The sequence below is a fragment of the Equus quagga genome, chromosome 15 (assembly GCF_021613505.1).
Source record: "Equus quagga isolate Etosha38 chromosome 15, UCLA_HA_Equagga_1.0, whole genome shotgun sequence".
NCBI classification, from domain to species: domain Eukaryota; kingdom Metazoa; phylum Chordata; class Mammalia; order Perissodactyla; family Equidae; genus Equus; species Equus quagga.
The window spans coordinates 93,781,028-93,921,946 of NC_060281.1; the positions used below are offsets into that span (position 1 = coordinate 93,781,028).

General features: G+C 55.9%; 3 protein-coding genes across 5 annotated transcripts in view; 1 reads left to right on the plus strand and 2 right to left on the minus strand.

Moving 5' to 3' along the window:
- Nucleotides 1–6: 6 nt before the first annotated feature.
- Nucleotides 7–6,052, plus strand: TBX1 (T-box transcription factor 1; the record flags this gene model as incomplete). The annotated part of the gene is made up of 7 exons (XM_046641077.1): nt 7–233; nt 2,186–2,287; nt 3,105–3,276; nt 3,840–3,995; nt 4,599–4,666; nt 4,746–4,846; nt 5,193–6,052. Coding segments are annotated over 7 exons (1,308 nt in total), but the record flags the coding sequence as incomplete, so codon positions are not given.
- Nucleotides 6,053–23,339: 17,287 nt separating this feature from the next.
- GNB1L (G protein subunit beta 1 like) lies at nt 23,340–81,607 on the minus strand. 3 transcript variants are annotated; one of them, XM_046640654.1, is made up of 8 exons: nt 81,520–81,607; nt 81,222–81,314; nt 54,546–54,684; nt 54,007–54,132; nt 46,368–46,530; nt 41,875–41,973; nt 37,378–37,593; nt 23,340–23,806 (listed from the first exon to the last, which is right to left on the minus strand). In XM_046640654.1, the coding sequence occupies exons 3-8, from the start codon at nt 54,662–54,664 to the stop codon at nt 23,555–23,557; spliced, it is 975 nt and encodes a 324-aa protein (XP_046496610.1). In that variant the 5' UTR covers nt 54,665–54,684; nt 81,222–81,314; nt 81,520–81,607; the 3' UTR covers nt 23,340–23,554. The 3 variants fall into 3 exon arrangements, with proteins under 3 accessions (XP_046496610.1, XP_046496611.1, XP_046496612.1); XM_046640655.1 differs by lacking the exon at nt 41,875–41,973; XM_046640656.1 differs by lacking the exons at nt 54,007–54,132; nt 54,546–54,684; nt 81,222–81,314; nt 81,520–81,607 and adding an exon at nt 48,432–49,360.
- A 16,260-nt stretch (nt 81,608–97,867) lies between these two features.
- Nucleotides 97,868–140,919, minus strand: part of TXNRD2 (thioredoxin reductase 2) — a 47,016-nt gene continuing 3,964 nt past the window's right edge. The window contains exons 2-17 of the mRNA XM_046640479.1: nt 137,632–137,688; nt 137,129–137,273; nt 136,463–136,537; nt 134,592–134,670; nt 134,028–134,090; nt 128,148–128,218; nt 119,623–119,642; nt 118,906–118,997; nt 116,576–116,750; nt 106,875–107,011; nt 103,535–103,630; nt 103,155–103,247; nt 101,474–101,545; nt 101,203–101,300; nt 99,217–99,424; nt 97,868–98,146 (exon numbers count right to left, since the gene is read on the minus strand). Coding sequence (XP_046496435.1) covers nt 99,301–99,424; nt 101,203–101,300; nt 101,474–101,545; nt 103,155–103,247; nt 103,535–103,630; nt 106,875–107,011; nt 116,576–116,750; nt 118,906–118,997; nt 119,623–119,642; nt 128,148–128,218; nt 134,028–134,090; nt 134,592–134,670; nt 136,463–136,537; nt 137,129–137,214 — 1,281 coding nt within the window. The 5' untranslated portion in view covers nt 137,215–137,273; nt 137,632–137,688 and the 3' untranslated portion in view covers nt 97,868–98,146; nt 99,217–99,300. The remainder of the gene's footprint in view (nt 98,147–99,216; nt 99,425–101,202; nt 101,301–101,473; nt 101,546–103,154; nt 103,248–103,534; nt 103,631–106,874; nt 107,012–116,575; nt 116,751–118,905; nt 118,998–119,622; nt 119,643–128,147; nt 128,219–134,027; nt 134,091–134,591; nt 134,671–136,462; nt 136,538–137,128; nt 137,274–137,631; nt 137,689–140,919) is intronic.

The following is a 140,919-nucleotide window of genomic DNA, read 5'->3' on the forward strand; positions in this document are numbered from 1 at the left end:
GCCGCCCCGGGCCCGCCGCCGCCGCACGCCTATCCGTTCGCGCCGGCCGCCGGGGCCGCCACCAGCGCCGCCGCCGAGCCCGAGGGCCCCGGGGCCAGCTGCGCGGCCGCCGGCAAGGCGCCGGTGAAGAAGAACGCGAAGGTGGCCAGCGTGAGCGTGCAGCTGGAGATGAAGGCGCTGTGGGACGAGTTCAATCAGCTGGGCACCGAGATGATCGTCACCAAGGCCGGCAGGTCAGGGCGCCCCCTCCCCGCCCGCGACCCTCCCCACGTGTCGCCGGTCTCGGGCAGCGCCTCGGTCCGATCCTCGCGAGTGGGGCCGAGAAGCGGGGTGGGAAGCGCGGCCCGGCCACCTGCGGGCCCCTCTCGGCGGGGCCGGCTCCTTCGCTCCGCGATCCCGGCTCCAGCGACAGCCGACGAGCGCGCCGGGCGGGAGGGGACGGCGGGGCGGCCCAGGAGGGCCAGCGGAGGGAAGCCCGGCGAGCGGGACCGGCCCTCCTGACCCGTGGCCCCAGGAGCCGCGGCGTCAGGAAGCAGGAGCCCGCGCTGTGCACACCCGGCTCGGGGGAAGGCAGCCGCCTCCGAGGGGCCTCCCAACCAGCCGGCTCCCGGTGGATTCCCCCTCCAAGGAAAGGCTCTTCTTTGGTTCCCTAGTTCAGTCCATCGGGGCTAGGTGAAGAGGGGCATCTGGGCAATTGTCTGAAAATTTTAGGAGAGAGTTAAGACCCTTAAAAACAGGGTGCTCTTGTTTGGTGGAGGGTTGCCACCCAGTTTTCTCAGGCCTAAATTTTGGGTGATTGTGGGGCCTGGCTCTGCCACTGGTGCCCACCAGCTTCCATTTGGCCTGTATTTGTTTTAAGAGCTCAGAGAGAAGGGGAACAAGTTTTGCGATGCAACCCATTTGACCAGCAGACAAAGGCGGGTGCCGGACTGTGTCTAATGTACACAAGGAGACACCAGCTCCGTGTCTGCACAACCAAGGAGAGCTCAGGGCCTGTTTGCAGAGCCTTCTTGAGGTTTCCGTTTCCCTGCCGTGGCCGTCCTCCCTGGGGACTCTGGGGCCTGTACTTGGCTCCAGCTTGCGTCTCTTCTCCAGGGCCCCCTTGCTGTCCGTGGACACATGGGCCCCCCTGAAGACTACACCCCAGCCTCTGGCCCAGGCCGGCCCAGCAAGGGTGTTGGCGGTGGCCAGGCTTCACCCCAGCACCCTCCGGTCTTGCAGAGGCGGGGAGGGGGTGGTAGGCCTGTCCAGGAGAGCTGCTTCACGGCATCTGTGTCCCGCCCCCCACCCACAAGGAGTTGCCTGTGAGGGGAAGCAGTAGGAAGGGCAGGTGGGGGCCGAGCCCTCCTGCTGTCCTCCAGGGCCCAGCGGCCGGCCGGCACTCCTGTGCCGTCAGGACAGGGCCAGCTCCCCGGCAGCCCCTGCAGGAGCCACAGAATGTCCTTTCAAGAGCCTGGGTCAGTCACTGAGTTAGAGTCCAGGGATGAGGACAGTCAGGGGACCGTGAGGGCACAGCCCACTTTGCCCTGACTAGCTGCGTTTTGGGGTTATGGGGTGGGAACTCGCTTGAGTGCCCGAGGAAGGTGGGGAGAAGCTGGTGTTGTTCTGGAGGCAGGCCCTGAGAGTCGGGGCAGGGTCGGGGCTGCCGGCTCCAAGGCCTCAGCGAGGCCAACTACCCGGTTTCACTTTGTTCAAGCCGGGAGTTTAGGTGGATCGTTTTGATCGAGCTGGGGGAGGCCCTGCCAAGCAAGTGAGTGAGCGAGCGCGGGCTGAGAGTCTCTGGGCCGGCGACTCGGGAGTCCTGCTGCTCAGTGTTCCCTGCCGAGACCAGCCAGACAGGACAGCCGGGAATCGGAATCGGCAGTTGCTAGGCTGGGTCTACGCAGGCAAAGGTGGTGGAAGAAGCGCCAGGCCGAGCGAGGCTGGGGTGCGGAGGCGCAGCTGTGGCACTGCGTTAGCCAGTTTTGTGTTTCAGAAAAGGGGGCAGGGTCTGCCCTGGCGCTCCCCTTGCCCGAAGCCGGTAGGGGCCTAGTCGGGTCAGAGCAGCCGAGTGACTGGGAGATGTAACGGAGGGGCCAGGCCACCGAATGGAGCAGCTGTCAGGGAGGTCGCCATCCTGGCCGATCAAGGTGGGGTGGCCCTGCCTTCCCCTACCTGAGGTGACCCGAGGCCCCGCTGCCCCCAGGCGCATGTTCCCCACCTTCCAAGTGAAGCTCTTCGGCATGGACCCCATGGCCGACTACATGCTCCTCATGGACTTTGTGCCTGTGGACGACAAGCGCTACCGGTGAGTGCCCAGAAGGACCTGGGAGGGTCCCCACCCCGTGATGCCTCCCAGGGCGGCCCACAACATTAGTGACCAGGTGGGCCCAGGCACCTGCACCTGCCTGACCTGCTCCCTCCCCACCGCCATACGGGACTCCATTCCCACACACCCTACCCGCAGCGGTTCTCAGTTCTCAAGATCCCCCCTCAGGAGGCTGGGCTCCCTGCTGCAGCTGTGGGCCTGAGACAGCTCCCATTCCCCTCCGCCTGGCTTGGCCTGAGGTGGGCAGGCCCCTCGCACACAGCCCCTGCCTTTCTTCCTGTCTCCCTCTCCCAGGAGTTGAGCGTGGGCACCTTGTCCCCTCTCCCCATACCCCAGGAACGCTGGGCCCCGGAGCCAGGCAGGAAAGGTGGGGTGGCTGCGAGAGATTATGCGGGGCGGGCCTCAGCCGCCTGGACAATTAACAGCAATTAATAAAGAGAACGTGGACCGCCCTGCGCCTGAGGCCCCTGGCGCGGCCAAATCCGGGCTCCCGCCGCGCTGGCGACACTGGAGGCCAGCGGGAAAGCCCAGAGCGGGCCAACCCGCTTGCAGCGAAATATGGCGCCGGAAGCCCAGCCTCCTCCCTCGGTACTGGCTTCCTGCTGTCCTGTGTATTGGGAGTGGAGGGGGTTTTCTGCAAGATCCCCCTCAGAAAAGCTCCCAGCCCGTGTGGAAGCTCCCAGCCCACGTGGCACCGATAGCGAAACTCATCAGAGGCACTTTCCGGTTTACTCATTCGGCAAGGCTCTCTCGGTTCACCCCAACATGGCACGACCCCTGTTCTGTGCCACCCCAGGTATGCCTTCCACAGCTCCTCGTGGCTGGTGGCCGGGAAGGCGGACCCTGCCACGCCAGGCCGTGTGCACTACCACCCTGACTCGCCCGCCAAGGGTGCACAGTGGATGAAGCAAATTGTGTCCTTCGACAAGCTCAAGCTGACTAACAACCTGCTGGACGACAACGGCCACGTAAGCGACACCCTCCCCAGGCTGCGCGCTGTCCTGGGTGCAGGCCCTGGAGAGCTTGTTGGTCAGAGCCAGAGGCAGGGCTGGATCAGCTCCGGCTGCGGGGGAGGGACAGGTTGGGGCTCATGGGGGGGGGGGGGCGGTCCTCGGACCTGGGAGAAGGGTCACCCTGCTTCCCTTACCCCACTCCTGGGCTCTTGCGGGAGGTTTTTAACTGGAAAGGCGGGGGTTGTGTGTCAGGGTAGGACAGGAGGCTTTGTGGAGTCCTGACTGGTGATGCCGCTTCCCTGCCCAGCTGAACTCGGCCCTGCGGCCGCCTACCCACGGCAGGCCCGCAGGAGTTCTCCGGGATCTAAGGAAAGAGAGTCTAAGCGTCTAAGCCCAGATCTTTTGCCCCTCAGAGCATCTTTCCCGGAGGTGCCCAGTTGGTCACAGCCTCTGCTTGGGCCGCGTGGCTGGGCTTCATTTTGGGAGTTAAGGGTTTTGCCCAAGTTCTCTGGGAAGTTCACTGCCTGTCCAGACCTTGGCCCATTTCCGAGCTCCGACCTTGCCTTCTTGTTTTCCAGATTATTCTCAACTCCATGCACAGATACCAGCCCCGCTTCCATGTTGTCTACGTGGACCCCCGAAAAGATAGTGAGAAATACGCCGAGGAGAACTTCAAAACCTTCGTGTTCGAGGAGACGCGCTTCACCGCGGTCACTGCCTACCAGAACCACCGGGTGAGGCCCAGGGGTGGGCAAATTCAACACTTCTGGGAAGGGGTGCAATTTCCAGTCTCAGCCTGGGGGACAGAAGGCTTGGACCCGCACACTGTGGGTCCGAGTGGAACACAACCCGACACTGACGCAGCCCCACCCCCAAGGCCTCCAGCAGCCGGCTCCCCTCTGCTGCAGGCGGCTCAGCCTCCTGTCAGGTTGACCTCTCAAGCGGCAACTGTCACTGCGGCCTGAAAGTTTGTTTTCCAAACCATTCCGGAAACTCCCCATCAGGGGCTTGATCCGTGGTTTACCCAGATTCCTAGGGCGCCCCTCCACTCCCTGCCACTGCGGGTGGGGGCTGGAGGTGACCACATTCCCATCCCAATCACTTGGGGCCACAAAGAGGGGCTTCTTAGTGAGAAAGGAGGCTGCCGAGGAGTCCTTGCCGCAGGAGCGAGAGACAGTCTCTGTGGGGAAGGGAGCAGTTGTGAAGCGGGTTCTTGTCCCCGGGGAGTAGAGAGGCCCTTCCTGGGGGATCCCTCTTGACACCACCCCCCCTCCCCGAGGCCCGGTGGTCCCCAGCGCAGGGGCTGGGCGGCTTGCACAATGCTCGCTTCTCGGCAGATCACGCAGCTCAAGATCGCCAGCAACCCTTTCGCCAAAGGCTTCAGAGACTGCGACCCTGAGGACTGGTGAGTGCCCTCTGAGGAGACCAGAGCGCCCGTGCCCTGGCCGCGCGCCCCTGACCCGCTGCCCGCCTCCCTCCCACAGGCCCCGGAACCACCGGCCCGGGGCCCTGCCGCTCATGAGTGCCTTCGCGCGCTCGCGGAACCCGGTGGCCTCGCCCACGCCGCCCAACGGCGCGGAGAAAGGTAGGGCCAGGGTCGTGGGATCCGGGCCGCGGCCCTGCGCGTGCTCCGCCCCAGGCAGGCGGCCGCGCCTGGCCTCGCCTGCGCCCCAGGGGCGCTCGCGGCCTTCGCGCCGGTTGCACAACGGCCGTGGCGGCGGGCAAGCGCGCACTCGCCCGCCCGGCCGACGGCTGCGCCCCGCCCGCCGCTGCCGCCCGCGAGGGGCGCGGGCCTCTGGGGAGGGCCTGGGTCTCGGGCGGGTTCGGAGAGAAGGGGCGGGAGCGCCCGTGCGCGGCCCGGCGCCGGCGGGCCCTGGCGGGTCCCCTCTGCGTGCCGGCGGGCCGCGCTCACCCCTCGGGCCTCCCTGCAGACGCGGCCGAGGCTCGGCGAGAATTCGAGCGCGACGCGGGCGGGCCGGCCGTGCTCGGGGACCCGGCGCACCCGCCGCAGCTGCTGGCGCGGGTGCTGAGCCCCGCGCTGCCCGGGGCCGGGGGCGCCGGCGGCCTCGTCCCGCTGCCCGGAGCGCCCGGAGGCCGGCCCAGCCCCCCGCACTCCGAGCTGCGCCTGGAGGCGCCCGGCGCGTCGGAGCCGCTGCACCACCACCCCTACAAGTACCCGGCCGCCGCCTACGACCACTACCTCGGGGCCAAGAGCCGGCCGGCGCCCTACCCGCTGCCCGGCCTGCGCGGCCACAGCTACCACCCGCACGCGCACCCGCACCACCACCACCACCACCCCGCCGTGAGCCCCGCCGCGGCCGCCGCCGCCGCCGCCGCCGCCGCGGCCGCCGCCAACATGTACTCGTCGGCCGGGGCCGCACCGCCCGGCTCCTACGACTACTGCCCCAGATAACCGGGCGCCTGCACAGCCCGGGGGCCGGCAGAAAACGCGCTCCCCCAGCCCCGGGGCCACCGCGGGCTCCCCTTCCCCTGCCTCGAAGCCATCAGGGTCCTAAGCCCTCCAGCCTCGAGAGCCGTGGAAGTGTCCGGCTCCCCAGTCCGGGAGCCACCGCGGGTCCCTCCCCAGCCCCGGGGACCCGGGTCTGCCCGCCAGTGCCAAAGCGCCGGTTAGCGGCGGAAAGAAGTGTATTTATTGTTCTCTGCGAGACCGTGTCAGTTGCAGTGTAGACGACCCGAGAGCTCCGTCTGCAGGCCGTGTAGATAATTGTAGATACTGTAGATACCGCGCCGGCGCCCACTTGATAAATGGTTTCGCCTCTTTTGGAAGCTGCCTGCGTGTCCGTTTATTTGCGTCCAGCTAGATCGCATGGGGGTCTCGGGCATAGTGCGTGCGGTCAACTCGTCGACCTCGGGTTCTCCCCAACCCCAGTCCCCTCGGGCTGCCAGTCTGTCAGGGAGGAGCAGGGTCTCTGCAGGGCCCTCGGAGCGCCTCCTCCCAGCCCCCTCCTGGCTGGTCCAGAGCCTGTTCTCGCCATGCCTCTCTCCGTAGCCTCCCTACCCTCTCTGAGCCCTGCCTGAGCGCTGGCCTCCCCAGCTTCCACCTTGCCACTTCATCCCAGCCTCCCCCAGGCTGTGGGGACCAGGACTCTGCCCCAGCCCCAAAGGTGCATCTGTCCTTTTTACTGAAATTCCCCACCGGGGCAGTCGTCCCTCTTCTAGGACTTGGTCCTGCGCCCCTGGCCTGTTTGCAGGACGCCCCGTCCTGCGGCGTTTCCATAGAAGCTGGGAGTAACAGTCGGGACGGGACTCTGCCAGCTGGGGGCTGGGATAGGGAGAAGCCCTGACTGATCGGAAAGACGAAAACAGGCAGTTCTGCTCTTCTAGCATTTCCCCTGGCTGGCCCTTGCCCAGGCCTGCATTTTCCCCTGTTTATTGACTTTACTGGCTGTGAGTGTCCCCACGGAGTGACCTGGACAGGGGGCACAATGATGGTGGTCATGAGTCATCTTGAAACCTGTCTGGGAAGCATTTTTCCCAGGCCAGGTGGTGAGGGACCTCTCCCCGCTATCTCAACACCAGGGATGGGGTGAGAGGGACCCTTTGATCCCGCCCTTCCTGAGTCCAGGCAGGAAAAGCTGACAGCTGGCTGGTCAACTGCAAGGCTGCTAACTCGGACACGAGATGACGGGAAATACAAAGGGCTGAGGTTCTACCCCCTTCCATGCCCGTCCCAGTGCATTTGTGGCAATCGCTGCCACGTGGCAGTGGCAACCTGGTGCCACCTCTCTGAGGGCACAGCCAGACATTTCCCGATGTCCACCCTGGACTGGACACTTTCTTCCAAGATGTGTTTGTCCTAGTGGCATGAAGTGACTGAGGGCTTAGCAGTTGAATCGCAGCAACCATTCCCATGAGGCAAGTCTCGGAAGGGGGAGGGTGGCCAAGGCTGCTGAGGGACGAGCTCTGGAGCCAGGGCCCCCTCAAAGCCTCAGAGGGCACCTAGCACCAGGAAGTGAAGACTCTTGCAGCATCTGCCCGAGTGGCCAGCAGGCCCCGGGGACACAGCTTCAGGGATGCACTCCTAAGGGCAGCTCTGGACACCCATCCCGGGTGGACACTCGTCCACCCCCACTGCAGCTCTCCTGGGTGAGCCGCATGTGCCAGTGGGCTCACCGCTTGGGGAAGCCTGTTTCTCACTCGCACCACAAATGCACCCTGCACCCCTCCTATCCTGGGAGGCTGCAGGAGTGACGGGCTGTGGGCTGCCCTGCAGAGCCACCCCCGTGGGTGCTGGGCACCTCTCCAGGGCTTCCCTCTCCCTGTGCACATGTTCGACAGTCGGGCCATGGGGGTGGGGCACGGGGTGAGAACAGCAGTTGGAGAGAGCTCTGCTTTGGTTTTATTCAAAACTAAAGTGAGAAGAAGCTCCCCTGAGCTAATGGTGGTGCAGAGGAGAGGGTACGGCTGAGCACGGGCCTTTGGTGTGCAGCTTGCAGCTTTGTGCTTGTGCACCCCTCCTGCAGTTACTCCCCACTCAAGATGGAGAGTCACACTGCTGCTCAACCTGGTGGCCACTAGCCATAGAAGGCTACTTATGTTTTAATGAAAGAAAGTAGAATAGAACTTAAGCATTCAGTTCCTCACTGGCTTCATTCCAGAGGTGCATGTGCTGTGGTCAGCCTGCTGGACGCCACCGCTGAGGTCTCGCCCTGCACTGGGGAACAGCCCCCCAAGACGTGGTTTTCTCTCCTCCGCCCCCATAGATGAGTTTGCCGGGCTAACAACTTCTCATAAATCAGATCGTGCAGCGGGGCGCCTGGTCCAGCTGCTTCTGCTCCATAGTGCGTTCCCAGGCTGGCCTATGCTGCTGCTCACTGGTCAGTTCTCCTTACTGCTGACCAGTGCCCAGTCCCCTGCAAGGGGCACTCGGTTGTTTTAGGATGGATGCTGTGATGCTCAGCGCTGCAGGCAGGACTGGCTCCTCTGGACAGCCTGCTGTGTGCTGGCCACGCATCTCATCACTGTCACCCTTCCTTTCATCCTGAGGTGGAGGCGAGGGAAAGGCTGGCTCTGGTCACCTGGCTTCTGCTGGGAGCTCTGCATTTCAGAAAGGCACGAGGGCCATCTCTCGGTCGCTCATTCCTAGAACGAATGCTTGGTGAGCACCCCCAGCTGTAGGCGCTGTCTGGCCGCTGCTGTGTGGGGCTGACATTCCTGTGGGCAGCTGCCCCTGGACAGCCATTGGCTTCCCCGTGATGTGGCTGTCCCGCCTTTCTGTGACCATCCTTTCCTTCCCACTTCTGGCTCCCTCACTTTGAGCTCCTCTTCGAACACGCCTGGCCTGCCCCTTCTGGGAGCCGCTGTGCTGTGTGGGGCTCAGGGTCCTGTCCAACCTGGCTCCTCACAGCTTCACCCCTCAGCTGCTGGACTCCCCCACAGCACCTACCTCGGGTTCCCCAGTTGGCCCAGAGGCCCCGTTCTGCTCCCCTTGCCTGTCTCCAGGTGTCCAGCTGCCAGGACCTGGGAGGACAAGAGCACAGACTAGAAGGGACCTCAGAGATCTTCCGGCCCAGGGACCCAGACCGGAGCCGTTCAAAAAACAATGGACACCCAACCTGTGACACAGTAGAGGAGGGGTGGGGCCTGTCCACTGCCCCCTTCACCCCTTTGGGTCCCACGTCAGGGGTCTAGGAAACTGAAGGGCCCTGGGTTGTGGTTGGATGACACCCTGGCAGCCCAGCTCCCTGAGCCTGGCGCCCCCTCAGCTCCAGGGAGGCTGGGGGACTCTACACAGAGTGCACCTTTAGTTGTCTCCCAGCACAAATGACCCATGTTTTTGGAGAACTCGACAAGTGCCGCCTCCTCTTACCTGAGTCTCCCCCAAGACATAGGAACTCTAACGACCCCACAGAACACAGGATCTCGCCCAGTCTCATGGCTGGTGCTCTGAAACGGAACCTGCTCCTGCACTGCCACCCAAGTGGAGCTGGTGACACCGCATGCGGCGTCAGAGACAAAGAGAAAGCACCTGGAACAAGTGTGCTGGCTGAGCTGTAGGGCATAGTCAGACGTGGGCACGGCCTCTGGTGGCAAACACCTTCGAGGGCCCGGTTACGCAGCCTCCCCAGGGAAGCATCGGGGTGCAGAGGCCATGTGCTGGCATTCGGTTGCGGGACGAGCGCAGTCTATCTAGTGGCGCCTCAAGCCTGTAGTTGCAGAGGGAGGGGGGCCCTGGCTGTGGTGGGGCTCCGGTCCCCCTTGCCTCCAGCCGGGGAAGTCCACGGAGTGTGTGGGACCCATCTGTTGGCCAGTGGTTGGGTGAGCTGAGGCACTGCTCTCCAGGTGTGCTGCAGATCAAAGTGCCCGAGCACTGGGGAATCCAGGGGCACAGCTGCCGTGGGCAGAGCCCTTGGGGCCGCCTGCGGGCGGAGCGAGGGAGGGTGGGGGCCAAGGAGCTTCTTCTAGGACTAGAAGGGTGATTCCAATGATGGCAGGAGCGCAGCCCAGATTGGAGCTGGGTGCGAGGGAGAGCACCTGCCCTGGGTTTCGCAGGCCCCATGCCTCAGTTTCCCCTTAACGCTGTGGTATGGACCCCTGTGGGCATCTGCATTTGGGCACATCTGATGCGTGGGCACCATCCTGACCCCACATCCCTCCCTCGGCCCTCACAGCTGCCTCTGCATCCCGACAGCGGCCAGGGCGTGAGCCCGGGGTACCCGGCCCTGGGGGCACTGTGGGGTCTCCTGCTCTACCTCACACATTTTCTCTATTTAGAAAAACACCAATCGTGCTTTTGATTCACTTTCCTGCTTGTCACACTACTCCAAACCAGATGGCCTCACAAGAGGAGACTTCAGAGGCCAAGCGTCTGCACTTAACCGCTGCCAGGTCTGCGTGTGGGGAGCAGCAGAAGCCACAGCATTTTGTGAAGAGCAGCTCACGCAGGGGAGAAGCTTAGGTTTAATAGCAGTAATTAAATTATCTTCTTAATTGTAAAGAGGAATGGCACTGTCAACATCCTGTCTCTCTCAGCTTTTGATCGCGCATAAAGTGCACCGAGTCCTCTTCTTCCAGCGGCTGCCACCCGCGTCCTCCCCCCCCCCGGCCCCTGAAGCCACCGGTCTGCTCCTGCCCTGCAGAGCTCCTCCAGGGCTGCGGGAGGCCATTCGAGATGCCCGCCGGTGTTCCTCTCATCAGCATCTCTAAGTGGGGACGCATCTCGGTGGAAGGGGGCTCGCAGTCTCGAGGGATGGCCTTTCCCCGGAGGCCCAAGCCCAAGTGTGCACCTTACGTTAGACGGGGGCCAGGCGGGAGGAACACGGTCATTTTTTCAGCCACATATTTATGTGTGGGGCCTGGAGCAGCTCTGGGTGCTGGCATCTCGCCGTGAAGACAGCCAAGCCCCCTCCAGTCCTGGGAGTGCTTGCAAATCAGGACCAGCCCCTCAGCCTCCAGTCCCGAGCCCCCCACAGCGGCCCCGCCATTCCAGGATGGGCACCCCTCCCTTTTCTTTGCCCCCTTCTCTTTGTAACTCTAGCTGAAATTCCTCTCTCCATTTTTTTTTCCTACTTTTGAACCCACCCTTTATCCGAGAACCTATTTTCTAGATTCTTCCCCAGGACAGCTTCTTCCGTGATCTCATCACACAGTGAAAGGTGATGGCAGCAGGGTTGGCCGATGGAGGCCTTGCTGAGGAAGAGGCCGTCACTCTCGGGCGCCCTTGCGCTGCCCGCTGCTCTGGGCAGCACATCCCCTGGAGGACACGGCAGGCTCTTTGTTGGAAGGCCAACTCCCCTTGGCTCTCCTTTGTGGTAAGGGAGAGCCTGGTGCACTCAGGTCACTGACTGGGACACAGGTCCCTTCCCTGTCGGCCTTAGTGTGCTGGGATTCCTGTGTCCCGGAGGGCTGCCCGGCCCAGGGAGTCCCTGCACCGTGGGCCGCGGGCGGTGTGGCTGTCCCTCTGAAAGGCCACCCCCTCCCCACTCGTGTGGAGGTGGGATTCGGAGCCCTGGTAGCGTGGCTGTCGGGCTGCAGCACACGTGGATGCACCTACTTTGTGCAAATAGTCACTCTTCTGCTAACAGCAAGTAAAGTCTCACAGGGACTGAGAGAACCAAGTGGCCGCCTCGAGGTACAGCTGTGGGCTGAGAGCTCTCCCCTCAGTGCCTCCCGTGGGAGAGCCCGCAGGGACGCAGAGCCACACCATGGCAGGAGTGCCGCTCAGCCACCAGAGTGGGCTGCCTCAGCCCCAGAGCCCGAGTGTGCCCTCCCTCCCTGTAGGTGGCAGGCCAGGAGCGCCCAGGGCCACAGTGGGCACTTCCTTCAGGAGAGCTGGATGCCCGGTCGTTGTGCAGGGCTGTCCCCAGGGCTGCTGCAGACGGCTCTGGCCTCGTCACTTGCCACCGTCACTTCCCTACCACCACCTGCTTTCCTGACTCCTGCCTCTAACAGGTGGGCGGCAGGAGGGAGCACCAAGGCACCCTCACACGGTCGCCACCAGCAAGGGGTTGGGAGCAGGCGGGCCAGGACACCCAAGGGGTCGGGTGGCCTTCCTCCTCGTGCTGGCGAGGCCACTGTGCTCCTCAAAGCCTGCCCTGCTGCTGGGCTTCCCTTGTCACAGCCATTTCCCACTCATGTGTCTCATCCCCGTGAGAGTCCAAGTTTCTGGAAGACAGACATCCTCTCACATTACACCCAGAAAATAACTTATGATGAAAAAGAACCTGAATTAAACCACAATGAGAGACCACTTCATACCCATTAGGATGGCTATTCCTTAAGAAACAAAACAAAACCAGAATATAGCACGTGTTGCCAAGGATGTGGGGAAATTGGAACCCTGGTGCACTGTTGGTGGGAAAGTAAATGGTGCAGTTGCTGTGGAAAACAGCATGGAGGCTCCTCAAAAAATTAAAAGAATTACCATACGATCCAGCGATTCCACTTCTGGGTACCTCCCCAAAAGAATTGAAAGCAGGAATTAAACAGATGCTTGTACACACCCACACTCAAGCAGCGTTAGTCACAACTGCCAAAAGGTGGAAGCGACCCAGTGTCATCAACTGATGAACGGATGAAAAAATTGGTATATCAATGCAGTAGAATATTATTGGGTCCTAAAGAGGAAGCAAATTCTGCCACGTGCTACAACGTGGATGAACCTTGAGGACACTATGCTAAGTGAAATAAGCCAGTCATAAAGAGACAAATACTCTATGATTCCACTTATATGGGGTCCCTAGAGTCATCAAATTCAGAGACAGAAAGTAAACTGTGGTCACCAGGGGTTGGTGGGGGGGCGTGGGGAGTCAGTGTTCAGTGGTGTGGAGTTCCAGCTCGGGATGATGAAGTTCTGGAGGGGGACAGTGGCAAGGGTTGCGCAACAATGTCGATGTACTTAGGGTCACGGAACTGAGCACCTAAAACGGTTAAAATGGCAAATTTACATTTTTTGGTGTATATTTAACAAAAGACGCTGGATTGTCCATAGTCTGCAAAGGCCAATCTGTCCGTCTTGCGTTGACCAAGTCCTTACCCGTCTCTAAACCAGTGGATTTTTACATGGCAGTTTCGTCCCCCAGGGGACTGAGTGATGTCTGGAGACAGGGATGCTGCTCAGCCAGTGCTCAGGATGGCTCCCAATGCAGAGTCATTGGGCCCAGATGGCACAGCTAATGCCGAAGCCTCAAGTATTTTGAGCCCCACGTCCTGCCTGGCATGAAGCTGGGCGGCAGCTGGATGAGCAACCACCCCTCCCGGTGGGAGCCGCTCTCCTGGCTCTCCTGCCACCAGGCCGAGTCCACCTCAGGCCCTCTCCACACTCCTCCTCAGTGCCCAGACTGTCCAGTGAGGCAGGCCGTCCAGCCTCCAGCCTGAGGGGTGGGCCCTGTGCCCTGGGTGTGGGGGTCAGGACCCCTGGGAGATGGCGCCTCCAGGCGCCTGTGCCCGGGCCAGTCCAGCTGGCTCCCGAGCAGAAGGTACATGGCGGGCAGCATGCACGGAGTGTTTCTACTGTGGCTGTTGGCACCCCTGAAACCATGTGGGAAGCCCCTGTGGCTTTCACAGCAAAAGGCAGCCCTTAGGCCTATGTCAACCCCTGCCCCTGCCCCCTGCCCCCTGCCCCCTGCCCCCTGCCCCCCAGGAGCCAGGGATCTTGCTGGTCTCTCCTCCTCGCCACTCCTGGCCGGCCTGCACATCTCCCTCACGGGACTCTCTCTCCTCTGCAAGGCTCTATCGCTTCAGTGAGGGGCCCCGCCTCTTCCAGAGGACAGTGGGTGAAGGCACCCGGCTCTGGGAGGGCCCAGCCCAGCTGGTGCCTGCTCACACTTTCTCTGTGAGGCAAAGGTGAGGTAGGGAGTGTGGAGTAAAACTTTCACGGCACTTCACATGACAAAGTGCCCGCCACACTGCATTTACTGAGCAAATGACGGCGACAGTTTATGCCCTAAAGGAGTGCACATCCCCACAGGGAGGGACAGACAACATCCATCAGGGTGATTACGGCCTCCGTGGGTGGGGTGGCTGTCATGTGCTCCAGGGAGGGGCTGAGGGGTTCGGGATAGGCCCTGCAGAGGCAAGACCACCAAGGGGGGTGCACCTGCCCACTCTGCTCAAGAACCAGGTCTCCCAGGCCTGAGGGTCACTCTGGGGACAGAAGCCACTCCTCGGGAGCAGCCTTTCGGCCCAGAATGCAGAACTGTGCGTGGCTCAGGTTGGCTGGCCAGGCTTCAAGTGATGCACAGAGACTCACACTGCAGCGTCCACGGTGGCTGGTGTGGCCAAACCAGGATGCAGCCAAGATGTGCCCGGCAGGTGGGTGGTGAGCACTGTGGTCCCTCCGTCCCCGAGCAGGACCAGCAGTGAAGAGAAAGAAACAGCCTGGGTGGCTCCTGTGTCCCGTGAGTGGAAGAGCCAGGCTTGGGAGGCGCCACACTCTGTGACCTGTCAGCGCGCGGTCTGGAAGAGGTAAAGCTGAGGAGATGGGGGACAGACCACAGTGCCGGGCTGTGGGGGAGGGGGACAGCTGCAAAGGGGCAGGAGGGTGTTACTGGGTAGTGGGACTTTGTCCCCATTCACACAACCATCTCCTAAGGAGGGCAAAGGTCATTGAACATAAGTTCTCCTGTTACATATAAAGGCCCCTTCTCTGTTCTGACCCCATTCTGGAGTGTCTCTTCTCTTCTTGCCCCTCTAACGGAGCCGAACAGTGTGCTGGGAAGAGCTTTAGGGTTCTCAATTAGCAAAACGGCAGGTTCTCGCTCTTCACTTCTCCAAGTGCACTGGTAAGAGGGCCGTGGCGTCTGGCGGTCATGGAGAGGGATGGTGGGGGCGCTCTGCCCGTGTGGCTGCAGCCTCAGCCGACTCCATCCTCTCGCCGTCCACGCGGTCAGACACTGGACGTCGGGCTCGTCTATGAGGAACAGAGACCGTTTCATAAGGCACATCGCCCACTCACATCCGACAGAGTTGTTGCCATGTTCCACGCACGCTGGAGATGTCCAGGAGCATGGCTCCACTGCCGGGCACTCCATCCCGGGATGAGGATGGCGAGCGCAGATCCTCCGCCGCTGCGGGCCTGGGCGCAGCGAGGCCTCTAGTGTGGAAGCCGGGCCCTGGCTACATGGGGGGTTGTTGTTTTCCCCTTCATTTTGGTCTATGTTTGAAATTTCCACACACACACAAAAAGCCAATTGTTTAATAAATTCTCAAGGTTAATAAATTATATGTTGTGTAATAAATAATTCTCTATATTGTCACATTCTAACTAGTTGATAAATCAAAATTAGGGATGTAACAAAGTAAAATTTCCCTGACATTTAAACATTGGTTGCAAACTCATTAAGAACACTTCTACATATTCAATGAAAAATAGAAGCCTAACATAGTAGATCTAAAAACACTTCACATCTTGGGAAAGACACCACACGCAACGCGAGGTGCACTAACACTGGTTCTAAAAGCACCCAACTTTTTTAGCTTCTCTTTTCTTTTTTGAGGAAGATTAGCTCTGAGCTAACATCCATTGCCAATTTTCATCTTTCCTTGTTGAGGAAGATTGGCCCTGAGCTAACATCTGTGCTCATTTTCCTCTATTTTGTACATAGGTCGCCACCACAGCATGGCTTGACGAGTGGTGTAGGTCTGTGCCTGGGATCTGAACCCGCAAACCTGGGCCACCAGAGTGGAACATGAGGAACTGTAACCACTTGGCCATGGGGCCGGCTCCGAGGTTCTCTCTTGATTGTTTCTCATTCATTCTTATGTGTGTTCTCTGCAGCCCCAGGGCTCAGCCACCTGGCTCCCCGCCCCTGGTCCCTTCACCCCAGTTCTGGGGTCTCAGTTGTCTGTGCTCACTCTTTCTTGCTACACAGAGAGAAACAAGGATGAGCCTTATCTTGCAAAGGCTGCAAACACTTTGGCCTCCCCCATCACGAGATGGAGTCTGTGTCCCCTCCCCGATACCAGAGCTGAGCAAACAAGGCTCTTGACTCCCGCCTGGCTTGCTGGACGAGCTCTTGGAGTCCCCACTTAAGAAGCCTGACTCCCCTGAGACCACCCTGCTGAGAGGCCACAAGAAGGTGCTTGCACTGAGGGCGCCCCGGTGCCCAGCCCTCCCAGGCCCCGCCAGGTGGAGCAGACACAAAGCGCCCACCAAGCCACTCTGACTTCCTACCCGCGGACAACACGTGCACAGAGCTCAGCGTGGGCTGGTTTATTAACGCAGCAACAGAGAACTGCGACAGGATGAAGCGAGCAACTACACGGCTTAGAAAGAGCAACAGAAACGTAACGATCTTGTCCCAGTGGGCTTGGGCTGCTGTGACAAAATACCACAGACTGGGTGGCTCAGAAACAACGGAGACCCCTCTCACAGTTCCAGAGGCTGCGGTCCAAGGTCAAGGCAGGCTCAGTGTTAACGAGGGCCTGCTCCCTGGCTCCTGTGTCCCCACCTGCTGGAAGGGGCGAGGACTCTCTCTGGGGCCTCTTTCATAAGGTGCTTGTCCCACTCATGACCTGATCACCTCCCAAAGTTCCCGCCTCCTGACACCATCACCTGGGGCTTCAGTTTCCACACGTGAGTCTGGGGACACAGACACTCTGCAGGCACTGGGCCTATCTGACCATTTCAATCCCTTCCCAGCAGACTTCGTACTGACTTCTCTTGCCTGCGTGTCAGTGAGAACTCTTGGCCTCAGCAAAGTCTCGCCTGTTCAAACAGATGACGGCGACTGTCATCTTGATGCCAGACGTCTCGCTGGTCTGTGTGGGAGGTCCCTTGACCTCAGCGCTGTTCCCCACACCTCTGAAGGTATTCTGGCTTTGTGGCAGCAGCAAGACACCCCCGTCTGCCCTATGCCACAGAAGCAGCGACCCCCTGGGGGCCCAGCACACTTTCCTCGGAAGAGCCAAGCAGTGAATCCTCTTGGCGCATGGGCTTGATGGTCCTGGTGGCTGCTGGGACCTGACCCCGCTCAGAGGGTCTGCGAGCAGGTCGGGTGCTGGGTGTGTCCCCGTCAGTGCCTGCTGACTCGTCCGGTTTAGCACATCACATGTCTACACCCTACTTCCCATGGTTGGTGCTCGACTCTCCCACTCAGATGCTCTCCTGAGTGGATTCCCTGAGCAGGGTTTTGGAACTCCTTCTGTAGAACTGGCGATCCGCCACCTGGTGGGCATCTGTCTGGCGGGTCAGTGTGTCTGCCCCGCTCAGCCGCAGCTGCCTGGACCTCCGAGTCTTGCTCAGCCCCGTCTGATGAGATGCTTCCTTCCTGTCTGGCTCCCACTGGGTCTCCTGGACGAGCTGGTATGAGGCAGCACCACTGCCCACTGGGCTGGGGAAGCTGAGTCCAGGCAGGTCCAAGCTGTCCCCAACACCCGTGAAAACCAGAGTGAGGACAGGGATGCCCCAGGAGCTGCGGGGGTGGGCAGCTCGTCTGTGCCGAAGCACAGGTGCAGGGCAAGCTCAGTTGCGAGGTTTCCATCCGTGCCAGCTCGTCTTTAACACGAGGCTTTCCCATGAAGTTATAGCTAGTTGAGTATCAAGCGTTTCTAAAGAACCCCCTGAAGGAAGGTTTTCCCTTTGTGCAAACAGTTCTTTTGTGCAGAGGGTGTCGTGGCCTCTTGGCAGAGACACAGGTGCACCTGACTGAACATCGCTCACTTGGGAGTGTAAGACACGCACCGCACGTCAGCACAGAGCCGGCCCGCCGAGCGGGCGCCACGAGGTCTCCGGACGCTGCGCCCGGCCGGCCCTTCCTTTCTTTGGGGACCCTGGGTGCCCGCGGACCGCGTCCAGCTCTGCGGACTTCATGCACCACCAGACACTGGTCTGGGTATTTGCAGAGGACACATCTGTGAAACTCGGGGAGCACGGGCAAAGGTGGGAGATTCTCCACAGCCACAGCTGCCTCCCCTTGTCCAGAGGGACTCAACCGGCAGTGGGATGCACAGTAAGCGCTGCCTGCCCACTGGGCAGGAATGACCGGGGACCCACACTGCAGGGCGGCCACGGGGCCGGAAGAGGGTCGGCAGCAGGTTCCTCTGGGCCAAGCTCTCGCCAGGTGCACATGCTGGGCCACTCACCTGCCTGTGCCGGCTAGCCAGCACCTGTCTGTCCCTGCACAGCTGTGTCCCTGTCTTCCAGGGGAGACGGCCTGGAGTGGGATCTGCTGCAGCCCTGGCCATCCCGTTGATCAGAGGGGCCCTCACCCTGCACTGGAGGAGGCGGCAGGGAGAAGTGTCTAGATCCCAGGCTGAGCCACAACCGTCACCTCTCAGAACACCCCAAGGCCACTCCTGCTGGCTGTGAAAGAGACTGGGCAGCTTCCAGGAGCCAGGAGCCTCAGTCCCACAACACAACGCTCTGGAGTCCGTCAATGACCACAAGGGCTGGGAGAGACCCTGCCACGCTGACACTGACTGTCACCCGTGATGCCCGAGCAGAGGCCCAGCCATGCTGGGCCTACACTCCTGACCCAGAGAGGCTCCTCTAATAAGGACAAGATGGCAGAACCCCCTGGCCAGAGCCAGAGCTGCATGCGAGAAACGTCGATGGCTATTTCTAAGTATGCGTTCTCAGGCTGCGAGCATCCAAAGCATGGCAGTGGAGGACACTTTCAGAGACTGGTGAACAAACTCCGCACCTCTCGGGGGGGCAGGACTAGGAAACGTCTTGTGGAGGGTGCGAGGACACCCCAGGACACGTGACTAGCGATGCTTGTCCAGCGCATCTCTGGCGCTCGTCCCGGAGCCTCGGGCTCTGCCCTGGCCGCACATCCTCTCCCCTCGGCACCCGCACGCAGCCTTCGCCAGTTCTTGCCAGCTCAGGGGACAGGCTGACTGCTGGGAAGACAACGCCGATGCCTGTGGCACAGAATTGTCACAGGTTAGCCGTTGCGGACTGCAAAAAATCAGAACGACTCCTGAAAGAAATAGCACTCCAGGCCTCAAGACGGCAGCTCGGTAACAGCTAAAGCAGCCAGAAAAGGCCCTTGGGAACCGGGAGGAAACCACAGGGCTGATTCACAAAGCCACCCAAATGCCACGGACAGTTGTGGCTGGGGGTTCGAGGAGCTGCTGGGCCTGGGGAGGGTCCTGCTGAAAATGCCTGACAGGAGGGCACAGGGCACACGGGCCCAGCGTGGCTGGACACTGCCTCCCCACCCGCAGCCAGTCCCCAGCCCTGCACAGGGCCAGGCGAGCACACCTGTCAGCTCGCGAACCGTCGTACCACCCTCTGTAGGGGTGCCCAGGAGCGGGGCTTCTGGCCCGAGCCCTGCTCTCATCCTTTGTCTGCCTGATGGGTTGGAACACCGCTGGCAACTGGGCTCCAAGGACAGGCTTCATGGACTGACAGGAGCACGGGGAAGTGCCTTTAAGGAAAGGCAGGCCTTCTGTATCGTGGTTTAGAATGGAGACTGGAGAAAACTGCTGTGGGACACATGCCCCCCCTCCACCCTCATCCTCTGCCCACGCCATCCACGGCTTCTCCGAGTGTTGGAGGCTGGCCCAGAGCAGCCTCTGCGAGGGCATCGCCCCGGGGCGCGCGGGCAGCCCTGCTGTAGACACCCACCCTCCCGGGGCTGGGCTGCGCCGGACTCTGCCCACAACGGCCTTGGCAGGCGCCCACCGCAGCACCTTCCACCCCGAGTCCCATGGTGCCCGTCGGCTCCTCTTCATGCTGGGAACGCTCCGTATGGACGTACCAGTCTGACTCCCCATTCCCCTGTCAATAGACATTCCACTGTTTCTAGTTTTGGGCTATTATGAATAAAGCCGCTATGTGCATCCATGTTAAGGAAAAAGAAGCTGCTCCCAGAATGCAAAGGGCCCTAAGTTAACATCAAAGGGACTGAGGGTGAGGGCACACGTGGCCTTCAGTAAGGAGCAACCTCGGAGTGCATGGAGCAGAGCTCCTCCTTGCAGAGCACCTGCCTGTCCCATGAGAGCCGTGGGGATGCACCGTGCCCTCTGCAGCCCAGCCTGCGACACTCAGGGATACTGGCTCAAGCCCTCCCACCAAGCATGGCTGCATCCCTGTGCACCTTGGGTCCTGGAGCATGTCTCCCTTGCCAGGTCAGGTCTGGGGAAAGACAGCTTTGGGCATGTGACAAGGACGGTGTGAGGCTTTGCAAACATGAAGCATGTTCCCCAGGCCGGGCGTCTGGAGTGGGGCCCTGTTCCCTATTATGCTGTGGGGCGTTTGAGATGGGTGAGGTTGGTGGTGACTGGCTAATACCCCAGGTCCTGTTGACACAGAGGCCGTGCTCTGCAAAGCCGTGGGCCCCACCGTGGGTGCAGAGGAGGGACCCAGAGGACGACCTGGAGGGCCCTGCTGGTTCGGACACTAATGAGCTAGTACAGTTGGTGCCACCACTGTCCCAGGTGGCTCAGCTGAGTGAACAAAAGTCCCGGCCACCAGCCTCTCCCTTGACAGCCATAAGGCCCCGGAGGCTGAGGAACCCATCTGCCTCCCCACTCAGCCCCAGGCACACGGCCCTGGCATGCACAGTGGGGCGAGGGCCGCGGCAGGCATGCAGGGCTCGCAGGGGCTGTCACAGCCCCACATGGCCCTCAGACACCAAGATTCAGCCACAAGACAGCCTCGGGACACTGCTCATGGACGTGTGACCTCGGTGGGGCAGCCCAGAGCTCAGCTCGAGGTCAGCTGCCTGTGACCCTCTGTGCGCCTCTGCCCTTGTCTTCAGCGCGAAGGCGAGGGCCACCTGTGGACACCAGGTCTACGTCTGCCAAGGCCTCCTCTTCACCATCTCTCAGGGTGAGACGCTGGCAGCCAACACGCCCGGCTCACCTCAGACATTCTGGAAGCATCTCTGGGTTTAGTGAACCTCACGCTGACTTACAGCGCCCTGTCCCCTCATCTGCACACACTCCTCCACAGCTATTGGTGCAAACACAGAGATGCTGCCGAAGGACAGTCGCTGAGAATCTTGATGAGCCGAGGACATGGCCACACACAGGGCAGGGTGCCATCTCCCCAGCTATGGACAGAGAGCCCGTTGAGGCTGCTCCGGTGGCACCTGGCGCTCAGGGCAAGAGCTGAGGCAGGTGGACGTGCTGCCCGGGGTGCCAGCAGGGCTGTGGGGCAGTGTGGGCCACCCTCCCTGTAGCCACCTCCACGCGCAGCCCTTCTCCCGAGAGCCCACTGGGAAGGGCAGGCTGGCACCACTCGCCCTGTGCGCTCAGTGCTTTGCTTTTGCGGGAGGCCAGGCGGGTCTTGAGAGCCGTCTGACAGAACTCTCTGCTGTTTGGCGTCACCTGTGGCCACCATCGCCTCTGGTTCAGTCTCCAGAACAGGCTCCCACAGGAGGGGGCACTGGCTACGGAGCTTTGCTGGAGGTCAGGGAGGGTGTGCAGCATGAGAGCCTGGCCATGGGCAGGACCAGCAGAGGTTCACCTTCTGAAATGACCACACAGCCCAGTGCCTGCTGCCTTCCGCCAGGTCAGCAAATGGCGCCTCCCCGAGGTGAGGCAGCTGGTGTGCGTTCTGAGCTGGCACTGAGCAGACCACAGCTGCCGCCCCAGGACACCCTCGGCACGTGGCCTCTTGTGGGAGCTGTGGCCAGCCTGTGGCTCAGCGAGGCTGCCCTCGTCACCTCTGAGCTGACAAGCCCCCTGTGAGGGGCACCGAGAGTGTGGCTCATGCGGCAGCTGCCCTCCTGTCTGATGAGCCTAAGCAGAGCTGCCCCCTCTCATTCTTCACAATGCGGAATCCCTCTGGATGCGTCCCCCAGCATGCCGGCGACCCAGCTATAGGACACTTGGGGGTGGCATGGTCCCTCCAAAGGCGTCAGAGGACACCTGGCAGGCCCTCTGTCCAACGGGACCAACAATGGAGGTGAGTCCCTGAGCTGGGAGGTCCGTGAGCTCAGACAAGGGGCGGCCGCGGGTGCTGGGAGAGGCTGCGTGGAGACCAGCAGGACACACAGTCGGCAGTGTAGTGGGGTCTTTCCTCAAGGGGCCTGGTCTGTAACTGAGGGGCCGTCCCTGTTTTGGCGGTTCAGGTTAGATGTCTGTTCGCTGGATACAGAACACTGCTGCTCTTGTGGACCAACTCAGGCCTCAGCAGGCTGCCTGCCAGCTCCCCTTCCAGGGACCCATCACCAGCCCGCACCTGCGCCTCTGCAGGCCAGAGGGCTGACGGCACCCACGCCCACCCTGTCTTTAGCAAGTAAGTGTCACCATGGGATCTCACGATCCCACTGCACTTAAGGATCCCTGTTGTGTGGCAGCAGCTCCCTCTGCGGTTTCTGACCTGCAGAGAAGAGCGACGCAGAGCTCGTCGAGGATGCCGGGCTCCCCTCCCAGTCGTGCGGAAGGCGCGTCCTCTGGACCCTCCTGCACTGAGTGAGCAGGTCTCGGGGAAGTCCCTGGAACACCCCAATCTCCCCAAGCCCTCGGATGCCTCCTTCTACGGTGCACCAAGGCAGTTCTGTCATTTCAGCTGCAAGCAGCGTCCCTGCCTTTTGGTCCATTTTCAATGAACCAACCAAACCCTGGAGCCCTTTCTAACCCTCAAGCTGCCACGGTGAGTCCAGACCCCGTTAGTGGGCCTGCTTCAAGGGATCGGCCTGATGTGTCTCATATTCCCACCACCTGGATCCCACACGTGTTCTCCAGATTTCTGTCTGCATAAGCTGGGAAACCATGCAGCTCTTCTGGAGTGTGGCCATCTCATCACGGGTCACTCTTTGTACCTCTTCTGTTGGGGCCAGCTGGGACCTGAGGGTGGTTATCAGCAGAGCAAGGTGGGGGCGGGGCCTGAGCAGCCCGCAAGGCCCCTGCCTCGGGGCTATTTTAGGTCCCTGAGGTAAAAGAGGGCTGGCAGGGCGCTCTTCTGGAAAAGAAGCTGGCGGAAGGAAGGGCCCTCAGCTTCGTTGGAGTCTGCCCACAGCCTGGTCCCAATTGTCAGGGTCCCTTCTTCTCAATCATGGCCTGGCTTTAGGAGAAGACGCCCTGACCCCTGGGCTCAGTCGTACGTGGGAGGAGACAGGGTGCTGCCCCGATTCCCAGCGGCCCCATGTACGTGTTGCCAGCTGTGGCCTGCTCCCTTGGTCACTGAGAGGGCCGTGACTGCCTCCCCTCATGCTCTGCACTTCATGCCCAGAAGCTGCCCTGGAGCTGGCCCCTCGTCCTCCTAGGTCTTGCTCCCTTGGGGGTGGCACTTCCTCCCCCTGCCCCTGCGTTTGGCCGGGCCCTACACCACAAGCTCTCTGTTGGAGGTGCCTTGGCTGTCTCTCAGTGGCACCCTCTTCCTGCCCTGCTATTTGGGAGTCCAGTCACCTCCTTCTACTGGTCCTGCCCTCAGCACTGCGTGCCGGGAGCTCCTGGCCATCCTAAGGTGAGAAGCCATGCGGAATTGGCAGGACCTAGGGTCACACTCAGTTGGACAGGCGCTGACCGCCCTCCCCAGTGGAGGGTGTGAGCATGGCTCTCAGCTCTGACTCTATGTGGGAATCAGGGGGTCACCTGGAGAATTTGTACTTCGAGCCCGTAGGTTTGCAACTAGAAGTTTATCGGAGAGCACCCCCAGGTTAGCCTCTCCTGGGTCACAGACGCCCAGGTGTCTGGCCCAGTTACTCCTTTCAAACCACAGAGCCAGTTGTACAGATGCTGTATTTCATGAAAGGAAACACAAGGCTCGTGCAGAAAGCAAGGACTCCATGGACTGGGCTCTTCTCGTAACTGGAAGAGAACCCGCGACTTGCCATCCTCAGGGTCCCCACATATGGTTTCCACACACCTGGGTCAGGCTGGAGTGCGGGCGGCCACTTCCCTGCCCTCCACACATCCTGACAAGGGAGTGGGCAAGTCACGTGCGTGGGTAGAGTGACCAGACACTGATGCGTTGATCCCTGGATCCCGCAGCCATCAAGCCGTCAGTGGCGAAGGCCACACAGTGGACGGTAGCGCTGTGGAAGGCCAGCACAGCCAGGGGCTTCATTGTCCACCAGTGAAACACACGAATGCGATGGTCCCAGCCTGCGGTGGCCAGGATCTTGCGGTCTGGCCGGATCTTGACATCAGCGATTCCAGGGTTGGTGAGTTCCTGAGTCCTGAGTGCCTACAGGATCAAGAGCAGCAGGGAGGAGCGTTAGGTAGCCTCTCAGACCCGTCACAGAGGCTCTCACCCATGGACGCCCCAGTCTGCCAGCTGGAACATGGAGGGACACACAGCCGACCATGACGGCCACATGCTCCTGCGCACTTACCCACCCCCACCCGAGCCGGTGCACCTGCTGACGAGAGTGGCCTGACCTTTGCCCTCAGCCAAAGCCTCAGTTATGACAGAGGACGTCAAGCCCTCCCCTCAGAGAGCCCTGAATCTCTCTTTGTCAGGCCCCAGGAAAGACCTCAGTGGGCTCCCAGCTCCTAGAGCCCCTCACCACAGAAATATACTGCACCCTAGCATCCAGATCAGAGGCAACATTTCTAGCTTGACAGCAGCAGGAAGTCAGCATTTCTCCCTTCTGGAGAAACCTCACATTCACCCAAAGCATGAGGAGTACAAGAAATGCCAACTCCATCTTCAGCAACACTAAGAGGGAAGTGAAACCTTAAAATGCAAGGGGCCTGGAAGGGCCGCCAAGAGTGGGAACTAGCAGAGTATGGGCAGGACAAGTGAGGATGACCAAAGGCCAGGTTCAGGAGCCGTTCAGGGCATGCCACCCTGGCCACAGGCACAATGGCAGTGCCTGGCCGGGCTCTGAGAAGGGAGGAGGCACGACAAAACCAGGAGGTGCACAGGCACATCCTAGTGCGTGGAACCGCCGGGAGCTGGCCTCTCTCCAGGGGCTGAGTGCCCTTGCACTCAGTGCTGGGTGAGGACCCCTCCCCAACACGTGTCCCCTGCAGCGAGCAGAAAACCAGCACTGCCTCTGTGGTCACGGCCATTCTTGCTTACACAGGACTGCTGCGTGCCTTGCGGGGCAATCTGGCATCTCTGTCCCCAAACACTAAATGACAGAGGCACTTTGGTATCACTATGACAACCCAAAATGGCCACTTGCTTCCAGCGATGCTGTGTTTGGCCTAGCCCTGTGCACCATGAGCCCTTGCCGCCCAGAAGTCGCCCTCGCCAGCCACTCACTGCACCCCTTTCCTCCCAATCACCTCCTGCTGGGGCATGGTGGCCTCAGTTGAGAATCACTCATTTCTACCAAGACACAAGGAAAAAGGGGGAAAGAAACACGGAAAAACAGAAGGCAACCTTCCTCGGAAGCAAACAGAAATTGTCACAAGCATTTTTACCATAAATTAATAAAACAAAACTTCACGAAGCAATTATCTCTGTAAAACAAGAACCCACAGCAGGAAATCTGGACTAGCAGAGTGCAGGGTGGAAGTGGAAGGAAAAATTCAGAGAAATGAAGGGGAACAGAGACAGCTGGAGGAGACTGGAGACAAGATGGCAAGAGCGGGAATGATCCCAAGTGAGTGAGAAGGAAGGGACACACAGGGTCACGGTGGCCGGCAGAGAGCCGCAGCTGTGCACAGCAGGTGGAGGGCTCCAACACTCACTGACTTAGAAAATCAACAGTAACGTCTAGAAACTGAAGTTTTATGATCCAAGTTCAAAGAAGGGCTAGAGAATGGTCAACGTCAAGAGATGCCTCAGTAAAATCAATGGACTTGGTAGCTCAAAAATGTCCTTGCAGTAGTCTGCAAAAAGATCAAGTAGATTATGAGGGTAAGGTTCAGGCTGTCCTCAGAACGTTCCACGGCCACGTCTGTGCCAGCAGACGGCGGAGTGAAGCCTGCAAGGGCTGCGAAGGGAGGCACGGTCCAAGAATTTTACATCTAGCCAACTGTGGCTCAAGTATAAAGACAACAGACGAACATTTTTTAACATGTAAGAACTCAAAGAATATGCTCCCATAAGCTCTTCTTGAAGGACTAGAAGATTAACTCCAGTCTTGTAAGAGATAACTGGAGAACTACGGCAAATGGTCTGGCAGAGCGCGCTGGATCTACTCACCTGTGGGATTACGTCTAAAACAATACGAGGATTATGGCTAAAGAACCGGTTATGTAACTAACAGAAATACGGGAGGACAGCGAGAGACGGGGCGCTTGTGAAGTTCACTGATTTGCTCATCTCCTATCATCTGAGGCCAAAGACACAACAGTCAACCTCCTACTTGAGAGATTATCTGAGACCCCAGTGTAAGCAACGGCAAAAACATTACTTTCCCCCCCACCCCAACATCAGGCACTATGGTTTCCTAGTATTTGCCCTTGTATTTTTCCATAAAGGAATAAAAATACACTCAATAGATTCATGATTGGCTTCCAAAGTTAAATCCAAATCTGTACTGTGCATAAGAGACACCAAAAGAATGATTGGGAAAGATACCAGGAGCCTGCAGACAAGAGAATCAGGAGTCTATATTCTTAGTGATAGGAAAGACTGAACTCAGAGCAGAAGCCCTGAGATAGACTATACAGCAGAGCTGATGACAGAGGGTACAACACAACGAAGGATGGAGTATCTGTTGGACAAATCAACAGGCTTATCAGTCATGATGCAAGAACCGTAGGAATGTGGCTGTGATGGAGCAACTGGTACCAGACCCACGCTCACGCTGTAAGCAACTGCCAAACTGGACAAAACACACTAAGCAAGCGTGTGCAGGCACTGGACAGCGGGGTGGAGGGGCAGCTGACGAGGCGAGCCTCCCCAGTGCCCTGGCAGCTCTCTGCCCAGGGAAATGTCCTGGCCATGAGGTCCAGGCGGAGCCCAGCAGCCACGTGAAGCTGAGGAGGCGAGGATCAGTGTGGGGCAGCTAGGGCAGCTGAAATCTGTGAGGTGAGGCAGCAGCAAGGAGGCAGCAGGGGAAGGGACTGAAGATCGTGTGTGGTTCCTCATGAGTCCTCGTGTGAGGTCTGTGCATGCTCAGGGCACTACATAGGGTGTACCAGACGGGGGCTGCTGCAGGGTTAAATAGATAAAAGAGATCAACAGTGATCTCAGGCCCAGTGGCCCAAGGGCAAAGACTGCTCGACAACCCAAGACCAGCTGAGGTGCTGCAGTGGCCATGCTTCAGGAACAAGGACCGACCGGCAGGCAGGGCCCCTCTCCACCTACTGAGACAGGGCTGGGACCATGCCCCAGGCAAGGTCTGAATGGGAGGCAGAGTTTGGGAGCTGAGTCCCACCACATGAGAGGAGCTGTGAAGGACCTGGGCTTTCCACAGAGCTGCCCTGACAGAGCAGGGACCCAAGGCCGCACAAGCTCAAGGTGAATGGCCAGGAGCTGAACTGCCTGTGAGAAAAAAAGTAAACACTCTTCAGAGCAAAATACTAGAATTCAGAGTCTCCATCACATATCACTTACAAGGTCCAGCACATAAACAAAAAGTATCAGACATGCAAAGATGCAGGAGTATATGACCCATAGTTAAGAGAAACTGGCCCAGAATGGTACAGATGTTGGACATATCAGATGAAGACTTTAAAGCACTTATTTAAATATGTTCAAAAAATGAAAGGCAATGTATTCAAAGAACTACAAAATATTGCCTTGATGAGTGAACAGATAGGAACTGTTAGCAAAGAAATGGAAATTATAAAAAAGAACCAACCCAGAACTGCCAACATGATATTAAAGGAGAAGAACAAAGTTGGAGGACTGATACTACCTGACTCCAAGACTTACTGTAAAGACAAGACACTGTCATATTGCAAAAGAACAGACAGAGACCAGTGGGACAGAACAGAGAGCCCGGAAACAGACCCACATACAGAGACTCAAGTGATCTTTGACAAAGAAACAGAAGCAACACAATGGAGCAGAGTCTTTTCAATGAATGGTGCAGGAACAACTGGACATCCAGATGCAAAAATGTCAATCTAGACACGGACCATACACCCTCATAAAAATTAACTCAAAGTCCATCGTAGACTCAAACATAAAACACAAAACTATAAAACTCCCAGAAGGTAAGATAGGAGAAAATCTAGATGACCTTGGAATTGTGATGACATTTTAGATACAACATCAAAGACTTACTCCATGAAAGAAAGAACTGACAAGCTGGATTTCATTAAAATTAAAATTTTCTGCTCTGTGAAAGACACCGTCAAGAGAATGAGAAGATAAGCCACAGACAGGGAGAAAATATTTGCAAAGGACATATTTGATAAAGGACTATTATCCAAAATATACAAAGAATTATTAAAACTCAATAATAAGAAAACAAACAGCCTAATCAAAAAACGGGCCAAAGACCTTAACAGACACCCCACCAAAGAAGACATACAGATGGTAAATAAGTAGATGAAAAGATGCTCCACATCATATATCATCAGGGAATTGCAAATTAAAACAACGAGATGCCACTGCACAACTGTTAGGATGGCGAAAGTCCAGTTCACTGACAGCACCAAATGTTGCTGAAGGCGTGGAGCAGCAGGAACGCTCATTCATTGCTGGTGGGAATGCAATATGGCACAGCCACTTTGGAAGACAGTTTGGTGATTTCCTACAAAACTAAACATTTCTTACCATACAATCTAGCAATTGTAGTCTTTGCTATTTACCTACAGGAGCTTAAAACTTATATCCAGACAGAAAACTGCACATGGGTGTTTACAGCACCTTCATTCACAATTGGCAAAACATGGAAGCAACCAAGACGTCCTTCAGGAGGTGAGTGGATAACTGTGGTCGATCCAGATAATGGAATATTACTCAGCGCTAAAAAGAGAGAAGCTATCAAGCCATGAAAAGACATGGAGGAAACTTAAATGCCTATCACTAAATGAAAGAAGCCGACTGGAGAAAGTTACATACTCTGTGATTCCAACTATATGACATTCTGGAAATGGCACAACTATGGAGACAGTAAAAAGGTCAGCGGTTGGCAGGGGTTAGTGGGGGAAGAGGAATGATTAAGTGGAGCACAGAGGGTTTCAGGACGGCAAAAATACTGTCTGTGAGTCTGTAACGGTGGATACCAGTGGATCCACATTTGTTCAAACCCACAGAACGTACAACACCAAGAGTGAACCTAACATAAACTACAGACTCTGGGTGATAACGTGTCACTCTGGGACCATCAATGTAACAAATGTCCTGCAGAAAAGAGAAACAGGCGTCTTCCTCTCAATTTTGCCATAAACCTAAAATTGCTCTAAAAAAAAAAAGTCTTTTATAAAAAAAAAATAATAATAGAAAATGTAGAACTGAAAAGCTCAATAATGAAATAAAAAATTTGTAGGATGGCTTAACAACAGAAGGGAAATTATTTTTTTAAAAAAAATCAGTAAACTAGAGGACATAGCAATTGACATTATCCAACCCGAAGAAGAGAGAGAAAAGGCTGAAGAAAACACAACAGCTCCTCAAGGGCCAATGGGATGATGTCAAACTGCCTGACTTACAGAGGCCCCAGGACAGTCACGCTGCTGAAAGCACAGATGAAAAGGAGATCTGGAGAGTAGCCACGGAGGGAGACACACGATGTGGACGGGAATAATGATAAGATATGATGAGTTCTCAAGAGAAACAGCAGAGCCCAGAAGACAGTGGAACAACAATTTTAAAGTGCATGAAGAAAAGCAAAACTAACGTCCCTGAATTCTATAGACAGAATTCTTGAAAAAGGTGGGTGAAATAAAAACATTTTTCAGATAAACAAAAGCTAGAGAATTTTTTGCCAGTAGAACTAGACTATGAGAAATGCTAAGGGATATTCTCCCAGCTGAAGGGAAACAAAACAAGACAGAAACTCGGATCTCCAGGAAGAGCACCAGAAATGGTAACGGGTGAGTAAATATAAAATACTATGTTGTTGATTTCCTATAAACTTTAAGAAATAACAACTGATGATTTAATGCAAAATCAATGCCATTATAAGGTGGAGTTTATAATATGTGTAGAAATAAAATACATAACAGCGGCAGCAGAAAGGGTGGGAGTGCAGGTGAGTGGGATCACGCCAGTGTGGGGTTGTGACAAGCAGGTGGGGACTGGGACAACACTAAGTTAAGGATGCGTACGTACTGTTAGCCTGCGAGTACCCACTTGGAAAAACATGACAAGACCTATAATAGAGAAGCCAAGAGAGGAATACTCAAAACTAAATTTCTGATTAACACACAAGGCGGCAGAAAAGTAGTAAGAGGGGGTCAAAAACAGAAGTGACAAGTGGAAACAAGTATCAAGACAGCAGACTTCATGCCAGACACATCAATAATTATATTAAGTACAAACAGACTAAGTGCTCCAATTAAAAGGCAGAGATTGTTAGAAAGGATCAAAAAGCAAGACTACAAAAGATGGTCTTAAGTACAAAAAAATCAAGATAGGTCGAAAGTAATAGACGCACCATGAAAAGAGGCAGCGTTAAGAAAGCTCACGCGGCGGTGTTAGTCAGACAAGGCCAACTTCAAGACAAAGGACATGATGAGACACAGACATCTCCAACAACCATTCAGCAGGATGTGCTAACCATCTCCAATGCTTCTATTCCTAATGGCAGAGCTTCAAAATTGCAGAGGCAAAACCGACAGAACTCAAGGAGAAACAGGCACATTCACTACACTCAGAGATTGTAAGACCTCGCTCAGGAACTGCAAGAAAACTAGACAAAAAGACGGGTAAGGATATTGAGGACTGAACACCACGACAAAGTACCTCAACCTGAGTCGCGCGGACAGAACTCTCCGCCAACACCTGCAGACCACATGCACTTTCACCAGGATGCACCATGTGCTGGGCCAACACAAGCCTCAATAAAGGTCTGAATCGTGACATTGCACAGGGCACCTTCCTTGACAGCAGAATTAAGCTAGATTAAAGATATCTACAAAATCAACAAATGTTTGGAAATTAATTAATGTACTTCTAAGGAACCACTGGATCAAAGAAGAAATCACAAGGGAAAATAGACAGTATTTTGAACTGAATAAAAACGAAGACACAGAAATCAAAATTCGTGGGAAAGACCCACCAAGGTTGGTGACTAGGCTGGGAGCTGGTCTCCACAGCCCAGCAGAGGGGCGGTATGAACCCAGAGAAGCACCTAGAAGTGCGGGCACTGTCAGCATGTGGCTCACACTAGAGGCCTCCACTGAGGGATGCCTGAAGGATGGCATTCCTGGCTTCTGGAAGGAGGGCCAGAGATGGAAGAACGCCCGGGGAACACACTTGGTGCAGAACAGGCACGAGGAGTGCAATCCATGTGCAAACCGGGTCCTTGAGAGAGACGTCTACACCTGAAGGGAGGCTAAAGGCAACAGATTTTTAAAAATGCTATAAAAGGAAGTCATGACCAGAGGAAACCTGGCCTGAGCCATAGTTGGCAAGACAGGCTTTGAGGCAAAAATCCTTTCCAGAGACGATGAGAGAGACTAAAGCACAGCCTCTCCTCCTTCCAGGAGCCCCTGGAACGGTTGGTTGGGTGCTCCAGGGTGATGCATGGCTCTTCAGGACGGGAGGGAGTTTGATGAGGGAGGAAGTGACAGTTCCCAGGGGAGAGGAGAAGATTACTGTTCTAAACCTGCAAGTTCCTAAGCCAGCTTCAAAACGCAGAAAGCAAAAATGCATGGACATAGGAAAAGACAGCAAGATGCATGGCAGCAGGGGTTCTGCCTGACCCTCCCAGAGGCCCCGGGCCCTGCGGCATCAGACTGACAGCCGATGTGCCTGGCCCAGTGCGTCAGGGACGGCCGTGCAGCCAGCAAGGAGCAGCACTTCTTTCCCAAGCACATGTGGAATTCTTAGGAAACCTGGACTGGCCCCCACATTTCAAAGAGCTGATATCATTCAAACCTTATTCTCTGACCATAATGGAATTAAGTTAGAAACTGAAAAATAAAAAATAACTGAGGAAAACCCCCCAAATATTTGGAAACATAAAAGCACTCTAATCAGCTCAGCAGTCAGAGAACAAATAAAAATCAGGTCCACCAAGGGGCTGGCCCCGCGGCCAAGTAGTTAAGTTCGCGAGCTCTGCTACAGGCGGCCCAGTGTTTCGTCAGTTCGAATCCTGGGCATGGACATGGCACTGTTCATCAAACCACGCTGAGGCAGCGTCCCACATGCCACAACTAGAAGGACCCACAACTAAGGATATACAACTATGTACCGGGGGGCTTTGGGAGAAAAAGGAAAAAAATAAAGTCTTAAAAACAAAAAAAAAATCAGGTCCACCAAGAGTGAGTGCTGATGAAGATGGCGACATCTCACAGTGTGGGACGCAGCCAGAAGGTCACCCAAGCCTCAGCGAAAGGAAGGCTGAGAACGAACGGGTCACACACCCAGCTCAAGTCAGCAGCAGGGCGAGCCCAGAAAACATGGGGAGAAGGGAGCGACAGATCAGAGCAGAAACAGTGAAACGGAAAAAGAAAGATTTTTTTAAAGATCAAGAAAGGTAAGATTGATCAGGAATAAAAAAGTGACAGTCCTACAAATACAGCAGAAATGGAAACAATCACTACAAACAACTAAAAAAAGGGCAGTATGAAAATAGCTTGAAAATTTTTATGCCTACAGACAAGTTCCTAGAAAAATGCAACTTACCAAGAAAGCAGGAGACCTAAAGTAGTCCGAGAAGAAAATCAGACCTTCACCACAGAGAAGACACCTGCCCCAGGTGCACCAGCAAAGACTGGCCCCTGCCCACCTGGCAGAGATCAGGAGGGGAGGGCACGCTGCCTCCGGGCTCTGGGGCTCCTGAGGTAACAGGAGAGGGGGTGTAGCTCAGTCTGCCGAGAGACAGACAGACACACGGCCCTGAACAACTCCAACCGAGCCCCACAGAGTGCGGAAGAGGACAGGCTACGTAGCAGGTTATTTTAGGACTATAAGGTTGTTTTAATGTTACAAAAATCAAACAACGCAACTCACTAAATTAACAGGTTTGAGAAGAAAAGCCACGAGTCTGATGGCCCAACACCCATTCACCATCCAGGCTCCCTCCTGCCTAGGAGGAGAAGGGAACCTAACCTGACAGTGAGGACCTGCCAAAACCCCGCAGCAACACAGCCCCCCCCCCCCGGCACCCCACAGGCGGAAGGCCGCTCGCCGCAGCCCTGCTTGCACTGGCCACAGCCCACGCTCCCCACCAGTGCAATCAGCACTTGGGCACCGGCCCCGGCTGCGACCTGGCTGGCCACCTCCATGCCCGCCCCATTTCTCACTGTCAAGGCCCCCCCTCCCTGCCCAACCTCCTGCCCTTCCACCAGCTTCTCCCCAGTGCCTGGCTCCACCAATTCATGGGCCTCTGATGCCCCAGGCACCAGCCTTGATCACTTCTCACGGCCCGTCCTTCTCCACCGTCCACTGCAACCAGCATCGTCTCTGCACGTCCTGTATTCTCTGCCCCACTTACACTGCTCTGGCCTGGCAGAACTGTGGCTTGCGGGGCCTCTGTGTGCTTCCTACCTGTGCTAGCACACGCTCGTGGCTGGACAGCAGCACACAGCCTCTGACTCTCATTGCTAACCCAGGTGGGCCCTCGGTGTGTGGCCCCTCACCTCCACACTGCCTCCCTCTCTGCCTGCCCATGTGGCTGTAGGTTCCCGGGCTCCAGGCAGAGGCCACCAAGATGGGCGCATGCTGGAGCAGGGCTGTGGGATGGATGCCGCTGCGCAAATCCCATGTGTGCCCATGTGTGTGGGTGCCCCTCTGAGTAAGCCCTCCCGACTTTCAGGGACCAGGCAGGGCAGCCGGGAATGAGGCTGAGAAGCTGACCGGCACGGTCCCTCATCCTTTTCCCTCCTGTGAACTTTGCCCCTGAGCCAGTGGTAGGGAGGGGACCTCGGGCTCAGGCAACAGACTCCCTGGAACCTCCTCCTTCAGGGTCACCTCCTCAGGATTCCACGTTTATGTGAATTTGTTAACATTGGAGACATTTCCCAGGGAGAAAAGGGCTGCTTTCAAGTCTGCTCTCCACTGATGACTACCAAGAGCCCAAGCAAGCGGAAGAGGAATTTCAGCAGAGAGCCCTAAACTGTGGTCCCCACAGCGATGGAAGTCGGGAGCAGCGTGGGAACCCCTTCCACACTAGCATTGCCACCTGGGAGGGGCTGAGACGGACAGGACTGCCCACAGGGACAGGAGTGCCCGGCCTCACCTGCCACTCTTGCAGCCCCTCCCAGAGACTTGGCCAGCACCGAGGCAAAGGCATATGGCCCGGCTCCCCCGGCAGGAAATGAGAAGTGGCAACAGAAGCTTCGGTCATACAGCGGGTTGGGTGTGCCCACAATTCACTGGCCTCAGGGCCCTGTGCTCTCCCTCCTACCTGCCCCATGCATCCTGCGGCCGGCACTTTAGAGGAAAGCTCCTGGCACGGCCAGTCATGCAGCGGGGACAAGAGGACGCCTGGCCGACCAGCTGTGGGCGCAGTGCAGGGAGAGTGCGGTTGGTCCGACTCAGCCCAGGCTGGCTGGGGCGGTGAGGGCCTCATTATTACTTAAAGAACTAAAAATATTGCTGGCCGTAAATCAGCCCCTGCTTCAAGGCCGTGGGCCCTGCCCCAAGTGTGGGAGGAAGGCGCAGGTCTGCGTACCACCTGTGTCTCTGACAACGGCCACGGCCAAACCCCCGTGGCTCGAGGGAAAGCCACCTCTGGAAGACAGGCGGGAGGCCTGGCGTCACCATGCGCCCCTGAGGCTGCAGCTTCCTGACAAAGGTGGCTGAAGGATTCTGGTCACTGCTGTGGCCCCTGGCCGAGCCCGTCCTCGATCAGGACCCTCCCGGAAGGATCCTTGGCCACCAGGAGCTCCTAGCGCATGACCTCAGGTGCCAGGAATGCGCACTCAGCGCTGCCGCCATCTGGCTCCCATTACCCACGCTCCGCTGCGGGAAACCTCATCTGCGTCTCGGCTCCCGGCGCCTGCCTGCGAGATGCTGATTTGGCCTCAATAGAGACTTCAGCAGCCAGGGGCGAGGTGAGGCACATCTGCACCTATGCGGCTCGAGGGCCAGCGTTGGCAGTCACGCTGCAGCACGGCAGGGCCCGGCACGCTCGCTGAGGGCCTCAGAGGACGACGCCTGTGGAGGCCTGGGATGCTGAGGGCCTTGAGGCCCCCCGTACTTCCTCCTCAGAGGTCTGTGCTTCACAACTGGAGCGTCCAACTTTGAACGTGGAGTCTAGTTGTCTCCGAGCAAGGGAGCTGGCCGTGCCCAGCGGGAGGAGCACTCTCCTCTGTTTCATGTGCAGGGCCGAGCGGGGACCCTGGCCCAGCCACCACCATCACACCAACCACAGCCATTCTGCCATGCCTGGCTCCCCTCTGCTTTAACTTTCCAATTCATCAGGACAGTAAAAGTTCATCTGTGGACTGCAACATGCCCATAAATTTAAGTCTTAAGTTCCAGCAGCTGTTTCCCAAACAAGCCAGGAGAGATCAGGCAGCTCTAGGCCAGGAGGGCAGGAGGGGCCTCTTCCCGGAGCCCTGGGTGCAGGGCCAGGGGTGCTGCAGTCCGGGTTACGACGGGGCTCTCAGGGGAGCGGCCTAGGTTTCAGCCCTTTGCAAAGTCAGGCTGATGAAGTTCAAACCACAGCGAGATGGAGCACAGGACCCTATGTGCTGCCTGGTTCCCAGCAGGAGTCGGGGGCTGTGAGGGAAAACCTGATGCCCGCCTGGCCGGGTGTGGCACCCAGGGAGGCGGCCTTGGCTGCTGAGCACAGGAAGACCCAGCACCAGAGTGGCTCCACCCCAGTTCCTAAAGATGACCACCATCACTATGACTTTCTAACCCAGGCCCACGATCCCCAGGCCTCAGAGACCCTCCTTCTGGATAGAGGCACCAGGAACTCTGCTGCCTACAGCCAGGCCTGGCCCCACTGGGAGGCCTGTCTGATCCTCTTTCCCATGGGGCCTCCATGGGACAACAGGACAGAAAGATGGACAGGAAGTTGACTTTACTCCAAGTCAGCCACATGCTGGCACAGGCTGGTCTGCTGGGGAAAGGCGATGCCAAGGAGGTGTGCATGCGTGCCCTGTCCCCACATGTGACCGGTGACCCCTCCCACACTGGGCTCTGGCTGAGCTGCTCCCCAGGGCACCACAGGACCTGCCCTCTACCCTCAGGCCCCTGCTTAGATCCCACCAGCGACGCCGGGCAACCTCGCACCGGGGCAGGCGGTGTGGCTGCTTGCTCTGGTTCTAACCTTGGTTCTCTGACAGGACTGTTCTTTTTGGGAGGCTAGTAGCCTTCCAGCTGCAGTGTGACAGGTCTCACTTTGCCCGACCTCAGTGTCCATCTGTGGGCCTCTACGTCACTGCTTTCTGGGGTGCACCCTCTGGCCCTGCTCCTTCTCAGCTGCCCTCTTGCCCAGGACTCCTTGCCCACCCCATGACACCCCTGCTCCCAGCTTTCCTTGCTCCATGCCTCTCTTGGGATACCTGGTGACAAAGCCCCACCCCCAGGTTGCACCCAGGGCGTGGTGATGCCTGGTGGGCACTTCAGCACGTCCTGATTTTCAACCGGGACCACCCCCCTCAACCCATGTGCCTCAGGGGCTCAGTGCTGCCCACTCAGGGCCTCTTTCCCTGGCTTTGGGGGCCCGTGCTGGGCAAGTGTGAGGCAAGGCAGGCTTGCCAGGCTGCTGCGCAAAGCTTCCTTATCTGGAGAGGAGCCTTGAGAGATGCCCTCTTCCTTGGTCTCCTGTCTATGATGGGAGGCCTGGACCAGCACAGCCCCAGCAGAGGCAGGCTGCCCCCAGGCCCTGTCCTCCAGCGCCCAGTGATGAGAGCCCAGGTGAGGAAGGAGCGGGGCTGCTGCTGCTGCTGCTGGCAGACACCCTGAGGGCCACACAGCTTCCCCCTGGGCCCTGCTCCCCACCAGACCCGGGTGCAGAGAGCTGCCTCCTCAAGGAGCTTCTACTCGCTAAAGTCAAGCCTCAGCCCTCCAAGGCTTCCAGACTAACGGGAGTTCCTCGCCCACCCTCAGAAGCCAGTGTGCAACCAGGCCACCCCCTGGGGGCTGACAGGACAGGGTGCACCCAGCGCCTCACCCCCCATGGCCTGCATCCCCCGGGACCTGCACCAGAGTGAGGCCTGGACAGGACAGTCCCCACCTCCAACTCCATCGCCTCCGTCTCACCCAGGGCTGAGCATGCGGCTGTGCTCCTCTATGCTGAGCACTGGGCACAGGCTCAGACATGGCCGCCAGGAGCTCGCAAGCCACACGGATGGGAAAGTCCGCTAGGACATTAGGGGAAGGTTTTTAGCAACACTTCCCTCTGCCCTGACTCTTCACCCCTTCCCTGCGGCCCATGAGGAACGGCCTCCCTGGGGCTGGCTCGCAGACCACCACAGGGGCGTGACTCCATGGATCGCTCCACATTGCATTTTGGGTTTTTTTTTGATTAATCAGTTCCTTACTGACCAAATTCCTCTGAGTTTTTGCAAATGGGATTGCACACTCCTGGACTCTACATGCCTCTTCTCTAGATGGACAGGACGTGACTGCCGCTAACCCCAGGTCTGAGAGAAAGCCAACCCAGCGAGCAGCCCCACACGCCCACGCCCCCTTCTTCCTGTGCCCGGCACCCGCCGCAGAGTGATTAATTAGCCAGGGATCTGCTACAGCTCCTCTTCATGCCTAAATATTGTTTCAGCCTATCAGACTGTTAGTGCAAAGCAGGATAAATGACACTTTGGGTCTGGCGCACTGACCTGCAGGGCCTGCTGCTCATCCAGGCTCCAGACAGCCAGCGCTTTCTCTGCGGAGCCTGAGACGCCCCTGGCCTTCTGGGAGTCAAAGTCAAGGGCCATGACGGGCTCTGTGTGGCAGGCAATGCGGCTGCACACCTTCCGCTCGGAAACGTCCCACAGGGCCACCGATCCATCCTCATAGCCAGCCAGGAGGAGCGGGCGGGGGCTGGAGTCGGCCTGCAGGGAACAGCACAGCAGTCAGCTCCCGAAGGGTCCTGGTGTGTACTGGGGGAGAAAGGGCTGAAGAGGTGGCCGGCCCAGCCGGGGCCTGTTTCCCGTGTTCTCCACACAGCAGTAGCAGTTCATAGGCTCTGCACGCCCCCTTGATGGCGGACACCGTCAGCACAGGGCCAGCACGGGTGCTGCTGGGGCCCCCTGAGGATGGGGACTAGAGGGCACAGAGCCCAGGCGCAGCCCTGCCTCATGCTGCTGTGCCACTGCTCCTGCTGGGCACTCACCACGACCACTGCAGGGTGCTGCATGTCCTCCTGCCTCCTTTCCACAGGCCTGAGACTTGTGGCCATACCTTGGTGGGGCCGGTCACCTGTCTAGAACCGCCAGCCAAAGAAAATCGAGAGCTCCATCTCAATGAAAAATGAACTTTCTGTGCTTTGTCAACGTCACTGCAGAAGCCCCCCGACCCCCAAGCCTGGTGCGGCGCTGCGGCGCTGACTGCTGTGAGCCGCCCTCTCGCCAGCCTGAGCTACTGTGATGGATGAGGGAGTGGGTCAGAGGCCTCTGCTCCCTGGGCAGGCGCCTCGTTCATCTGGCCTCTGCAACAACTCCAGAAAAAGAGCGCTGTGGGACTCTGAGTCACCCTGGCACCAAGGGTGGTGGCCACTGCCTGCTACCCTTCACTTGTCTCTGTTCCCCATCGAGCTGCCTGGGGTGGGCGTCACTCCAGTGTCAGGAATAGCTGAGCACATCCCCTCCTCGGAGAATTTTCAACTGGGCCTCGGGGAGCTCCAGCTGGGCCTGGCCCTCAGCTTCTGGATGGTCAACACTGAGAATGAGAGCCTGTGGGGCTCCTGCCTCCTGAGTCACCTGCAACCTGGAGGATGGTCCCCTGCCCGCGGGCAAGGCTGGTGCTGAGCAGAGTACCTGGGCCTCACTGGACATGGCCAACAGCACCACAGAGGCCTTCCTCACCCGCCTGCAGGAGCTGCTAGTCCTGAGTCGTGCAGGTGTTTCTGCCCGCCAAGGGGCAGAAGGGGAGTCCACGAGTGGACTCTGCGTCCTCAAACAACCCAAGGAAGCAGGGCTTTCTCTGTGCATCAGAAGGGAAGACTGAGGCTGTGGGGTGTGGTGTGAGTCACGGGGCCCCAGGATGGGAGCCAGGGAAGCCTGAAGCAGATCAGCTCCTCGATCTGGAGGAAATGGCTGTGCCAGGGGATGGGGAGGACACGGCCACCAAGACGCACACAGATAGAGCGAACCCTCCCAGGCCAGAGGTGGTCTGGAAGCCGCCTCGTGCACGTCCCTGGAAATGGCTGGTCCACTCAGGGCCTCCGCTGACAACAGACGTTCACACAGACAATAGAAAGGAGGAGTCCAAGGAAGGGAGTGAGGCTCCTGAGAGGACGCCGCGGCAGCCTGTGTGCCTCCCTGGGGCTGCTGCTAGGCTGACGGCCCCACGGCCACCTGGAAGAGCAGTCAGGAGAACGGCCCAGCGGCTGTGAGCCTGAGAGGTGCATGTGCACAGCACCTGGCGAGACCCTGCTTCCACCCGGCCTCCCTGCAGAAGCCTTGATAGCGTTGCTGCGCTTTCCCTGTAGTTTTGTAACAGAGAAGAGCTCCCTTTTGGCATTTTTCAGATCATCTGATCAGAAATTAAGTGTGCAGCATAAAGTTATTTACAATGGTTTTCTCCAAAAATGTGCAGAGGACTTTAAAAAGTGGTCAGGCCCTCTCCCCAAGCAGCTCCTTGTGGGCAGCCATGCCTCTCCAGACAGGGCCTCCCTCCGTGAGTGTATCTGCACGCGGGCCAGGCTGAGGGCCAGGAGCTCGCACTGGCCCTGGGACCGCCCTGCCAGGCTCACCCCACAGGCTGGCTGTGAGGAACTCTCCGGGGCCCACTTGGGTCCGCTCCCCTTGGGCCAGTGCTCTGTTGTGTCACCTGCTTCCCCTCCATGCTGCCTAGGCCCAGCCCGGCCCCGGCCCCCGGGCACGTTCCTCCTGTGTCCAGGGCTCCTCTGGGTGCCGACACATCGGTTCCGGTGAGTCTCTGTAGCCCAATCCCATGTGGGGCCTGTGGTCTCTGGGCTCTGAGTGCCTCAGCTAGTGCAGGGGCTGCACGCTACTGCCCCCCTGTTGAGGTGCCATGGGTGGCCAGAGCAGGAGCTGGACTGGCCTGCAGGCGCTCACCCTGCGGTTGCCAAGGGGGCCCAAATGCTGAGCCCTGGCCCCGGCTGGCTGCTCCTCCCCACCCGAGCTGTGGGCCCCTCTAGCTTCTCTCCTGGCATGTTGGGTCCCTGTGGTGCCCCAGCGACAGACACTGCAGGCAGGACAGTGCTTCTGTGGCCTCTGGCCTTTGATGGCTATGCCCTTGGTGCCAGGCTGAGCTCCACGGGGCGAGAACCTGAAGTTGCCACAAGGACTCACTGTGTGTCCCCTCCTGTCTCTGGGCACAGTGCCCAGAGAGACTCCCAGCAGACAGGCCCTGGCTGCAGCACCTCGTGGCCCTTGGCTTGGTGGGGCCCACTAGAGGGGCCTGAGGCCCAGGGGCTGGCAGCTTGTTCTGGGCCTGGTGCAAATGGTCTTCCTGACCTTTTCACATGATCATCACAACCATGCAGGTCAGCCACCGTGAGGAGCAAAACAAGAATACATCTGAATGTTTCAGAAAAAATACCGTGTCAGGCCATCTGCCACACTCAGATTACTAAATTATAACTTAGACCTTCAGGTTTGGAGAGAAAAAAAGGGACATTTCACATTAACGTAGACTTTTCTTAACAGAACGCTTTGCGCTGGATCTATATCAACTAACAAAAACACGATTTGTCCTTCTGTCAACTGTATTAATTACCTTAACAAGTTTGTACATCCCGTTTCTACACATTCTTCCGCTGGAATTTTTACATGATTACACAATGACAGTGTTACCAGGGGACAGAGTACAAGTGATGCAGCCGCGGCTGCCGTCCTGCCTGGGACCTGCGAGCCTCACACCATCGCCCACAGCATCGGGTCCGGGGGCGTCCCGACCAAGCGGCTGCCACAAACCTGCTGGCGCCAGGAGGTCTGTCACTCAGGTGAGTCTCTCAGGGCCCCACCTCCTCTGTCCCCAGCCCCCAGGCTTCTCTCTGAGAGGCTGCAGCAGCAGGACACTGTAGGATTGGCTGATCAGAGATTCCAAATTCCATCTGGAATGTTCTTGGCTAAGAAACTGCAGGGAGAACCAACTACAAGAAAGGGCCAGTTCCTGGAGGGACCAAAGCTTGGGGCAGGGTCTCTGGGGGCCCTGTCGCCATGTGTGCATCTCCACGTACACAGCCGCTGGTCTGGTTCTAGGAAGGACTCACGGGGTGGTGGGGTATGAGGCAGGAACCACCTCTTCCAGCCCCTGGCGTACGAGTGGCTCTTGGAAAGTGCTGTTGAACTCAACAGAGCTGGCAAAACAGCCCTGAGCCCTGCTCACCATGGTATCTCAACAGCCACGACACTGCCCCAGTCTTGCTGTATCATCTGTTCTCCTGCCCCAGGCATGAGTGCCCCAAGGAGTGCAGCGAATGCTGAGCCAGGGCTGCCCTCTTGGGGTGGGGGCTGGCCTTGAGGAGGGCTTGGCCTCAGGTGGAGGCAGGTGGGCCCGTGAGCATCCCTCCCAGGCCTGGGGCTTGACCCTGGGGCTGAAACTCATTCTGCCAGGACTCAAGACTGTGACCCCCTCCCTGGCCCCCCAGACTTCTGCTGCCAGCCCAGGAGATGCCTCTCTAATCAGATTAGACCCTCCCTAATCAGAAAGAACAGTCGAGATAGAAGGAAATGGCTGTGGACCAGAGATTCCAAGTATGGCTGCAGGGAAAGTCACATGTTAAGCCCACTCCTGTCTCTACGAGGCAGAGAAGTAACAGAAATTCATCCAAAGCAAGCAGGGGCCATGCAGGCCTGGAGAGGTAGTCAGCACTCCCCTCCCAGCCCCACGCAGCATGGCAGATGGGTGTGCGGAGAGGAGGGGGCCGCGTCCTCCCCAGGAGGGGCCAGTTCAGCTGATCCTGCCGTCCCTCCTTACATGGGCAGGGGTGCCCCTCAGAGCCTGCGGTGGTTTGCAGGACTGCCCTTGCAGTGCAGGGAGGCGGCAGGAGCCGGCCAGGACACGGAGGCAGGGAGGCGGGGAGCACACGTTCCCCGGGGCTGACTGCCCCTTTGGTTTGCCGACAACCAAATCCTGAATGAGGCATGATTCAGGGCCCGGGGGGCGTGGCTGGCAGGGCGTGGTTGGCGTGTGCTGCGCCTTACCTGCCACAGCTCCAGGCACATGGGCATGCCCGGCTTGGCATCTGCCTCCGGCTTTAGGGTGCACACTGACGTCTTGGATGGCATCTCCAGAATCTGAATCTGACAGTAAGAAAACAAGTTGATTTGGGCTGATGCCAAGTTGAGTCTGTGCTATACAAACAAGAGACTTTTAAGGTGATTAACCAAGGCTGCCACGAGTTTCTGTCTCTCCCTGTAGGAACCTAGGAGCCGAGACTCCTAATTAGGCCACATGGGCTCGTGGGCTTGGGCACTGCCGGGCCTTGCGAAATGCACACATCATTCCTGAGTGACCAGCACGTCCCTCTAACCAGCGTTATCATCTGGCAGCCATCGCTGGCCCCGCTGGATTTTACCTCTTCCCTGAGCAGGAGGCCTGACTCAGCTCACTGATTCTCCTGACCTCAGCCTGCTTCCCCTTGCTGGTGTGGGCTGTCCATGTGAGCGGCTCTGAGCTGTCTCAGGCATATCAGATGGTACAGAGCTTGCACAGGGACACCAGGGACCCAGCACCATGCCTCCAAAGGGACAGGATGGGCACCGAGGGAGCTCTGTTTGGAGCCACTTGTCCCCATACCTTTATACCGGGTCTCATGGCTATGCTTTGTGTCACCTGAATGCAGCTGCAGAGCCCTCCTGTGCCTGGGCTGGGAGACACGCCTAGCTGGCCCGCATGACTGGCTCACACCTGGCCTGTCCACCTGAGCTGGGCCAGGCTCCGCCCCACACCATCCGCAGGCAGGGCAGAGGCTGCGAGGAGCAGGCTGGGTCACTGGAGTGCTGCAGACTGGAACTGGGCCTCCAGCCATCTGAATCCCTAGCGCCTCAGCTCCCTCATCCATCAAGTGGGGACAAGGGCGACCCTCCTGCAGAGCGTGGAGGAGGAGAGGGGATCCTGTGTGAAGCGGGGCCTCCGCTCGGCAGTGGGGACACTCGGCGGCCCTTAGCTCCCAGAGGTACTGGGGAGAGGCGCTCTACCAGTAACATCACAACACAACTTGCAGCCACCTGGAGCCATGCCTCACCCCCACCAACATGGGGCACCCTCTGGTTTGCAGACAAGGAGCCTGAGGTCCGGAGGGGTTGTGGATGTCAAGGAGATAGCTGGCCTGCTGTCTGACATCCAGAACACAGAACCCCCAGTGAGGAGAACTCCAGGGGAACTTGAAGCGTGTGTGTCTGAGCCTCGCTGCTCTCACTAATCCCCCAGGAGAACCTGCCCAAGGCCCAGAGTTAAGTCCCGGGTCTGAGTTCCAGATCCACCACATGTGCGCTGGGTGGCCGTGTCCAAGGGCAGCTGCAGGCAGGGCAGAAAGCCAGCGGGACGGCCTGGCCCTCTCAGCTGTGGCCCTGTGCCAGGCCAGCCCCTGTGCCCAGGCAGCGCCTCTGCGGCTGGGGCCGTGGGCACACTCTGGGAAGGGCTCTCACCAGAAGCTGCCCAGCTGCCCAGCATCCCAGCACCAGGGGAGAGGCTCGCTACCCAGGAAGGGTAAGTCCTGGGGCCCCCGCCAAGGGCACACACAGGAGCACACAGCACACACCAGGAGGCCTACGAGGTCACATCGACACCAAGAGCAGCCGTCTTGGCCCTCACTGCCCACAAAGAGACAGAAAAGAACCCAAGTGACATGAGCAGTTCTTATGTCCTGAAGAGACTGCTAGAAGGGGCCCTAGAACAGCAAAACGCTCAAGGAGAAGCTCTAGTGAGACGACAAGAAATATGAGAGAGAGGGCGCATGACAACCAAGGCGCAGTGGCCACTGAGCATGGCCCAGAAGTAACAAGAAAAACCAAGGGCAGGGAGAGGGCCTCTTGGAGCCCTCCCGCTTGGTCTCCGCAGTGAGAAACATCGGCCCAGTACAGGCTTATCGCCGGAGGACCGCAGAAGAGCTGTGGGGAGTGGGGAGTACCCGTGGGGCACATTCACCCCAGGGGCGAGCACCCCCAACAGAGCAGAGAGACACGCTCTTCTTGGTCTGATGCATCAGGGACCCAAGCCTGTTCAAGGGCAAAGCAGCAAGTGTCAGCTGCATGCATGGCAGCGTCACGGAGGCCCCGTGAGCTGGCCCATATCTGTGCTGTGAGGGACGGTCTTGGAGGACGTGGACTATGCTAGTGCCAGCTCTCCTACAATAAGATCTCTTCCTTCTGTCACCACATCAGGAGGATGGGCTGGTTTCAAGATGTTGACTGGGTGGCGGGAAGAGAAGCCACAGGGAGAGGGATGCCGGAGGACACAGAAGTCACCAGACACACAGTCTGCACAGGCCTGCACCTTGGATGGCCTGGCATGCAGGTCCATGGGTCAATGAGGGACAGTCTGTCCCCATCTGCAGGCTCAGGAATACCCCTCTGGGGGCAGTGAGGAGTGGTGTGAGGGCAACTGGATCAGGCAGGGGTGAGTTGCCCAGCAAGTCTGCTCTGGCCAGGAAGAGAGAGGGCGAGGGGAAACCAAGGGCAGCCCTGAGCCAGAGCCAGGCGCTGTGGGAGGGAGTGTGGGCGGCAGCAGCCAGGGCCACAACCCGGGTGCAGGAGAGCAAGGAGCCCATGCATGGCCTGAGGACTACGGGTGGGCTCCGGGCCCTGTGGGTCCAAGACGCAGTTCTGCGCCCTGACAGGGCCCTGGCGCCTGTGCTGGGGCCTCCTGCAGACACCGCCATGCTTTACATCTGGCACTCAACTGCAACTTGTGTTTCCAGAAGGAAAAATGTTTGGTTTGGGCAAGTGTGGCCACCCAGACAGCCGAGTGGAGCGGGGGCATATTCTCTGCAGGCACTGTCTGGGCACAGGCCAGTGAGGCTCTTCCAGGGCCCAGTCCAGGCAGATTCCAGGTGGGAACATGGAAAACAGCTATTTTCCCAGGATATGCAAGGTCCCCAGACTGGCTGCTTCTGAAAAACACACACGCTGCCTGCACTGGGAGAGCTGTGGCCAGGAAGTTGGTCAGAAACAGCCTCGAGCAAAGGGGATGAATGGTCTCAGGGGCGAGGCCCTGGGAGTGGGGCCAGAGGGACATGAACAGCCGGAGCGGCCTGGGGTGGCCAAGATGTGGAGGACAGTATGCAGCACCCTGACCTCAGCGGAAAGAGCTGGCTCAAGCCCGGGCCGGTGTCTGTGGCATGCAGCACGGAAGGAAGCCCGGGCGCTGCCCAGCTCCTGCCGTCCGGGAGGGAGCACAGCCCTCTCTTTTCACGTTAATGAAACTTTTAACAGGTTTTTGGCAAATTGGCAAGAAAAGTGTATGTAGCTCCTAATTGGTGATTTAAACGCAATCATGAACAAATAAATGCCTGTTCTCTCTCATTATTTATGAACTGAATCTGCTTTAAGACAAACGACTCTTCTTGGGCGGGGGCCAAACCTCACCATGTGCACAGGGCCAGGGCCCTGCCCAGTGCCGCCTGCTGCACAGGCTCTGGGGGCCAACAGGGGCACAAGCAAGCACAGGAGTGGGTGGCAGACAGGAGGCTCCCTCCCCTGCCCATGTGCACCCCCAGCCCCCGCCCACACTTGGCACCCTGGCCCCTACACTCACCCTGCCCCTGAGCGTCTGTGCCCCACACTCACCAGGCCCGTCCAATTGCCCTCGTGGTTTCTGCTTCGATTTCCCTTCAGCTCCTCCAAGAGCTGGCACATCCAGCCATGCCTCCGCCCTCTACCACACCCCATCCTGGCTTCCTGCCCGTCTGCTCCAAGTCCTGGGCACTGCTTCTCTTGGTGGACACAGTCCCTTCTGCCCCCAGGCGTGTAGATGCCACTCTGCAGCCTGACCAGTCTGCTGCCACCAACCACTACTGGCTGCTCTGGCCTGAGCTCCATGTGACAGAGACCTCCGAGGCTCGGTCACGTCCACCACCCCTGGGAGCCCCACCCTCTGATGTTCCCCTGCTCACCTGTGCCCCTCTGTACTGCATTTGCCACCCTGGTGCCACCTCTTACTCCTGCATCCCAGTCCTGCCTGAGGCCTCTCGCTCCAGGGCCCAGTTCTGTTCCCCCGAAGTTCACCCTTCCCTGCTGCCCTGGCTCAGGGGCCCCCCTCAAGTTAACCAGGGCCTCGGTCTCTCCCACACCACCTCCTGCTGGCCTCCTGGGACTTCCGTCCACACGTGCCCACCCCTAAGTCCTCTGAGGATCTGTGTGGGTAGTCTTTCCCCGTGTTCCCGACGGCCTCGGGCCTCGACACTTGTCCATTGTGCTGTGTTGTGCCAGCTGCCAGGGCTTCCCAGACACCGGCCCACCCCCAAGCCTCCTTCCTTTTACCACCAGGGCACCTCTCAGGTGACCAGGCCAAGACCCAGCCTGAGGCCCCTGAAGCTGCGATCCAGCAGGCAGACCTATACCTGCCCCTGCTCCTCGGGGTCCTGCCATGGGCAATGCGTTCCTGTAACCAGGTGCTTAGGATGAGCATGCCAGTTTAAGGGAAACCAAGTGCCCAGCAGCTCGTGGAACAAAGGGCCATGTGGGCTGGCGCTCACCTCATCACTGCCTCTCCCTGGCACAGCCAGCGTCCAGTGCTGATGGCCCCTCGCCAGGACAGAGCCCCTGCAGAAGCCGATGCTCTCCAGGCGCACGGAATCCACCACAGCATTTCTGCCCTCTGCCAGGTCCCATAGGCACAGCTTCAGGTCCCGGCCCTGGCTGCCAAAACCAAGAGGGGATGGGCGTGAGCCTCCTGGTGAGCGGGCTGTGCGCCACCCGGACAGATGTCAGCATGCCATAGCCGGCCAGAGGCCACAAGGAGGCAGGGGATGCTTCCAGAGAGGGCCATGGCTGGGGCCAGGTCATCAGGTGGGGGCACCTTGGCCAAGGAAGGGCTTTGCATCCAAGATGCCCACTGCCAGGATGTGCTCACGGCCCATCCCGGGGCGCACTGCAGACTGAAGCCCAGGGCAGTCCGTGGCGCACGCTCCGCAAGCTGCCTCCTGTGGCCTTCCTGCCATTCTCTCTCCCTCCCTCTGTCTGTGAATTAACTGTGATAACTTGGCAATCCCACCCTCAGGTATTTTCCCAAGTGAATTTAAAACCTACATTCATACAAAAACCTGTACACGAATGTTTACAGCAACTCTGTTCATAATTGCCCAAACTGGAAACAACCCTTGGAGAGGAGACTAGATCACAAATGGTCTACACCATGGAATTCCACTCAGCAACAGGAGGAAGGAATGAGCACCACGCAGCAATCTGCAGGAACCTCAATGGAGGCAGCTAGCTCAAAAGGCCACAGTGCTGCATGACCCTTTCTGTGTGACACTCTAGGAGAAGCACGATGGAGGGACAGAGGACTGTGGGGCCCTGCCCACAGGGGGACAGCACAGGGGCTCTGCAGGGTGCCGACTGTCCTGGGTGGCCCTGGGGTGGCGCATACGTCACTGTGGGCCGCCATCAAAACCACAGAACTACAGCACAAAGTGAGCTTTACCATGTATACATTAAAAAGTCAACCAACCAGGAGGTCAGGATCCCAGGACGGACTGCAGACCATGACAAAAGCAGGGCATACTGCGCCCAAGGGGAGGGCAGACAGGAGCCAGCCCATAGAATTTGGGAAAAGTAGGTCCACTTGAAACTGCAAAGTTAAAGACAAAATAACCATGTGACACTTAGAACTCTGGCTGGTAAGTCTGCTCTCACAAGGGTGCAGGTCAGCAATTCTGAAACCCCTCACGTGGACAGCAGGTTGACCAGAGGGGCACGGAAGCAGTGAGAGCAGGTTACTCCCTGTCACGGAAAGTGGTCAGAAAGAAGCCTGGGGAGAGAAGAATGGAGCCTGTGGTATTGGATTCACATCGGAAACGTCAGTATGAAAGTATGTTTATCCAAATACACAGATAGACAGACATAGAGATGTGCACAGGTGTGTGTGCAGCGTGGCTCATACCCACACAGGTATTCCCCAGGCTGCCCCAAGAACACCTAGAAGCAACAACGGCCCAGCAGCGATGCGCGCACCCAGTGCCCAGGGCTAGTTCCTGACCCCTTTCTCCAAAAACAGGAACGAGGTTTCTGGAGAAATGTCTGAGTCTAAGGCTGAAGTGGGGAAAAACTAAGATGAGTTCTGAGCATCTAGTGTAAGGAAATACTCTGAAAAATAAAATAAAGGATGGGGGCATATCCAAAGGACACAGGCTCCAAAGCTGGCACAATCTGAGCAATAACATAAATAATGGCAGCAGGAGATTATAACCCAAGAATACAGCAGGAGGAGTGTGGGAAACAAAGTCCCTGAGAAGCCTGCAGTGAGCGCAGGGGCAGACCCCACAGAAGGAGGCGACAGTCAGAGGGCAGGCCCAAGGAGAAAGAGGACACACGCACAGCCTCAGGGGTCCCCCCAGACGCTTACTAGCACTCCGGTGGCCCTAACACAAGACCACACATCCTTGGACCCTCCCTAATTCTTAATTCTTCGTCCCTTGAGGAAGGTCCTTGCTGGACCCAATGACTCACTGCCAAGGAGCCCAGTAAGCAGAGAGATAATATCCCTGAAGATAGGAAACACGCAGACACAGCCCAGCCCAGGCGACCAAGGTGGCCCTCACCAGAGACGAGTCCCATGGATGTCACGGACTTCTGGACGAGAAGGGCACTTTGACTCTGCGGGTCTCCTTCCAAAAGCCCCCCACCCCATCTACTCCTGAGAAAGCACGAGGCAAACCCTCATGAGGGGCATTCTACAAAACTCCTGGCCAGCCCTCTCCCCAAGGGTGGAGGCCATGAGAAACAGGGAAAGGGAACTGGTCACAGAGCAGAGGGGACTGAGGACATGGGACAAGTGGGTGGAGCCTGGAGCAGAAAGGACAGTGGCGGGAGATGGGAGAACCCTCATAAGGCCTGGCGTCCAGGAGCCGGTGGTGCAGCAGTGTTCTGCCAGACCTGCCCTGGCACATAACATGCCGGGCCCCCGAGGACGCGGTGCTGTGCAGATGTCCGCTCTCCGCAGGCTCCCCAGAGCAGCTCAGTCCCAATCCAGGCCTCAGCTCCATCTCAGAGAGCCCCCAAGCTGATGTGAAACGCGCCCGGGCATCCACAGGACTAGGCCCCCAGGCACTCCCGAGGAGCAGGGCTGACGCGGCGCTCCGCCAGAGAGCAGGCCTCAGCCAGACGGGTGGCAGCGAAGGAGAGAGACGTCACGGCGTTCTCAACACAAGGACGGACGGAGCCGAAGGAAGAGGAGGCACTGAGCAACGTGCTCACACACGGAAGGCATCTGACTCACGGCCGAGATGGCAGCCGTGCCAGGAGCAAAGAACTGGCCTGTTCTTAAGTAACTTTTTATTTTGAATTTGTTTTTAACTCACAGACCAGTTGCTCCCATGCCTCACCCTGTCCCCTAATTAGTTCCTTAATTGCTAATGTACACATTCTCTCCTGCCCTGATGCCCTGCTCCTAGAAGGTCCAGTGTGCACCTCACCACCTCCCCACTCCCCTCCAGGGGCAAGGCAACCCCAGAACAGCCCACAGCCTGTCCGCACTTTGCCACTGGTCCTGCAGTGTGTCCTGGAGTGACCTGCTCTGGGCCCTAGCGGACCCACACCATGCTTGTCAGTCCTCATTAGCCCCCTGGACCAGGACAGGCCTCATCCTGCCGTCACTCGTGTCCTTGGCACTCTTAGAGAAAGGAGGCCTTTTGATCCCTAGGGTGACATTTCCACGTTTGGGAAGGACAGCACCCTCTCAGTGCATTGCACCAAGGCACATGATGCCAACTGTCTACCCTGGTCACCTGGTCAACAGGCGCCTGACAGGTATGTCCACTGCAAAATCACTACTCCCTGTTTGCTGAATATTTGTGCAGAAGACATTCTGATATTATGCCGATATCCTAACCTTCAAATGGCCCACTGCCTTGGCACACACTGATGCTGCCCACCTGTCAACCAGGCCTTCAAGGCCGCTAACAGGCAACTCCCTATGTCCATCTTCCACATTCACGAGGTGCCATCCTGCTGAAGAATGTGCTTTCCCTTCTGCTGTTCCTTCTCTCCCTATGGGTGTGGACACATGCATTCTTATATTATTCAATGCAAAATTCTCATTATTTTTGTGCTCAAACCATCTCAGATTGGCCAATGGGAATCCCTTCAAGTTAGTTCAGAGTTCTTCTGACACGTGTCCGTCAGTAATATACTCCAGACCCAGAATGAGCCATTTCTCTAAGGAATCCTTGCTCCTTCCAGTGCAGAGGGATGTTTAGAAACCAAGATCTGGGCGCTGGCGTGCTCACTGTCATAAGGTGCTGTCATCACAGGCCCTCTCGGCAGAGAAGGCCAGGAAATACACACACACATACCAGACACCCCTCACCCTCCCACACACACCTTACACATTCATACACCTGACACACACACTTGACACATGTACACACACCTCACACTCACAAATATTTCTGTACCTATCTTTGTGCAATATTCTCAAAACCCCACAAGTTCATGCTGATGCCCTGGGGGTCCTTCCTCTCCTTCCTCCTTCTCAGGCTGTGATCCCTCCTCTGACAAGGAAAATCCGGCTGCTATTATCCTCAAGATATTTACTGACACGCTCAGCCGATGAACTTGCTTGTGTGATGTAGCTGATCTCCCAACCTCCCCAGCCACCTGTGACCCTGTCCCCATCACTCTGCTTCTCTGGCCGCAGGCTTGCTGCTCCAGCACCTCTGCCCAGGAGCCACCGCCTTCCCTGTCCCACTTCCTTGGATGCTGATGTTGCCAAACTTGGAAGGGAAATGACAGCAGGGAAGATGGGAGCATTGGGTGTCCTTATGGAAACAAAGACCCCTCATCTGCACTGATAGTGGATTCCAGACAAAGGTGGAGGAAAAGGAACAGCAATGAAGTTCTGGGAGACGAGAGGGGCTTCACAGCCTCAGGCCAGGGCTCCTTCACAAGACACAGAAGCAGGAGCCATCAGGGAAGACCACGGACCTGACTTTACCAAGATGACTCACTTCTGCTCATTAAAGACAACACCAAGAGGGGCTGGCCCCGTGGCCGAGTGGTTAAGTTCGCATGCTCCGCTGCAGGCGGCCCAGGGTTTCATTGGTTCGAATCCTGGGCACGGACATGGCACTGCTCGTCAAACCACGCTGAGGCAGTGTCCCACATGCCACAACTAGAAGGACCCACAACGAAGAATGTACAACTATGTACTGGGGGGCTTTGGGGTGAAAAAAGAAAAAAATAAAATCTTTAAAAAAAATTTTAAAAATCAAAAAAAGACAACAAGAGAGGGAAATGCACGTGCGTGTTAGAGAAACAATTGGTGATATGGAAATATCTGGCATACCAAGACTATAAAAAGAACTCCTCAACTTCATAACCCAATCAGAAAAAGGCAGCCAATCCGGTAGAGAATGGGCAGTGAAGAGAATTTATCCAACTGGCCATCATGGACAGATGAGGCTTGCTCATCAAGTGGTCAGGAAAACAGAAACGAGGCCACACCAGCGGCTCGGGCTCCTGTGGGGTGGGGGCACTCTTGCTGCACTGGGGAGTGCAGTCTGGCCTCCAAGCCACCCAACGTGTGCACACCCTGTGGCCTGGACACCCATCTATGGGCACAGGGTCAAGCCTGCAGACGTGTGTGTGCACCTGGCACTATGAGACCCCGTGGGAGTCTCCTTAAGCTGCATCCTTCACAGCGCCAAGTGGCCAACCCAGATCTTCACAGTCAGTAGATGGTAAGTAATCTGGGCATGCGCATCCAGCAGATACCACACAGACAGAGCCCACATGACAAAGCTTCATACACCACCGGGGATCTTGCCAAGGCAGAGCTGAGTAAAGGAATCAGAGGCAAAGGATGCTGTTCCACATGGCTCCATTCTTTTAAGTTAAGAAAGAAATAGACAAAATGAGTCTATGCCTTTTGGAGATGCACATTCAACAGTGAAGCAAGAACAAGGCACGAGGGGCTGCCTCCCGAGGACAAGGACGGGGTGGCCGGGCAGGCATGAGGGGCTCCTGGGGGCTGCCAGTGCTCTGCTTCCCGATGGGAGTGGGCGCGCAGGCGTCCACTCCATGATAATACACCATTCTGCAGACTTGTTCTGGGCACTTTTCTCTAAGTGCATTACATCTCAAAATAAAAAAGGTAGAGAACAGACTCACCAGGTGGCTGTCGCGGACACAAGTGCGTCCTCGGGTGCAGGTGGGGCTGAGGGGTGTCTGCAGGGCAGCCCTAGGCTTCCTGAAGCCCTGAGCACAGCCTGGGGAGGGCTGGGGCCCCTGGCTTCCCGTCTTCTGTCCTCCAGCCTCCCCTTGACATGAAAGCACACGTTCCCTTCTCAAGGGCCACTTTGGAGAGACTTGACATCCAAACACAGCTGGGCGTGCGGCCTCTAGTGCAATGTACACACACCTGGGCATTCCAGGCACCTACATGGTCTGCACCGCAGACCTCCTGACCCACAGGCCCTACCTGGATCGAGGCTACTGCAGAGCCATCTAGGCTAGAAGGGGAGGTGCCATCAAACATTCACTCACAGGCCACACTTGGAGCTTGCCTCCCCACATAGTATCAGGCCTGGCTCTCCAAGGAGTGGAACCTGAGATCTGGGCATCAGGCACCCAGGCACTTGCTGCCATGGGTTCCCGGAGGACAGCCGAGGGTGCTCAGGCCCTGATGCAGCAGGAATCCCCACCAGGCCTGCACCTGGGCTGGAAACACAGGAGGAACACTTACAAATGGCAACTCTCGATCCAAGTGCTTAGTGGGGTATTTGATTATGACCTCTACTTGACAATCTGGGAAAGACCAACACTGTACAGAGGGCCCTCTACACCAAGCGGGGGCGCGTCTGGGCCAGCCTGGCCAGGAATGAGGCAAGGCCTGGCAAGGGCTCTACAAGCAAACACATCAAGGGCCACTGGCCCCCGGATGCCTCGGTCCCCTAGTCATTTGTGAGCTACCTTCAGGGTGGGGAGCTGCATGAGTCTGGCACAAAAGTGTTCTGTAGACCAGTGGGAGCCTGGCAGACTTCCTCTTCTCGTAACTGGGCTCCACAGTGCCCGGATGTCCAGGCTCTGAGTCCAGAGCAGAAGAGGCCAGTCCTGGAGCTCTGGGGCAGATGGTGTCAGGAAAGTAGCACTCTGACTTGGCAGATTCCTGGGCTGGCACAGCGATCCCCACACAGGGAGCAGACAGCACCACCCAAGAAAAGGGCCCACTCGGCAGCCAGGTGGGCCCCTGGCTCCTGCATGCCCTCCGGGCTGTGGCCTGCCCTGGCACTCCCCTGCCCCCTGGGAAGAGGGAAGCCCCTCCCAACTTGCTCTCCCACCCACCTGCCCCTTCCCGCTGCCTCCTGGCCCACTCTCACCTGCAGTCCTCAGCCTGTCACCTCCACAAGCCCGCAGTGGCAGTGCCAGGACACATCCCCTCTCTGCTCTGCTTCCCAGCCCCTTGTGGCCCCTTCTGACACTCATAGGCTGGGCCCTATGTGGCCTTGGCACACATTCTCCTCTGCTGGGAATACCAGCATCTCCTGCTCACCTTGCACTGGCCAGCCCTGTGCCACAGACCTGGGCACCCGAGTGGCACTTCCAGTGCCCCTGGAGGTAGCCGCGCTGGGGGTGTGGAGCACAGTCCCAAGTAGCCTGTGTGAGCTTTAGGATCAGGATCTGCGCCACCCTGGCCACCAGTCCTTGTCATGCTATGGGAAAGTGGCTCCATGGCCAGGGAGAAGGCCACTCTGTAGAGAGGCTGTCATGACACCCAGGCCCAGGTGCCTGTGGGAGAGAAGCTGAGGCTCCTTCAAGGAGAGACCTCAAGCTTAGCCACAGGCCCCAGCTCTTGCCACTGGGGAGCCCTGGCAGGCCAGGGCGGGCTCTGCTCAGGCCACGGACAGGGTGGTCCTGTCCATTCATCAGGCTCCTCTCAGTGGGCACCTGCTGGGACAGCACAGTAGTTAGAGAGGCAGTGACCAGCACCCAGCACACCTGGGCTGCGTGGCCTCAGGATGGGTGGAGGACAGAGGTCACACTCTGTTCTGCTGTTGGAGGTGGGGCCACCAGGCAGTTCGGGGAGGCCATGAGCGTCTCCACTGGAGAGCTCCTGGCTCCCACCAAAGGCCACAACTTGGCTCTTCCAGGACTGCATTCATTGCCACCAAGACCCACCTGAGGAGCTGGTGCCCCTGGGGCAGTGTCTGTAGCCAGGTCACACATTGGCCTTCGTGGCCATCCAGGGTGGCAACTGCTCTCCGTGTCTGCAGGCTCCAGATGTGCACCAGCCCACTCAGGGACCTGTTCAGACAAGCACAAGTGTGCGCTCAGGAGGCGGTGCTGCGGTGGGCGGACAGGCCCAGCACACTCCTCGGGGCGGCCTGGACGCCACACAGTAGGCAGACCAAGCGTTTCGGCTGCTCGGGTTTCTAGTTTAGGTGACAGCTTTGAAGGTGAGCTAAGGGTACAGTGCCATGTGCTCCTCTTCCCAGGGGGCGGGGCGTGCTTCTCTGGAGAGGGAGGGCGGGCCGCTGCTGACAGTGCAAACTGGATGGCGTCTCTACTGGGAGGGGGCCAGGCCCGAGGGGACAGTGTGTCAACGGGCAGCCCGAGCCCACTAGGACCCCAAACGAGCACTGGGCTCACTGCTAGCCCAGCCCCCGACTTCACCCTGGGCCAGGCCCTGGGGTGGGGCTGGGGCCGCAGCTACTCACCCAGAGAGGAGCAGTGGGTGGCCTTGCTCCTGGGCTCCTCCGCAGAAGTGTAGCGCGTGCACTGCTGACTGGGTGCCTCGGAGGACAAACTGGGGGTCTGGCGGCGGCAGGGCCGCCATGCGGGTGGGGGTGCAGTCACCTGGGGACCAAAAGAGAGGGCAAGTGAGTGGCCCAGCTCTCCTCTTTCTGAAAGGCAGCAGGAGCCTCCCTGGACACCACCCCCCACCTTCAATCTTGCCTATTGACCTCTGTACCCAAGGGGCACCACTCTGCTCCCAACCCATGCCATCCCTGGGTGGGCACAGGAGCGCCCACACTTGCCTGCACAGAGCCCTCCGCTGGCCTCTAATTCACCCCCAGCTGCACCCTCTGGCTCCCCGAGCCCCACTGGCCACAGCAGCACCGTCCCACGCTGCCTGGGGCAGGGTCCTCCTTGCCCGGGCTGTGCACACCCTGGAGTCCCGGCCTGGCTGAGTCCTGCCCTCTGTCCAGGCCTAGTCCAGCTTCTCCCTCAGGGAGCTCTCCCTGACTAGCCCTCTTGGCAATTCCAGTCCCCCAGTCTTGAGCCCCATCTCCTCTCCTTCCTGCAGAGGATGTGCTGTTCACCTCTGCCTCGCAGCAAGCTCGGGAGCAGGTCCCACACTGGCCTGCTCCCCCGAGCACCAGGCCTAGCACTGGACACCAGGCACACAGCACCTGCTCAGCAAGTATGGGCTGAAGAGATGAACCAGTGGACAGACGAGGTGTGCGGGGTCCTGAGGGTGCCCCAGGAGTGAGCAGGACTGGGAGACGGAGAAGACCCGCTTCCTTACATGGTCCCGGGCTGTTTACCCACAATTTCTAATCACTGTAGACCCCCTTTGAGGAGGCAGCACTCCTTTACTGATGGGGAAACCAAGGCAGGCAAAAGTCTCGTGAGATGTCCCAAGCCCCTAAGACTCAGGCCCGAAGAGCTCCCGAGCCCACCCCAAGCAGCTGAGTGGCCGGTGCAGCGATGTATGGCAAGAGGCAGGAACCGAGCCACCTCGCTGCTCCCAGAGGGCTGCTACAGCAGATGAGAGGCCCTTCCTCAAATCACTAGTCCTGTGCTTAAGGCCTGCTGGAGCCCACCCACCCCAAAGGAGAGACCTCCCAGTGTCCCTGCTGGGCCTACCCCAATCACGCAGCCCTGCAGAGTCCCCACAAGGCCCCAGCCTCCTCTCACCACCTCAGCCCACAGGCAATCAGAGATGCGACACGCAGGGATGGCTGCGCTCAGCAGGCAGGGGAAGCCCCGGGCCAGAAGTGACCAACAGCAACAGGTGGGGGCACAGTGCTAGGGCTCTGGGCCAGCCCCTAACTCGCCCACCTCCAGCTGCACACCGAGCAGGGAGGAGGCCACCTGCCCACCTGCTGTGGCAGCAAAAGCACAGGGCACAGAAGAGAGGAAAAATTCCTCCAGGAGGGAGCCTTGATCTGAGGACAACGCCAGGGGCTAGAAGGCGTTCCAGGCCTAGGACGGAGGACAGCGCAGGAGGGGGCTGCAGGCTGAGGCAGGCACATACAGGCAGGAGAGCTGTGCGCTTCTCAAGCAGACGGCCAGTCCAGGACACTGCTTCAGCTGTGCCCTCAAAGGCCAAGCCGTGTGCCTCCCCCGCTTAAAAACACCCCAGGCCCTTTCCTGCTCGTCTATCTTCAGAAGAGAGCCAGGAGCAGCTTGACTGCAGCGAAAGGTTCAAAACTCCTAAGAAATGGAACTGTTGAGGCAGCTGGGGACCTTGCAAGCTCCCAGGGGGCTCCAGGTCACCCAGAAAGCAGAGGGTGGGCAGCAACTAGAGCCTGGAGACCACAGGGGCCTGAGCAGGAGGACGGGGAAGACCAGGCTGCAGGGATGGGTGGGAGGCCGCTGCCAGCACCCAGGCCAACTGAGGCCCAGCCCACATGAGGGCAGTGGATGTAGTTTTGGGTCCCAGATCCTAAGGACCCTGAGCAGACACTGCAGGACTGACTGTCTCTGACTCCAGGGTGGATGGTCACCCTGACTGGAGAGAGCACCCATAGGTGGCCACTCTAGCATGAGACCTGACCTCTGTCATGAGGTTTCAGAGACAAGGAGGGGTCCCTGGGTCAAGCTTTCAAAGGGCCAAGCCTTTGCTTCTTTCTCTCTCTTTTAGCGTTTTCAGCCTAACAGCCTCTCTCACCTTTGACAAAAAGCCAACTGACTCTTCGTAAACACAAGGATGGGCTCCTGCAGGGGTCACAGGGACCCTCCACACTGCTCCACAACCCATGGCTCTGCTTTGGCGGGGGACAGGAAGGCCACCTGGAGACACTGCCAGGCCAGGGCCATTAATCCTGCAGTGGCTATCACTGGGCAGGCTGGCTTGGCGGACGAGTTCAGAAGAGCAGCTGTTGGGCCCTCAGAAGGCACTGCCTACTTGTGCTGTGCCTGGCCCTGTAAGACCAGTTGGTCGGCGATGGCACAGGGCTGCAGACCCCAGATTCAGAGAAACCCAAGAATGCAGACCCCGCAAAAGCACCTCAACCCAGCCAAAAAGTCCCAGTCCAGGATGGGGGGCACCCCAACTCTCAGTCCAGGCCACCTTCGCACAGGCTCCCACTGCACAAGCCTGATGTGCACACGTACACCGCACCCGCACACAGGGCACACACACACACACGAGCTCACACACACAGGCAGCACAGTGGCCTTGGGGAGTGCCAGCCAAAGCCCAGCCCACACTTGCCACCTGCCTGCGGCCTGATGGGAGTTTCCAGAACCTCAGCAGCACAAGGCTCGCTCTGAGGTGATGAAACCTAGTTCTCCTCTATTGTTTGCCCAGAACTGTAGGGAACAAACCCGTCACGTTGTTACAACAACCCAAATGCTCAGGCCAAGATGATGCATCAGCAATTAAGGGCTCCATCATTGCAAGCAATTAAAATAAACGCTTTATTTGAAAACTAATTAATTCTAGCTACATATTTTTCCCATGACAATATCCCATGATTACTTGATTTATGACATCTAATTATTCTTTATTAATCTAATTGAGAATAATCACATTATCCTATCTCCCATGGCACCGGGCCACCCGGAGCAGAGGCCGCGGCCCCTTGTGCAAGGCCGATGCGCACTATCAGCCGCCCGCTGCTGGCTGCCCTGGCCTATCACTGGGCTTTTCCTCGCAGAGGGCAAAGAAACACAAAACTTAATCCACAGAGCACAACTTCGTATTCCGCCTGCATTTCGAGATGTCAAAGTGAGACACATTCTTTTCAAAATTAAAAAGAAAGACAATCTGGCACAATTTGCACAACTCTGACAGCCTTTCTAACTGGTGCTACAAATGCCCCGGAAAACTCACAGGCCCTCAGCTCACAGATGACAACAGTGTCCCCCTATGTCACATCTCAGCAGCAGCAGCCCAGCAGGCCTCAGGGCTATCCCCAGGAGAGCGGACCAGAGCCTTCCCCCAGGTGTGGGGAGCAGCGGGCAGCCAGGGCCCCAGGTAGCAAGGCGCACAGATGGCCGGGGCCAGGCTTCACCAGCACTCACCCTCCCACCAAGGCACACACTCCTCGGGCAGGTGCAACAGTGACAGGAATCCGAGGATGCCCCTCTCTGGGAGGCAGGACCCTGTACGCAAAGGACCAGGTGTTGGCAAAGACCTGCCACAGCGCAGGGGGTCTGCAGCAGCACAGACGGAACCATGCAATTCAAGAGGCACAGGAGGCAGGGCCAGGGGAGGGGCTGGTACCTGAAGTCCAGAGGTCCCTACCCGAGGTTCTTGCGCTGCACATCCCACAGCCTGACCCCCCAGCAGCTTGCAGGCCAGCCCCCCGCACCCGCCCTGCACTCAAGTCATGGAGTCATTTCCTTTCACTGCAACAGGAACATTGGGCCCTGAAGAGCTTGGAACTCAACAAAGAGCACCAGAAATGAGCCAGAGAAGGGACCACCACCCAGAGACGCCAGGCACTCCCCAGCCCAGTGGGTCCTGTCTCACTGTGCGTGTGAGAGGGCAAGGACGGGCCGCGTGGGGTGCTGAGAGCACCTCGAGCAGGACCCCAGGCCCGTGCGTGCCAGGCAAGTGCAAGAACCAGCTCCCCCAGGCCCACAAGGCCCCTGAGCATCCACAACCAGCACAGAGAGGGAGGCACTGCCTTCCCGCTGAACGGACGCCCTGACTGGTCCTACCCCTCAAAATAGCTAAAAATGCTGATTAGAAATTACCAAAACCCTTACTACACGACTAAGTTGGCAAAAAAAGAGTCGGGAACTGTCAGAAGCCAAATACTAAGTAAAAGTCAAACCTCCTGAGGCCTGTGGAGCCCACGCTGGCTGTCGCCCTGAGGGCGCTGCTGCACCGGTAACCAGAGTTCCGGTTCTTAGGGCCTCTGCAGAGGACAGGTAAACCTCCCAAGGCGGTGATCGCATGGGAGCATCCCCATAAAGCTGAGCCCCCATAGGGCTACATGCTCAGGGTCAGACTGAAGTAGAACTAAACCTGCACCTGGAGGCGCCAACATACCGCCAGCCCTCAGGTTTAGCCCGAATTCACACCTCCCTGGGGCTCCCCAAGCTTCAGTCTGTGAACGGCTCCTCAGAAGGAGCCCACCTTCAATGCAGGCCTCAATGAATTCACAGACAAAACCCTACCAAATGCAGGCTCGTAGCCAAAATGCATAAAAAGACAAACAAGGGAACAAGGCTCTAAGAGGGGAAGCCATCAGAAACAACAGGAAGCAGACCCAAGTAGGGGACGGCCATCTGCACACTGGGAGCCAGTTCTCATCAGACACCGGCTTTGCCAGCACCCGGATCTTGGACTTCCAGCCTCCAGAACTGCAAGAAGTAAATGTCTGTTGTTTGAAAAAAAAGAAAAAAAGAAACAACAGGAAGCAGAACTAGGCCCCCAGAGCAAAGCATCCCTGTATATAAAATAAGGATGCTTAATGGTTCTAAAGAAATAAACAGAGGGAGCTGAAGCTACATGTAGAAAGCAAGAGACTACAACAGTCGCCACTCAGATTTGGAAAAGGGCCCAACCGATGAAATGCTGGGGAAGAGGAGATTTGCATTCTGCCAAGGTACTACTCTACAGACTATGTGCTAATCACAAAAGGAAAAGGCACCTTTACAATGGAGACAGCTGGCTGTCACCACCTTCACCGTCTGATGGAAGCTGGCACCACCAACAGTAAACACACTGGCACCACGCATCTCCTAAGATGATGCAAGTGGACACGGCGCCACCCTCGTACATCCGTGCCCACGCATGCAGGAAACAAGCAGACACATCCAGATTATGCGACACCGGGCAAGACAACCAGCCGGGACTTATCACAAAGGTCAAGGGTGAGAGAAACAACAAGAGCAGAAGGCAGGGCCACTCCTGTAAATTAAGAGACTACAGAGGCATCAGGACCAAATGCACTGTGTGAACCTTACTAGATTCTGGATCAAAAAAAGGGGAGCTGTAAGGGACATTTTTGGGACAACTGGGGAAATCTGAATATGGACTGCAAACAATATAGAATGATTGTTAATTTTGGGGGGAAGGATCATGGCATTTTCTGTAGAAGAATGTCCATATTCCTAGGCTACAGAATTTTAGGGGTGAAAGGTCATGATGTCTGCAATCTGTTTTCAAATGTTTCAGAAAAAAACATATTCTCTCAGTCTTTATCTATCTACATATAAGTATGTAGGCAGAGAAGTAAAGCAAATGTGGGAAAATGCTAACAGGTGTGAACATAGGGAAGGGCACACAGGTGTGCACGATGCTGCACTTGCCCCTTTCCTGTACGTGTAACAATACGAAAGCTGCTCCGGGAGGGGAGGAAGACACGCACACTGGATGCGCTAGAATACACTGTTTCAATACAATAAAAAAGCAAACACCACAAAGAAAAAGGGGCAGAGGCTTGAACAGACGTTTCACAAGAAATACACACGTCCAATCAACATATGAAAGATGTTTATCCTAACTAATAATCTTGAAAATTCCTGTCAAAACCATAATGTGATATAATTACTCTCCTACCAGATTAGTGAAAAATTAAACAGTTTGTCACATGTTGACAAAGATGTGGGACAAGTGGACCCCCCTCCCCTGTGGCAGAGCAGAAATGGAGACAACCACTTTGGAAAATAAGTGTAATTACCTTGTACGCCTTATGACTCAGCAACCCCACTCTTAGATGAACACCCTAAAGAAATTCTCACAGCCTACATTAAGAGATTTGTACCAGAATGTTCATAGTATTGTGGATAATGATAAAACTAAGAACAACCCAAATGGCCATCAGTTGCAGAATGGGATACATTTGGTATAGTCATACAACAGAACACTCCACAAAACTGAAAATGGATAAATTCCAGTCTCATGGATGAAGCTCAAAATCATAATTCTCATCAAGCTATACCAAGGAAGTAAAAAATGAGGCTGCGGACAGGGAGAAAATATTCGCAACACATATATCTGTAAAGGACTCATACTCAGGATAAGTCAATATGAAAAAAAGATAAAGTGATTTCCAAAGGCTACAATCAGAGATGGACAAGGGTCTACAAGGCAAATGAAAACAGTAAGAAAGCGGGAGTTGCAATACTGACAGCAGGCAAAGTTGAATTCCAGCCAAAAAGCATTAGGTTTGACAAAGCCAGACACTTTCTAATTTAAAAGCTGCAATTCAGACTAAGTATATAACAATTATGAATACCTAGGGACTCAATAACAGAAACACCATCTTTATAAAGTAGAAACTACAGGAGATGCAAGGAGTCACAGGAAAAAACTCACTAGTAATTGGAGAACGTGGTATACCACTCTCAGGGTAAGCCAGATCAAGTGACAATAATAAGCCAAGGAGACAGAAGACTCAACAAGGTAAATATATGGATCTACATGGAGCGTCACATTCTGATTACAGAGACTACACCTTCTTCTCAAGGGCACATGGAACATGTGTAAAACTTGATCATATATTGGGTCACAAAGAAAACCTCAATAAGTTTCATGAAGAAATATTCTTTGAGCGATATTCTATGATCACAGTGCAATTAAACCAGAAATTAAGAAGATAAAAACCAAAAAGATCCTCCCAACTAAAAATTAAAAACCATTTACTAAACAACTTTTAGGTGAAAGGGGAAATACTTAAACCACAAATTTAAAAAAATGACCACGGAAACACTACATAATAGAATTCATGAGATATATTTAAAGTTTCGATGAGGGGCCGGCCCAGTGGCACAGTGGTTAAGTTTGCACGTTCCGCTTCTCAGCAGCCCAGGGTTTGCTTGTTAGGATCCCGGGTGTGGACATGACACCGCTTGGCATGCCATGCTGTGGTAGGCATCCCACATATAAAGTAGAGGAAGACGGGCGTGGATGTTAACTCAGGGCCAGGCTTCCTCAGCAAAAAGAGGAGGACTGGCAGTAGTTAGCTGAGGGCTAATCTTCCTCAAAAAAAAAAATAAATAAAGTTTCAATGAGAAGATAAATAGAACTAATACCATGTATGAATATCATACAAAAACAGTAAATAAAATATTAGCAAATGGAATACAATATCAAATTAATAAAATAATACATGATGACTAAGTGAAATTTATCCTAGGAATGCAAGATTGGTTCAATTAGGAAATCCATGAATGTCATACACTGTATTAATAGATCTACGGAGAAAAATCATGTAATTATCTCCATAGATGCTGAGAAACCTTTGACAACATTCAATATACTCATTTTTTATTAAAATGCTTAAGCACACAGAAACTGATGGGTTTCTTAAAAATGACTAAAATACACACACACACACACACACACACACACACACACTTTCTCCTTAGTTCTAAAGCCAACGTGCTCCTATGAAGAAATACTGGAGGTATGTCCACTAAGATCAGAACACCCATTGTCCACAATACTATTCAACAATGTACTGGAGGTTTAAGCCAATGCAATTAGACAAGAAAAATCAATTAGAGGCACGTGAATTGGAAGAGAAGATGTTAAACTATCTTCCAGATTATATGATGGTGTACATGAAAGTCCTAGACAATCAATGATAAAACAGATTCAAACATTGAAAAAGAACTTCAGTATGGTAGCAGGAAATAAAACTAACAAAGAGAACTCAATAGTTTCCATATACAAAGACAACAACCCATTAGAGAAAAACACCATTTATAATACCAACTAAGAAGATAAAATACTTAACGAATTTTTAAATTTTTGCATGTCCAAAGAGATAAAAGTCTAGTGTCTTTAAAGTATATAGAACTCGTCAAAATTCAGGAAAGAAAGACTAAAGACCAAATAGAAAAATGGACAAAAGACATGAATAGATAATTCATTAAAAAAATATGAAAATGGCCCTCAAACACATGAAAAGATGCTTAACCTCACTCATGGAGAAATGTAAACTGAAACTACACTGAGAGGCTTCCAGTTCTGGCCAGGATGAAGTAACCTAACTGCAGCCTCTCTGGCTGATTGTAACTAAAAACTCTGGACAAAATATAAAAGGCAATTACTGGAGAACTCTGAAAAGTGAACCACAGCAGACAGATTTTGGAGGAAAGTAAAAACTTGGAGAAATGACCTGTATGGCAATGGTTTCCCGTTTTTATTTTTATGTCTTGGGGCATTGTCTTGAGGCTGGGCCAAGGGTGCATAGCTGCAAGGCAATGGTGGCTAAAACTTGGATAGAAATGCCTAATTTCTGGATGGTGGTACACAGAAAAAGTCTAAAGAATGTGAGAGGAAATCCCTAAGGTTTGTTTTTCTCTTCTCTCTAGACACTACCCCAAGGATGGGCCCTAGACACGGAGCTGTGTGGAAGAAGCAACAGAAAGATGGAGATCTTTCTGGCCAGAGGAACCAAGGGAAGGGAGCTCTGCCAGATGGAGTGCGTGTGCATGTGCGCGCATGTGTGTGTGTCTATGTGTGTGTGTGTGTGTGTGTGAGAGAGAGAGAGAGAGAGAAGACTGCAGAGAGGAAAGAGCTAAAGAAAAAGGCCCCTTACCCTGTGAGTGGACCCACAAGAGTCCCAGGCTTACCTCAAGCTGGACGTGTATGGGACGGAACCAAAGCAGCACCCGTTTTAAGAACTTGATTAAGATTTAAACCACCGCCCCACACAGACTGACCCCCGAGTGACTGATGTGTGGGGCAGACCCAACGCAGCACAGCAAAAGCTTTGAAAATTGAAACGGGATTAAAACCATAGCCCACAGAGGGCGAGACAGAACTTGTGATGCAAATCTAACTGCGTTGACTGCTTGCTAACACGAAACAACATTCTCCAGAGGACCCAATCCAAGACACATCTAGGGTACAATACAAAATTATTCAACACACCGAGAACCAGGAAATGAGAGCAATTCTCAAGGGAAAAGACAACTTACAGATACCAACCTTGAGATGATTCAGATGTTGGAAATATCAGATAAGATTTTAAAAGAGCTTTTATGATTATGCTCCGTGAGACAAAGGTAAACATACTTGAAATGAATTGAAGGAAAGCTCTCAGCAGAAAAATAGAAATTACAAAAAGGGAAATTTTATAACTGAATAATATGATATCTGAAACAAAAAATCAATAATGGAATGGGAGATGACAAAGAAGAGTCAATGAACATGAAGATTGATCAACAGAAATTATCCAATATAAAATGAGAAAGAAAAAGACTGAAATAAATAATTAGAGCAACAGTGACTTGTGGAATAATAGTAAAAGGTCCAACATTCATGTCATTGAAGTCTGAGAAGAGAAAGAGATAGGGTAGGAAAATTACTTGAATAAATAATGCCTGAAATTTCACAAATTTGGGAAAAGACAAAAATTTGTAGATTCAAGAACTCAATGAATCATAAGCAGGATAAATGCAAAGAAAATCACACTCACGTCATAATTAAACTGCTGAAGAATAACAATGGAGAAAAAATCTTGACAGTAATGGCACATTATACACAGGGAAATAATAATTTGAATGTGTGTATTTCTCACCAGAAACTATGGAGGCCAGAAGACAGTGCAACATTTCTAAAGCACTGAAAGAAAATAATTCTATATCCAGAAAATTATCCTTTGGGAATGAAGGCAAAATAAAGATATTCTCAGATGAAGGAAAACCAGCAGAATTTCTTGCCAGTTGATGTGCTCTAAAAGAAATATTAAAGGAGGTTTTACAGCTCAAAAGAAATGACTATCAGAAAGAAATGTGGAAGAGAAATGGTAAATATCTGGGCAAAGATAAAAGACAAATTTTCACCTCTTAAGTGAACATATATGTCATTAAAATTATAACACTGTCTGGTGGGGTGTTCAATACAACAGCTATAACATGAAGGCAGGAGGGTAAGGGGATCTATATGGTTGTAAGCCTTCTATATTTTACCTGAAATAAAAAAATATTCACTCTAAGACGACTGTGAAAGGTTAAGTATGTATGATGTAACCCCTAGAGCAACCACTAAAAACATATAGAATACAATGAGATATGGCCAAAAAGCCAACAGAAAAACTTAAACAGAGTATTTGAAAATATCCAAATAATCCAAAAGGCAGGGAAGAGGAGACAGAGCAATAAAAAATCAGGGAAAAAGAGAAAACAACAAAATGGTAGACCTAAATAGAACCGTATCAATGATTACAACAATGTAAATGCTCTCAGTGTGTTAATTATAAGACCCAACAACTATAAGCTGTTAAAAAAAAGACCCATCTATAACTTATCTAGCAGAAACCCTTTAAATATAAAAACATAGATAGATTAAAAGTAAAAAGATGAACGAGATACACTTTACAAATAATAAAAGAAAACCGGAGTGAATATATTAGTATCGGACAAAGTAGACCTCAGAACAGGGAATATTATCAGGGATAAGAAGGATACATAATGCTAAAAGGCATCAATTCATCAAGAAGATATAAAAGTCCTAAATGGATATTCAGCTAACAACAGAACTATAAAATGCACCAAGGAGAACCTGATGGCACTGAAGGGAGTAACAGACAAGTATGTCAGAGCTGGAAACTTCAACTCCTCCTGAGCCACTGACTCAACGAGTGGTCAGGGAGTCACACAGAAGACCTGACTAATACTCTACCTACCTCACCTGGGTGACAGCAAGAGAACGCTCCACCCAACAGAAAAACACAGGCTTCTCAAACGTGCACACAACATTCATCATGATGGACCATATACTGGGTCATAAAACAAAACTAAAAAAATGTAGAACCAAAAGTATGTTCTCTAACCTTATGGAATTAACTTGGAAATCAATAACAGAAAGAGAACTGGAAAATCTCCAAATATCTGGAAAACAAACAACACATTTTTAAGCAATCAATGAATCGAAGACGTTGTCTCAGGAAACTAGAAAAAAAATTTTCTTTTTTTTGAGGAAGATTAGCCCTGAGCTAACTGCTGTCAATCCTCCTCTTTTTGCTGAGAAAGACGGGCCCTGAGCTAACATCCGTGCCCATCTACCTCTACTTTATACGTGGGATGCCTACCACAGCATGGCTTGCCAAGTGGTGCCATGTCCGCACCCGGGTTCCGAACTGATGAAACCCAGGCCGCCGAAGTGGAACATGTGCACTTAACCGCTGCACCAGTGGGCTGGCCCCAAGAAAATATTTTAACTGAATAAAAATGAAAAACAAAATATCAAAACTTGTAGGATGTAGCTAAAGTGGGGTATAGAGGAAAATTTATAGCATTAAATGCCTACATTAGAAAAGAAGAAAGTTCTCAAAGAAAGACCTAGCTTCCACCCTAAGAAACTAGAAAATGAGGAGCAAAATAAGCCCAAAGCAAGCCGAGGGAAGGAAATCATAAGAAAGAGCAGAAATAAACGAAACAGAGACTAAACAGCAGAGAAAATCAACAAAACCAGAGATTAGTTCTGTAAAAAGATCAACAAAATCGATAAATTTCTAGCTAGACTGACAACAAAAAAAGAGAGAAGAAACAAACTACAAAAATGAATGAAAGATTATCAGTACAGACACTACAAACATGAAAAGGATGAGAAGGAAATACTATAAACAACTCAATGCACATACACCCGACAACTCAGATGAGATGGAACTGAAGACCACAAACTATTAGAATGGCTAAAACAAAGAGGAGAAAAATCTGACAAAACCAAGTGCTGACGGACACGTGGGGTGACACTGTTGGTGAGAATGTGAGTCCTCTGGAAAATGACTGGGCAGCTTCTTATAAAATGAAATATACATATGTCACATTGCCCAGCAATCCCACCCCTAGGTATTTATTCTAGAAAAATGAAAACTTATTTGCAAACAAAAGCCCATATATGAATGCTTATAGCAGTTCTATTCAAACTGCCCCAAATGGCAAATTACCCAGATGAGCACCCAGAATGAGTGGCACACCCTTGAGCAATAAAAGAACAAACTCTTAACAAATGCGACAACGTGGATCAAGCTCTAGAGAATCATGGTGAGTAAAAGGCTACATACTGTACGACTCTATTGATATGGCATTCAGAAAAAGGCAAAACTAGGGAGGGAGCACAGATGGGCAGGTGCCCGGGGTTGGGGGAGGGGCTGACTACCAAGGGGCAGTTGGAGGGGGTCCTGAGGTAACACAGCCAGTTCTGTCCCCAGATTTGGCGGTGCCGGTATGGCCACGTGTTAAGACTCACCGTAAGTACATTTCATGATAATCATCAGTGTATTAATAACAGATATTTGAGAGTTCATACTGATATGAAGAAATAAATAAATGGAGGAGAGTAGACAAATCTCCCATGCAGAATTCCAAATAATTTATGTATCCTCTGCCCACAAGGAGGTGGAATAGAACTGCCACTCCTGTGTGTGTGGGGACTGCACAGAGTGACTTCCTTTCTAAGAGGACAGTCTGGAAAGGAAGGAAAAAAAAAATAACTTTCCAGTGGAGAAACCTGGCAACCACGACCTCAGCTAGATGACCAAGGTCAAAATCAACAGAGATGTCAAGCTGACAAGACATACCCTTGATATGAGGTATGGGATGGTACTTTATCTTTGAGGTCTTGTTCCCAGAAACCCACAACCCTAGTCTAATTATGAGAAAATCATGCGACAAATCCCAGCTGAGGAACACCCTACAAAAGACTTGTCCAGTACTCCTCAAAACTGTCAAGGCCGTAAAAACCAGGGAAGTCTACGAAAGCGTCACAGCTCAGTGGAGACTAAGGAGACACGATGACTAAATGTAACGTGGTGTCCTAGATGGGATCCTGGACAGAAAAAGGACACTAGGTAAAAACTCAAGAAATCTGAATAAGGGGCTGGCCTGGTGGCGTGGTGGTGAAGTTTGCATGCCCTGCTTTGGTGGCCCAGGGTTCACAGGTTCAGATCCCAGGCATAGACCTATGCACTGCTTGTCAAGCCACACTGTGGCAGCATCTCACATGAAGTGGAGGAAGACGGACACAGATGTTAGCACAGGGCCAACCTTCCGCACGCCCACACACACACACAAATCTGAATAAGGTATGGACTTGAGTCAATAACGATGTGTCAATCTTGGTGCATTACTGTGACCTCTGAACCACGCTAACGTAAGATGTTAATGATGGGAACAGGGCTCAGGCATGCTTCTGTGCACAAGGTAATGCACTGGCCCACTGCTCTCTTGGCCATTTTTTGGGAGGCTATTTTTCAAATAAAATATCTTGTACAATATTTTTGTGCTAACGGTATTTAATTTACCACTAACGTATTATGAAAACCCAGTTTCCTGCTTAGACTTCTCTGGCTTCAAAGCCAATTTCTAATTCTACTTAAAATGACCTTAAACAGATTTCATGCCAACTTGTAAGTTCTTCTCCCATTTAAAATAATTCACCCTCCTATTTTTGCCCTAATATAAATAGATTTAAATTCATCAACCGTTCCCCCACTACCAGGTAGTCAGTATTCAGTTAAGCAAATTAGCTGGTGACTTTTCTCATCTTCATCACTGTCGGCACTTCCAGAAGTAGAGCAGCGCGCCAGGGAAATTCCCTGACTGCTGACTTAGCCACACTGCTCTCTCCCAGCCTCCTCAGCAACCCGTTTCCTCTCTGAAGAAGCTCAGCCACTCCAGGTAGGAAGATTCTGAGGTGGCTGGTCCCCCCGGCCAGCAGGAACAGAGACGCGCTCCCTCTGCACCTCCCAGGCTAGCCCTGGAGCTGGAGAGATGCTCTCTGGACAGGACTGCCCTGAGTGAGGACTGGTCACTAGCCCCACCCCCCCACCACCCCGCCCTTCCTGATCAGGACAGACCAGAGCAAGGCCGGGAATCCCAGAACTGGCCCCTCAAAGCCACATCATACAAGCAGCAGCCTGGACAGTACAGGCCAGGTCACTGGGAAACCTGCTGCTTCACCCCAGGAACTGGAGGTCTGACCCTGCCCCCATCATCTTCAAAACTCGGGGAGATAGGGAGTCGGCACGGGCACCTATAGCACACCAGAAACCAGCCTCCGACACAGCGCTTCTCCAAGTGTCCCTCTCAGTCGCCAAGGCCCCTGCCGGTCAGTGTCCTGTCATCCATGGCGTTGGCTCATTGCCCAAGACAGGGGTAGGGACAGCCCAGTGGTCCTGCCATGAATAAGGCCAAGGACACAGCTGCCTCCCAGAGAGGCCACACCTGCCCACGGCGGCGGGGAAGAGCTGTGTCCCGCGAAGAAGACGGAAGGAGCAGGCCTGCTGGGACGGTCAATCCCTACGCCGCCCCCTGCGGCTCCGGGCCGCAGTGCACTGCACACACCCCGCGGGCCAGGGCCCACCCGTGCAGCCCCTGCTCACGCCAGCCCGTGGAGGACCGGCCGCCACGCCCACGGCAGCTCCCTCCACGGCCGGCGCACAGGAGGCAGGGCTGCCGGGCAACTCCAACTTCACAAAGAAACCATTTCTGGAACGGGGCTCCACTTGGCGATTCGGAGTCAAAGGCGCACTTCATAGCTCCTTCCGAGCCCGCGCACCGCCAGGCCTCTCCCCTTTGAAGCCTCGGTGAGTGATTGAAGCGTCTGCTTTCCGAGGGGCAGATAGCACCGGGCGAGTAATCCGACTCTAAGCCCCAGGATAAAGGTAGTTTGTTTCCTCTCAGCCCGTCTGTCAACACCTCCTCAGTAATTAGCCCTAATTATTACCAAGGGCCAGCCTCCCATTCGGTTATTAAATCAGAAATAGTATCGTGGCCGGGCATCTGTCAACGCTGGACTGGCGACCTTGGATTCATTGAATCCCCTGTCAGTATCATGGCTTCAAAGATGCAGATCCCGGGGAGGGGTTCCGGGGATGCAGTGTGGCCAGCGCGGCCCCGGGATGGGGGGAGGAGTGGGGGGGAGCAGGGAAGGGAGGGAGAGCAGACGGTGCCAGGAGCAGCCCTGCACACTGCAGGCTCGGAGCCCTCCACCATCTCTGAACGCCCCTCCCCGGGGCAGTAAGTGCACCCGTTAACTCTGCATTGCGGGGGGGGGGGGGGGGGGGGGGGGCACGCCCACCAACAGCCTTCCGTCTACAGGGCCAGAGGCCCGTCCTAGGAGTGGCAGGCTGCGGCCTCAGTCTCCACTGACAGAGCTCAGCCTGGGGCTTGGCGAGGCCCTGTGCTGGCTGCTTTGTGAGTGCACAGGGAAAACGCCCGAGTCTTGGCCAGGAGCCTCCTCTGAGCCTCGTGGACACCCTGGGCACCTCCCACGAGCTGGGCGGCCTGTGAGGCGGAGGTGGGGGACAGCTGCAGACACAGGTATCTGCGGTGGGGCTGAGCGCAGCACCCCTGAAGGCCCTGGGAAGGACAGCCAGCAGCTCTGTGCTTGGCCTAAGGGCCTCTGCAACTTGGAGGCCTCCTGCTCCTGCAGAGCCCTCCCAGCTCCCGGGGCAGAAGCTGCCCCTCCAGCAAGGCTCACCTCCTCAGGCAGGAGCGGCACTCACCCCATCTCCCTGGGGCAGCGTCCCAGACCCCTTGGGGCTGGCTGCCAGTGCTTGTGTGAAGACCACTGGGCCCCAGGCTTCTCCAAAGGCCAAGGCTCCTGGCCTGCAGTGAGCCGGCAGCACTGAACACAGTGCCTGGACATTAAGTCCACCAGGTCTCTGAGCGACCCTTTCAGCCGGGCCCCACTGTGTTTGGGGGAGAGGGCAAGAGAGGCCAAGTCAGAGCCGAGTCCCCAGGACCAGGATCCTCTGTGGCAGTCAAGGCGCAAGCACTGTGATGGGTGTCCGGGCCCTCCCATCCGCCCGCTGCAGCCGGTTCTCCCCGGCTGTGCCACAGCCAAGTGCCTGCTGGGTGCTCCACCAAGCTTTCTCGAGCTGGCAGGGCCAGGCTGCCTGGGCAGCAAGTGAGCCTTGTGGAGACAAAGGTGCCTCCGGCTGCAGTGCATGAGGTGTGAATGGCCAGTCTGCCCCACAGCCAGCAGGGCTTCTTGCAGCTGTGGGCACAAGTCACAGACTCGTCCTTGGGACTGGCAGACAGACGGCCCTTGCCAAGCGGAGAGGAAATGCCAGGGTGAGGGGCCACTGGGAGGCAGGGGCGGGCAGGATGGGCGGGCAGGGCCTCTTCATCAACAGGCGTCTCAAGCTGCAGCTGAGGACGTCCGTCACCCCCAGGAGTGGGTCCAAGGAGCCTGGCGAGATGGCAGGAAGGAAGCCTAACTTAGGGGCGTTTTCAGCCAGCCTGCCCCCAGGCACTTACGGGCAGGGGCAGGAACCTAGCCAGCGCCGGAAAAACTCGTTGTTTCACAGGAAGTATGAGCATTCCTGTGCGCCAGTGCTGGCCTTTGGGGCCCACTTCTGCTGGGAGGCCTGGTTCACAGTGGCCAGGGTCCAGGGGTGACGACAACGCTCACCTAGCGCATGGACCAGAGGCTGATCCCCGAGGGTTGGTGCCTGGCCTGAGGGTTGGGAACGTGCCCAGGCAGCCCCTGGGCACCCAGTCCCACTTGGAGAGGGGCTCCTAACCACACTGTGGCAACACACTTTCTGACAGGGATCCGCGTGGCTGCTCCTGTGGCAGAGGCTACCTCGAGCGGGATGTCCCCCAGCAATGTCTACCACACGTTCACAGACGTGCAGATAATGTGCTGAGAGATGTACACATGTTCACAGTGCTCCGTGGGGTCTGTGCACACACGTGTGCATTACGCTAACAGCTGCCGGCAGCGTACGGTTAGTCTGAGGGAGGGGAGTCAGGGGCAGTGATCACAGCGCTGACACGCCTGCCACCTTGCAGGCACATGTGAGGCAGAAATTCCACCCAATTTACAGGCAGCAAAAGTGAGATCTGGAGAAGTTCGGTGACTTGCTGGGGGAAGGGGATGACGACAGGGACCAGGAGGCTGCGGTGGGCATTGTGAAGTGTGCGCCTGGAGCGGGCCAGGAGGGCAGGGGCTTCACTGCCCCGGGCCTGGGTTACCCTCCCGGCCAACGCCACCCTCAGGCTTCCGTTTGCACCGTGATCTTCAAGGGAGGAACACAGGGTTTGGGTGGTGACAGGCTGCTGTGCCCCAGGGGCAGCACGCTGGATCAAGTCGCTGGCCAACCTCATGCCTTTTGGATCCCCTAGGCTGCAGACCCTCACAGGCCACCCACCACCCTGCGGCCTTTAGAAAGCTTGGCTACTGCGCGAATGCGTCAAGGTGAACAAGACTGTGCTCTTGGGACCTCACAGAGCACGGGATGCAGCACCCCTGGCGGCCACCACTCCCTGCAGTGACCACACAGCACTCACACTTCAGCTTTAAAGAACGGCCACCTGCATGGCAAAGCACGGGCTCACTCACTGACCACTGGCCCAAGCCCTGTGTTGCTCAGACGCACACATGGAGAGCAGCCCAAGGTCATCCCTCTCCACTGTCTGGTGACCCTGCCAGTGGGAAGACAGAAGCACCTGGCAAGTGCACAAACCCACCAGCCACAGGCCCCAGCTGTGGCCGTGTGCCCCGAGCCAGGAGAGAAGGTACAGGCTGCTGAGGGCACGCTGTAGGCCAGGGGCTCCTCCCAGGCCCAGCCTGGATGCCCCCAGGTCACACATTGTGTCACCCACCTACAAATGAGGACACCAAGACCCCAAGAGAAACCAAGTGAGCTCATGGCTCCTGCTGTCTGGGAAGCGCACTCGGCAAGGCCGCCACGGACACGGCACCCCCAGGGCCAGGACTGACCGCCACCAGAGCTGGGCAGCAGGCACGCCTTGGTCCACTAGGCCAGCCTGTCCACTTCTGTTCGTGACAAAATTTGAAGAGCAAAGCGGGGGGGGGGGGGGGGGGTTTCTCTACCAGATAATAAAGACTCACGACTGAGCTAGATCAGCAGCGGGGAGAGACCAGACCAGCGCAGGCGTGCAGGAGAGGCAGCACCGCGGCAGGCGCAGCCGGCACCTGAGGCTGCAGTCCTGCGCCCTGCGGGACAGGGGCGACGGGGTCCTCTCTCGGTCAGGATGGAACAGGCCATGCTGTGGGGAACACGAGCCCCCAGCTCAGCGCTGCACCAGTGGAAGCCCACATCCCATGCCTGCTGCACATCCAGCGCAGGTGGGCAGAGGGCCCTGCTCTTCACAGGCTCTCTGATGACAAGAGGAGACCCTCCCGTACCCTGCACATGACAAGGGGATTCGACACTCAATGTCAAAGGCAAAACACCACAACTTGGGGACAGCGGATCATGTCTTCGTCCCCTGAGGTAGGGAGAGATTCCTTAGTAAGAAGTAAGAGTCTCGCATGCAGAACTGGGTGCCTCTTGCTCCAGGCCTGGAGGGGCTCTGTGCACGGGCACCCCGCAACCCACAGCAGGCTGTGCACACCACCGCCCAAACTGCAAAAACAAAAACAAAGAAACCCATCTTGCGCAGTATTATGGGCTAAATCATGTCCTTCAAAATTCCTATGTTGAAGTTCTAACGCCAGCACCTCAGAATGGGACTACACTTGGAGAAATGGCCTTGAGTGGGGTGATAACAGTTAAATGGGGTCATATGGGTGGGTTCCAACCCAATCAGACTGGAGTCCATATAAGAAGAGATTAGGAGACACACAGAGGGATGACCATGTGAGGACACGAGAAGATGGCCACCTACAAGCCAAGGAGAGAGGCCTCAGAAGGAACCAACCCTGTGGACCCCTTGATCTTGGACTTCTAGCCCCCAGAACTGTGAGAAAATACACTTCCATTGTTCAAGTCACGCAGCCCCAGCAGACTCACTCAGGCATCTTTCCACAGGAACTGACTCAGGCCCGCCCCCACTTCCTCAACGGCTGTACTGTGGTGTCCTGCTGAGTGGACACTCGCTCTTCTAATACAGAGTGCCCCACCCCACAGTAGGACTGGCCACTCTCATCCCTTGGAACTCAAGTGTGGCTCGGTGGCTTCCTTTGGCCATGAGAATGGAAGGGGAATGACACACATCACTGGTGGTTCACTCTGGTCTTCCCCCTGCCTCTGTGGTTGTGGAGAACTATGTCCAGCGGAATTCCTGACGGCATGGGTCCCTGAGGGACTGCAGTGCACAGAGGGCACCCGACTGATCTGTGAGGATAAGTGGCTGAGATGCTAGAGGTTTTTGTCACTGCAGCACAATCTGGCACATCTTGACTGGTAGAATGGGGTAACACAACAGGGCTGTGGACCTCACTCCTTATCCCTGAAACTGCACTGTTCCCAGTTTTGCTGTTAATAATGCAGTGCCCCCCACCAGCCTCGGGCCACTCCACCCTGTTATCTCATTCAACTCTCCCACCGCCCTGAGGACAAACCCTTCTAACTGCTCAGAGAGGTCAGGTGACACCAGGCCCGGCAGCTTGGGCAGAGGCGGTGAGGTGTCCGAGCTCAAGTCCACGCTCTAAAGCCCACACGCAGGACGAGCGGTGGCCATCTGCACGTGGGCAAGGGGTCAGGTCAGCGTCTGCCTCCTACAAATGCCATGTGGGTGGCTTGTGGGACCTGATGCTCCAGCAGCAGCAGGAGAAAACTTATTTCTCCACGCCTTCAGCAATTCCAGGCATCTAAAACATTTAAAGTCCTGGAATCACAGGCAGAAAAAAAATTCACCCATATTTCCCTGTAGTGCTTTTCTGGTTTCACGGTGAAATCTTTAATCCACCTGGAATAAGGCTGGTGTAAAAAGTGAGGTAGGGGAACAGCTTTACTGTTTTCTAGATGGCTAACCAGTTGTCCCAACTTTTAGTGAATAATCCATCTTACCCAATTAGTTTGAAACACCACCTTTAGCATAAACTAAATCCCTATATTTGGCTCTACATCAAAGTTCTCTATTCTCTTCTATTCACCCGTCCACACCAATTGCCAGGTGCCTTCATTATTACCAGCTTTATAAATGTTGACATCGACTTCAACACTTCCAGTGTTAGAACTTTCTTTGGAGACAGGTAGTTTTAAAAATCCAGCCATGGTGCCACGTCTGATCTTTAGGAAATCAGTCTCCGGGTATTTCCAAGGGAAGTGAGGGACGGACGCAATGGTCTGGAAGTCAGGCCCCAGCATCTCGGCCTGTCCCTGAGCACATGTGGTACACCTTGCCGGACCACCCTGCCAGACCATGCCACTTGCAGGAGCGCCCCCCTCTGGGCTGTCCACCTCTGTGCAGAGAGCCGGGAGTAGTTTATGACCCAAGGGCCCTCCTCCCACAGCACATGGCAGGGCCTCCTCTCCTGGCCCTCTGCTCCTTCTCCCCCAGAGTGTGAAAGCAGCTACATCATCACATCTACCCGAAGGCAGGCCACAGCGCTAGCAGGAGATGAAGCTGTCACTTCGCACAATACTGTAGGCACTGCTTGTCTGGAGGGCCAGGCCAGAACCCTCCCATCCTCTCCTGACCCTATGTGTGCAGACACACAGAACAAGCAACCTTGCTATTGCCACTGAGGCCTGGCCCTCCTTTCCCGTCCTTCGTGGTAAGAGCCCAAGCACAAGAGGAATCATTTGCCAAATTAAAAAACAGGTCATCCAGTCTCTCTCCAAATTCCCTCAGGAGAGGTATGCCAGACTATACCCCAAGCCTGCAGGAGCTGTCTGGGGCCTGGGGGAGGAAAGGCCCCAGGAGGACAGGGGGAAGGAAGGGAAAACAGAGCCGTGAGCTGAAGGAATTACTCCAGGTCCACTAAATGGAGGTGGGAAAGGCAGCCCATGCAGAGGCCAGCAGCACACAGGGCGTCTACGGGGCCACACGGCCCAGAGAGCAGCTCGAGGGTCTACTGCCAGAGCTGTCTTGCCGGCTCAAACAAAGACCCTTCTGATACCACCAATGATACCAGGCCCATATAGGCAGGCCAGGCCACAGCCAACCACTGGGGGGGAGCGCGGCGGCAGTCCAACCTGAGCCTGCAAAAGCAGTGCCCACATCTGAACAATAGCACAGAGGGGCAGCAGTGTGACCCCGCAGAGGCACTGAGGCTGGGCTAGTGCATCCAGGGACTGCCTCCATCCGATCAGAATCAAGACTGCACGCTGGCATCTTCTGTCAGCTTGCAGCTCTTGCTTCGGAGGCTGTATCAGCTTCCCACCTATTTCCAAGGTCTGCACTGTTTTACATGTAAGGTATCTGTGCCGTGAAATAACTCACACATAAAAACACCTGAACCCAGAGCCTTTTAGAGTGACCAATACTAAATAACCCCAACAATGTCTATTTTTATTAATTTTTTTTTACCAGATGTTTATTACTGTTTTTCCTTTAAAAAAAAAAAAAGCTTTAGGAACTTACTACATTTCTTACTTTTTCTTCCTACTATCCAGTAAGGTGTTCTTTTGTTGTTTCCACAGTTGGAAAACTGAAACAGGCTTGAAATTCCTGCCTAATGGCCCCTCTTGAGTAGGCGCACTGTGCCCATCCTGTGTTACACTTGTCTTAAAGGAGCTTCCGAGCTCAGCTCTCATCATTAGCAAACCCTTCCTTGTGCAGAACAGGCCTTTCTTCATTCCAATCCTTTGCCCCTGGGGCCTCACAGCTCTGGTCTGCCGTCTGCTCAGTTCTCAAGCCCACACTCCACCTGCCAAGCCTCCCACTCCCACCCATTCAGCCCAACTCCTCCAACCAGACCCCTGGAGCCTCAAAGCCCCGACCAGAAACCACACGTGTGACACTGACCTGGCATGATGGTGGCTGGGCCTAGCCTGCTTCTGACAGCATGGGCACACTGCTTCTGCCCACAGAACCAGGACTCTGCTTGTCTGCAGCCACCACACCACAGACTCAGTCATGGATCCAACACACATTTAATGAGCATAGACTGTGTACCAGGGACACAAAACTAAGAAAGGACCCCTGCACTAGAGGCTCACAGTCTACCCAGAGATACAAGTATTACGGGTGTTACAGCATTGGGGCTTAAGTGCTGAATCAGCAATGTTTAAGAGTGGGGGGGAGGTTGGGACTGCTGAAGAGCATAAACTGAGAGGGCAGCACGGCCAAAGGCCCTGAGACGTAAAAATTCATGCCAACTGCTGAGGAAAACCAGGTGTGGCTAGATGTTAACATACAGAAGGGGAAAACCCCTGGAACAGAGCTGAGACCAGCAAGAGGACCTGCATCCCAGCTTCCTGCACGTAAACCGCCCCAGCTGGCCATGGCTGCCGGCAAACCCACAGGGAAGCATCTTTCTCTGCCAAGGTGCCATCCCACTCATACCGAACGATGAAAGTGGCTGCGTCCCCCACGCAGGCTTCCTTAAATTCCAGGCCAGAGGGCAGAGGCCACAGAGAGCAGAGACAGGACGGGAGCCACAGCAGAGACCATCCAGGGACCGGATTCAAAGAGCGCCAGCACAGGAGACCCAGCCTAGTCCCAGCCAGCACTGAAGGCGGTGTTTTTGAGTATGGGCAATGCTTTACAAAGATGGTACAAATACCTGATGGGGACTATCTACGGAACCCTCTCCAACTGGTGGGAATAGGCCCAGGTGAGATGGTACTCCCCAGGGAGGTGTGGGCATGCAGCTGAGAGGCCAGCAGGAGGCAGCTTCTGGGCCCCTGGGGGAGCCAGAGGATGGAGGGCATAGGGCAGAGGCCAAATTTCTGCTGGGGCGCTGGGGAGGGCACATGGGAGATGACGAGGGCTGTGGGTGCTCAAACGGGGCAGAGCCCAAACACATGCACCCTGTGCCCAGTAACAGGGCAGGTGGACAGGGCAACACCTGGTATACGATGTCTAGAGGCATCCAGCTGCGCCACTCTGTCCTGACGGGGCTGTGGAGCTCATCAGAAGGGGCACTGCTGCACCTGTTGGCCTGTGTTCAGAATCCAGGGCTGTGAGTCGGGGAGCAGGAGAAAATGGTGGTCCTCCTAGGGCACCCCTGTAGGGCACCTAAGGATGCCTCCTGGTCTCCTGTCTCAGAAACCTCCTCCTCTCTCTTCTGGAGTTCTGGACCCCCTGGGTGAGCCGGATCTGGTTTCTGGGCAGGGGGTTAACAGATTCTGAAAGTACAGGGGTAGGTTTGGGGGCTACCTCCCCTGGCTGGGAAGAGACTGGCCCTACAAGACCAGGATGGGTGCTGCACGCAGAGCTGGACAAGGCAGGGGGTCTGTCGACCCAGGGCTGATCTCCTTGGCCAGCTGTTGCTCAGACAGAGCAATTTTGGACAGAGAACTGGAACTAGAAATAGCGGGGGTGGCCACAGTGGCTGGGACAGGCCTGGGGGGAGCGCCTATGTGGAGTGCCAAGGCCTCCAAGAACCTGGCTAAATACTGCCTCACTCCAGGCAGCTGCAGGGCCACAGGGGGCCAGCTCGAGGCTGGGGGCAGGGAGCAGGGAACTGCAACGTGGTAGTCAGCCAAATTATTTGGGTCTTGAATAATTTCCTCCAGATTCTGGCAAAACAGCTCTTAAGCGTCAGGCAGGGGCAGGTCCCCGTCGAGGTATGAGGCTGTCCATGCCCGGGCTCAGCCCGTCAGGCACCAGGGTCTCACAGATGCCACTGAGACTGTCCTGGCACTGCTCGAACTGGAAGGACATGTAATCGCCCAGCTGAGCCAAAAAGCTGTCCAGCAGCCATGGGGAGCCATCAAAGGTGCCTGAGTCCGAGCCTGCCACCCACTGGAAATCCACCCCAAGGGGCCATGGGCCGGGGATGCACATGGCCGGGAGCCCCCTTTCTGTGGGCTTACCGCCAGGAACATCACTGGGTGTGCTCTCCTGTTCCATGGTCATGTGCACATACACAGGTCCCCACAGCAGGGCCGCTCAATCCAGGGGTCCACTAAGGGCAGTGTACGTGACCCCAGGGGAAGCCCGGTCCATCTGTGGCCAAGAGTGTGTACTGGCCTAAGTGGCTGCTGCCCGGATGGCACTGCAAGGACCCTGCCGACGGTGACGGCCACAAGGCATGCTGGGAGCGGAGGTAGCTGCTGCACCAACTACAAGAAGGGAGGAGGAAGGGAGAGCCGGTGCAGAGGGGAGGATGGGCAGCAGCAGCACACAAGACACAACGGAACAGAGATGGGCTGAAGAGGGGCGTGGCAGACCCCGGCATTCCAGGCAAGTCCTGAGGGTCAGGGGAGCTGACAGCTGCGGCCTCAGGAGAGCTGAGAAGAGTTGATGGGACTGTCAGACGCACCACCATCCGAGGCAATCTGTCCGAAAACAAGGTGGGAAGAGCGAGAACTAGGGCCAATCATCACCACTTGGGTAGCAGGAGGAGGCAACAAGTAGGCAAATCCCTGGTGCCCTGCTAAGAGCTCGACTGGAAGAAGGCCCAGGAAGTCGGCCTGAGAGGTTCAAGAAGGCAGGTAAATGCCACCTGTGATGTCTCAAGGGCACGGTGTGACGGCAGATGCTGTCAGTCCCAGGAGAAGAAAAGGGGGCCCGATCAGAAACCCCTGGGCTTCCTTGGGCATCCTGGCTGACTGTCAGGGAACTTCAGGAGGAGAAAAACAGTAAGCTTCTACTGAGCTTTCCATCCGCGCTGAGCAGTGGCACCCTGATGAGGCTGCTACTCTTATCGCCCCCAAGGCAGAGTGGTGAGTGAAGTCACTTGTCTGCAGCCCCACACCAACCACTAAGTGGCAGAGGCAGCAGAACCCGGCTCTGGAACGCACGTGCTTAACCACTTCACCACACCGGTTACTACACTTCACAGTCCACTGAGGAGGTGGCTCTGGCTGCCCCAAATGCTGTGACTGCTGAGGACACAGACTGCAGCAGAAGATCCCTCTACAACACAGCATCAGGAGCACGGCAGGTGCTGCCCAAACACCTGACAGAAGCCTGGGGCCCTGCTACTCCCCTCCAGCCTCCCTGCCATGCTTCCGAGACCCTCCTCACCACTCCGAGTACAGCCTGCAGGCACGGCCACCCTCCCCGAACGCCACCTCCCTGCACCCCACGCACAGCAGCCTGACCCCCAAGGTTACCCTCGCTTGCCATCTTCTCTCACAACCCCAACGTCACTCCTGCAAAGAGCCTGAAGAGCAGTGGTTGCCAACCGCGAGCTGCCTAAAGAGCGCTGACGTGGAAAGGAGACTGCGACCATCAGCAGGTACAGTTCTCTTCCAGCGCAGGGAGCCCTCTCCTGGGGCTCTCACACTCTGCTTAGCCTGACTGTAGCCACCTTCCCAGTCTCTCTGCAAAGAGATGCGCTCATGGCCTCCACAGAACCTTCCCTGTCTCACCCCTCCTCGTGCAGTTTTCCCAGCAACCCCTCCACGCATACCCCAATGCTGCATCAGCTTGCACTGATGGGCACCGCGGCCTGCACACACCCTCACACACAGTTTCCTATGTGTTTATCTACCCCAACAGAGTGAGTTCCCCCAGGACGATGCGACTCTGTTGGCTTTTCCGCCCAGCACCTTCCCAGGGTTGCCCGCAGCACTCGAAGCTGCCAGGGCCACCAGCACCTACCTCTGCCACCCACGCATTCTGGAACCTCGCAGGTACATCCCCCACTCCAGAGGATCTTCCAAACGAAAGCCCCTCCCATCCCAACACAGGAAAAAAATATTCTAGAGCCTGCTAGCAGCAGTGGCCCAAGGAGCAGCACAGGAATGCAGTCCACTCACGAGTCCAGGGCAGTCCCTCACCCAGCTCTGAAGTAATGACCAGCAACAGCACTCCAGCTCCCACCACCAATCTGAGGTTACGTGTCAGGCTGCGGGCAAAGACCACATTGCCTGCCCACAAACCAGTGCACTACACAGCTCTCTGTCTTCCCTTCTCCTAGCCCCAACCTCCCACCCCACTCAGAACCCTAGCTGTCACCCTGCCCAGTCATCTTCATGCCTCTGTGTCCCCTGCAGCCTCAGGGAGAAGGTTCCCCCTGAGCCAAGCAGCCAGCCCTGCTTGGGTCTGAACCTCCGTAAGCCTGGACTTCACTCTCAAAACTTGGATGACGTTGGCCCTTCCGTGCCGGAGGATCTCTTGGACTCTCTCGCTTCCCTCCCCACCCTGCCTGGTGCTGAGGAACTGGAGCCCTTTTCTTAGACCCGCCAGCGCGCCACTCGCGGAGCAGGTACCGCGGCGCAGGCGCACTGGCCTCCGCAAAGCCTAAGGCAGCGCCTGGAACGCGAGAGGGTTCTCTGCTCCGAGGAGACCGGGGCACCGGGAGTGGACTAACCTGCCCAAAGCCTCAGAGCGCGCGGAGGGCAGCCCACTGCACCCTCTCTCGCAGTCGGCATGCAGGAAACCGCGGGGAGATGCGCTCACAGCCCCGCCGCCGTAAGAAGCCGACCTACCTGCGGCTCCGCGAGGAGCCCGCGAAGAAGGTCCAGGGATGTGCGGCCAGGCAGTGCGGATGGCTTCCCTCCGACGGCGAGTCCCAGTGCCACCTAGAAAGTGGGGAACAAGACCGCCGCCGTGAGTCCAGAGAGCGCGACCCGGAGACGGCGGGAGCCGCCTGAGTCGGCTCCAGGAGCCCCAGCCCGCGGCGGGATCCAAGTCGGGGCTCCAAGAGCCTCTCTGCGGACAACGAATCGGGAAGGGATGGAAGGGTGGGTCTCCCGCCGGCCGCCCGGGTTCCCGCCGCCCACTGACCCTCGGGTCCAAGTCAGCGACGCCGGCTCAGAGCAGCACAGCGCTCGGGTCCCGATCCCTCAGCGCAGCCACGCCCCCTGCGTGCGCGCGGCCGCCCCGTACGACCCCGCGCCGGCTCCGGGCACGCCCCACGCCGGCCTCTTAGCCGGACCGCGCCTGCGCCATGAGCTCTGGGTGTGCGGCCGCCCAAGCGCCCCCACGCCGGGTCAGCCGGACGGCGCAGCGCGGGGGGTGACGGGAGTGCGCCCGGCCGCGCGCCACGAGAGCAGGCTGGGCGGCGTACAGGGCGCGAGGGCCGGGTCTGAGGAGGGAGGGGAGCGGCGGGGGCCTGGCTGCGCAGAGTGGGGCTGCCGCGGCCGTCGCCCTCGCGTCAGCTGGGCGCTTCGAGCGCCGGGGAGGGCTTGGGCGCAGAGGGGCGCGCGCTGCGGGACGGCGCGCCCGCGAAGCGCCCGGCTCGAGCCCTCGTCAGGGCCTGCTGGCCCGCTTCAGGCGGCGGCGGGCGCGGGGCGGGCTGCCGCACCGCCGAGGCCGGGCTCGGCGCTCGGGCGGACGCGCCGCGGCTCCTTCGTGAAGCGGCCCCTGCGGCGGCTGCGTTACGCCCGGGCTCGCGCTCTTCGATCTTTGAGACGCGAACCGGGCCGCGCGGGCGTCCCCGGGGGTGCGGGCTCCCCGCCGGAAGTGGGGAGCGGCGCCGGCGGGGACGCCGCCCGCAGGGCTCTCAGCGGCCGGGGAGTTGAACTTCCCGCCTCGAGGGAGGGGGTCGCCACGACCCGGCTCCCCGTGGGCCGGGCCCTCACAAAGGCCTTTTTGGGTCCAAATTGCTTTTTTTCTTTTAGATCGTCTTTTATGTATATATTTTTAAACTGTGCTAAGGTATACATGATATAAATCTTAGCGTTTTAGCCATTTTTCGGTGTACATCTCAGTGGCGTTAAGTACGTTCGCAGTGTACACCCTTCGCCACTACCCACCTCCAGCCTCCATTGCCCCCTCGCTTCGTTGGTGCCCGCTAAGGCTAGCCCTGGCTGGCGCTGCTTCCCCGGCCCTGGGGAGCTCCGTGCCCCTTGTCTGGATGAATTTGCCTATTCTCTTTCCCGCGTGAACGGAATCATGCATTATTTCTCTTAGAAGAATGTTTTAAAGGTTCATCCATGTTGTAGCATCTATCGGGATTTTTGTTCCTTTTTAAGGCTGAGTAATATTCCATTGTATGGATATGCCACCTTCCTTGGACCGTGATAGTCACTTGAGTCGCTTCTAACTCTAGGTTGTTGTGACTAATGCTGCCTCGAGCGCGGGCATGCGAGTGTCTGTTTGGGTCCCTGGCTTCACGTCTCACGTGCATCCCTAGGGCTGGAACTGCGGACTCATGGGGGAGCCTGTGTTGAACATGAGGCCCTGCCAAGCTTGCCCGCGGCGGTTGCATCATGCTAGATCCCCACCAGCAGCTCACAAGCATACCCACTTTTCCACGTCCTCATGAACACTTGTTCTTTCCTGCTTCTTTGATAATAGCCACCTGAACGGGTGTGAAGTGGTATCTTGTGGTTTTGATTTGCCTTTCCCTGGTGACTAGTGATATTCAGCATCTTTTCGTGTGCTTCTTAGCATTTGTATACCTTCTTTGGAGAAATGTCAAGTCCTGTGCCCATTTTTTAATTAGGTTGTTTGTTTTGTTGTTGTTGAGTTGTAGGAGTTCCTTGTATATTTTGGATATTAGTTCCTTATCAGATATATGATTTGCAAATATTTTCTCCCTTTCTGTGGGTTGTCTTTTTGCTCTTTTGATGGTTTCTTCTGATGCACAAAACTTTTTAATTTTGGAGTTATCTTTTTTTTTGAGGAAGATTAGCCCTGAGCTAACATCTGCTGCCGATCCTCCTCTTTTTGCTGAGGAAGACTGGCCCTGAGCTCACATCTGTGCCCATCTTCCTCTACTTTATATGTGGGACCCCTACCACAGCATGGCTTGCCAAGCAGTGCCATGTCCACACCTGGGATCCGAACTGACGAACCCCGGGCCACAAAAGCGGAACATGTGAACTTAACCACTGTGCCACCAGGCCAGCCCCGAAAAACTTTTTAATTTTGATAAAGTTGAATCACCCATTTTTTTCTTTTGTTGTTTTGCTGTCATATCCAAGAAATCATTGTCAAATCCAGTGTTGTGAAGCTTTTCCTGTTTTCTTCTGAGTTTTATAGTTTTACCTCCTGTGTTTAGTTCTTTGATCCAGTTTGAGTTTTTGTATAATTTGGTGTAAAGTAAGGGTCCAACTTCATTCTTTTGCATGGGGGATATCCAGTTTTCCCAGAAGCATTTGTTGGAAAGACTGTCCCCTCCCTAGTGAATGGTCTTGGCACCCTTGTCAAAAATCAGTTGACGATATATACAAGGGTTTATTCTGGGATCTCCGTTTTATTCCATTGGTTTCTATGCCTGTCCACACAGTCTTGATTATTATAGCTTCCTAGTAAGTTTTGAAGTCAGGAAATGTGAGTACTCTAACTTTGTTCTTTTTTTTGTGAGGAAGGTTGTTGCTGAGTGAGCATCTGTGCCCATCTTCCTCTATTTTATGTGGGACACCACCAAAGCATGGCTTGCAGAGCAGTGCTAGGTCTGCGCCTGGGATCCAGACCTGCGAACCCTGGGCTGCCAAAGCAGAGTGCGTGAACTTAACTGCTACCCTGCTGGGCTTGCCCTCAACTTTGTTCTTTTTTTCAAGATTGTTTTGGCTAATTGGGGTCCTTTGAGATTCCATGTGAATTTTAGGATGGATTTTTCTATTTCTGCAAAAGACACCATTGGGATTTTGATAGGGATTACATTGAATCTGTAGATAACTCTGTGGTATAGATATTTTAACAATATTAAGCCTTCCAATCCATGAGTATGGAATATGCTTCCATTTATTTAGGTGTTCTTGAATTTCTTTCAGTGGTGTTTCATAGTTTTCAGTGTCCATGTCTTTTGCCTCTGGTTGAATTTGTTCTTATGTATTTTATTCTCTTTGATGTTATTGTAAGTGGGACTGTTTTCTTAACACCCTTTTCAAATTGTTCGTTGTCAGAGTATAGAGATACAACCAAATTTTGTGAGTTGATTTTGTATCCTGCAACTTTGCTGAATGCATTTATTAGCTCTAACAGTGTTTTTGTGGAATCTTAAGGGTTTTCTACATGTGAGATCCTGTCATCTTGGAACAGATAATTTTACTTCTTCTTTTCCAATTTGAATGCTTTTCTTTCTTTTTCTTGCCTTATTGCTCTGGCTAGGACTTTCAGTACTATGTTGAATAGAAATGGCAGGAGCAGCATCTTTGTCTTTCTCCTGATCTTAGAGGGAAAGCTTTCAGTATTTCTCCGTTGAGTATGATGTTGGCTGTGAGTTTTTCATATGTGGGCTTTATTGTATTGAGGAATTGTTCTTCTATTCCTAGTTTATTGAATGTTTTATCATGACGAGGTGCTGAATTTTGTCAAATGCTTTTTCTGTGTCAATTGAGATGATCATGTGTTTTTTTCTCCTTGATTGATATGGTGTATTATATTGATTTTGATATATTTTAAATGATTTTAACTTCCCTCTAGCTTGATCCTTAACAGGACCCAACTCTGCCTTTTCACAGACACAGTGGGGTGAGCTAACTTTGCTGAGAGCCCTCAAGCCCACCAAGTACCCAGCACGTGACCTCAAGGTTGTCAGTCTTTTCAATTTTAGACATTCTGGCAGGAATGTAGAGGCATCTCATTGTGGTTTCGATTTCCATTTTCCTGATAACTACTGATGCCCATGTTTTTATGTGGTTGTTTGTAATCTTTTATTAATTGGTAAGAATTTTTCTTATACATTCTGAATTAAAAAGTCTGTCAGGGACTGGCCTGCTGACATAGTGGTTAAGTTCGTGCACTCCACTTTGGTGGCCTGGGGTTTGTGGGTTCAGATCCCAGGTGTGGACCTACACACTGCTCATCAAGCCACGCTATGGCAGTGTCCTACATACAGGGTGGAGGAAGATTGGCACAGAAGTTAGCTCGGTGACAATCTTCCTCAAGCAAAAAGAGGAGGATTGGCAACAGACGTTAGCTCAAGGCCAATCTTCCTCACCAAAAAAAAAAAAAAGAAAGAAAAGAAAAGAAAAATAATGTCTTTGTCAGACATATGTATTGCAAATATGTTCTCTCAGTCTGTCACTTGCCTATTCATTTTCTTAATGGTGTCTTTTGAAGAGCAGAAGTTTTACCTTTTGATGGCTTGCACTTTTTGCACCCTAAGAAACTTTACTACCCCAGTGTCATGAAGATTTTCTCCTCTGTTTACCACTAGAAATTCTATTGCTTTAGCTTTCACATGCTCATCTATGGTGTATTTTGAAGTAATTTTTGTGTGTGATGTGAGTTATGGGTTGACGTTCATTTTTATCCCTACGGACATCCCATTATTCTAGCACCTTTTGCTAAAAAGACTATCCTCTTCTCTACTGCATTGCCTTGGCACTTTTGTTAAAACCTAATTACTACATTGTGTGGGTCTACTTTTGGACCCTCTATTCTGTTCCACTGATCTTCGTCCTTAGACCAAAATATACTGTATTCTTTACTGAAACTTTATAGTAGGACTTGAGATCAGATAGTTTAAGGCCTCTGTGAGACAGTAGAAAATATACATTGTCTCTGCCCCTGGTTCCTGGCACCGGGCCCCTGAAACCCGTGTGATTTCCTGGGTGATAGGAGCTTCTTTTCTTCTAGTGAGGTGACTCCGGGTGGGCTCCCGGATGAGGACTGGTCACTGGAAAGACCAAGCCATGATTCGAAGCTTGGAATTTTCAGCCCCACTCCCCATTCTCTGGAGAAGGAAAAAGGCCTGAAAATGGAGTTAATGATCGATCATGCCTACTGATGAAGCCTCCATAACATCCCAAAATATGGGTTTGGAGAGCTTCTAGGCTGGCGAACACATCCACACACGGGGAGGGTGACGCACCCCAAGTGCACGGGGACAGAAGCTCTTGCACTCGTGACCCTCCCAGACCTCGCCCTGTGTATCTCCTCATCTGGCCGTTCATACATGTCCTTTATCATCTCCTTTAATAAACTGGTCAACGTGAGCGTTTCCTGAGCTCTGTGAGCCACTCTAGCAAATTAACCCAACCAAGGAGGAGGACGTGGGAAGCTCCAATTTGTAGACAAACTGGACAGAAGTTGTGGGAAACCGGGAGGCCTACTGCTTGCGACCGGCCCCTGAAGATGGGGGCAGTTTTGTAAAACTAATCCCTTACCCAGTGGGGTCTGACACTATCTCCACGTAGATTGTGCTGGAATTGAGTTAAATTTAAGGACGCCCAGCTGGTGTCACAGAGAATTGCTTGATGTGGGGAAAGACCTCCCCTCTTGTGCATTTCCATCTAAGTTTAAAGTCACCTTGTTAATTTCTATAAAAAATCAGTTTGTTAATTTCTAATGGGGTTTTGGTTGAGGTTGTGTTGAATCTGTGAGTAGATCTGGGGATAGGGGACATCTTAACAATATCAAATCTTGGGGTCCATGAACAGATCATATCCCTTCATTTATTTAAGTCTTCACTAATTTCTTGCAGTCATTGTTACAGTTTCCAGTGCACAGATTTGCATGCATCTTGTTAAATTTATCCGTAAGCATTTTATGGGTTTTGATGCTACTGTAAATAGTACTTTTTAAACATTTCATTTCCCAATTGTTCATTGCGAGTATATAAATATAGAATTGATATTTTATCTCGAGCTCTTGCTAAATCCTGGTGGTCTGTTGTCGAGATTCGGCTCTCTCACTGCCACAGCCCAGGTTTGTTTCCCGGTCAGGGAACCACATCGGTCGTCACACCGTGGCTGCTGCGTGTTGCCGTGATGCTGAAAGCTCTGCCACCAGGACCTCAAATACCAGCAGGGCCACGCACAGTGGACAGGTTTCAGTGGAGCTTCTAGACCAAGACAGACTAGGAAGAAGGACCTGGCCACCCACTTCCGAAAACACGGGCCATGAAAACCTTGTGAGCAGTGGAGCGTTGTCTGATACAGTGCTGGAAGGTGAGGGGACGGCGCAGAAAGACCGGGCAGGGTTCCACTCTGCTGTGCACAGGGTCGCTAGGAGTCAGTGTCCACTCGATGGCACTAACTTGCTAAAGTCACTTATTAGTTCTAGTAGTTGTTTTATAGATTCCTTCAGATTTTCTATGTACGTGACCATGTCATCTACAAATAAAGACAGTTGTACTTTTTTCTTTTATATATATGTGCATCTATATGACATCTGCATATCTATATATAGTGTGTGTATGCATACATACATGTATGTCCCTATAGCTATATGATTTTTTTTGCCTTGTTGCAGTGGCTGGGACTTTCAGTAATAAAGTTCAGTAGAAATGGTTGGAGTAGGCATCCTTGACCTCTTCCTAATCTTAGAAGGAAAGCATTTGGTCTTTCACCAAGTCTTATGGTGGCTGTCGCTGGTTTTCACAGATGCCTTCTGATCAGGTTGAGGGAGTTTCCTTTGAGTCCTAGTTTGCAGAGAGTTTTGTTTTTTCATAAATGGGTGTTGCATTTGGTCAAATGCTTTTATTCCATCTATTGCTATGATCACAATATTTTTCTTTTTTATTCTGCTAATGTGTTCAATTACATTGATTGAATGTCAACTGTAAAACCACTCTGCATTCCTGGAAAAATCCCACCTGCCATCAAGAATTCTTTGTGTGTATTTTTAGGTTCAACTTGCTCATATTTTAAGGACCTTTACATCTATGTACTTGAGGGATATTGGTTTGTAATTTTCTTTTCCTGTGATGTCTGTCTGGTTTTGATATCAGGGTAATGCTGGCCCCACAAAATGACTTGGGAGGTGTTTCTTCCTCCTCTATTTTCTGAAATAACTGGTGTAAGATTGGCATTATTTCTTCCTTAAATGTTAGATAAAGTTCATCAGTGAAACCATCCAGGCCTGGAGCTTTCTTTGTGGGACAGTTGTTAATGAAGAATTAATTCCTTTAATAGGTATAGGACTATTTGTATTTTCTACTTCTTCTTGTGTAAGTTAAGGAATCTGTCCATTTCTAAATTGTCAATTTTATTGAATTATATTTGTTCATAATATTGCCTTGTTTTCTTTTTAATGCCTGTAGTCTCTGTAACAATGTTTCTTCTTTCATCCCTGATATTGGTAATTTTATTTATTTTTTCAAATAACTTTTATTTTATTAATGTTCTCTATCATTTGTTTTCTATTTTATTGGTTTCACTTTCATATTTATTTCCATCTTTCTATTTCCTGTGGTCTGAAGTTTGCTCTTTTTTTTCTGATTTTTAAGGAGGTCGCTACTTTGTTTGATGTTAATATAGCCACACCAACTTTCTAATGCTTAACTTTTGGTCTGTATCTCTTTTCCTATCTGTTTACTTTCAACTTGGATGTGTCATTATATGTAAATATATCTCTTGCAAACAACACATAGTTAGATTTTGCTTTTTAAAATCAAGTATGACAATCCCTGCCTTTTACTTGGAGAGGTTGGTCTGGTTAGTTTATGTAATTATTGACGTGATAGGTTCAGGCCTTCCATTTTGCTGTTTGTTTTCTACTGTCCCATCTTTTCTTCCTTCCTTCCTCCTCCCTTCCCTCCGTTCCTTTCTTTTTTTCTGTTCCTCCTTTTCTGCCTTCATTTGGGTTTATCAAATACTTTTTGGTATTTGGTTTTAATTCTTCTGTTGTCCTTTTCGCTGCGCCTCTTTGTGTTGTATTTAGTGACTGCTCTAGGAGTTGACGACATGCATCTTTAATTCACTATCGTCTACTTACTAGAATCTACATTAAGTGTAAGAAACTTGAAACTGTATAATTCCATTGGCAACCAGCTTGTTGTTGTTGTCATGTTTTTCATTCATATAAACCCAGTTGTACACTGTTAGAATTCTTGCTTTAAGTAATCAGTATCTTTTTTTTTCAAAGATTGTCACCTAACAACTGTTGCCAATCTTTTTATCTCCCCTGCTTTTTCTCCCCAAATACCCCCAGTATATATAGTTGTATATTTTAGTTTTGGGTCCTTCTTGTTGTGGCATGTGGGACGCTGCCTCAACGTGGCCTGACGAGCGGTGCCATGTCTGCGCCCAGGATCCGAACTACCGAAACCCTGGGCCGCCGAAGCGGAGCACGTGAGCTTGACCATTCGGCCATGGGGCTGGCCCCTTACTTACTTACTTACTTACTTTACTTACTTACTTACTTACTTTACTTACTTACTTACTTACTTACTTTACTTACTTTACTTACTTTACTTACTTACTTACTTATTTATTTATTGTAATCAGTATCTTTTAAAGAAAATAAGAGAAGGAGAAAATAACATTTTAAATTTACCTAACGTATTCACCATTTCTAGTCCTCTTCATTTCTTTCTTCAATCTAAGTTTCCAACTGGTGTAAATTACCTTCGGCCCGAAGAACTTTCTTTCACACTTCTTGTAGTGCAAGGCAGCTGATGAGGAATTCTCTCAGCTGTCATTTATATGTCTTCATTTCTCCCTCATTCTTGAATAATATTTTTACTGCACATAGATTTTTGGGTTGGCTTTTTTTTTTTCTGCACATAAATTTGTTCCACTGCTTCTGATCTACATTTTTTCTCATGTGAGGTCAGACATATGTAATGTGTCCTTTTTTCTCTGGCTGCTTTCAGGGTTTTCCCTTTATCTTTGATTTTCAAGAGTTTGTGACGGTCCTAAGCGTGTTTTCTTTATGCTATAAGCTCAGGATTTGCTGAGATTCTTGGATCTTTAAGTTGATCCAAAATTCATGAAATTTTTGGTCATTATTTATTCAAACATTTTTTTATGCCCTATTCTCTCCCTTTTCTCCTTCTGAGGCACCATTATATTAGACTTTCTAATATGTTCTCTCAGGTCCGTATCACCTCTATTGTTACTCTCTATTCTTTTGATTAGAGAATTCTTTTTGATCTGTCTTCAAGTTCATTGACTCTTCTGCCATCTTCAGTCTGTTCTTTAAAGATTTTTTTATTTTTTCCTTTTTCTCCCCAAAGCCTCCCGGCACATAGTTGTATATTCTTCGTTGTGGGTCCTTCTAGTTGTGGCATGTGGGACGCTGCCTCAGCGTGGTTTGACGAGCAGTGCCATGTCCGTGCCCAGGATTCGAACTGACGAAACACTGGGCCACCTGCAGTGGAGCACGCAAACTTAACCACTCGGCCACGGGGCCAGCCCCAAGTCTGTTCTTAAGATAATTTAAAGTCCATCCACTTACATTTTCATTTGCTGCCATACTTTTCAGCTCTAGAATCCCCATTTGGTTCTCTTACAGTTTCCATTTTTCTGCTGAAATTCCCTCTGTTCATTCATTATGGCCATTTTTTCCTTCAAGTACTGAAACATATTTATAATGTCTCTTCTTAAATTTAATTCTAACATCTGAATCATGTAGGGGCTGGTTTCTATTAACTGGTTTTTGGCTAGAAATCACATTTTCACGTTCATTACCTGTCTAGTAATTTTTTCTTGCATCCTGGACATGGTGAGGCACTTGGTAGCGGCTCTGGATTCTGGTTTCTTCTGGAGTGTGCTGACATTTGTTTTAGCAGACGTTCCGCTCAGAACTTTTGGAGGCTTGGCTCTGTATTTGTTAGGTGGATCTATAGCAGTCTTGCCTTTAGTCCTAGCACAAATCTTTTAGTCCCAGAACACAGACTTTCTGTGGTTTCGATGGAAAGCCCACGGTGTCTGCCTTGTCACTATCCTTGGCAGGACTTGAGATCCAGACTCTCCCCCTGGGTAGGTGAGAGCTGCAACCTCCGCCCAGCAGTTGCCGTCCTCTGGACTCCTTGAGTCTCACTCCTACACGTGCAGTTCAGGAGTCAGCCAAGGATTCAAGGGGAGTTGATGTGCACCTTTTCGGGGATTTTCTGCCTCATTTCCAGGTGCTCTGGCTGACCCAAACTCCGTTCTCTGGCACCTCAAGCCAATAGGACTACAACTTTCTGCTCACATTTTGGTCCCCTGTGCCATGCCTGGAGAAGGTCCTCAGGGGAAAAGCAGTATAAACGTGGACCCCAGCCAGCATTTCTCTTCTTTCAATGTTTGGATTCCCCCTCCTTTCTGACTGCTTTTAGTTGATCTTCAGTGCCTTCAAACAGTTATCTTTTCTGTTTCGTCTAGACTTGATCATTGTTATCTGTGGAAAGTTAGCCCTAAACAAGCTGTTCAGTCACTACCCAGACCAGCCCCTCCATACACTGGTTTACAAGCACCATCCAGCTGTGCAAGCCTTTGCAATTACGACACACTGTGCCTGAGGAAATGCTCGAGCAGATCCGGTGCCCTGCTCACTTGATGCAGCCCTGGCACACCAGAACCAGGAGGAGGTAGGCCAAAGGAAGTCAGGTCAGATTCTAAGCCATACCCCCTGTCCATGGACACAGCTTGTGGCCAGCACATGGCCTCTGAGCTTGCAGAGCAGGACACTGTGGACATTTTAGAATAGAAAACATCACAAAGACTTCACGCCAACATTCACTTGACAGCCATGCTTTGAGCACCTGTTACATGTTGGGCACCATGCTGGGGACAGAGATGAAGGGAGGCTCCTACAGAGCAAGAGAGAAAGGGATGGTAATAGAGAAAGAACATTCTGTGGGAGCCCCAAGCAAGCCCCTTGCCACGTGTCAGAGAAGGCTTCCTAGAGGAGGAAGCCTGCACTGAATCATAACCAAGGAGTGAGAGTTGGCCAAGGCAGAAGGGTGGAGGCACAGCTTTGGCTGAGGGAACAGCATGGGCAAAGGCATAAGGGCTAAGGGTGTGCTGCAGGAGGAAGCACAGGGCAGCAGGAAGAGGGGCGGCCCCACTTGGTGCCTCTGGGCCGCAGGCACCTGGTCCTCACAGGGCCTCAAGGGTGGGGTGGGGTCAGAGCCCTGAGCTGCTGAAGGCAAGACTCCTTCACGGTGTGCCAGGGGATGGGGAGCTGACAGGGACGGAAGCTTTGCAGAGAGTTAAGGCGCTGGATGGGACTCTGACTTGCAAAGAAAGGGCTGATGTGACCAGCCTCTCCATTTATACACCATCTGCCCTGCTGAAGACTTTGAAAACCAAATACTCCCCAAGCCAAGGAAACCCAACCACTGGCTGATTGTTGGGACTTTATTATTATAGTCACCAGCCCAATTCCAGCTTCCAAGGGCAGAACAATGAGCCATTGAAGCAGTGCGGAGGTCTCGCTCCCATCCACCCTCTCCAGCAGCCGGGACCTGGTGCTGAGGCCTCAGTGGGGATGATGCCCTGGCTGCACCAAGCTCCCCTCAGGGACTTCTGGGGCTCTGGGCATCTGTCTCCTCACTCATCAAGTGGGAGCCCCAGAGAAAACACATCTGGATGTTGCTTTGATCTCCTCCCATTCTGTCCCATATCGACCCTGGTAGCTCAGGAGCTAATTACATCTGCTTTGGGGAAATTTATGGGTATGAAAATTCTTCAAAGATGCTAAAGACCAAGAGGTGCCATTCACTGTTCTCACCACAAGCGGCCTGCCTCGTATACAATGGTACACTGGTAAACAGAGAGCCTGTGGGGTGCCCTGTGCTGTGGTGCTCACACACAAGTGCTCAGTGCCCAGCACCCTGGGAGCCCTGGCTAGGTCAGTGGCCAGTAGTCAGGATGGGGAACTGGGCCCAGCTGGCTCCTGACCCCCAGCTGCTTCGTAACAAGGTCACACCATCTCTTGTTTATGGTCCCACTTTATTCCCAAGCAGTTGGTGTTATTTGATCATCAGTTATAAGCCAGAAAGATCCCGATTTTATTAGGGAAAAAAAAGCTAACTTCATGGAACTGCAAGGCCGGATCACTGTCCTGTGAAACCCTAGAGGCCAGGATCTCAGCAGGCTTGAGCTAGGCCTGCCTCACCGTTGTTACTGCTGTCGCTGCTGGCTTTGAATCTCCTGCCTGGGAAGAGGCAGGAGCAGGACCAGCTGAGGGCTCGGCTGTTTCCTGAACTCACCTGGGGTTGTCAGGGTTGGCTTTCCACCTGTGGGTGCCCAGCTCCCTGCCTGGTCCCTAGTGGGGGTCAGCTCCAAACACGGCAGGCACACAGGAGGGGGTCCTCTTGCTGCCCATTAGGATGGGGCTGGGACCGCTGCTGGGCCCCCTGCTTGGGATTCAGGATTAGGGAAACCCAAGTAGCATAAACCACGTCGGGGCTGGGATTAGGCGGGCTCAGCTCTAAGATGCTTTGCTGGGTCCTGCGGGCCAACGCGGCGGCCTCTTTGCTGCCCTCGCAGGCACAGGTGCTTGGCCAGGGACCAATGTGCAGCGTTCCTGGGGCCCTTGGGTGGCAGGACCAGAAACTGGAGAGCTTGTTGGGAGCTGTGCTGTGCAGCGAGGGCCGGCAGATGGGGGAGACGGTGGCAGGTGAGGCCTGCTCAGAGGGGGTCTGCAGGAGAGGGTGCCAGGCCGTGCTGCCCTGCAGATGTCAGGCCCAGGTCTGAAGGCCACAGCCCTGGCTGTCCTGTGATCAAACTCACACAGATCAAGATGCAGCATCTGTAAAATGGGCCCAAGGTCCGGACTCCTCCCTTCCATGGTTGCCCAAAAGAGCCAAAGTATCAACAGGAGTGAGCTCCAGCGGCCTGGTGGACCCTGGCTACTCACAGTGAGTGGCACAGCCTTGTTATTCTCATCACCTGAGCACCGTGGCCCCAGCTTGAGGCGGGCTGCCTGTGGCCTGCAGGAACCTGGGGTGTTGGCTGTGTGTCCTTGACCTTGAGCAAACTTTCCCAGTCAGGGTGGGGTCTGGAAACGGGCAGCAGTGACACCAGCCATGTCTGCTGGGCAGGGAGCTGTCCCTGCAGCCCAATGTCAGGGGCCACTGCCAGCGAGGCCCCAGGAGCACTGGGCGTGGCAGCCCCAGGGCCATCCGGCTCATTGCCACCCAGCCTTACCTCTGCCTCGTGGGGACCCCCCGTTGGGGGACATGGGCACCAGCACCTCCACACTTGCAGATATAGTCTGGCCCATACACACGCATTGATGTCTCTTCCGGTTCTCGTAGTTACCAGGGTCCAGCCCTGCTGGAGCTGGGACACTCGGCCTGGGCAGTGGGCAGCACAGTGTTGGTGTCTGCTCAGCTTTCCCCAACCCCCCCAGGAAAAAGAACAGCAGAAAAGCCACTTGGGTGGAGTGTCAGACACCTCCCTCGGCCTGTGTCCCACAGCCTCATGCCCTGTGTGTCCCCCCACCAGCTCTGTTCCAGAGGGCCGTGGCCAGGTCTAAGATGGTGGCAGAGGAAGGAAGAAACAAGGAAGGGGTGGGGCGGGACATAAAGTGCTGCTTGTGTGAGGCCTGTCTGGCTCTGGGCTTCCTCTCCAAGGCAGCCACTGGCACCAGCGCCAAGGGGAATCCCGATGGGGGCGGAGAGAGGGGCAGGAGGAGGGAGGAAAGGGAGGGAAGAAGGGGGCGGGGTGGGAGGCAGAAGGAAGCCAGTCAGCCCAAAGGCTGCTAGGACCATTTGGAGGGCTCAGTGACATGGGCTGGTCGGTCGCTCTGGGTCTCTGCCCGGCTGACTCAGGGCATCTCTCTCACAGGGTCCTGGGCAGCTCCGGCAGCTCTGTGCCCAGCACTGAGCGGTGGGTGAGGGTCTCAGGCCTGCCCCTGGGGCCTGCTTCAGGCCGACGAGTGGGCACTGGCCACGTGTCCACTCTGCTGCTTGGGCTGGTGGGGTGAGACGCTGTGCGACGAGCCACCTCAGGCACCTCAGGGGCAAGCCCAAACCTGAGGCCAGGCACAGACCCCTGAACCGCAGGCATCGCCTGACACTGAGCAGCTTCTCCAGGGGCAACTCTGCCTGGGAGGGCCCCTGGCTAGGCACAGGGGCCACTTCCTCAGATAGGCCCCCCTTGCCACATGAAAGCGGGTACTCCCTGCTGCCCGCCCAGCAAAGCTGGGGTGCCGGCAGTGCTGTGGGTGCTGGGGGAGCAGAGCGGCCTGTGGAGGGCTTGGAAGGGGGCTGCAGGGTGAGCACCTCGGCCACCTCCTGTGGGGGAGGCCCCCTTCTGCACACCCTGCCGCCAGTCCCAGGGGCCCTCCTTGGGCCAGCCACCCTTCTCTTGCTGAGCCCCTCAGTCCTCAGCCCAGCCCTTGATAACTGCTTGTCCCCCTCCTCTGCGTCAGGACCTTTGGTGACGGCACCTCAGGGGGCTGGGGGAGGGAGAGGAGTGGCTTCACAGCAGAGGGTGAGGCAGGGAGGTGCGACTTGGCCCCTGAGCTGCAGCCCCCACCCTACATCACTGCACACTCTGGAGCCATAGCAGAAGTGTGGTCACACGAAACAATCTGAGGAATTAAAATCATATTTTCACTGCACCATAAAACATGCAAAGCGGCAGGAAGGCGGCCCGGCCCGCAGACGGCAGACAGCAACTGGCCTGCAGCGCTCTGGCCCCTCCCTTTTGGCCCCAGAGGGGACAGAGCAGGGGTGGGCCCAGAGAGGGAGCCTCGGCCACACAGTGAGCCTGACACCAGACTTCCCGAAAGACAGCCGGCCTTCGATCCTGTCCTGCTCCCTGACTTGGCTCTCAGACTTGAGAGCCAAGCGCACGGCCGGCCTGGCCCTGAGAGCTGGGCAGCGGCCCCAGGCCAGTGAAGCGGCTGTCGGCACACTCTGTCCTGCTGAAGCCAGGAAGCAGAGGGAACGTGGGACATCTGGGGCGCTGAGCCCCATCGGCAGGCAGGTGCGTACTGACGCAGCACGTAGCCCTGACGGTGGCCCAGGTGACGGCAGCTGCAGGGCCCGGCCCTTCCTGGGAGGCTCTCGCCTGGAACACCCACTGCTGTGAGCTGGGCCAGGCACCTGCCCACCACCTAGGGGCAGGGTGTGAGCCCCCAGGCAGGGGAGCCAGCAGGCCCAAGGCCTCAGGGCCACACAGGCAGCCCCTGAGAGCCATCCCGCATGACTAGTCAGCAAGGCTGGAGATGCCGAGCACTGCGAATGCTTTGTTCTCTCCTAGGTGATGGAAAGCTGGTGAACTGGCCACACTCAGCACGGAGAGACTGGACGCTGCAGACGCAGCACGTGTGCTGGAGCATGGTCCATCCCAGGGAAAGGGGCATGCAGAGAAAGCCACCTGGGGGTCCGTGGGGACAGGGACACATGGGTGGCACTCTGGCTGCCAGGACAACCACTCTTGACTGGTAGGGCAGGCAGGGAGGCAAAAGGCCCTCACCCCAGAGAGCCGCCCTGTGTATACTGAGGTCTCCCCAACAGGCTGCAGCTTTTCTATCATCACAAAAAGGCAACGAGGCCATTCCAAGCTCCTTGTTTGCCCGCAGCAGGGGCCCACCCAGCTCCAAGGGGCCCCTCCTGTTAGCTGACCTCTGCAGACCATGCCCTTAGCCCCCGAGGCAGGGGGACGCCTCCTCCTCAGTGTCAAGGGGAGCTCTCTGCACCCGCTGGGGCGTGCTGCCAGCCGTGCGTTAAATGGGACACGGCTGATCTCAAGCTGCACTTGCCGAGAGGGCCAGCCCAGCCCAGCACTTGGCGTCTTAATTGGGCGTCTGAGGGCTCCTGCACGCGCTTCACACCCAGCCATTCACACCCAGCCAGCGAGCACCTGAGGCTCCCGAGGCCCATTAAGATGCAAAGACATTCCTTTGTTCACTGACAAGCAGGGTCCCATCCAGGGCTCCTAGACCGGCAGACTAAGTGATGTTTTCTTAAGGAAGACACGAGATTAACCGCCACTAAAGCCCCAGCACAATGTGGGCCCTGCCCATGGCTGTCAGCGCTGCCTCTCTGCATGACTGACAGGAGCAGCGGGTGCCGGCGGGCTCCCAGGGCCCACCAAGCCCCAGTGTGCGGGATCAGCCTGAGCACAGCCCACAAGTGGACCTGGAGGGCCATGATGGAAACGTAATGAGGCGCCCCTTGCTTGGGGGACAGAAAGCCTCCAACAGCCCTGCCAACTCCTGTTGCTGGGCCACACCGCTGGCAGGGCGCTCGGAACAAAGCTGGTGGCTTCTGGCCCCTCCCAAGCAAGCACCTGCCGGGAGCTCAGCTGCCCGCCTTGCTCAAGACCCAGGGGGTCCTGGGAGGGGTGGAAAGGGTCTGTGGTTGGTCCCCTGCGCTGGGGAGGAGGGACCGGGGTCTTCCGAGGTGCGGCTGCTGGGTTATGGTGCAGGCTGAGCCCGGCAGGACTTGAAAGCAGTTCCCAAACGACGGAGTGGGGTCACAGGAGTGGAGAGTGACAGGCTAGGCGGCCAGGCCCCACCCGGCCCGAGCCATCCTAGGGGAGTGCCTGGGGACACCACAGGCAGGGCATGCTTCAAGAAAACACCCTCTTTATTTGCACTTCAGAAATGCCAGGGGGCTCGGACGTGGGCAGCCCACAGGGTGGGTTTCCGCGCAGGTCGTCATCGTCTGGCATCTGGAACCTGGCAGGGCTGGCTCAGGCAGGAGGGGTGCAAGGTGCAGTGTGGGGGCTCACAGCCCCCGAGGCATCCCTGCGGGGCACACGGCAGTCCATCCAGACACACTGTCCCACGCTGACCGTCAGGGCTCTCCAGGCAGGGCAAGACTTGCCAGGGCTCGGCCTCTGGTGTCCTGCCAAGGATCAGGGGTCAGAACAGGGTGGCCACGCCATCTCTGCATTTGCCTGGCCATGTCTCCCATGCCCACACATGGGGACCTTCTTGGGACACGTGAGAAACGAGCCCCAAAGAGAGCTCTGGCCCCCCAGGACTCATAGGGAGCACTGAAGTGTTAAAAATGTTTTGACATAATAAAAATTATGGAAGTTTCTTAACAAAACAGTTTTGTTAGGTACAAAATTCTGATAAGAGGTTCCTCAGGATGCCCTCTGCCCCTTGGGCTGGGGGGACTGTGGTGGAGCAGGTGCCCAGAGCGCCCCAGGGACCCTCAGCCACCTCTCGGCCCCTCACGCTGGCCCAAGGGGTGCTCACTGCTCTGTTCACAGTCCACCTCGGCTCTCAGGACCCCAACCTCAGGAGGAGCTGACAGCCACGGGGGACCCCCCAGGCCAGGTGCTGAGGGAGGGTGCTTTCAGACTGACGGATGAAAAGGCCCTGACCACACGCATCCCTCTGGCAGGGGTCAGGGAGGCACTCGCTAATTTCTTCCTCCTCAGAAGAGGGTCAGGATGAACAACACACCCCGAGGCTTCCGGCCACCCGGCCCAGCCTGGCTTTGCAAAGCTCTAACAGAACCAGATGTGCTGGCGGTGGCCGTGCGCAAGGCAGCATCTCCACCTTCTGGGCGAGAGAGAAACAAGCCGGCACTGCTCTGCGTGGAGCAAGGTGGCAAGGGAGGCCGGCCCCTCCACCCAGCAGCCCACTGAGCTCAGCCAGGGGACACTTTCAACACCCAGCGCCTGGACAGGCTGCTGCAGGTGTGAGCCTGGCTTTGACACTTTCTGTGTGTGGGGAGCAGTGGCAGCCAGGCCAGGGTCTGGGGGTGCCCTGTGGAGGGTGGGGCCGTCAGCGGCCTCCCTTCCCAGCCCTGTTTTTTTGGCTACTGTGGCCTGGGCACAGGGCTCACCTGTCTGAGGTGGCACGGCAGGTGTAGCCTCCCATGCACCTGGAGAGAGCAGTTCACAGTGGCCCCCAACTCCCCTCCCGCCACTGCCCCAGTCTTAACGCCCAGCCCATGTGTACCTGGATGGGAGCCTCTGAAGAGCTTGGCTGTGGGGCAGCAGGTGGGCCGTGCACCCTGGGCCTGGCAGGGATGATGGCTTACCCTCAGCAGCCTGTCACTGTGGGGTCCAGGCCCGAGCGCTTGGTGATGCGTAGCTTGGCCACCTCCTCGGCGCAGGTCGGGTGGATGCCCAATGTCCGCATCACCTGCGCATAGGAGGCCCCACACCTGCGGGTCGGGGAGGGGGATTCAGGGGATGAGCCAGCGAGGGGAGGCTTGTTCACGTCACCCCGTCCCCAGGAAGGTGGCACACAGGGAGGGCCTCGGAAGTCTCGGTGTCCTCGCTGTCCTCTAGCCCTGCCCCCACCCTCTCTTCTCCAGCCAGCAGCCAGAACACCTGCCAACACCTATGCTGGACCTGTCCCATCTCCCCCGAGCAGTGCCGGAAGCGCCAAGCAGCCCCACCTCGGCCCACTTCCCACCTGCTCCACCCTGGCTGGCTCCAGCCTGGCCTCCTGCTGCCCTCAGCCCACCAGGCGCAGCCCCGCCTCGGGACGTGGCTCCAGCTGGTCCCTCTGCTCCCTGTCTTCACCAAGACGAGGCTGGACTTGCCTGCCCCCACGAACCCGAGCCCACTTCTCATGACTGCAGCTGCACTGCTCTTCTTCCCGCAGCCAGCACTTCCCACATGAGCCCCCCGCCCCAGCAGCAACGCTCCCATGCAATGCACTGTCCACCTCTTGAAGACACAGCGCGTGTGGATGCCCTGCAGGGTGTGTCCATCATTTGCAGACAAGGCTGCAACAAGCCGCCCTTCTCACGTCTGCACACACGTGTTGGAATGTCTGTGGGTAAATCCCCAGCACCATCAAGGTGCGCGAGCATCTCTGACGGGGACTGAGGCCCCAGCAGGAGGTCTGCTTCACAGCCCCCTCCCTACTGTGTCTGCACACTGGTCCCTCACTCCACCGATTCGCCTGAAACTTCAGCGTCCCCACTGTGCAGACGCTGGAAAACTATCACCATGGGACAGTATGGAACCTTTTACTCTCACCAACCAAAAGGGTTTCTTGGTGTTTCAATTTCATCTTAAAATTCCAAAGGAGGCACTGCAGCTTTCTACTATTTTGTTTCATTTTCTTCCCTGTGGATTGCCTGTTTGCGTCTACCTTTCTAGCGGATTCATCCTACAGTTATTGCGGCTGCCTATGGGGAGTAGGGGGGCCCCTGGGGTGTCTGCACTTGACCCTTGGCCTTTGCAGCCCTCATCAGCCTTCCTGGGTATCGGCCCTGGTCCTGGATCCCTCACCCTGTCCCCAGACCTCCCACCTCCACCCACCCCCAAGGCTGGCTCTCAGCCACACCCATGCCCCAAGCACACGTGGGGCTCCAGGTGGCCCACGTCCCCTCCACTACAAGTTCAGCCCTTCACCTCTGCTGCCAGCCCTCCTGCTTCTGAAAGCCCCATGCTTAGCTGCCCAACCTCCTCACTGCCCTAAGCAGCCCACTCCCACCCAGAACCTCCACCAGCAAAGGCTCCAGGCAGGCCCCGGAGGCTCACAGCACAGCCTGTGCCCCAGGCCCAGTGCTGGAGGGCACACGCCTATCCTGGGGTGCTCTCCCACACATGCATGGTGAGACCTAGCTCAGGACGGCCTGTGTGCTCGGCCCGGTGAGCGAGGGCCCAGCCCTGATCATTCTGAGGAGAAAAGACCCAAATGGTGACCCCACCAGGGCTGGCTGGGGACGCGAGCCTCCCCCTTGCCCCCAAGGTGGCCTGGCTGCAGACAGACACAGTGTAGCTGGCTCAACAGTGTTTGGCTGGAGAAGAAACCTGCCTCTTGTCCGACTGGACCTACCACATCAGGGGAGACGCTCGGCTGAAAATGCATCCAGCACCACGTAAATGCAACGTCAACACGGTGGACGTCAACTGTAGTGCTGCCAGCACCCAGAGGGACAGCAGTCTGAGCACCGCGTGACGGCCGACATTCCTCTGGACTTACTTGATCCCCAGAGCAAATCCTTGAGTAACTTCGCCCGCATTGGGGCCGAGGAAGTGCAGGCCCAGCACCAGCTGTGGGGGCTCCCGCAGGCACACCATCTGAAAGCCACATTGTCAGCTGCCAGCCTGGCTGGAGGCAGGACACCAGGGCTGCATGGGCGGTGGACCCTGGGGCAGGCGTGGCCGTGTATGGCTCCCCCACCCACGGTGGCCAGCTCTTCCCTCCTCTCACCTCCTGGCATGCCCCAGCCCAGGTCTGCGAGGACACCCACCTTTATGTAACACTGGGACGCATCCCGTTCAGCCACCGTGAACTCCAGTGGTTTATAATATGCATGATAAACCTGGGTGACAAGACAGCAATCCCTGGAGTCAGTGGCTATGGCAAAACAAGACCTGTGGGCATCTGACAGGTCCGACAGGCTCTGTGGGCACAGCAGGGACCAGAACTGCCCACTAGGCCTGCAGGTTGTGGTCTGCGGTGAGGACGGCTAGCCATGGAGAGCACCCCTCTCCCACAGACCAGCAGCCTGTGGCTGGAGCCACACCGTCTGCAGGACAGATCCTTTTCCACGCAGGCCCAGAGCCCCATGACCACAGCAGCAGAGCAGGCGCCACACAGGCCAAGCGCCGTCTACTATGATTTGTCTTAGAGCCCAAAGCTCAGGGCAGGGCAGGGCGCCACCTCGGAGAGCACACCAGGTGGACGCTGCAGAGTCAACAGGGTGCCCCGGGCAGTGGAAGGGGTGCCTGGCCTGCCCGGCGGGGGACAGGAGCAGGATGGCCGTCTGGCCTCCCTCGGGCACTGCACCGTGGCACTTGCTGGGCCCTCACTTGAGCAGGGAGGAGGGGACAGGCGCGAGGTGGCCCTGGCCCACACCGGAGCTGCCGGACAAAGGCTTTCAGCACCCGAGAAGAGATCGACAGCGTGTTCAGGGCTGCGGCCGAGTAAAAAATGAGCAGGGCCTGCACATGTGCTGCACAGCCATTATTAATTAATGGAGCTTCAGAGAATATTGTTCTAACTAAGACAGAATTGAAAAGAAAATAAACAAAGGTATTTGGCCATTCAACATTGTGAAACATAAAACAACATCATAGAATGCCATGAACACATGTCCCAGCGTACTTGTGATGAATCAAACAAAAACAGCAAATAAAGTGCTGGGGGGAAGGCCGGCCTGTCAGGCCTGCCTATTGACTGAGGGGGTGGGGGCGCTGGGGCAGGGCAGGCCCTGGAGCCCAGGGACTCATTCCCAGAGGGCACCAGGCCTTGCGGTGGTGGCTACGAGGGGTCTGGTTTCTCCCGGTGTGTTTGCCAGCTGCTGCAGCAGCGAGATGAAGCCACACTGAAGCACCACAGCCTGGCAGCTTTCAGGCCCCCTGCATCTGCCAGGTCACCTGGGACATGCTCTGTGGCCACCCCAGGGCCACAGCTGCCTGCTGAAGCAGACCCAGAAAGAGCCTTGTCTGATGATAACCCCCTTCCTCTGGGGTGAGTGCCCAAGTCTGGGCTATTGGGGTGGCCAGTGAGGACTGGATGATCTCGGAAGAAGAGCAGAGGTGGGGCTGGCATGGGGTGGAGGCAGGGGCGGGGGTCGTGCCTGCTGGACTGCTGTTGCGGGGGGAGCAGAGGTAGGAGAGCAGGAGAAGCCTTTCCAGGCTGAGGGAGACAGGTGCCATGTTGCAGGGGCCACACCCCACAGGCTCCGTCCTTTCTGGGGCTGCTCTCCAACACTCTCGTCCCACACATCCCTTGCTGCCACGTTACAGCTGTTGTTCTGGGCCCCCCTGCCCGACCCTGCCAAGGTGGAGGCCCTGGGAAGCAGGGACACCAACACTCCTGCTGGTCCGCTGGGCCTCTGTGGGAGGGGCCGCCATCGGGGCCTAGGTGCCACAAGGCACTGCGTCCTGGCAGCCCCTCTCCTCTGTGCCCTGCAGCACCTGACTTACCTCCACGTGTTCCTCTCCATGGCGAGCCACAGCCTCCTCCTCTGACAGCCCCACACAGCCATACTCCAGAGGGGTGAAGACTGTTGTAGGGACCTGGAAGGCAGGCCCGGAGTCAGGCACGCCCCTGGGGACCCAAAATTGAACATCCCTACTCAGGGACACAGAGAGCAGCAACTGCAGGCAGCCCCTCAGACGTGCTGGCTCCCAGGCCACAAGGCCGGGGGAGACTTGTTTCCGGGCTGCACCCACACGGCTAAGCTTCACACACATGACGCTCCCACTCACACACGAGGCACCCATGCACGCACCCCAAACACCCCAGAACGCGCCACAGCCTGTCCCCGCTGGACTTGGCGTTTTGAAGAGCAGTGAGCACTCACGTTGTCGTAGTCCATCAGGTCTGAGGACTGACCGCACAGCCGCCGGGCCAGGAGCTTCCCCGCCATGACAGCCGGTGGTGTCAGCTCGGGCCGCCCCTGCCAGGAGGAAGGACCTCGGAGTCACCCAGCCCGACCTCTGAGGGCATCTGCTGGTCCCTGCCACCACCCTGCACCTTCCTAGGGAGGCGTCGCCCCTTCAGAAACCCCAACGCTGTTGGCGGCTGGGCCTCTGCGGCGCTGCAGGGCCAGGCACTCGGCCGGTTTGCCTGTCTGCTTCCGATTCCCTCCGTCCTACTCTGGGGGACACTTGTGGCCACGACCCCTCCCTGTGAAAGCAGGTGAGCTGCTAAGGGGCCCAGCTTCTCTGCGTCCCTTCTTCCTGTCAGTGATCTTGGATGGCTGACCCCACGGCAGAGCTCAAGATTCCGGGGCCCTTCAACCCGCTCGCGCTAACTAGGATTCGGGTAGAACAGGCCCTGAAAGCATCCGTGTGCTCCTGACACATCACAGCCTGTCACAAATCCCAAATCAGAGCGTTCTGTGCAGGCCCCTCTGTCCCAGGGGTGTGTCCTGCTCAGGGAGTGGTGGGGGCACGGCCCCAGGGTTCCTGCACGCGTGGCGGGACTGCTGCCAATCACCCTGGCAGCAGGAAATGCAGATGCTGTCTGACATTCCACAAATGAATGGAGATCTGCAGAGATAAACTCCTGAAAGCAGCCTGCATTCCCCAGGGTCTGACGCACTGCGGGAACGTCGTGCACACAGCACACATCTCGCCAAATGCCAACGCGCCGCCCCCCCCCCCCCCCCCCCGCCCCCGTCCCCTGCGCTCGTCAACCGCTGGGCGTTAACTTCTCTAACTGATCAGAATGACCTTTCCCAGTGAGCAAATTTAATGTTGTCATAAATAATGTCTCTGCACGCACTCTGCATCTGTGAAGGGTTATGGTTTCCACTCTGTTAGCCTGAGCCCTGCAGCCACAGAACTCCAACTCGCTGGGCCAGGGCGTGCAGCACGAGGCCCTCTCCCCAGGACCCCAGGCGCTCTCGCAGGGCGCAGCACACAGGATGCATGCAGAAGGCCGCTGCCAGGGAATGCCACGGCCGGACCGTCAGAGATCACGCTGAGGCACTGCACTGCCTGGCCACGTGGGCTGGGTCCACGTGACAGTCGAGGACATGTGAAGCCACTCGCTTCTGTCCATGCTAACAAGCTGACTAGATGGTCAGAGACAACCCCGGCAGGAGGAGTGGCCGGAGCTCTGCCAGCGTGCCCCGGCAGAGCTGACCCTGCAGTCTCGCCTGCGCTCCCAGTTCTGTGCCTCACGCACCATTTCATGAGCCTGGGCCCACGGGAGGCTGAGGGGCTCAGATGGCAGCTGCTTGGCTCACATTTGAGCATTGGCCACAGCTGGACGGTGACCCTTCTGGTACACTGGGAACAACAGGGTCATGTTGCCCCAGCAGGAGGGGTCTGCATGGAGCTGGGTGTCTGGCAGGACAGACCTGCACCAGACAGGCAGGCAGGCTGACCCTTCAGGAAGAAAGGGAAGGCCAGTCTGCCACAGGCCCCTGCCCAGGCATGTTTCCACGCGTGTGCCAAGCTCTCCTGAAGCCCCTGCCCATCACGAGCAGAGGCTGGCAGGCAAGGGAGGGGGAGGGAAGTCCTGCAGCATCAGTGACGATGCCACCTCTGCCCTCTCAGCTCCAGGACACCCCACCCAGGGACACACTCCCTTAGACACTGGCTCCCCCTACCCTCAGGCATTTCCCAAAGTGGACTTTGGGATGCACGGGGCAGGGCGACATCTGCACCGTCTTGTGGGCAGAGCGTCCTCGCCAAGCCCCACGCGCCCTCTCCAGCTCACTCTGCTCCAGTCCAGGCCCCTCAACTCCCCCTCAGGTCTTTCCTGACCGCTAGCACTAAGCATCTCCTGACATCCGAAATAGTTTACTTATTCATTTGTCATCTGTGACCACTACCAGAATGTCACCTCTATGGAGACTGGGACTTTTCCCTGTTCCTGCAGTGGCCCCAGAACCCAGAAAAGTGCCAGGTGCCAGAAAAGTGGGCACTCGGTCAACACGTGGTGAATGATTGTGAATTAACACATCACGGTGGGCCCAAGAGCATCCCCCAAATTCATGTGTGTCTGGAACCTCGGCAGGTGACCTTATTTGGAAATAAGGGTCTTTGCAGATACGATTAAGGTAAGGATTGAGATGAGGTCCTACTGGACTAGGGTGGGCCCCAAATCCAATGAGAAGGTCCTGGTAAGAGACAGACCCCGGGGGGGCTTTGTGAAGATGGGGCACAGGCTGGAAGCCAGCACTGTCTGGGGCCATCAGAAGCTACAAAAGGCAGGAAGGATCCTCCCCAAGAGGCTTAGGAGGGAGCACGGCCCTGCCAACACCTTGATCTCAGACTTCTGGTCTCCAGACTTGTGGAGGGTCAATTCCTGCGGTTCTGAGCCTCCCCAGGTGTGGTGATCTGTGACAGCAGCCTTGGAAAACTAACGCACGTCGATGACACTGGCAGATCTTGCCCCCGAGAGGCCTGCTGGAGTCTGGGGGGCCTGGCACATCTCTCAGGCTCCTCTGATCAGGGACGTCCTAAGCCAGATTCCTCAGGATGTGTACACATGTGCGGGACAGGCCATTTACTACTGAGGCTTTGGGGGTGTGGGGGCCCACGGCTGACCAGCTGCAGGTCTTTCTGGGGGCCTGTGAAGAGGGCAGGGGCGATGCCTCCCAAGCCAGGGGCCAGGGCTTCCACCAGGGCCTCAAAGGGTGGGTCTGCACCCCCTTTCGGGGCAGGGCAGGCAGGCTCGGGGAGTAGGGCTGGGTCCACACCCCGTCAGGCTCCAGCACCCTCATGCCCTGCCCTGCCTGACAGCCGGGTGGGTTGGTGGAGAGAATACTGACCCGCCCACAGATCAGAGGGTCAGCTGAGGCAAGGGGGTCAGGCCTGGTGCTGTGGGGCCAGGACAGCCCAGGGTGGCCCCAGGGCAGCATTTCTAAGGCTCTGTATGTCCAGCCCACCGGCGGGGAGGTCAGGGCCAGAGCCGAGGTGTGGAACAGGCATCCATCCTCGGAGCTGGGGCACCAGGAGGTTGACAACAGGACTTTGCTGACATGCCCTCAGAGTTTTAACCCTTCCCTGCCCTCTCCCCACAGAGGGGAGGAGCACTTGAGAGAGAAAAGGCTGATGCCCGCTTCCTCCCAGAACCCCAGTCTATCAGCACCAGGGGCTTGGCCAGGAGTCCTGTGAGTGGCGTACGTCCCGAGGCCCAGCGGGGTGGGGTCGGGGCAGGGGCTGCGTGGCAGGCGCAGGCCTCACCTCTGCTACGTCTCCGATGGCATAGATGTGGGGGACGGAAGTGGCTTCCCCGGCGTCAACCAGGATCTTCTGACTGTTGGGGTGGGTGTTCACTCCAGCATTCTCCAAATGCAGACTTCTGGTTTCTGGAACTCGACCTGGAGGAGACAAAGAGCGAGGAAGGCTCAGGTTTTCTTCAGTGGTTTTGACTGAGCCTCCTCGGTTTATTTAAAACCCCTCTCAGCCCGTCCTCTTAGTATTGGTAGAACATCAGACACAAACAGAGTCAAGGGGCTCCTGGTCTCGGCAGGCCTCACACACACGTGCACATATACACGTGCGCACACACACAACCCCCCTACGTTTGCACAAAGAATCAATGAGAGGATGAAGTGGGAGCAGTGTGACAGTGAGCCACAGAGAGGGAGGAGACAGGGTGGGGAGAGACGGGAGCAAGGCTTCTCCAAACACATCCTGTGACACAAGTTTGATTTTTAAATCATACACATAGTTTATGTGTTAAAAAAAATAAAAATAAATAAAAAATGGAAAAAATCCCTATAACCTGTGAACAGCCTGAAACAAAGGGGCTTAACTGTAGATGAAGTTGGGAACGAGTAGATGAAGAAAGACAACTTGTCCAAGAGCCTACAGGAACCCATAGCTGGACTGCACGTCCTTGGACGGTTACATCCTAACAATAAATAAAGCTGCAGACAGATCTTCCGTGCCACTCAAACAGGACAGGTAATACCCTATAATGTCAAATTTGAATTGGAAATTCATGATTTCCTTTTTTTTTTTGAATAAGTTTTAAACACAAAGTTTCTGGCTCTGACCACAGTAAAGGTCTGAAAGCAACAATGACCCAAGAGAAATGCCTGGAAGCCTTGTGGACCAGGCAGGGTGTGATCAAAGCTCACCGCACTGCAGCCGCGGACACAGCAGACAGGGCACGTAGCCTCTGGAGGCGCCTGGCTCCGAGGGGAAGACGTGGCATGCATTTCCTGGTTGAGCAGCGGGAGCGGGCTGGGTCTCTGTGGAGCCAGTGTGTGGGCCCCAGGTGAGTCCCCATGTGGCCCTTCCCAGAGAGGAGCGCCTTCACTCCCACTCTCCATGACCCCAGGGTTCCCCACCCTCCCACATGGCACTCCTCCTGCAGGCTCGTACTGGGGGCAGGATGGTACTTCATGGTGGGTTGACGCTTCTATCCTGCCACCAGACTGTTTGCATGAATAGGCTGTGACCTTTTGTCCCCAGAGTCTGGCAGCAGGATGTCCCTCAGGTGCTACAAGGAGGGGGAGCCAACCCAGAGCAGGCAGCGAGAATGCACGAAATCACACTCTGCTGAGGGTCTCAGGGAGGCCCCATGCCCTCTCTGGGCAGCCAGTGCAGGCTGAGCCAGCAGGGCTACAGGCCCTCAGCTCCTCTCCTGCATGCCCGCAGCGACTGCCCAGCAGGCAGCCCAGCTTTGAGACGTCCAGAGCTGAGAGGACCTGGGCGGAGGGGCAGAGCCCAAGCCACACACCACACCCACCCTCAGATGCAGTCTGCTTGGCTAATCCTGCTTGTGGGTGCAAAGGCCAGGAGGGGCAGGGGATGGCAGTCCCCAGGGTGCGGGCACAGCCGCCTCCCTGCCGGGCTCTGTGTGCTTACAGCCCTGGACCTCATCACAGCTGAACTACCAGCAGAGATCCTTTCTCCCGATTCAGATGATGTGGCCTCACAGAGCCAGGAAGTAGCAATGGCAGCTCTTCCTGCTGACCCCAGGAGAGCAGTGGGCCACCCCTCGGGGCTCCCAGAGGCTCAGGGTGATCCCCTGATGGCAAAGACAAATGTTTTCCAAGGCAGAGTTCCCACAGCTCGCAGTGGCGTGGACACACAAGAGGCGGGGTAGCGGGTGGTGCCAGTCTGAACATCTGGAAGACCAAGCCTGTGAAAGGGAAACCTTAAGTCTCCAGCTGCTCTCCAGAGTGGGAGTCAAAACACAGACACAGCTAAGCCGTGCTTCTCCAGTTGGTGGGGGGCCGGCTCCAGCCTCCTCTCTGCTTAGCCACAGGAATTGGGAGCCAGGCGGGTTGGCACCCATCATCGATCAGACCAGACATGGTGACACCAGCCCCCGGAGGTCCCTGCCTCCTGACGGCACCCGTGCTAGAGTCACGTGAATAGAGACCCGTGGGAGTGGCGAGTGGGACATATAACCCTAGCCAGTGTCCTGCCCTGGACGAGGCGGCCTGGGGGCCTGGGCCTGAGTCCCACATGGCAGATTGGACCTCTGGACGCAGCAGGCACCCGGGAGCCCTTGTGCAGCTGGGAAGGGACTGGAAGGTGCTGTGCTTCCGGGAGGAAGGAGCTGGGGCTGATGGGCAGGACTAGAGGGTCCCTGCAGGCAGGGGGCTCACAGCTCAGTCCTCTGGTTCCTCTCCAGGCCCCTTGGGGAGCACAGCACACAGCAGCTGACCAGGCCCACCGCCTCTTGGTGATCATTCTGGGCTGGGGCTGGAGTGTCCACGGGCAAAGCTAGTCACCCACAGCCCGCTGCACCCGAGCTCTACCTGCACTCCTACCTGGCCAGGCACAGGGGGCCAAGAGCACTTCCTTGTGTATGTCGTGATAACTATGGTAACTACACATCTTGCAGAAGCCAGCCAAACCACATCCAAGGTCCCTAAAAAAAGAAACTTAAAAGTAGTAACAGGAGACAGTAAACATGCAAGCATCAGGAGGCCTCCACAGCCCATTCGAAGGCAGGACTTCCAGGACACGCTACGCACATAAGCCCGGAAAGTGCATGGAGCATGAGTCAGGCCACTAACAGAAAGAATAAACAGACAGCTGGAGGGACCGGGTGGGGAGATGATGTAGAAAAGAACATGGCTGGCCTGTGGTAAGCACTCCACGGATGCTTCTGGAAGGAACAGTGACGGCAGAGAGGATGCACCAAGCAGTTAAAGTCAGCCCTCAGAAGGGCAGCCGTGGGCACATCAGTTTGGAAGTTGTGCTGACAGGGCCTATGTGGGGTGAACCCTGGCGGGGACAGGGGTCCCAGCTTCACCCAGGCACCCCATATGTGGGGCCACACCCCAGAACTGTGGCAAGCACCACCAGCCCCACAGGGCCACAGCCAGGACGCTGGGTCCTGAGCCCCACCATGGACCTCCTGAGCAGACCACCCGGGCAGTAGGCATGGAGGAGGGAGGGGCATGCTCCATGACCCTCTGAAGCTCTGTTCCCTCTGCTCAGAGCAGAGTCACATGTCCCCACAGGGGCCAGGGCCCAGTCAGATGGTGTAGGCCCCCACTCAGCTCAGGCCAGGACTCCCAGAGGAAGATGGAGAATGGTTGCCGGGTTGGGACCCAGTGCTGGCCGTGCATCAGGGAAGCTCCAGCCACACAGACAGGATCCAGCTCGGCCCAGGCCAGACTTAGCACAAAGCAGAGCAAGACGCAAGTAACCCTACCCTTATGTCTTTGACCGTGTCCTCCTATCTTATAGAAAACTAAGGTGGCACTCCTCAGTGATCTGGCAGCAGAGATGGGCCCCACCACACCCTGTCATCACCCTGTGTGTCACACACGGCACTGTCCCCGACCCAGCACAGCAGGCCACCCACTCTGTGCCCCGTGGGCGCACTGGCTCCCTGCGGCCTTGGCTCCTCCCAGCCAGTCCAGGGGTTTGCAGAGCTGCTGAATGGCTCCCGGGGGGTGGGACTTCTGGGGGCTCCCCGGTCTCTGCTCCCTGGACACCACCAGGAGGGAGACAGTGGTTTGTCCAAGCGTAGGTTTAGTTCCCTGGGGCAGGCCTCGGAGGCAGCCATAGCCTGGTGGGCTTGCCCAGCACAGGGCAGGGGCTGCGCCCCGAGGGCGGCTTCTCAGGCTCTGCTCTTTCTGCGGGGCGCGAAACAGCTGGCTCTCGTGGGCCCTTTTAATTTGCACTTCTCTGAGTACTAGTAAAATTAAGTACTTTTTGGCCACACATTTATTAACTGTATTTCCTCTTGTGAATTGCCAGTTCCTGCCTTTTTCCACGCATTTATAGACATCTTCACGACTTTCTGGACTTGTAAGAACGTCTCATGTCATACACGTAGGACACTCCACCATAGTTCCCGCAAACACTGAGAGCTTTACAGTTCTAGTACAAACATATGCTCCCTTCCCCCTCAGAGGCAACGCCCACACAAATGTGGAGGGCCAGCCTCATTTCTCGCTGGAGTCCCTCTGGGGGACCACCTGGCCCTGGTGTCTCTGAAGTTGGACAGTCCATCCTTCCTCGCACCCACCACCTGGGGTGCCAGGCCCTGAAGTGGCGGGAGACAAGCATTCAGCCTGAGAGTGCTTGGCGCAGCTGGACCAGGCCAGCCCCAATGGCCCACTGGGAGCCCCCAGCTGCTGCTGCTGAGTCGGGAGGCGGCCTGGCGGCTCTGCTCACCCAGCCAGCTGGAGAAGGGCGGGAAGGCTGAAGGCTGAAACCCCCAATGGTGGCTGTTGGTCATCACTACCTGCTCTGCTGGGCACAGGGACGCAGACGACCGGACACATGCAGTTTTACATGCCTCTTTCCTCCCATTATGGGAAAATGGGCCTTCCCTCCAATTTCCCGCCTGCCTGGAGCACGTGTTCTGACGAGTGAAGGGCAATCCGTGTAATGAGCTAAGATTTAAGTGCCAGCAGGAGTGCGACAGGGTGAAGGAGGGGCTGGGGTCAGAGAGACGCAGCGTGGGCGTGAAGGAAGCAGCTGGAAGCTCGGTGCCGGGAGGACGAGGGCCCAGGAGGCTGGATGGGGTGGCGTGGGTGAGGGCCCAGCAGCAGCTTCACACACAGGCTGAGGGAGGAGCCACCCTGGGCGACCCTCCCGAGGGGCACGCGCGGCCCCAGAGCCGGCCACTCCCACCAGGCCAGGCCTGAGCAGCACCTGTACCAGGCACAGAACGCGACTCACACCTGTGGAACCTCCAGGCAGATCCTTGGAGGCCTACTTTTTAAAAAACTTTATTATATGTCTTTTGTCGTCTTTGAAACTTAAGGGAAAACAATAATAACAGGAAAGGGCTTCTTTTATTTTCTTGAATGGCCCCTTCTCAATGAGCCCCAGGCCTCCAACCACAGCTGTGAGACCCTAGGGCAGGGAAGAGTAACTGTCTGCTGGCCTCCAATCCCAGGTAGGGCTTAATGCTTGTTGAATGAACGATTGAGCCCCTGGACCGCAGTGTGACCCAAGGCTGGCTGCTCGCTGTGACTACCAGCATCCGCCAGTGCTCCCCAGGCCGTCCTGACGGCATCTCTTCCTTGGAAGGCTCCTCGGACAACTAGGGAGAGCTGAGCTGCCGGGAAGCACGGGGCCTGTCCAACTCCAGCGTGTGTGCGAGCAATGACGGTGCATGACGTGAACCACAGGGGCTCCACAGCCCCAGCTGCAGCCTGGTCCACAGGAGCCGCCGGGAGGAAGCACACTCCATGGGAGGATTACTGCTTTAACATTACAGACACAAAAATGACTTTCCTGCTGGTTGGCTGCTCCAAATGGCACCCGCAGAATTCAGATGGCACACATTACTATGTATAAACAGTGTCCGTTGATCTCTACAAGTGTTTTCACTAAGGTTTTTTTTTAAATTAGTTTCCATTAAGTTCTAACCACAAATACTGAATCGGACTTGGTAAAAAGACCCTGCGTGACGACTGTGGGCATGGAGGCAGGCCGGCTGGCGGGTCTCACAGCTGTGGGGGACCTGCTGTGTGGGGTATCCCAGGCAGAGGGCACAAGGCCTGTCTGTGAGCTCAGGCGCTGCCTTCCTGCTGCCCTCGCCGGCCTCTGCGATGGGTCAGCACCACTGCAAGCCGGGCCGAGGGGAATGATGGTCGCTGAGCTGATGGCACTGCTCAGGAGCAGTGGTGCACTGTCCAGGGGCCGTGCAGCGTGGTGGGAAAGGCCTTGGCCTCAGGCATGGCCACTTCCTTTGGCCTGTGGCCTGAGAGTTTGGGAGCTGCCCACAGGAAGGGCTCCAAAATGCCTGTCTTCTTCCCCTCCAAAATGACAAACCACACACAGCAGATTTGGGTCTCTCTTGGCGTCAGTAACTATAAACTTTCCACATGCACCAAATCAAAAAGGCGTTCGAACATCGGCAGCTCCCAGCAGAGCAGAGCTTCCATCGAGGCCACCGCTCCACCTTGGAGAGCAGGGAGAGGCGGGCGCTGGGTGAGTGAGGGGTCCGTCACAAAGCAGCTTCTGCATGTGAGATCCGTCACAGGCAGGCCGCTGTGCGGTCTCCACCAGGAAGAACACAGTCACACACATGGTTCCCTACAGTTACAGCAGGAAATGGTCCCAGAGAACAGGCCTGCTGACCTCGGACCAGGCTTCTCCCAGGCAGACTGCATCCATGCTCAGCTCGCCAGCTCCACCCCAGGCTCCCAGCGCCAGCTATGCAGAGCCTGGGGTGGAGAGAGAGGAGCCCCAGGCCGCAGCCTACCCTGGGCTGACCTGCTCTTCCGTGGGCACCGTGGGCCCCACCATGTTTCCTCAGGCAGCACTCGCCTCCCTGCCGGTGGTCCACGCACACATGCTGTGCAGGTAGACTGACACGGAGCGGCTCATGTGGGGGCCTCAGTAAGGAGGTTGGATGGAAGCTGAGTGGGCCTCCAGTTCCTGAGGGCCAGGGCTTGCTGGCTCCACTTATACCATCTTGGAGGCTCAGAAGCGACCTCACTGTGGCTTGTTCACACAGGCGGATGACAGCAGCTCTTCTGCTAAGACGAAGCCGGAAGAAGAAATGGCTTCAGCGGCTGATTCCCACAAGTCTTGTCTCCCAGACCGAGGGGGCTCCCAAGGCAGGCCCGGGGCCACTCCCCAAGCTCTCTGGATGCCTGGAACCATGGCATCTGGGCTCTTCCCACAGTGGTAGGACTCCTGTGGCCCAGATGCACCAGAGTCTTCATCCTTCCCTTGAGAGAAGGACCCTTCCTGGGAGGCTGAAGATGCTGAGGGATACAACAGCTTCAGGTCCCAGTTTCCCACGGCTGCCATGCAAAGGCCCTCTGTCCGTTCTTTAAAACAAAATCTAAGCTAAACTGAAGCCGAGCTCCAGCTTTGACGTGCTAGCGCTCGGTCGTGTCCACTCAGACACCAGCCTGCTCCTCTCCTCCAGAGCCAGGGACTCAGGCCACAACTGGTTAACTGCGAGGCGGATCGGAGCCGCGGCCGCGCAGGCTGACTGTCTTCACTCAGCACCATAATCGGCACATCAGCAGACAGGAAATCCTCCTGCTGCGAGTTCCCAGTCTATTATCTGAGACACCTGGTGTGGGTGGGTGATTCAGAGACAAACAATGAGCGGGCCCCCTGCACAGCAATTAACTGCTTTAACTGCTAATGTGTTTAATCCACCACGTGGAGATCAAGGCTGCGCCGAGGAAGCGGCGCCGAGTCCTCCTGGGCTTCCAGACTGCAGGGCCGACTTTGCCATCCCTGGGTCCACTATCCTCACCAGCTCTGGTCAAGGCGCCGGGCACACAGGCAGCTGGGCCAGGCAGGCGTTCGGCCCCACACGGGAGCTCCTTGAGGCCTTCCCTCTGTGGTCACGGGGCACGAGGGGCATCCTCTCCTTTTCTGTTTTTAATATACGCCAAAGCCCAGCTTCTGTGGACACAGTGCTCGCTGCTGGGTGGGACGTGTGGTCCAGGAGCTGTTTGCTGTGCCAGCCGTACAGCCCCAGGGCGTTTTATTTCAACCTGGATTGCAGCATCCTTTATTGCCAGTAGAAATAACGCTTGGTTAAAGGCTTAGCGGAGTAAACCAGCAGAAAACATTCCCAGTTGTTAAACTGGAAAGTGGCTCCCGAATGTTTACAAAACCTGGCCCGGGAGTGAGCAGCAAAGTCAGCACATGCCCGTACAGCCCCAGAAGGCATGCCAGAAACCGCCGCCACCGCAGCGCCGCCTCGGGAAGCCAGGTCAAAGGCCAAGGACTGTGGAAAGCTTCCAGCCCAGCATCAATCACACTGGGCAGACTGAAAATACAGAAAATGCAACAGACTCTCAGTGGGGGAGGGCAGGCATGCGCACCAGGGGCCTGGCTGCTCGCCCAACAGGACCCGTCTAGAAGCTGGGAGGACCCCTAGGTTTTCTGCGGGCACAGCCCCTCACCCCCCGCGCCGCTGCCGTCAGCGTGGGCTCAGCCACCGGCTTCTGGGTGCAGGCCTGTGCTTCAGTCTGAAGCTCAAGACACGGGCGTGTGTGTGTGGCGCACGGAGAGACATCAGGGGACAAGAGGGAGGGCTGGGGGCGCAGACGGGAGGGAAGAAACTTGTCACCTCACTGTTTAGAATGGACTTTAAGACAATAAACGTCAGTTTACACTTCTGGGTCTCAGCACTTACACAGCCTTTCATGGTGTTCTTCAGAACAAACCTACTTAAAATTTACTTTTACGATATAATCAAGAATATTTCTTCTGATAACACAATTTTGTTCAACAAGCACTAGATTCACTCCAGGGCATTTCAGACCTTTTCCTTGGTCCTCAAATCTGCTCACGTTGACAGCACAAAAGTCCAGAGCTCCGGCTCCTCTGGAGCTGACCTCGTTTCTGATTTCCAGTCATTCCGAGCAACTCAGGACAGTCTTTTCAGAAGCGTGTTGCTCTGCGACACAGCCTGGCTCCTCCCGGGAGCCCCCTCAGGGGATGCCGGGACCTGGCTGGCCAGGGGACAGCCCCTCTGAGTGCTCAGTCAACACGCACTGAATTGATGACGACTGTGGCAGCCTGGCAGATTCTGAGCCCAAGCTCACTGCAGACACCCCTGCAAACTGGTAACACCCAGAAAAAGCAACACCTTGATCGCTCCTACTTTAACATGCAATTTGGCAGAGTGATTAGGAAGACAAGAATCCAGCCCCGGAAGCTGCAGGCATCAGGCAGGCAAGATGTCGGAGCAGGGCTGTTGCACGCACGTCCACACGCCCTCACTACAAGAACCCACTGACTCTCTGCACACGGAGCCCCTCACAGTGCCACCAAGCCCTCGCCACAGGGGCCTCACGACAGGCATGGGGCCTGAGCCCTCCGTCCTCCCTGGCCAGAGCTGGCCAGGTGCCTTTCCTCAAAGCCCATTCCCCCCACTCAGCCCAGCCCAGGACAGGCCCTGGGCACGGGTCTGCCCGACTACATTCTCACTCTGCACCTTGCTCCTCAGCAGGGCGGGCTGGGCTGCAGGGAGGGCCCAGCCTGGGAGGCAGTGTGTCCACTAATGTCGGCAATGGGCCAGTTCTGCACCACACTCGCTCAGCTTCCCTCTATGAAAAGCTGGACCCGGGCCCCTCAGAGAACAGGATGAGAATAGCCACAGGCAGGCCAGGTGGCAGCCACCCCACAGCTGGCTGGGAAGGGCCCACGGCCTCTGTCCCATCACCGTTTGCTGTCTTTGGAAATCTGAAAAGCATGACTTCTGGAAAGGCCAGCAAGATGCCTACTCCCAGCACATGATGACCTGCAGGGCTCAAAGCAACTCACGGGGAAGGATCAGGACTGATCCTGGGCTGTTATAACAGCCCAGGGGGTGCGCTCTGTGGTAGCCAACCACCGGAGAGCCAGCCAGGATGAGGGGAGCCTCCGGAGGCAGCAGGGAGGGGAGGTGGTATGCTGGTCTCTGCTTGTGGGTGCGCTCGTGTGTGTGTGCCCGCACGTGTGTGCGCATGTGCAGCTTGGTGCAACCTTACCTATGGCCCATAGGACAGTATCAAAGGTGCCCACGTCCTTCTTGCCAGAGGCGAGGTCCTCCCAGATGACCTGGAGCTGGCCGTCCGGGAGCCTCCCCACCCTCGAGGGGGTGCAGCCCCTCAGGAACCGAGTGCCATGAGATGCCATGTACTCAGTGACCAGGGAAGACATTTGCTGCAAAACACAAGAGGACATGCTGTGAGGACCAGGTGGCAGTGAGAATGTCACTACTGATGACTGGCAAGAGAGCACCGGGCCCCCCGCATGCCTGAAAAAGCCCTGGGGGGGCCCAGATGGGTCTGTCCAAAGGAGAAGGTTCAGTGCCCATACCCCTTCTGCTACACGGCCTCGTGCCAGCCACCCCGTCTCTGACTCCCCTTGCTATCTGTGGAGCTGAAGGCTGAGCTGGGAGAGAATCTGGTGCCCCCTCCTCCCATTGCCCAGCTCGAAATCCAAGGACCCTAGGCCCTTCAGTTAGGATGCACTTGACCTTTTGGTGCTTCTCTAGGTGTTAATTAACTAAGTCTTCACTGAAAGCAATGACAAGGGAAGCATTTCCTTCTCCCGGGATCTCTGCCCTGCCTGAACTAGATGGTGCTCAGCTGTCCCCAACCCCTGACCCCTGTTGAGTGCGGTCAGCAACTCTGCCATGGAGGTGCTGGACATTAGGTGGGCACCTCTGCTCCCCACCAAGAAACGCAGGGGTAGCGGTTACAGCATGGTGGGGGAGGGGGGGTCTGCAGAGAGGGGCCCAGCTCCTGGGGCCACTGTGGGGGTTTGCATAGGCCAGAGGTGCAGCCAGCCAGTCTCTTCTTTCAGGAGAAAATCAAAGTCACTGTTTAAATCCTCAGCTGAACCAGCTCATTTAGGGACCATTACACCATGAGGAGCCCTGCCTGTCTGGAATTGTCACCCTGGTCACAGGAACAGATGGCTAGGCCACCTGTCCCTCCTGGATCCCTCTGGTGAGCCCAGACGTCCCTGTCACAGTCTGAGGGGGATCTGCTGGGCCCTCACGAGGCAGAAGGCTGGTCCATCACCCCTTGGCCTGACACTGGGGCTGCACGTTCTTGGTCACCTGGCCTTGCCACGGCGCCTGTCCCAGGGCACATGTGGAGCCTGTCCCCTCTCCTCTCCTGACTCTCGCCTAGGTGACCCCACCATCTCCATGTGCCAATGACATGCAGCCTCTACTCAGGCACTAGACTCACCTGCCAGGCGCTCCTCCTGCTCATGTGGGCTTCACTATCCCACCCACCAGCCTCGCCCTGCAGCCCAGCCTCTCACGCTCCAGCCCCTCGGCAGTCCCAGAGGCACCCTCCTCCTGCCCCTCCACAGTCCCTTGCTGGGAACTGCACCCCTTCCATGGGTCTCCAGCTTCAGCCCTGGCTCAGGGCCAAGGCGCATCTTCCCAACAGCCCTGGTCGCTGCGGGCCCTCTGCCTCTCGGGCCTCGCCTCTGTGTCCGGCCATGCAGCCTCCTCAGGGTCCTGTCTGTTGCCTGGCATACTCTCCCCTCAGCCGGAGGCTCAGAGGCCTTCCCTGGATGCTGTGTCCCCGGGCAGGCACTCACTGCCTGTGTGCTGAGTGAAGCAATGGGCGAGAGACAGCTGCAGGGACAGCGGCCCAGGCCTGTAGGACGGAGCAGGCCTCCACCCTGGCCCGATGGGGCGGAACCTGGAGCCCACATGCTTGGGCCCAGGGACAGACCGTGGCCAAGGGGCTGTATGTGTGGACTGTGGTGCCTTTTCCTTCACGGGGGCGCGGGGGGCCTGACATCTTGACGACGTCCCCAGACTTGGATTTTGACAGGGGACTTTTGAGAGGTGGGGAGAGTTTTCAGTTAAAAAAACCTCCACGTGCTCCACACGCGGACAGCCTGCCCCCACGCTGGCCCACGTGTCAGCCAGCGCACGGGAGCGGGAGGCTGCCAGGAGAACCAGGTGCTCACTGGCTCTCCATCACGTCTTTTCAGTAGATGGCGGGTCTGTCACCTGCCAAGCCATCGCCAGGCCTCACCCATCTGCCCTTGGCGAGGCAGCGCCCTCAGGCTCCAGAGGGGCAGTGCGGGGACGGCAGCGCTTCTGCCCCACGCGCCTGCCGCTCCCCAACGGGGCGACGGGAGGGCGCCAGGCCACAGGCACCCCAGGGCTGGCCCCTGCTTGCCACACGCCCACGGGCATTTTATCTTTCACAATCTCCTCATTGAACTCCAGGGCCGGTTTCTACAGACCAGACCTCCCTCACAGCCCACCCCTGCGCCTGCCCAGCCGGGGCGGCCCCTCGGGGCACAGAGCCACAGGGCAGGCGATCGGCCCATGACACACTACCTGGTCGAAGCCCCGGAGGGGGATGCTGCGCACCATGACGGTGGCGTCCAGTCCCAGCCCGGTGAGGAAGCCGGCACACTCCAGGGCCACGTCTGCCAGGGGCGGGCTAAGGAATGCTGACGGCGTCTGACCTGGGGAGCCCGGTGCCCGCGGCACCCCCCGCCAGCTCAGAGACCCTCCACATGCCACCCTCAGAGCATCCCGGGTGAGCGGAGGCTGCAGCAGCCACAGCCCCGCGGCTCCCTCCAGCGTCAAGAGCCAGGCGGCATCTGCCTCCTCGGGCACCTGTCCAGGCCCCCTGCAGGCCTGTCAGCCTCCAGGCCAGGCCCACTGCCCAAGGGGTCCACATGGCGATGGAAAGGCAAAGCCTCCTCCATGAGAGACACGAGGCTGCCGTCAGCGCCGCCCCCTTCCCCCGCTGGCCCACTCCTGCCCCGGGGAGCTCCCTGTCTCGTCACCAGACCCTCCCTGAAAGGAGGATGTGCCCGGAGGGGCTGCCCCCAGGGAGGGCCGCCTGCCTCATGTGGCTCAGGGAAGCCTCCAGGAAGCCCCGGCCACAGGCATTGGCCTCACGCCATCCGAGCGCCCTGTGAGGGCCCGGCCCTGGGCGGCAGGGCGCCCCCGACGGAGACGAGAGCAGGGCAGGGCTCTGGGACCAGGCTTCCACTCAGGGCTGCAAGCACAGCCGTCTGTCACCTGCATGCGAGCAAAGGATACAGCTGGCCCCGACCACCAACCTGTTGGAGGAACGGACAAGAGAAAGGACAGAGGTGAGGCCCTCATGTGGCCCAGCACGATGCATGAGCAGCCGTCCCCAGTGCGGCTCTGTGGCGGGGAAGGCCTGCAGCCTTCGCAAGGTGCTCGGTCAGCTGATGCATCACGTTGGATGAGCCAGCTGAGGCGAACTGTTCAGACAGGTTGTCCCAAGGCACAAAACCTACTTCCCAGGGGCTCCAGCTGTGAAACACGACATGACAAACACTGTCACGGAATCAGGAAATGGCCCAGTGGTGAAAGATGTGAGTGGTCAGTGACAAAACAGCACATGTCACGTGAAAGGCCCCAGCAGCGGGACCCACACGGATCCCACAGAGGTGTTGAGAAAAGCCTGGTGAGAAGCAGCAGAAAGGTTTTCCTTCTGTCCTGAGGTAAGCTCTGCCACAGGGCCCCTCTGGACCTCTCACGGCCAGGGTGGACACAGAGATGCTGTGCAGGAGGCGGAGGCACCGGACAGCGGGGGACTTCTGGGAAAGCATCATCTGTAGGCAGGACACTCTGGGGCCAGCAGGCCAGGCCAGGCTCGAAGGCCCACACCCACCAAACACAGACCCAGAGCCAGGAGAGCCAGCTCCCCTGAGAAGGGTGCAGGCACCTGAGGGGAGAGGGGACACAGGACAGTGGGACACAGCAGAGTCATTTAAAATATTTGCCCTTGAAGGCCAGCCCCGTGGCCAAGTGGTTAAGTTCACCTGCTCCACTTCGGCAGGCCAGGGTTCGCTGGTTTGGATCCTGAGAGCGGACATGGCACGCTCATCAGGCCATACTGAGGCGGCATCCCACGTGCCCATCTAGAAGGACCCACAACTAAAATATACAACTGTGTACTGGGCGGGGGTTTGGGGAGAAAAAGCAGGAAAAAAAAAAGAGGAAGACTGGCAACAGTTGTTAGCTCAGGTGCCAATCTTTAAAAAAAAAAATTGCCCTTGTAGTATCAATCCCCTCCTGTTGTTCAGCTCCAGACACTTCATGCATGCACACACACATGCACACAGATGCACACGCATGCACACACACACATGTGCACAGAACCTAACACAGAATGGAAACTCCAGCTCAGGCAGCGACGTGTGGGTGGGCTTGTCAGATCACCCCTCCAGCCTTTGAGCAGAGGAGGCGATGTCAGGATGGATAAGCGCAGTGTCAGCACTAATCCCGGCAGGTACTAGTGAGATAATCCATTCAGAAAGCGGCGCACCCCATGGAGCAGCCCTGCAGGTGCCCTGCGGGAAGCAGCTGGCACACGGCCTCCTCGCAGGAGCTGGGGACAGAGGCACCGGGTTTCACATCTGGACTGAGTGGACAAGCTCGGCTTGTGAGGAAGTCGAGGGGGATGCTGGGACCCACCCAACAGGAGCGCAGACGTGCACTCGGGACTCCACATGGCTGGCAATGCCTAAGAACCAACACACAGGTGCACACGTGCATATATAACACAAACGTCTACATGCAGGTACATTTTCAAAACTACGAAAGCTGACCTTTCTGGAACTGGGTGCCCATGGTGAAAAGTATAAGCCTTTCTTTAAGATATGAAATTATGAGTTACTTAAAATACAAAGTCTTCAGCCGCTTTGAATATCCTGCCCTAAATGTAAGAACAAGGTTGGGTAAAAGCATCAGTGCCCACACTCAGTGCCTCTGCTCCCTGCTTCCAGTGGTGGGGATGGCGGGGGTCGACTGCCTCGTGGGCAGACGTGCTGTGCAGGGGCCAGGTGGAGCCCCTCTGTCACCACATGGGCTACCCCTGCCTGTCTCAGAGCCTCCCTGTCTCTGTAGAGCAGACCCTCCTACCCAGGGTGGGCTAGGTACAGCCTGCAGCCTACAGGACAGCCCAGGCCCTCATACCACTGCCCTATCCAAGGCAGCAACATGGTCTCCTGATTTTGACAAAAACATTTTGTTTCTGCAGCCCACGGGTGCCTCCCCAACCTCCTGTACTACGCGGACAGGGAGCTAGACAGAGAGGCAGGGCCGGCAGGCGCCAAATCCCCAGCTCCTCCCACGGAGCCCCCTCAGCACCCTGGGCCTCCCACTCCCACCTCAAAGTCATGGTGCCCCCACCCCTCAGGCCACCAGCTCTGAGTCACCGACAGAGGGCTCATCTGGGAGGAGGCAGGCGCCAGCCAGCCATTCCTCTGTGGGTGTCCTTGACCGAACGTGTGTGACTGGAACCTCACACACGAGCAGGCATCCCGCTTGTGCTGAGGGTAACTTTGGGCCTCTTCTTGTCTTCATGAGCAAAGATTACCAACACTCTGCGCTCCCCTCAATTTATCAAATAATGATTATTCTTTGAAGAATGCAGGATCCAAGAACCCAACCAGAGAACTCTCTTCAGATGGGCTAAAGCAAGATGCTGGAGCAAAAATGGAGACAGATACTACAGCCCCCAGATCCCGAGGGCTGGAGGGCACCAGAGACCAGGCCACCGTGTTGTTTTTACAGGTAGCCTTGAAACTACAGCTCAGCCTACCCTGGCCGCTGGAGACCCCTGGCCTGGATGACCATGGAAGACGGTGGTGCTGGCAGCCACAGAAATTAGGGACCAGCTTGTGGGGTCTGGGGGCAGGGCCCGAGTGAGCCCGAGGGCTGGATAACTCGCCTTATCAGTACGTCGAGAGACGGAGACAGGGGCACCGGCCCACGCTGGAAGTCACTACCTGCACCCTCACAGCCTGACTCACTTGTCTGTGTGTTCTGGGCAGCTCCACTCTCTGTGCTTGTTGGTGTGTGAACGTGTTATGCGAAGGTATAACTACGAGGGGCTTAGCCTGATCACACGGCAGGCTTTCTTGTTCAAAATCTGAAGGGGGAGGAAGCAGAAACAAAAGACTTACTTCAGGCTCATGAAGCCTCGGCTTAAAGAGCTCTCCACCTGCCTCTCGAGTTTGAAGGCCCCTGATCCACTCCCCAAGGGGACACCCACACAAAGTGAGGGCTCACAGCGGCAGTGGGCCCCTTGGCAGTCTCACCAGTGCAGGAAATGCCAAACGGGCTGCCAAGCCCAGGTGCCCCAGGGAGGCAGCACAGGGGGCCCCAAGGCCTCCTCCCCGGTGGGGCTGGCTCTGAGCTTGCCTGGGACTGCCAGCTCCATCCCTCCCCGCTAGGGCCTGACGCTGGGCCCACCACCACCAGCCAGAGCCTCTATGTTCCGGCCCTGTAACAGATGCCACCCTGAGGCTCTGGCCCTGGGAATCATGCCACTTCGAGGAGGTGCATTCCTCAGCCTCTGCGCCCTATGCGTCTCAGCCACAGGGACACGCATGGGACGCTCAACGGCTTTAACCAGCTGGTAGCCAAGTCCCAGCAGATGGCTGGTCCCTCCTTTGCTGGACACGTGATATCACACCAAACGAATGTGGAGGTTAAACAGAAAATGCAAAAAGCCACAGTGAGTTTTCCTAAATAAATGGCTATGGTTCTTCGCGAGATAAAATTTACTTCTCCCTCTCACATTTAGAAAGAGAGAAAAATGATTACAGTGCTGGTTGGCTTCTGGACTTAACAATAAGGGTCAAACGAAAGCTCCTTCCACAGCCACCTCTGCAGGCCGCGTAGAGTCCGCCCGTCACAAGGCTGCCGCTGCCTCCCAGAGCCCCGGGCCCACGAGAGGAAGGGGCGGGCTGGGACACAGCTGAGGAGAGTGGGCAGGCCAGGCTGGCGCACAGGTCGGGCAGCGCGGGAGGGGTGGGGCAGTCCCTCGCTCTGCAGACCTTCAAGGGCACCCGGGCTACCTGGGTGGGCAGCAGAACAACAGGGTCCTGGCTGTTATCTGGAAATGGCAACTCAGTCGCCTGTAGGTCCAACGTGGGGGAAGAGCCACCCCAGGTGGCTCCGGCCTCATTCACGTCCTTGTTGCTGTCAGAGAAAGGTGGCAACACCAAAATCTGCCCAAAGCCGCCAGCTCAGAGCCCCACTCTGCAGAGAGCTGGCCTCCAGGCACCGGGTAGGCCCAGGCACACACGCACCTGCCGCCAGGGAGTGAGGGCATCTGCAGGAGAGCGACCTCGGTTTCCCACTGTTAGGGTACCTGAAGAGTCACAGGAGGCGGGGACCAGAGGATCCTGGCCTGGGCAGGCTGGGCAGCCAGGCCCAAGCCCCCAGCAGGCGGCCTGGCTGCAGAAGCCTGGCAGGGAGGCGGCCCTCCAGGCGGGCAAGGAGATCAGCAGGCGTGGGGTGGAGGCGGAGCCAGGTTGCTCGGGGTGCACTTGGATCCAGACACTCAGGGCCTGCCTCCTCCTCCGTGAAGGAATCGGGGAGTAGGCCCACCCTGCTCCCTCCACCTGCCAGGGGGTGGCTGGGCTGAACAGCTGGGCTGCATGTCACCTCCAAGCCTCCCCCCCCACCCTGCCCCGCCCCGGGCTGTGCACCCTCTCTGTGCTCCCATCTCTCCACTGGCGGGGGGCAGCTTCCAGGAGTGGCCGTCCCTCCCCTCAGCATTCCTTCCAAAGGGGCTCCTGCTACCTGCCCAGGGGCCCCTGTCCTTCCTCCAGAATCCTCCTCACTTCTTCAGCCTGTCCTGCATTTCCACAGAAAAGTGAAGAAACCAGAGGAGGGAAAAGGCAAACAGGTCGCAGACAAGGCCAGCCTCGGGGCGGCAAGGCTGCGTGCTGCTCAGGGTCTGCTCGCCCACTGGGGGGCGCATGCCTACACCGTGTCTGCTGGGGTTTTCTACACTGACCTCCAGGGCTTCCACACCAGGCCAACTGTGGGGTGAAGGTGGAGTTTCGGGCTGCCTTCTACCCCTGGGCTCGCGGGCCCTTGTGCCCTCTCAGCCCTGGGCTCCCCAGCCCTGGCGGGAGCAGAGGCAGCAGGGGCTCCTGCTGGCCTCTGAGGGGGATGCCTCTGTGGCCGCGGGCTCCACACAGCACGATGACTTGCGGGGGCAAAGGCGGCGTGGACGACCCCAGGAGGCCACAGGGCCGCAAGAACTTGGAGTTGTGATACACAAGCGGATTCTCCACGATTTCCCGATGGGCACGCTTATGTGGCACAATCTTATGAACAAAGGGACCCAGGTTTGCAATTTGGCTGGCGTTTAGGGTAGAGTATTTAGTGACAGAAGGGGCCAGGTATCCGAGTATGCACACAGCCCCACCGTGGGCTCGACTTGCCAGGTCTGAAGTGACTGGGCCCTGTGCCCCACACAGACACGCCCTGCCCGAGCCCCCTTGTGGCGAGGAGGGGGTGCCCTGTGCATGCTGCAGAACCTGCAAGGGACTGGGGCCCGGCATGCCCATCAAAGCCTCCCTCAGGCCTTGGGGAGCTGGCCAGGGGAGATGGTGCCCACTGCAGGCGGAGGCCAGGCACGCTGGGCACCCTCGGCCACCGGCGGGCCTGATGGATGGGGCCAAGTAGAACGTCCCGCCCGGCCGCGGGAAGCACTCCGGGCCAGGGGGCAGCCCTGGGGTCCATATTAATTTCAGCTCCATTCTAAAGGCGAGTTAAAATAAACACAGGGAATATTTATAAGGCAAATAAATCTGGCAGAAACAGCCCCTCCAAGTGTGAGCGGAGGCCTCCCCCTCAGCCCCAGCCCAAGCTGATAAAATACAGAAATGCTACTGTAGACCCTCCGGGCTTATTTTGACTGCGGGGAGGAATGTAACATGTAAACACTGACTCCCGTATCGCACTGTTACAACTTGCATTAACAGCCGCGGACAAAAGCCGCATTTTCACAGAAGCATCGTACAGGGATATATCTCCAGCTTAATTTTTAAAAAAGCCATTTCCTCACATAAATCATGCTCAGAACGAAACGGGTGACTGATACATTGCAAACACTTTTTTTCTTAAACAATAACATACCTAGATTCCTTCTAAACGAGAGAGCTTTTTTAAAAAAAATCTTCTAAATGTTTTTTTCTGAAGAAAATAAACACTGCAGTTTCTTTCCTGACCAAAATATCTGGGGCCGTGTCTTCCCGGCCAAGCGGCTGCGGCCCCGGCACCTGGTCTCAGAGGAGCGGCCGTGCCCAGGGCCCGCTCTCAGAGCGCCGCAGGACCCGCTGCGCCTGGGCTCCCTCCCTCCGCAGCCCGGAGCTGCGGCCCAGGCTGGCCTCTGTGCACACCCCGACTCCGACAAACAGCCGGCAGAAAGAGCAACACCAGAATCTGACCCCTTCCTGGAAGCTGGAGATGCTGCTTTTAAAATGTAATGGGAAAGCAGCAAACAAACAAAACCCCAGGGAAACATACAAGAACTAATTTGACAAAAGACCAGGATTCAAAAAATGCTGGCTTTCAGTGATGGGCCAAGATGCCTCACAGGAGAAGCCCCGTGTGTGGAGCTGGCCCCAGACAGCTGCACGTTTAAGGCTGTTTCAATCCGGGGCTCAGTAGACTACTACGGAGTGGCTGGCAGTGTGTCTACATTCCACTCAGAGAGATCAACGTGAAAGCAAACTAAGAAGATCTGAAGACTCTGCCAGGCACTTGCACCAGGGGCTCAGGAAAGCCAAGTCAAGGGCCAGAGCAGGACGACTCCCCCCGGGACGGAGCTGTCACATTGGCTCGAGAGGCCAGGCAGTCAGTGATGCTGGAACCCGGCAGCCTGGTCTCCACTGCGCCACACCACAGGGAACTGCTAACACCCGAGGACACAAAAGAAAGTCCGACCTGCGGAAGGCCTAAAGGAAAATACAGGGGCTTCTTTTCAAAAACAACCTTGGGGTTGGGGCAGGCCTTCCTGAACATGCAATAAATCTAAAAGCCATTAAGTGTAAAAAGAGATCTAAGTTATACACACACACAAAATTTGTCCATTGCACAAGTTAAAAGACGTGACAAGCTGAGAAAATCTGCAATACAAACGACACGGGGTCACAGCGTAATATGCACACCAGCTGGAAGGTGAGAAGAAAAAGAAAAACCAGATAGAAAGCAGGCCAAAGACCAAGCTGACAGTTCACACACACGCATCACACACTCACAGACAGACACACTCAATTTTAAATGGCCAATAAGCACACGAAAAGATGACTACTAATAGCAGACACAAACAAAACCAGGCCACGTTTAACCTACTGGGTAGTGAAAGATAAAAGAACAAATAACCCAAAAATTATGACATAAAGGGAAAAAGTGATGAATGTCACAACTTAAAAATTAAAAACTTCTGCATGAAAAACTATCGGCAAGTCAAGAGGTAAAGCACAGCCTGGGGAACCAGCAGAAGGCGATGGACAACGGGACACAAACCTGTGTGAGCTTGACCGCAGTAACTGGGAGGGACCCGACGTGCCTCAGGCAGGAGCGCACAGCGCTCAGTGCACAGTTCTATGCCTTAGGAGCAAGCGGATGCCCGAGGAGGCGGGAGCGGAGGCAGGCGGACAGTGCACGGTTAGGCTGGTGCGGCCCACCAGGAGGAGGCGTGTTAGCAAAACGCGTGGTGTGAAGGGCACCTACCCCTGGACCTGCGTCTTCTACTTGTGGAAATACCCGACAGGCATGTGTAATGCATAAGAGGCACTGTATATGTGTATGTATATAAGACGTACCCCAAAGGTTTTCAGTGCAGCATCTTATAACACCGAGAAAGAGAAACTGAGATGTTTGCAAATGGCGGAAAGATAAAATAAACCGCCACGTACATTCAAGGGAATCAAGCCCCAGCACCAAACAAAGACATGTTGTGAAGTAGGAAACAATGACGACAAGCAGAACACATGACACACACACGCACACAACACACACACTTCAGCATGCACACAGCACACATGCACACACTCCCCCACACCTATACTTGCACACACATGCCTGTCCACCTCCGGGCACACTGTCCCACACACAGTCTCTTGGAGGCAAGTCCCAAGGCAGCCAAGTGCTGCTGATGGCCAAGCCTCTGCTGCCCTCTGCTGGCCTTTCTGGTCCATGCGAGCACGAGGTCCCCTCCGTACCCAAAGGCAAGAGCTGTCTGGACCTGGAGCCACCCTAACAGCTGCTCTGTGGGTGCAGTATTGAACTTCGTGCATTTCCACCTGCTCGGGGACTGTAAAACCACTCACGCTGCCGGTCTCACCTCCACAACTGGGCTGTGCTCTGAGGGCCGTGGAGCCTTTGCTAGATTTCAGGGAAGCCCAAGGCGAAAACCAGAGGAAAGTGGGGATGTTTGACCGAGGCCAGAGGAGGGCCGGACCCTGCTCTCCCCTCCTTGAATGCCCTCCATCCCTGATGCCTCTGACAGGGCCAGCTGGAACCATGGAACTCCTGGGAACCCTGTTTGAAAACCACTGTTGTAGGCAATAAGTGGCTGATTCACTTTATGTGAGTCAAGTCACCACTTGCAAGACAGTCACAGGATACAGTGTGTCAACAGTCCTGCAAGGGGCACGGGTACTGGGCTTCCTTCCTGATTTCAGGTAGAGAGGGAAAAGGTCCAACACAGGGCTCCAAGGAGCCCTGACACCTACAACAGTGAACAGAAAGAGGGCCCCACGGAGGCACACATCAGGTCTTACGTTTTTCCAGGGGATTCTTTCAGCCAGAAGATGTCATCACTGGTAATTCCATATTCCAAAGCACCTTCGATCTATCCGAGAAAGAAGGACCAGTATGAGGAGAGCACCACTTGGCATGAGGAGGATGTCCATTTTGCAGACACAACTCAACCAGAGTCCCCCAGCTCACGTGTGGGTGCACTTCCCTGCTCTGCAGACTTTTCTTCAGGTTGTGGCCTCTGGGGACGGGTGATCTGTCTATATCTAAGTCAGTGCACCACCTGCCCAGCAGCGACACACCGGGCACTCCTTGGCTGTGACAGGCGGCCAGGGAGCTGGGGCACAGCCAGTGGGTCTTTCTTCTCTGTTCCCCAGGACTCTCCCCTTGATCCAGACCCAGGGCAGAGGGGAGGAGAGGAGAGGAGCAGAGTGAGGCAGGGTGTGGAGGGGCTGGCAGGCTCTAAGGGCACCAGGATGAAGGCTGGATGCCGCCAGGCACCCTCGGGGCCAGTCGGGTGGCCCTGTGCCCAGGCACTGAACAGACCACCCCGTATCCCCTCAGGGCCTGATGAGGGGCCGCTAAGCAGGTGGGGAGGCAGAGAGACAGGTGCCCTCGTAGTGGCCCGTGAATAAGATGTGCTGGTGGAGAGGAAACGGATTTCAAACAGTTTATGATTTCAATTGGCAAAAAAAATAAAGTCAGGAATTTCTCGGGTTTGCTCAAGGAAAACCGAAAGGTCTGAAAATCAAAGGGACTGGAACATAAGCAAGCCTTGTTGCGGGGTCGTCCTGGGCAGGCAGTGGAGGGGAGAGGGCATCTAAGCCGCCTCCTCCAGCACCCGGCAGCTCCTGCTTCATCCTGCTCTGGGCAAGTGGAGACACTGGCAGCTGCCCTGCCAAGGCCCAGCAGGACGGGGCCAGGCCAGTCCCCTCCACAGGGCCACCTGGCTCAAGCACATGTGCAGTTTGGCCCGGTGCCTCAAAGGAGTCAAGATGACCGCCTGGCTCCCGGGAGATGACCGTGGCCTCGGGGGCTTTAAGCGGAACCAACATTGGCCTGGCTGCTGGGTGAGGGGTCACTGATGGTCACCTGCTCTGCCCGTCTGGTGTAGCTACCTTGAACAGCAGCACCCTGTCACCTACAGAGCTGTGCAGCCTGCCCAAGGGCCACCACTACGCACAAGCTGCCTGGCCCTCTCTGGAGGCTGCTTTTGCTGGCCTGAGGGCCAGAAGGGAGGTCTGGCGGCCCTCTGAGGCCTGGACGTACACATTTTCCTCGGTACCCTCTGTTCCCAGTTTCTAGAGAAAGCACAGAACTGAATGAAGGTTATTTAAGCATCTGAGAAGAAACAGAACCACTTCCCTTGCTCGTCCCCCCTCCATGCTCTGTCTGGGTCTACACAAGAGGCAGGAGTGGCCTCCAGCCTGTGGGATCTGTCAGTCTGGTGCCCTTTGCTGCAGCCCATGTGGAGGCTCAGGGCTCGGGGAGCTCAGCTCCCCGGGCCCCTGGGAGACCTGTGAGGAGGTAGCCTTGGCCAAGCCCCTCTGTTCTCCTTCCTGCTTCCCATTCCCCCCAGTCCAACGCTGGGTCCTCTTCCTCAGCTCCACTTTCCTTGTGGGAGGGAGGGCAGAGAAGCCCCCCCACTTAAGACTGGGCAGAGGTGACGTCAGGGAAAATGGTGGAGTGAGGCCCTCCCAAAGTTCACCCCTCCATAAAGACAGCAGAAGAGCTGGGGAAACGGTCAGCTCCAACTTCCTCAGAGCTCCGGAAACAAACTGAAGGTGCACAGCAACACAGGGAACATTTAGTCAAGAAAAACAGCTGATACGTGGTAAGAATGGTGAGTTTTGTGGAATTCTAACTTACACTAGTGCCATCCCCCAGCTCAGCGGTAGCCTTGAAAATTGACAGTACCAGAGAGAGCGGAACACAGCGGGAGCCTTTCAAAGCTCCTTCCCAAAGAATAGCCACTGTTCGATCTGCTGAGGTTTCCTGGAAGACCCACTCCAGAGGCCTGTCTCCATCTGGCCTCGCTCGAACCTGCCCGGGGCTGAAACCTCTCCTCGGGGGGGATTTGCCCAATGACCTGACATCACAGCTGACGGTCGTGATGGATAACAGTTGAAGCAGACAACAGACTGACCAAAAGCTTAAAGGGAAAAGCTGAGGAATGAGATGTCCACAGGGGCTTTGAAAAGCTCCAGCACATTCCTGGGGATCTCAAAGGCTGGGCGTGCGCACTGGGCCGTGCACACACCTGGGCAAGGCCTGGGATGGCCCTGACTCTGACCTCTGGCTGCCCTTGGGGCTCTGTCCAGGTAGGAAGTGAAAGCTAAGGCAGAGTTTCTGCTACCTGGCTGAGCGTTGAAGGTGTGCCCCAGACGCCCACAGGGCCTTGGCAAAGGCTGGGAAATGCTAGGCTCCCAGCGTTGAAGGAACTCTATCCAGTTGTTAGCTGACCACTAAGCTAACTGAGCAGAGACTTCAGTGGCCTCAAGCGACAAACAATAAAGATTTACAAAATTAGTCCAGAAAATCGCCCAACAAACAAACAGCAATGAACAAAATCTTATGGTGGAGGGAGATTCTGATTTCAGACTTAACACATTACTTCATTTGAAATGTTCGGTTTTCAAAAAATATTCTAAGACATGCGAAGTAACATGAAAGTATGACCTTCACACACTGCTGGCGGGAACGTAAAATCATGTAGCTGCTTTGGAAAACAGTCTGGCAGGTCCTCAAAAGGTTAAACACAGACCCTGTGACCCAGGAACTCGACTCTAGGTACACACCCAGGGGAAGTGAAAACTCAAATCCACAGAAAAGCTGCAACACAGGTGTCCACAGCAGTGCTGTCCATGACAACCAAAGTGGAAACAACCCAGATGTCCGTCAGTGGACAAACGGATAAACAAAATACAGTACAGGCAGACCTTGAGACCACCACAACAAAGGGAATATTGCAATAAAGCGAGTCACACCAATCTTTCAGTTTCCCAGTGCATATAAAAGTTATGTTTATGTACACTGTAGTCTATTAAGTGTAAAATAGCATTATGTCTAAAAAAACAATGTACATAATTAAAAAGTACTTTATTACTAAAAAATGCTAACCATCATCTGAGCCTTCAGAGAGTCGTGATCCTTTTGCTGGTGGAGGGTCTGGCCTCGGTGCCGATGGCCGCTGACGGATCAGGGCGGGGGTTGCTGAAGGTTCGGGTGGCTGTGGCAATTTCCTGAAATAACCCAACAGTGAAGCTGGCCGCACTGACTGACTCTTCCTCTCACCAATGATTTCTCTGCAGCGTGCGATGCTGTTCGACAGCATTTTACCCGCAGGAGAACTTCTTTCAAAACTGGCGTCCATCCTCTCAAACCCTGCCGCTGCTTCACCAACTAAGATTATGTCAGATTCTAAATCCCTGGTTGTCGTTTCAACAATCGTCACAGCATCTGCACCAGGAGATTCCATCTCAAGAAACCACTCTCTCTGTTCGTCCACACGAAACAGCTCCTCACCCGTCCATCTGTCAGGAGATTGCAGCGGTTCAGTCCTCCGCAGGCTCCTCTTCTCACTCTAGTTCTCCTGCCACTTCCACATCTGCAGCTACTTCCTCCACTGAAGCCTGGAACCCTCAAACACATCCATGAGGGCTGGAATCCACTTCCTCCAAAATCCTGTTAATGCTGCTATCTGGACCTCTTCCCATGAATCACAAATGTTCTTAATGGCGTCTAGAATGGTGAATCCTTTCCAGAAGGTTGTCAATTTACTTGGCCCAGATCCATCAGAGGAATCACGATCCATGGCAGCTAGAGCCTTACGAGATGTATTTCAAAATGACTCCTTGATCCATGGGCTGCAGAACGGATACTGTGTTAGCAGGCATGAAAACAACACTCATCTCGTTCACATCTCCATCAGAGCTCTTGGGCGACCAGGTCAGGGCGACCGTGAGCAGTAACATTTTGAAACGAAATCTTTTTTTCTGAGCAGTAGGTCTCCACAGTGGGCTTAAAATATTCAGTAAACCATGTTGTACACAGATGTGCTGTCATCCAGGCTTTGTCATTTCAGGTATGGAGCACAGCAGAGTAGATTTAGCACAATTCTTAAGGGCCCTAGGCTTTCTGGAATGATAAATGATCAGGCTTCACCTTCAAGTCACCAGCTGCATTAGCCCCTAACAAGAGAGTCAGGTTGTCCTCTGAAGCTTTGAAGGGAGGCACTGACTTCTCCTCCCTAGCGACGAAAGTCCTAGATGGCGTCTTCTTCCAATCCAAGGCTGTTCTGTCTACACTGAAAATCTGTTGTTTAGAGTGGCCACCTTCATGAATGATCTTAGCCGGACCTTCTGGAGAACTCGCTGCAGCTTCTGCATCAGCACTTGCTGCTTCACCTGCACTTACACGTCACGGAGACGCTTCTTTCCTTAAATTTCATGAACCAACCTCTGCTGGCTTCAACCTTTTCTTCCGCAGCTTCCTGACTTCGCTCAGCCTTTGTAGAATTAAAGAGAATTAGGGCCTTGCTCTGGATTAGGCTTCGGCTTAAGGGAATGTTGTGGCTGGTTTGATCTTCTACCCAGACCACTAACACTTTCTCCGTATCAGCAATAAGGCTGTTTTGCCTTCTTATCTCCTGTGTTCACTGGAGCAGCACTTTTAATTTCCTTCAAGGACTTTTCCTTTGCATTCTCAACTTGGCTAACTTTTTGGCCCAAGAGGCCCAGCTTTTGGCCTATCTCAGCTTTGGACATTCCTTCCTCACTAAGCTTAATCACTTGTAGCTTTTGATTTAAAGTGAGAGACGTCTGACTCATCTTTCATTTGAACCCTTAGAGGCCATTGTAGGGTTATTAATTGGCCTAATTTCAAAATGGTTGTGTCTCAGGGAATAGGGAGGCCCGAGGAGAGGGAGAGAGACGGGTGTTGGTGGAGCAGTCAGAACACAAACATTTATCGACTGAGCTCGCCATCTTACTTGGGTGCTGTTTTTGGCACCCTAAAGCAATTACCATAGTAACATCAGAGACCACTGATCACACGTCATCGGAACAATTACAACAATAATGAAGAAGTCTGAAATACTGTGACAATTACCAAAATGTGACACAGAAACAGGAAGTGAGCAAATGCTGTTAGGAAAATGGTGCTGATAGACTTGCTCAACATGAGGTTGCCACAAACCTTCAGTCTGTAAAAAACACAATACCTGTGGAATGCAATAAAATGAAGTACAATAACACGAGGTGTGCCTGTGTATCCCCACAATGGGATACTGTTTGGCCATAAAAAGGAATGAAGTTCTGACACAGGCTACAGCAAGGATGAATGGTGAAAACACCACACTAAGTGCAGGACGCCAGTCACAAGGCCACATGCTGTCTGATTCCATTTAGGTGAAATGTCCAGAATAGCCCAATCCACAGAGATAGAGAGCGGACCAGTGGTTGCCAGAGGCTGCGGGAAGCAGGGAGTGGACAGTGACTGCTAACGGGGGCAGGGCTCCACTTTGGAGGGAAGAAAATGTCCTAGAATTAGCAGCGGTAAAGGAGGAGTCAACAAAGGAAACTGAGGAAAGGTAAGTGATGCTGAGAACAAGGAGAACAGATCTGGCGGCACCCCAGAAGCCAGCTGAGCAGTGAAGTGAGAACTGCTCTCAAGAGTCAGCAGTGTGGGGTCCCTGGTGACCTGCTTCAGCGGAGTGGATTCAAGAGAAGATCAGATAATAAAAAGTGACAATACTGAGTACAGAAAAAAAAATTTTAACAATAGGAAAGAGTTGGGAGGGCAGCTGGTGTGGGAGGCACTTATGTAAACAGTGTACTGCTTGAGCCTGGAGACCACGACCGTGGCTGGGGTGGGCGCGAAGGCTGTGTTTTGGGGACACTTACATGCGTGGGGTACCTCGGCCGCCCTCCAGTCGCGATGACGATGTGCTCAGCCGAAAGCAGAGTCTGAGAATAAACCGAGAAAGCTACAGTCAAACAGATATGCTGCGGTCACCCGGGCAGAGGGCCCAGCCATGGGCAGGGACCCACGCGTGCTTATGACAACCTCTGCCCGCAATGCTGACCTGTGGGCAGCAGCTCAGAGCCCCACGGAGCGGGGAACCCGCCAAGGGTCTGGGGGACAGGTGGAAGAGGGCAGGGAGACGTTCAACTCCCAGGACTTCACAGTTTGCAGAGCACCCTGTGGGCATCGCGTGCCTCAAGTCCCCACAAAACCATCCAAGGGGTGACCGCCCGGCACCCTGCGCAGCAGGCAGCGTCTCACGCGGCCCGTTTCCTCCTTCGTAAAGAATTAAGATGGCCTCAGAGGGACCCGTCGTGTCAACTGCAGCAGCGCGTGTTACTGAGCATAACACTGAGGCCGAGCAAAGCTGGAGCCAGGCCTGCCCAAGGTCCCTGGAACATGAGGATGGCCTCAAGGGCCCCCTCAGGCCATCGGGCTCTCACCTCTTTCCCATCTTTTGTGACACCGCAGACCGTGTGCTCATTGACAAAGCTGGCCTTGATGTTAAAGTACTTGACTTTTCTGCAAAATAAAAATAGGATTTTCAAACATTTCCTCTGCAAATTAAGCCTCACCTCTGGGTTAAACAGGGAGCATGGGGCAGATTGCTAAAAAGCGAGCTCAGGCCCATGGCCCATGGCTCAAGTCAGGCAAGAGGTGACTGGAGAAGCGTCAGGAAGCATGGGACAGGCCACTCGCTGTTCCCTGGAGCATGGTGACCACAGCTGCCAGGCAGAGACACAGCAGCTCAGCACCATCCTGAGTCTGACTACAGCCCTGGTGTGTGATGACAGAAGTGGCCGGGCCTCCACTGGGGTCCGTCCTTGTCACCTGGGCACATCCCACCAGGGAGCAGAGGTCCCACGCACACCCAGTTACCCCTGCCACCCAAACCGCCAACTTCCCCTGGCAAGGGAGGGTGCCCACCAGGCATCCATCACCTCCTGCCTTTAGGGGACAGTGAAGCCAGAAGAACAGGTACAACAAGGACACAGGAGCGGAGGTGTGGGGTGTGCAGAAAGGACCCACGCCTTCTCATTACAAAGGCTGCGCTGCAGGGGGCTTCTTGGCAGCTCTGGTGAGGCTTCACCACCTCCTTGACCTCGTGTTCTCCCCAAGGGCAAGCCCGGCACCTTCAGGCACCACTCGAGCTGCAGGAAGCTCCTGTGGAAGTCCTCACTCATCCAACAGCCCGCTGACAGCCGGGGGCCACAAACACATGAGGCGGGCTCCAGCCTCCTGTGCAGGTGGCTCCAGAGCCAGCCTGGGGTTGGGCTCGTTTGGCACCTGCCCAGGAGCTGCCCAGGGCCAGCAGGAAAGATGGCAGAGCCCGATGCCTCCAGCAAACTGCACGAGGGGACACCGAGCCCCACGTGGAAGAGAAACAACACAGTACAGCTTAGCTCCCTGGGGGACCCCTGGGCAAGCCTAGGGTGGGTGATGGGCCGGCTTCACTGGCTCAGTGCTCTTGGGTCTGTGGGCACAAAACTGCTGCCTACTTCACAGCTCCAGGAAGACCACCTTGGGGCCAAGCAGAGGGTGCTTAGATGAGCCACCAGACCTCTGAGGGGCCACTGTCCCCTCCACCACGCACACGGGCACAGGACAGCTACAAGGCACGGAGCAAGGAACAGCCCAACTCAAGGGCAGTTCCAGGCACCTCTCCTGGCAGCCACTCCTCAGGGACAAAACTTCAGCGGGAGGAAGTGTGGGGATCTGGCTTGCGGGACCCCACAGGGCTGGCGGGGGCTGGCGGTTTCAGAGTGGAATGGTCATGTTGGACATCTGCTCCAGCAGACAATGCCAGGCCCCTTCATCCGTGCCAGGGGAGCTGGAAGTGTGCAGTGAGTGTGGGAGCCCGGAGGTGAGAGGTGAGGTATGGGGTTCACTCAGTGGTGCCTGGGCCTCTGCACCAGCCATGTGGGGCCCACTGGGATCCTTCACATCACTGAGGTTGGCCCTGGCAGGAGAAAGGCTGCCTGCCTCGAGGAAGGAGCTGGCCACTAGGGTGGCCCTCACCAAGGCCCCACACTCTGGCCTGCATGCTCCCTGGCGCTGGCCCCGAGCACACTTCCTCCCTGGCACAGCCTCAGGCTCCGGCCATCCTGTCAACGTGCCCCTTGCTCCTCAGTGCTCTGGACTCTGCAGGTGGCAGCCAGCAGGGCAGCCTTCCACTCCCAGGGTACTTGCCCTGTCCACTGACTGTCTGCTCAACCCCATCCACAACAGGGTCCCCTCATCTTATCACTGAGCCCTGTTGTCAAGGTATGAAATGATCCAGAGGAGGCCACGGGGACGGGCAAGGCCTCAGCACCTGTCCTGCAGCTGGACCCGGTGCCCCCAGTTCAGGGATTTCACATGGTTTTGAACAGCTGCTGCCATTTTCCTCCTGTTAACACACAAAACAAAACATTAAAAACCACAACAGAAGTGTTAGCTGTAGTCTCACAACGGGCTATCGGATGTAAACAGTGTGTTTATGAACTGTTTCTAAAGGTGGAAAAACGTGACCTCCATCCCACAGCCGCTGTCTCTGCTCCAGGTTTGGGGCTGTGGGGCTTTGGACCCATGGAAAATGAGGGCTTTGGTCCAGAGCCATCAGAACACGGCCAAGGCCCTGATCCAGGCCATCTGAGCACAAGAAGGGGCCCGTGTGCCGTGTGAGCAGGAGGGCCGCCTGCTGAGGCTGAGGGGGCTCCCACACCTCAGCACTGGCCTTCGGGCCGAAGTGTCCCTCATGGGGCGTCCTGTGCACCACAGGATGCTCAGTGCATGCTGGGGCTCCCCCCAGTCGATGCAGCAGCCCCCGCAGTGGTGAGAACCAAAAACGTCCCCAGACTTTGCCCGATGTCTCAGGGTGCAGAGCATCCAGGGGAGCCCCATCCGCAGGCAGTACGCGCCCGTGAGGGTAAGGGAATGAAGAGACCTCCGCTTCCCCCAAGAGGAGCAGAAAAGTGCTGGGCACAGCCCGGCTCCTCACCAATCGTGTGGGACCAGCGGGGGTACCTCCCAGCCGTAGTGGGGGGCATCTCGGATCATGTCCCCCAGCAGTGCCGCCTGGTGCATCAGCTTCTTGGGGATGCAGCCGACATTCACACAGGTGCCGCCGAGGCCCCACCTGGTGCCTGGCACGGTAGGAAGAGCACATGTAAATTTATATTCAGGTGACTCCACAGGGTTTCCTATTCTTCTACAGTTGTTTAGAATTCCTTGAAGTTGTCGTTTTTCACTCAAACATGGCCCAGGTGGACCCTGCCACATGGATTTACTCTCTGTAATTGTATTCAGAGTCATTTTCAAATGAGAAGAACAAGGAACTTTAAAGTAATGGCGCTCACACGAGAAACAGGATGCTGTCCGCTGTCCAGAGACTCTGCATAGCGGGGGGTGAATGGCTCTGGGCTCAGCTGCCCTCTGTACGTGAATCAGGGCCCCCTCCCAGTCCCCTCCCCAGACACACAGCTCCTGCCGGAGGCTGCCTACCTCGGGGGGAAGGCTCCACATAGTCGACCACGGCCACCTTCTTTCCCAGCTGAGCAGCTGGAATGACAAGAGGAGCAGGCAGGTAGGCACAAGCAGGAAGCTGCTTCAGGGCCGGGGCTGGGGACACCTTGGGGCCCACGAAGCCCAGAAGAGGGCAGGAAAAGACCCGGGCCAGTGGCTGCCCACCAGCTCTGTACCCAGCCCCCCAGTGCCTGCTGCCCCCAGGGGGAACCCTCAGGCCTCCCCTTGGACCGCAGCCTTCACATTGCCCACCGTGGCAGCGCTGGGACCAGTGGGGTCCCTGCCCTCCTTCGTGCACCCGCCTCAGCAGCACTGGGCCCAGCCCTCCCTCGCCTGCTGCCCCTCCTGGGGCGAAGCCCAGACATTCAGCACGAGTCCAGTGCTCCCCCTGAGCACACTGGGACGCATCACAGGAGCACCCGCTCCCTAGGAGAGGCCCCGGGCTTGGAGGCTCCCCCTCACGCTCCTAGTGGACTTGCTCCCCTCCTCCCTTCCCCCGCAGACACCTCATGGGGCCTCCACTGGAGATCTACCCTCATCGGAGCCCCCAAGGGGGCCTTTGCTGCCTCACTCTCGTAGTGAGAAAACGGAGGCTCAGAAGTGAAACACAGGAGGCCCAGGGTCAGCCAGCCCCCACAGTGGGAGTGAGACCCCGACTGGAAACTGCACTCCCTAGCTGGAGCCTCCCGGCCACCCGGGGCAGTCAGCGGGTGCCCCTGGGCCGCAAATCCCCGGTTCTGAGGCTCACCCTGACACCAACCAGCCACGGCTGGCTGCAGGGCTTGCCTTGGCAGCCAGGGGCACTGCCTCCCCCAACCCCGGGCTCCGGACTGCACGGCCTCTGAGGGCACACCTGGCTGAAACGTTGTGACAGTGAGTGTTTGAAACACTACGGAACACACTTGATTCATGGCCATCAGAAACCAAAATTGGAACAAAGTTTTAGAAGTCTTCATTAAAAACCTGTTCTGCTCATTAATGATGGGATTGCAGTGCTTGACTTAAAAGTTCCAGCCAAAAAGACTCTTCAGATGCGCCAACACCCACTTCCATGACTGCCCACGACAGAGCAACAGGGTCCAGGCCTACCCTCCCTGCTGAAACAACCAAAACTCCAGACAAAATATGGGAAACAATGGGTTTCAAGACACTGGACATTGGAGACAAAGGACAGCGATCTCCGAGAGACAGGAAGGAAGCGAGGCGAGCCCCATGCCTGGAGAGTCGGCCCAGGGAGGGGTCCGTGTAGAGTCCAGCAGACCCCTGGCTGAGGAGAGGGGCCGAGAGTCCAGGGAGACTGAGGTCGCCAGAGTTCCTGGGGCAAGGACCAGAGAGGAGAGATCTGCACAGAGAACCTGGTCACCTGGTCAGCTCAGGTGTGTGAGGACACTACCCGAGGCCGGGAAAGAACCACCCAGAAGGACTAGAGGAGACAGTGCTCACACAGGGCCGGGAAGAGCGCCTGTTCCCAGAAGCCGGCCTGGAGAAAACACATCCTTCCTGGGGCGTTAGGTAAGTGCTGAGGAAGGTCAGGCCTCAGCAGTTGAGAATAACCAGCCCTAGATGGGGCACAGCTCTGGACCTGCCCACCAAATCTTAAGCAGAAGACCCGGAAGGATCAAACTGTCTCTCACCTGCATCCCAGAACATGCTCAAAAATATTTCTAGTAATACAAAAATATCCAGAACCCAACCAGTTAGGTTCAAAGTGTTTGGCCTCCGTTCAAAAATTACCAGGCATGCAAAGAAGCAGGAAAATATAAGCCATAAAGAGAAAAATAATCAGTCAAAGGAAACTAAGAACTGACACAGATGTCAGAATTAGCAGAAAAGAAAGTAAGAGAGGTATTATAGCTGTATTGCACATGTTCAAGAGCTAAGAATCAACGTAGAAGATACAAAAAATGACCCAAGTCAAATTTACGGAGATGAAAATTACAAGAGATGAAAAATACATTGCGTGGGGTCAGTGGTGGCCTGGGCGCTGCAGAATCTTTTATTAGCGAATTTAAAAACATAGGACCAGAACCCACCGAGAATGAGGAGAGCACTAACGAGCTGTGGGGCGACTTCAAGACCCACGTAATTAAAGTCTTCCAAAGTGAAAGAGAGGGAAGGACAGGGCAATTATCTGAAGAAATAATGGTTGAAAATGCTCACAACTTGATGAAAAGTATAAATCCACAGACTCAGGAAGTTCAATGAACTCTGGCAGAAAAACAATCAGGGACTACACCAAGGCACGCCATCACTAAATAGCTCAAATCCAACGAAAAGAGAAAACCCTAAAAACGACCAGAGAAAAAAGACACACGACAGAGGAACAGAGACGAAGATGGCAGGAGATTTCTCATCAGAAACGAGCAGAAGACAGAGGGGCAACATCTGTAAATTGCTCAAAGGAAAAACTGTCTGCCTTGAATTCTGTACCCCGAGAAAGTATTTGAAAAATAAAGGTGTCTTCAGACATATAAAAGCTGAAAGAATTCATCACCCCCAAGCCACATTACAAGAGATGTTCACAGACGTCCACAGAGCAGAAGAAAAATGAGCCAGATGGAAACTCAGTTCCACACAGAGGGACGAAGAGCACCAGAAATGGGGACTACATGGGCAGAGCTGTACGATTTCTCTCTTTTTTCTTTTTAAAGATTTTGCTTTTCCTTTTTCTCCCAAAGCTCCCCAGTACATAGTTGTGTATTTTAGTTGTGGGTCCCTCTAGCTGTGGCATGTGGGACGCCGCCTCAGCATGGCCTGATGAGTGGTGCCATGTCCACGCCCAGGATCCGAACCGGCGAAATCCTGAGCCGCCAAAGCGGAGCACACGAACTTAACCACTCGGCCACAGGGCCGGCCTCAGATTTCTTTATTATTATTTAAATCTTTTAAGAAGGTAACTGTTTAAACAAAAATAATAACAACGTGTGTGGGGTTTATAACATGTAAAAGTAAAACGTCTGACAAGCTAGAACAAGCTGGGAGGGAGGAGCGGAAGCGCGCCCGTGCGAGGGTTTGTACTAGACGCACAGCGGGAGAAGCCCCCTTGGCCAGACTATGACAAGGTGAAGGTGTCCCTGTGAACCCTGCGGTGGCCACCTCACACCACATTTGTACATTAACTCAAAATGAGCCAAAGACCTCAGTGTGAGACTTGAAACTGTAACACTCTTAGAAGAACATATAGGCATAAATCTTTCCGACCTTGGGTAGCCAACTGTTTCTATATGACGCCAAAAGCATAAGCAACAAATGAAACAAGAGGTAAAC

Coding starts and splice junctions, on each gene's coding strand:
- GNB1L (XM_046640654.1), bottom strand. CDS start 54,664: ATGGCGGCCCTGCCGCCGCCAGACCCCCAGTTTGTCCTCCGAGGCACC. Junction 54,133..54,545: donor CACCCACTGCTCCTCTCTGG/GTGAGTAGCTGC, acceptor TTGTCTGAACAG/GTCCCTGAGTGGGCTGGTGC. Junction 41,974..46,367: donor CAGGGAGAGGCAGTGATGAG/GTGAGCGCCAGC, acceptor TCTTACTGTCAG/ATTCAGATTCTGGAGATGCC.